This window comes from Phoca vitulina, unplaced genomic scaffold (assembly GCF_004348235.1).
Source record: "Phoca vitulina isolate PV1807 unplaced genomic scaffold, GSC_HSeal_1.0 scaffold51, whole genome shotgun sequence".
Taxonomy (NCBI): Eukaryota; Metazoa; Chordata; class Mammalia; order Carnivora; family Phocidae; genus Phoca; species Phoca vitulina.
The window spans coordinates 926,210-1,070,388 of record NW_022589754.1 but is presented as its reverse complement, the minus strand read 5'-3'; the positions used below and the strand labels follow the sequence as shown (position 1 = coordinate 1,070,388).

Genomic DNA, 144,179 nt, shown 5'->3' with positions numbered 1-144,179 from the left:
AAAGAGGATGTCCCAAGAGATACTGAAATATACGTTGAATTGGATAAAAATAAACATATGAAAATTTGTGGGAAGCAACTAATACAATCCTTAGCAGTAAATTTATAGCACTTGTACTAAAAGAGAGGGAAATAAATGAGCTCAGCTTCCACCTTTAGAAACTAAAAAAAAAAAAAGCAAGTAAAACTCAAAACAAATAGAAAAAATAACATAAGAGCATAAATCCATTAAATTGAGAATAGAGAAAAATTAATGAAATGAGAATCCGTCCCTTTGAAAAAAATGATAAAGTCTCTAGACAGACTTGTCTAGAGAGAGTGGGAAAGAAAAAGAGAAAGGCAGAGATAAATTGAAGATATGAGGACCAACGTAGGGACATCACTATATATCCCAGTTATTTAAGAATAATAAGGAATAATATGAAGAACTCTATGTCCATAGATGTGACAACTTAGATGAAGTGGACATTCCTTGACACAAACCAAAGAAAGTCATTCAAGAAGAAATAGATAATTTGAATAGTTCTATATCTATTAAAGAATGAAATCCATATTTGAAAACTTTTCAGTAGAGGAAACTCCAGGATAAGAGAGTTTCACTAATGAATTCAATCAAAATTCAGGGAACAAATAATAACAAATCTATAGAAAACTCATTTAGAATGTAGAAGAGGAGGGAACAGTTCCCAACTAAATGTTTTAAGAACTTTATTGAAATAAAATTCACATACCATACAATTAAACCATTTAAAGTGTGCAATTCAATGCTTTTTTCCCCAAATTTTTATTTAAATTCTAGTTAGTTAACATAGAGTGTAATATTGATTTCAGGAGTAAAATTTAGTGATTAGTAGGGCTTAGGCATTGGTATGACATATTAATTGTTTCAATAATTAGGTCTTCGGAGTAAAAACCTATAAGGAAGGGTATCCCTGTTAGTGTTAGGCTTCCGATGATGAGTGAGGTTGTGGTGAATGGTAGTACTTTGAGTAGGCTGCCTAATTTTTGAATGTCTTGTTCATTATGTAGGTTGTGGAAAATAGATCCAAAGCATATGAGTAATATGGCTTTGAAAAAAGCGTGTGTACAGATATGTAGGAATGCTACGTATGGCTGGTTAATGCCAATTGTTACAATTATTAAGCCTAATTGACTTGAGGTGGAGAAGGCAACAATTTTTTAATATCATTTTGGGTTAGGGCACAGATTGCTGTGAATAGTGTTGTGATAGCTCCTAGGCATAGTGTTAATGTCTGGATAATTTTATTGTTTTCTATCCATTGGTGGAAATGAAATAGTAAGAATACTCCTGCTATAACTGTTGTGCTTGAGTGAAGTAGGGTTGAGATGAATGCAGGGCCTTTTATAGCTGAGGGAAGTAACTCACGGAGGCCAAATTAAGATTTGCCAGTGATGGTTAGACATCCAATTAGTGGGAGATTTAAGTTTTCAAATTTAGTTCTAAAGATCTGTTGAAAATCTCATGAGTTTAGGTTAAATAAGAACCATGTTATGGATATAATGAACAGTACATCTCCAATGCAGTTATATAAGATTGCTTGGAGAGAAGCAGTATTTGCATCTGTTTGTCCATACCATCAAATGATTAGTAGAAATGGTATAATACTTCCTTCTCATCCATTGAAAAGTTGAAATGGATTGTTGGTGGTAACTAGAATTAATGTAGTGATGAGGAATATGAGCAGATACTTGAAAAAGTGGTTGATATTGGGATCTGAGTGTATATATTATATTGAGAATACTATGACTGATCATGTAATGATAAATGCTACTGATATAAAGATGGTTGAGAAGTAATCCAATTTAAAGCTGAATGACAATTTTAGAGTCTGGATTATTATTCAATGTCAGTTTGAAATAATTATTTTTTGGCCTGAATAGATGAACATTGTTGTTGGAATTATACTGATACTGAAGGCATACAAAATGGTGGGTTTTTTTTACATAGTGTGGATATAGGTTTCTTTTAATAGACATGGGAGGTAGTTATTATGACTGGTAGAGTTGATATAAATAGGGATGTTAGTATGGAGGAAGTGAACTGTTATTACTTTTAGAGTGATACCAATTTTTTGTTCCTATGACCAATGGATTACTTCCAGCCTTTAAAAGTTGAAAAAGCCATATTTTAATATACGGAGGCATGAATTAACAGTTCTTTTTTTTAAGTTTTTATTTTAATTCCAGTTAGTTAACATGCAGTGTTATATTAGTTTCAAGTATACAGTATAGTAATTCAGCAGTTCCATACATCACCCTATGCTCCTCACAAGTGCACACCTTAATCCCCATCACCTATTTAACACATCCCCCACTCCCCTCCGCTCTGGTAATCATCACATTGTTCTCTATAATTAAGAGTTTGTAATATAGCTTGAAGTCAGGCATTTTGATGCCCCCAGCTTTGGTTTTCTTTTTCAACAATCCCCTGGCAATTTGGAGTCTTTTCTGGTTCCATACAAATTTTAGGATTGTTTGTTCCAGCTCTGTGAAAAATGTCAATGGTATTTTGATAGGGATTGCATTGAAAGTGTAGATTGCTCTGGGCAGCATAGACGTTTTCACTAGGTTTATTCTTCCAATCCATGAGCATGGAATGTTTTTCCATCTCTTTGTGTCTTCCTCAATTACTTTCATAAGTGTTCTGTAGTTTCTAGAGTATAGATCCTTTACCTCTTTGCTTATGTTTATTCCAAGGTATCTTATGGTTTTTGGTGCTATTGTAAATTGAATCAATTCCTTAATTTCTCTTTCTTCAGTCACATTGTTAGTGTATAGAAATGCAACTAATTTCTGTGCATTGATTTTATATCCTGCCACATTGCTGAATTGCTGTACGAGTTCTAGTAATTTGGGGGTGGAGTCTTTTGGGTTTTCTACATAAAGTATTATGTCATCTGTGAAAAGAGAGAGTTTGACTTCTTCTTTGCTAATTTGAATGCATTTTATTTCTTTTTGTTGTCTGATTGCTGTTGCTAGGGCTCTAGTACTATGTTGAATAATAATGGTGAGAGTGGTCATCCCTGTGGTGTTCCTGACTCTTAGTTTTTCCCCCATTAAGAATGATAGTCACTGTGGGCTTTTCATAGATGACTTTTATGATATTGAGGTATGTTCCCTCTATCCCTATATTCTGAGGAGTTTTTATCAGGAAAGGATGCTGTATTTTGTCAAATGCTTTTTCTGCATCAATGAGAGGATCATATGGTTCTTGTCTCTTTTATTAATCTGCTCTATCTTGTTGATTGATTTGCAAATGTTGAACAACCCTTGTATCCCAGGAATACACCCCACCTGGTCGTGGTGTATAGTCCTTTTAATGGACTGTTGGATCTTGTTGAGTATTTTGGCATCCGTGTTCATCAGGGACATTGGTCTGTAATTCTCTTTTTTGATGGGGTCTTTGTCTGGTTTTGGGATCAGGGTAATGCTGGCCTAATTAAGAGTCTGTTTCTTGTGAATTAGCAGTTCTTGCATACTTTTTTGGTAAATAAGAAATTTTGAAGTTCTATTATTAGATTCACAACCTAATGTTTCTATTAAACTATATTTACAGTAAATAGACCTTGAAATTATTTTACGGTTAAGTGATAAAAGTAAAAGAGGCAGATGTGTAAGGTTATTAGGGTATTTTCTCAGGTAAAGGATGGTTTGATATTATTAATGTAATATGTGCATTTGCTTCATTGGGTTATAATTAGTATATAAAAAGTATAAGACAGTGAAGATAATGTTAATCCCTATTAAGATAATGGTAATGTTGGATCATGAGAGTAAAGATATTACTACAAATAATCCTCTGATTAGGTTAATTGTTGGGGATAATGCTAGATTAGTAAAGCTTGCTAGGAATCATCAGGCTGCCATTAGTTGAAGAAACCTTTGTATTCCATGGGCTATAATTATAGTTTGACTATGTACTCATTCATATTTTGAATTTTCTAGACAGAATAGTATGGATGATGTAAGGCTGTGGGTGATTATTAGAGCTGTAGCTCCCATGTAGCTTCATGGTGTTTGAATGAGAATAGTTAGGATTACATAGGCTATATGACTGACGGATGAGTATGCAATGAGAGATTTTAAGTCTGTGTGATATAAGCAAATAGAATTTGTTATAATTATTCCTCACAATGATAATATGAGGAAAAGATATACTATGTGGTTTGTTAAAGGGTACAGTATTGTTGTTATTCATAATATTCCATATCTACTTAATTTCAGTAGTACAGCTGTGAGTACTATTGAGATGGCAATAGGTGCTTCTACATGTGCTTTTGGTAGTCAGAGGTGTAGTCTGTAGAGGGGTATTTTTTACTATAAATGCTATTATATATGCTAGTCATAAGTAAATGTTAGACCAAGAGTTGGATACTGGTTGGGCTCAGTATTGTACTATTATGAAATTTAAAGAACATGTAAGATTTTGAACATATCTCAGTGCAAGTGGGAGTGGTAGTGACCATACTAGTGTGTAAAATAGGAAATGGAGCACTGCGTTTAATTTTTCCATTTGGTTTCTTCATTGGGTAATAATGATTAGAGTTGCTACTAGTATAGCTTCAAATAAAATGTAAAACAAAATTAGTTCTGTGGCAGTAAAAGTTATAATTAGGAACAATTGTAGTAAGATTAACATTGTAATATACAGATTTTTTTTGAGCTGGGTTTTCTTTTGGTAAGTGGAACTGGTTGGCTATAAGTATTAGTGAAAGAAGTCATGTTGTTAGTACCAGAAGAGGTAAGGAATAAGGAATCAGAAAAGAAATGAAAAGTTGAGGCTGTTGTCATTAGGTTGGTTTTGGTATGATAGACCAATAAGTCTAATTAATAACCTATGAGTTGTTGTGTTGATTCAGATTATGTTAGTTTTTGATAATCATGTTAGTGATACTAGTATGACAGTTGGAATAATAATTTATAACATTGTAAGAGGCTGAGATTTTGTACATATTTCTGTAAGTGTTGGGTACTATTATTAGCAGGGATAATCTTAGAGTGGCTTCACAGGCTGCAAACACTAACAGGATGATAGGCACCATGATAGCTAGTGTGAAGTGGATATTTATAATTGTTATGATCACTATAATAAGTAGTGATAGTATTATGCCCTCTAGACATAATAAAGATGATATTAAATGGGATTGATATATTAATAGTTCTATAAGGAATACACTTAATGTTAGAAAAATATTGATGTAGACTAGGGACATTTGATAATTGTGACATTAAGCATAATTTGAGTGGAAATCATTTGTTTTAATTTAAACTAACTATCATATTTGGTTAATTTCAGTCCTTTTTGAATTCGTTCATAGGCTAAGTGGTAGTAGGCCTAATAGGTCTGTTGGGCTGATAAGTAAAATGAGTAAAAAACAAAAATAAACAAATAAATAAAAATTAAAAGAAATAATATGAGTATTAGGGTTCAGGTTTATCCTTTGTAATTATAAATAGCTATTATTTGTTTTGATGTCAGTTGAATTAACCATTGTATGGAGATTAGGCGATTATTAATTAGTCAATTAGGTGTAGGGAATAGAAAGCTTGGAAATATAGTAATTACAATCACAATAGGTAGTCTTATTACTGTTGTGAAAGAGGCAAACAGATTTTTGTTCATTTTTTTCTCTCAAAGGATAAGGTATTTCAGTATTTTAGTTGATTTTATTTCAAGGTTTCATGGATAAGTACATTTTGAGAACTTTAGTTGAAATATAATGAATAGTACTATAGTTATTGATATAACAGTAATAAATCAAATTGATGTTATCTAGTTGTGGCATTCCATTAAGGAGTTTTAAACTCTCAGTCTTTAACTTAAAAAGTAAATGTTTTATAGCTTTTCAATGATATTACATTATGGATGCAGATTATTTTTTTAAATATTTCATTCAGGAACAATTGGTAAAAAACTATAATTTGACCCACAAATTTCTGAGCATTAGCCATAATATAGTCCTGGTCATGTAGCTAGTAAGATTGTTTGATTCAGTTTTCCAGGAATGGTGTCTGTTTCCAGGCCTAGGAAGGGAACAGCTCATGAGTGTAAGACTTCTGATGAAATTAGTACTCAGATTATTATTTCTACAGGTAAGACAACTTAGTTATCAACTTTTAATAGTCATAGCTCTCCTAGTTTTAGTTCTTGCATGGGAATTACATAAGAGTCAAAGTTGAGATCTTCATGTCTGTGTATTCATAGCTTCAGTATCATTGATGACCCATGGTTTTTATTATTAATAAGGGCTTATTGATCTCATCTTGATAAGGAAATATCTGTGTCCTAAGATGGCCAACCAAGCCAGCAAGGGAATCCCAGCCCCTGCCTTGGGGCTCTTCCGGGTTCTTCTCTCTGCTCTGCTTCCCACGTGCGCCAATCTGGGTTCCTCTCCCTGCCCCACTTCGCTCACGCACCAAGAGTGCCCAGTATGTGGAAGTAGAAGTGTATAAATTACCCCCTTTGTTTGTGCTCAGGGCTCAGACCTTTGGAGATCACTCTCCTCTGAGCCCAATGGCATTAAATAAAACTCCTCTCCTCCCAAGATCTCCGAGTGCTGCTTGGTTCTTCCGCTGGGCAATCCAGTCCAGGTTCTGTAACAATCTGTTACAGAAAGAATTCATAGTGATGGTAGAGCAATTAGGACTAGGGTAATGGCTGTTAGGATAGTTTCTACTTCTTGTGCATCCATTATACTTGTGGGAATTAATTTAGTTGTTAGTATTAATGAAATAATAAAAAGGACTAAAGAGCTGATTAAGATGATTATCAACATGTTATGATGAAAATGTGTTCTTTTATGATTGGAGATGTTGATTCTTGGAAACCTAATTTAAAGGGGTATGCCATAGAGATATAAAGGACTTCAACCTATAATTTAACTTTGACAAAGTTTTGTAATTTTTACTAATATCTCATTATTGAGAAAGACATATGGTTATGGTGTTGGTTTGAAACCAGTTTGAGAGGGTTTGACTCCTTCCTTTCTTATTTTAGATTTATGTAAGTAGATTCTTCAAATATCTGATATGGAGGAGGGCATCAGTGCAGTTATTTGAGTTTGGTATTAATCACTTCTACCACTGCTACTTCTTGTTTGGATGCAAAGGCCTCTCAAACTATAAAAATTATTAATATTACTGCTGTTGATGTGATGAATGAGCCTGTAGGTGAGATGGTATCTCATGTTGTGTACACATCTGGATAATTGGAATAACATCAAGGTATTCTTGATTAGCCAAGAGAGTGTTATGGGAAGAAGGTTATATTAACCTCAACAAACATAATCGTGAAGTGAATTTTTCCTCAAATAGAATTTAGTGTGCAGCCTGAAAATAGAGGGAATCAATGAATGAAACCTCCAATAATAGTGAATACTGCTTCTATTGACAAGACATTGTGGAAGTGTGCTACTATATATAATACGTGTCATGGAGGACAATATCTAGGGATGAATTAGCCAATACAATTCCTGTTAGACCCACCACTGTGAATAAAAAGATAAAACCCAGGGCTCATTGTGTGGCTGGTGATCATTTGACGTTGCCTCCATGAAAGGTAGTTAGTCAACTAAATACTTTTACTCCTGTTGGGATAGCGATAATTACGGTGGCTGATGTAAGGTATGTTCATGTGTCAATATCCTACAGTAAATGTGTCATGTGTCAATTTGCCTACAGTAAATATATGGTGAGCTCATGCAGTGAAACCTAGGAATCCGATGGATATTATGGCTCAAACTATTACTATACATGCACAAGGTTCTTTTTTTTTCTCCTGAATAATAGGTGACAATATGTGGATCATTCCAAAACCAGGTAAAATTAGGATATATATTTCAGGGTGTCTGAAGAATCAATATAGATGTTGTAGAATGTGTCTCCTCCTCCTGCAGGGTCAAAGAATGCAGTATTTAGGTTGTGGTCTGTTAGTAGCATAGCAATTCCAGATGTTAAAACTGGAAGTGACAAAAGTAAAAGAACGGCTATAATTAGGACAAATCAAATGAATAAAGGTGTTTGGTATTGGGATATAGCAGGGGGCTTCATGTTGATATAGTAATGAAGTTGATAGCCCCTAAAATTGAGGATACACCTGCTAAGTGAAGGAAAAAATTAGTTAGATCTACTGATGCTCCTGTGAGTGCTAGATTGTCAGCTAAGAGGAGGATATACAGTCTGATCGGTTCCTGTGTCTGTTTTAACTATGGATGTTGTAAGAGTAGAAATGATGGTAGTAATAGTCAGAAGCTTATATTGTTTATTCAGAGAAATGCTATATCAGGTGCTCCAACTATTAGTGGTACTAGTCAGTTTTCAAAGCCTCCAATTATAATAGACATTAGTATAAAGAAAATTATCATGAATGTGTGTGGGCAGTCACAATTACATTATGAATGTTGTCATCTTCCAGTAAAGCCCCAGACTGACCTAGTTTGTCATGGATTAGAAGGCTTAGGGTGGTTCCCACTATTCCAGCTCATGTACCAAATAGAAGATACAGGTTGCCAATATCTTTATAAATTGTGAAAAATAATCAGTGTTTTATGAACATAGGTAAAATGGCTGAGGAAAACATTAGACTGTAACTCTAAAATCAAAGGTTAAGCCCTCTTTTTGCCAATCTCTGTACTGAATAATTATATTGAATTGCAAATTCAACAAAGCAGCTTCAATTCTGCCAGGGTTTCTCCTTCCTTTTTTCCCCTAGACTGCTGGAGAAGTAGATTGAAGCCAGTTCATTAGAGTTTTTAGTCGTTAACTAAAATTTCCTGGGGTAGAAACCCATCAATCTAGTAAGGATTTAGCTTAATTAAAGTGTTTGATTTGTATTCAGTTGATGTAGGATAGAGTCTTGCAATCCTTATCTTTCTCAGGAATTAAGTGAATTACTCTTGCTTAGGGTTTTGAAGGCCCTTGGTCTTTTTAACCTAAATTTCTAGTCTATATTGATAGTACTGATGTTAGTGGGAGTGTTATTGCTGAGGTTACAATTAATGGTTATAAATAAATTAATTGCTCTGTGTTTTCAAACTATCATTTTATTTTTGTCTTATTGAGGGGAATATGGTTAATAACGTAGAATAAACTAATCATGTAGAAGTTGAGTAGTGCTATAATGGCTATTAGGGATGGTATAATAATGAAATCATTGTTTTTAGTTTCTTTTTTCTTCAAGTTTTTATTTAAACTCCAGTTAGTTAACATACAATGTAATATTAGCTTTAGGTGTAGAATTTAGTGATTCAACACTTACATACAACAGCCTGTGCTCATCACATGTGCCCTCCTTAGTACCCATCACCTATTTAACCCATCCCACCCCCACTCCCATCCACCTCCCCTCCATCAGTTTGTTCTCTATGGTTAAGGGTCTATTTCTTGATTTGCTTCTCTTATCTCCACCTGTGTTCATTTTTTTTCTTAAATGCTACATATGAGTGAAATCATATGGTATATGTCTTTCTCTGACTGACTTATTTCACTTAGTATAATATTCTCTAGCTTCATTCACATCATTGCAAATGGCAAGATTTCATTCTTTTTTATGGCTGGGTAATATATATATATATATATACTACATCTTCTTTATCCATTCATCAGTTGATGGGTATTTGGTATTTGGGCTCTTTCAATAATTTGGCTATTGTTGATAATGCTGCTAAACATCCGGGTGCATATACCCCTTTGAATCAGTATTTTTGTATCTTTTGGGTAAATACCTAGTAGTGCAATTGCTGGATTGTATAGTAGTTCTAATGTTAACTTTTTGAGGAACCTCCATACTGTTTTCCAGATTGGCTGTACAAGTTTGCACTCCCACCAACATAATGAAATCATTTTTGTTAATTCTTGAATGATCATTCATTTGGATAGGAACTCTGAGAGAGGTGGGAGGCTTCCCAATAATAACATTGTGGTAAGGATAGTGTGGTAATTAAGAGTATTTTATTTAATGTATATGATAGTGATACTGCTGTGGTGGATAGATTATGTATAAATAGTATAAATGTTGTGAGTATTATTATGATATAAGTTAAGAGGTTTAAGATTATTATAATGGTATTATAAATTATAATAGCTTTTACTCATGCTATATGGGTGATTGATGAGTAAACTAAGATTTTCCATAATTGAGCTTGATTTAGTCCTCCTCATCCTCTGGTTGGGATTGGTGTAATGACTATGGTCAGTAGTAAGTTTGAGTTACTAGGAGATGAGTTTTGGTATAGGACAAATATTGGTGCTATTTTTGTCATATTAGTAGAATTAATCCTGAAAATAATGGGAATCCTTGTGTTGTTTTGGGTACTCAAAAGTGGAAGGGGGCAGTCTGAATTTTATGGTTACAGCTATTGTTATTATAGTTGATGCTACAGGGTTAAGGATTTTTGAAATTGTTCAAAAGGCCAACAATGGTCATGTGCGACAATAACTGGATGAGTTGGGACTAACAGATGCCTCCTCAAACTAAGAACACACATAAGGGAATAAGGGTGACCTTTTGTACTCTTTCAAAATGTCCATTTAATAGTAAAGACACTGACTTACTTTGAAAAAAATAAGAGTCAAGACATTCATACTTGGTTTAGAAGCCTGGTGGGGGTAGTAGGTAAAGAATTATTGTAAGTGCAAATAATGTGGGTGCCAGTGAGGGCCATGTGATGGTGATGACTTCTGGTCCTGTCCTAGGAAACTGTGGCAGATCCTTAGGGCCAGATGGTTTATAACTGACTCAAGGACTAAATAAAATGGAAAAGCTACATCCAAGCTCTCAAAATAGACTAGAAACAGAAAGCATGAGGTGCTTCTGCTTTGTGGCCTTGGAATAGAACAGAAGATGGGTAGGAGATGAAGAAGGAAAATTTCTCCCCCACTTCAGTGCCATGATTGTTAAATAAAATCTTGGCTATCCATTTAAATGAGGCATAAGGGACAGTGGAAAGGTATCAATAGCCAGGAAGGGTGATTTCATGGGGTATTATAGAAGCTTCAAGTGTCAGGGTAGGAATGGCAGACAGAGTGGTGGGAACCACCTGTGAAAGTAAGCATTCATGATTTATGAATGCATTTAAAACACCTCAGTCTCCTTGAAAGAGATTCTTGAAAGAAGATACTTTCAGGAGTAGATTTTTAGTAAATAATCTAAAGACTATTTTTTGTTACAAAGTCACCCTATTTTACTACAATGCTGATGCTATCTGAAGTAATATGGTTTGCCACCTCAAGTACTAAGGGCTATTTTATCATACTGCAATTCATTCAGGCAAGACAGATAGTCTAGCTACTAGCTTATTAATCAGTAAGACCTATTTTCCTTCTTCCCCCTTCCCTATCTTCTTTGAAGCTTCTTCCTTTTGAATATCCTGAGGTAAATATAAATTTGTCTTTGCCTGATGGACTTTATTTTTCTGGTCCCTATTGGGTAACTCCCAACCATAAACACCACATGGTTCTCCAAATCTTGGCTTCAATTAAAACCTTTTCTGGTTTTCTTTTTTTTAAGTTTATTTTTATTAAAGTATTGTTGACACACAATGTTACATTAGTTTCAAGTGTACAACATAGTGACTGGACAACTCTATTCTCACCACAAGTGTAGTTACCATCTGTCTCCGTACAATGCTATGACAATACCATTGACTATATTCCCTATGCTATGCCTTTCATCCCCATGACTTATTTATTCCATAACTGGGAACTTGTACTTTCCACTTCCCTTCACCCATTTTGTCCACTCGACCTTCTGACAACCACCAGTTTGTTCCTGGTATTTATGGGTCTATTTCTGTCTGGTGTATTTATTTGTTTTGCTTTTTAGATTCCACATATAAGTAAAATTATATAGTATTTGTCTTTCTCTAACTTATTTAGTAAAAAAATATTTTTTATTTAAATTCAATTAACCAACTTATAGTACATCATTAGTTTCAGATGTAGTGTTCAGTAATTTATCAGTTGTGTATAACACCCAGATCTCATCACATCATGTGCCCTCCTTAATGCCCATCACCCAATTACCCTATCCCTCCACCCGCCTCCCCTCCAGCAACCCTCAGTTTGTTCTCTATAGTTGAGTCTCTTATAGTTTGCTTCCCTCTCTGTTTTTATTTTATTTTATTTTTCCTCCCCTTCCCCCATATTCATCTGTTTTCTTTCTTAAATTCCAACTCTGAGTGAAATCATATATTTGTCTTTCTCTGACTGACTTACCTCACTTAGCATAATACACTCTAGTTCCATCCACATTGTTACAAATGGCAAGATTTCATTCTTTTTTATCTCCAAGTAATATTCCATTGTATATATATACCACATCTTCTTTATCCATTTATTAGTCAATGGACATTTGGGCTCTTTCCATAATTTGGCTATTGTTGATAATGCTGCCATAGACATTGGTGGGGGGGGCATGTGTCCCTTCAAATCAGTATTTTTGTATCCTTTGGGTAAGTACCAATTAGTGCAATTGCTGGGTTCTATTTTTAACTTTTTGAGGAACCTTCATACTGTTTTGGCTGCACCACTTTGATTCCCACCAACAGTGCAAGAGGGTTCCCCTTTCTCTGCATCCTCAAGAAAATCTGTTATTTCCTGAGTTATTAGTTTTAACCATTCTGACAGGTGTGAGGTGGTATCTCATTGTGGTTTTGATTCGTATTTCTCTGATGATGAGTTATGTTGAATATCTTTTCATGTGTCTGTTAATTATCTGTATGTCTTCTTTGGAAAATTGTCTATTCATATCTTCTGCCCATTTCTTTTTTTAAGACTTTATTTATTTAGAGAGAGATAGAGGGCATGAGTGGGGGGAGGGCGGAGGGTGAGAGAGAGAGAGAATTTCAAGCAGACTCTGAACTGAGTGCAGAGCCCGACACGGGGCTCCATCTCATGACCCTGAGATCATGACCTGAACTGAAATCAAAAGTTGGATGTCTAACTGACTAAGCCACCCAGGCATCCTTCTTCTACCCATTTCTTAACAGGATGCTTTGTCTTTGGGGTATTGGGTTTAAGAAGCTCTTTACAGATTTGGATGCTAACCCTTTATCTGATATGTCATTTGCAAATATCTTCTCCCATTCTGTTGGTTACATTTTAGTTTTGTTGATTGTTTCTTTGCTGTGTGAAAGCTTTTTATCTTGATGAGCTCCTAATAACTCATTGTTGCTTTTGTTTCCCTTGCCTCCAGAGATGTGTCTCTAGTAAGAAGTTGCTGTGGCCAAGATCAAAGAGGTTGCTGCTTGTTTTCTTCTGTAGGATTTTGATAGTTTCTTGTCTTATATTTAGGTCTTTCATCCATTTTGAATTTATTTTTGTGTATGGTGTAAGAAAGTGGTCCAGTTTCATTCTTCTTCATGTGGCTGTCCAATATTCCCAACAACATTTGTTGAAGATACTGTCTTTTTTCCTTTGGATATCCTTGCCTGCTTTGTCAAAGGTTAGTTGGCCATAAAGTTTTGAGTCCATTGCTGGGTTCTCTATTCTGTTCCATTGATCTATGCATCTGTTCTTCTGCCAGTACCATACTATCTTGATGATTACAGCTGTGTAATGTGGTTTGAAATATGGAATTGTGATGCTGCCCACTTTGCCTCTCTTTTTCAACACTGCTTTGGGTTTTCAGGGTCTTTTCTGGTTCATTCAAATTTTATAATTATTCAAGGTCTGTGAAAAATGCTGGTGTTGTTTTGATAGAGATTGCATTGAATGTATAGACCGTTTTGGTAGTATAGACATTTTAACAATATTTGTTCTTCCATTTCATGAGCATGGAATGTTTTCCCATTTCTCTGTGTCTTCTTTAATTTTTTTTCATAAGTGTTATATAATTCACTGTGCAGATCTTTTACCTCTTTGGTTAGGTTTATCCCAAGGTATCTCACAGTTTTTGGTGATATTATAAATGGGATTGATTCCTTGATTTCTCTTTCTGTTGCTTCATTATTGGTGTATAGAAATGCAACAGATTTCTGTACATTCATTTTATATCCTGTGAGTTTGCTGAATACATGTATCATTTCTAGCAATTTTTTGGTAGAGTCTTTTGGCTTTTCTACATAGAGTATCATGTCGTCTGCAAATAGTGAATGTTTGACCTCTTCCTTGCCGATTTGGATGTCTTTTATTTCTTTTTGTTGTCTGATTGCTGAGGCTAGGAATTCCAGTACTACGTTGAACAACAGTGGTGAGTGTGGACATCCCTATCATGTTCCTGACCTTAGGCGGAAAACTCTCAGGTTTTCCCCATTGAGGATGATATTCGCTGTGGATCTTTCATATATGGCCTTTATGATGTTGAGGTATTTTCCTTCTATCCCCACATAGCAGAGAGTTTTTATCAAGAAAGAATGCTGTATTTTGTCAAATGCTTTTTCTGCATCTATTGAGAGGATCATATGATTCTTGTCCTTTCTTTTATTAATGTGATGTGTCACCTTGATTGACTTAGAGATGTTGAACCACCCCTGCAGCCCAGGAGTAAATCCCACTTGATTGTGGTGAATAATTCTATTAATGTACTGTTGGATTCGATTGGCTAGTATATTGTTGAGAATTTTTGCATATGTGTTCATCAGGGATATTGGCCTATAATTCTCCTTTTTAGTAGGGTCTTTGTCTTATTTGGAATCAAGGTAATGCTGATCTCGTAGAATGAGTTAGGAAGTTTTCCTTCCATTTCTATTTTTTTGGAACAGCTTCAGAAGAATAGGTATTAATTCTTTGAATGTTTGGTAGAATTCCCCTGGGAAGCCATCCAGCCCTGGACTCTTGTTTGTTGGGGGATTTTTGATTACTGATTCAATTTCTTTGCTGGTTATGGGTCTGTTCAAGTATTCCATTTTTTTCCTATTTCAGTTTCTTTCAGGAATTTATTCATTTCTTCCAGATTGCCCAATTTGTTGGCATATAATTGCTCATAATATTCTCTTATTACTCTTTGTATTTCTGTGGTGTTTGTTATTTCTCCTCTTTCTTTTGTGATTTTATTTATTTGGGTCATTTCTCTTTACTCTTTGATAAGTCTGGCTAGGTGTTTATCAATTTAGTTCATCCTTTCAAAGAATCAGCTCCTAGTTATGTTCATCTGTTCTACTCTGTGTTTTTTTTTTTATTTCTATAACATTTATTTCTGCTCTAATCTTAATTATTTCCCTTCTTCTGCTGGCTTTAGACTTTATTTGCTGTTCTTTTTCCAGTTCCTTTAGGTCTAATGTTAGGTTGTGTATTTGAGACTTTTCTTGCTTCTTGAGGAAGGCTGTTTGCTATATCCTTCCCTCTTATGACCACCTTATTGCATCCCAAAGGTTTTGGACTATAGTGTTTTCATTTTCATTTGCTTCCATGTATTTTTTTTATTTCTTCTTTAAGAATTAATTAACCAGGCGTGTGAGACTGGGTGCCACATGTGGCAGTGGCTGGGCATGACTGGCCCCAGTGCATGATGTTGGTTGGGGGCACACAACTGGGTGCAACATGGTGGCTGGGCATGGGCACAGTGGTAACTGTACACCCGGTGGCTAGGCAGGGTGTATAAACTAACTAAATTTGCACTGAGCTCAGTGGGGAGGTTAGTAGGCTTGGAGTGGTCGAGTCCTCAGGAGAATTCCTGGGCATAGCACATTGTTGGCAGTTTAGGTAACAAGTGTCTGTGCAGAAGCACCTTCCACAGTGTCTCTGTGTTTATGCTGGGTGGGGGGGCGGCATGGGGGAAGAAAATGGTGCCTGCCAGCTCCCTTGTTTTTGATGAAGTCCCCCAACACACTCTGAAATCAGTATGAACAGATCTGTCTCCCGTTTCCCCCTTAATGTTGTGTAAACTCCCCTTTTTATGTTGCCTCTTTGTGTAGGCTGCTGTCTAAGGGCAGCAACCCAGCTAACATTCACCCTCCTGGCTCCACCAGTGCTGAGTCAGCTGACTTTTAAAGCTCCAGGCTCCAAGTCCCACTGTTTATACAAACTCATGGAATTCAACCCCTCTGGGTTTCAAAGCCAAACTATTATGGGGATTGGTTTTCCCCATGTGAGCTCCCTGAAGCAAGGGCCCTGTTTTTCTGCCCTCTCTATGCACACAACTTCCTTCCTCCTGTGGGTAGCCCCCTCCCTCTTTTTGACCTTCCTAACCTTTCAGATGCAGCTTCTTCTCTATATTCAGTTGTGGAGTTTGTCCTGCTAGACTTTAGATCAGTCTCCAGGTTATTGAGTTGGATGTGGATGACATCTAGTTGTAAGCATATGACAGGGAGAACTCAGGGTCCTCCTACTTTGCCATCTTCCCCCAGACTCCAAAACTGGGAACTTTAAAGATGTAGTTTTAGGATTTTTTTTTTCTTTTAACCAGAGGTTTAACAAATAGAATGAATTATTTCTTGGAATCATATTCACTGTCCTTGTTCCAATCCCTTTGGGGACCCTGGCACATGCATCAGGGAGTTTAAAAGTAGGCAGCTTTGAAAGAGCCACCATAGTAATGAAAAGAGTAACATGATGGAAAAATACCATTTGGAGGACTAGAAAGAGTAACACACATTCCCTGATTTTCACATACAACTTCCTCCCCAAGTTAGTACAACGTGTGATGTGTGATTATCGATTTTATGATGTGACACATGAATGGTATAGTTAAAATGGTTAAAGTTACTGATTACACAGATGTAAGAGTATTCAATTTTATCTTCTATCTGATTGAAAATGTGAGTTTCATACTCTCACAGAACAAAGAGAAGTGTGATTTACTTTAAGTCCCTGATTTCAGGTACTTTGATAATTTCATCACATTTCCAACAGTTATAAAACTTTTGCTCTGGGGAATTTGAGGGGTGTGATGTGGTGTGTTCTCACCTTCTTCCCTGTTCTTATGGTTAGAATTATAAAAAAGCTTTCTTCCTTTTCTATATTCTTGATTCTTTGATTAATAATACAGGGAGAGGGGCGCCTGGGTGGCTCAGTCGTTAAGCATCTGCCTTCGGCTCAGGTCATTATCCCAGGGTCCTGGGATCGAGCCCCACATCGGGCTCCCTGCTCAGTGGGAAGCCTGCTTCTCCCTCTCACACTCTCCCTGCTTGTGATCCCTCTCTTGCTATGTCTCTCTCTGTCAAATAAATAAATAAATAATCTTAAAAAAAAATAATACAGGGGGAGGCTAATTTGGTGACCTGAGGTTTATTCCGCCCAGTTAGTGTGTTTAACTCTCCAAAGTGGGGAAAGAGAAACCAAAAGGAAAGAAAACAAGGTTTTCTTGTAAGAGTTCTCCTTAAGTGTTAACAGTTTTGGAATGGCAGTAGAGGGAATTTTATTGACCAGCCCAGTTAACCAGGGCAGGAAGACAGGCAAGGCTTGGAACAAGAATCTCTATCCAGGAATAGACGGAATTTGACAGACATGGAGCCAGTGAGGCATTTCTCAGGAGCCTGTCTTGAATGAGGGAATCAGAGACTAAGGGTAGCGCCCTTCTAGCAGACGTATTGGGAGGCAAGTAGCTTTAACTGACCTTTTCTCATTCCACCTACCATTCCTTGGTGGTTTTTATAAAGGAGAGGAAAGGAAGCTGGAGAATCATAAAGCTCTTCCAGGCATCTTCCATGCTCATTATTTCACTGGTAAATGGTGCCATTGCTATATTTTCTGCCTTAATTTCTAAAATAATACATGTTTATTTCAGAAAACTGGAAAAACATAGGAAAGAAAAATAGCATAAATCATCCATAATCCATTTCTTAAAGACAAATGTCATTTCATTCTTTTTATGCATATGCATAGAGACCTAAAAACAAGTATCATCTGAACATGTTGTCTTGTTATTTGCTTTTCAACTAGCCATATTTCAAAAATATTTCAATGCCAATACATATTACATTCCAAGATTTTAAGTCATGTAATAAAATTGTACCATACTTTAATCAATAGATCCTTTATTGTTAAACATTTACTTTGATATTATAAACACAGCTTTGATAATATCCTCTAAAAAAGTCTTTGTGCTTTTAAAAAGTACGTTTTTAGATTAAATTAATGGAAATTTAATAGGGTATATATTACTTTGTTAAAAATATTTTTTATTTGCCCTTGGGAAATACACAAAACTGCACATCTACCATCAGTGTATGAGTGTGCCCACCTGACTTTAACCTTACCAAAGAAAAGAAACATAGATTTTGTCTTTTGAAGAGACCATACAGATTGATTGAATTGGACGCTACTCAATCAGGTATAAATACTACCATTTGTTAAATGTGTTTTATATAAAGCATATCTCTTCACCTAGTTTTTTTATATTCGTAAGGGAAAAGAAGACAAACTAATGAAATACCAATATGCACAGATGTGTAGAGAAAAACATATATATCAAACTGTGCTTATCATATGTGTTCACTAGGAGAAATGGGCAAAAATGAAAGGTGAGTTTTTAAGATTACTACAGGGAAAGCTTCCTTCACAAGAAAAAGGAAACACCTGTTAATTTTTCGTCATCATGGATGTTACTGTTTTTAAGGTACTGCTGAAAGAACTCATTTCTAAAGATAGTATTTATCTAGACTCTTTTTCTAGTGTCTTATCTGTAACATGGTTTTATTAACTTTTAAAAATCACTGCAAAGTCAATTACTTTGAAAGAAGTCAAATGATTCATTTTAGCACTGACACACAGATGAAAGGCACAAATATAATCAAATGTGTGCTTAGTCAGTAAGAGCTTGAAAGAATTCTATCCTAAAAAATAAAATTCAACTTCACAGGTGGGTGAAAGATGTTTTATTTTTAATTAATGTTTCTGTTTGGTTTGAAAAACGAAGCTGACTGGAGGCTATTTTGGAATGATCCATGTTTGTTACAGTGACATGGATTAAATAGAATGGTTGCCCATAAGGATATTGAAAACTGAACATTGAGAAATTATCTTTGACTCAGATACTATTGAAAACACCAGAGGTCATTCAATTTCTTCTATATGTCTAAACATTTTCTCATTTTCCTATATTTTGAACTAAGACAAAATATTTCTTCAATGTTCAGAATAGCTCCTAGAACACCAAAATTTAAAAATTGGCATATTCTTTTACTAGCCAAAAGATTAACACATAACTTCCATAAGAAATAACAAGTAAATATTTTAGTAAGGAACCAGCTGGAACACGATTTTTTGGAGTGAGTTCCCAAATGTAAGAACTGGCTTTGTCCTACAAAACACTTCATTAGAAATTTATTTCCAACTAGTATGTTCTACCACATTAGAGGAGATTTCCAGAGAAAATGTTAGTAATTAGCTGATAGTGTGCCACACCCAAGCATGTTCTCAGCTGTTTTTTTCTAGGTTCCTGCAATCAGTCACACATCAGGCATTTATCTCAGATAGGTATAATCATAATCATGTATTTTATGAAAGGTCATTCCAAGTCTCTCTTTTTAAAGATTATCAGATCTCAGGGCACCTAGTGGCTCAGTTGGTTAAGCATCTGCCTTCAGGTCAGGTCATGATCCTGGGGTCCTGGGATCAAGCCCCACATCGGGCTCCCTGCTCAGTGGGGAGCTGCTTCTCCCTCTGCCCCTCCCCCTCTCTCAGCTCTCTCTCTCCCTCTCTTTCTCTCAGATAAATAAAGATTATCATATCTCAGTGCTCAGCAAAAAGGTTTATGAAAGCAGAGCCTTAGATGAGAGGAGGCAAAGCTGGGTCTCTAGTTAAATAGTGCAGTTGGATCTCAAATATTCATGTTTATGGAAGAGAAATAATGATGCAGATTTCAAAAATAGAAGATAATCAAAGCTTAATTAATTGAATAACTTAGCATAAGACAATTTTATGAAATTGGTGAGAAGGGTAAACTTCAGCCAATTGAAAGTGGAGTCCTATATCTGAGACCAAAAGGTGATGGAATTCAGGGAAGAATTAGTAACATAATTACATGTGCATGTGTGCATTAGAAGGATTAAGACACAATGGTTTGGGTTTTCATTGGTGGTCTGGGGCCAGATGGCATACAACTGCCTGCTACCTAGTTTGGGACCACTTTCTCACTATGTACTCCTTCATGCTCCCAACATTAATCCTTATGACACATTCATTAATCCTACCACATTTTTGTTTGATTAGGACTCCTTTGTAGATAAATCAAGTGCAAGATAGGTAAAATCATTTGCAGTTACAGGACATTATTCATCAGTTTAGAATTTGGAGAGGGGGATTATAGGGAGAGGAAATGCTAGTGTTACTGCTATGGAAATTACATGTCTAGGAAGTAACTTCTGGTTTTCCCTCAATTCCTGTAAAATTTTACCTTCACTGTTCCCAAATTCATCATTTTGATTTCTGAAATGTCTAATACTTCAATTATTTTTGACTCTTAACTCATCAAAGAACTGTTCTTTGTAGGGTCCATTCATCAAATATAAGATTTTTTTTAATGAAGTATACTTGACAATGTTATATTAGTTTCAGGTGTGCAACATAGTGATTTGACAATTCTACAGATTACACAGTGCTCACCATGATAAATGTAGTTATCATCTGTCACCATGCAAAGTTATTACAACATAATTGACTATATTCCTTATGCCATACTTTTCATTCACATGACTTTATTTTTTAACTGGAAGTTTGTATCTCTTAATTCTGTTCACCCATTTTACCTATTCCCCCACCTCCCTCCCTTCTGGCAACCACCAGTTTGTTCTCTGTATTTATGAATCTGTTTCTGTTCTTTTTGTTGTTCGTTTCACCTCACAACAGTCAGAAAGGTAGTATCAAAAAGACAAGAAATAACAAGTGTTGGCAAGGATATGGAGAAAAGGAAACCCTTGGGCACTGTTGGTGGGAATATAAATTGGTGCAGCCACTATGAAAAACAGTATGGGGGTTCTTCAAAAAATTAAAAATAGAATTATCATATGATCCAGTAATTCCACTGCTGGGTATTTACTCAAATAAAATGAAAACACTAATTTGAGGGGTGCTTGGTGGCTCTGCCAGTTGAGCATCTGACTCTTGGTTTCCACTCAGGTCATGATCTTTGGGTCATGAGGAGCCCTGTATCGGGCTGTGCATTCAGCATGGATTCTGCTGGAGATTCTCTCTCTCCCTTTCCTTCTGTCCCTCCCCCCACTCATATTCTCTAAATCAATCAATAAAATCTTTTTAAAAATCGCTAATTTAAAAAGATATATGCATCCCAATGTTTTGCAGTATTACTACAGTAGCCAATATATGGAAGCATTCCAAGTGTCCATTGATAGATGAATGGATAAAGAAGGTGTGATATATATATATATATATATATATATATATATATACACACACACACACATATATGTAATGAAATATGCAACCATTAAAAAAGAATGAAATCTTCCCATTTGTGACAACATGGATGGACATAGGGAATATTATGCTAAGTGAAATAAGTCAGAGAAAGACAAATACCTAATGATTTCACTTATATATGGAAGCTAAAACCATCAACTGTAAGATCTTTATTATGTCTCAGTTTTTTTTCTCACTGGCTTTTGAGACTACTTTTGTTATTTTATTGGATTTATTTCATATAATTTTGGTGTATCGCTTTTTACTCTGGTGACTTTCCTCCACTCAAAAGTTTTCCTTTCCTGTAAACATAGTAGATTTTTATTTACAGTGTAAATCAAAACAAATCAAGTTTGTCTAATGTGTTTGTGTGATTAGATAACATTAGTTCTGGTCTAACTTGATTGTAAATAAAAGCAAGAGATGATGACACTGTCTACAAAAAATGCTCTTATCTCAAGAACATTCTCATTTAGAATCTATTTTTGACCTTGTAATTGCCAATGACATATTCATTTATCTTGCCCAGTGAGAGACAAGGTGGAACAGAAAGAAAACTGGTGGGGGAGATTGTCAATACCAAAATTAAGGCTATATCTTTGAATTAATGATGTGAAGCCTACGATAGGGGAGACAGTATCAAGATATCAGTGAGTCCCCTTTTGTAGGTTTAACTCTTCAACTCAGACAAATCAAATAGAGTTTATTGAATGGGTTGCTGAACCAGTCAGTAATCTTAACCAAATCATGAAAATCTGTAAGGATGCCAAAAGACTGTAAAGTTGGATTCTGGAAAATATTGACAGGTAGATTTAACCTTGATCCTTAAAAAATTAAAGAATATAACATTGTGGATGATTTATGCATACTTAGAAGAGATCTAGAGGGGAGACAACAAGGGTCAATTGGTAACAAGTAATACCAAATAAGTCTTATTTCTTTTCTTGATGAGGTTGTTAGTTAGGTAGAAAAGGGAGTGCCCCAGATATTGTATATCTTATTCCCAACAAGTTCAGACAAAGTGTTTCATAATGTCCTGTTAATAATATGAGAAAATGAAAGCTGAATAGTAGTCGGGTAGATTGAACAACTGAACCCAAACACTGTTGACTTTTGTTATTCTGAAAAGAGTTATTGAATGTTGTGCTACAGAACTCTGTCCATAGCCCTGTTCTCTTTAGCATTTTTATTATTATTTGAATGAAGATGCAAAAGGCAAGTTTATCACACGTGAAAGAACAAAGCTGGGACGAGTAGTTAACATTCTGAATGATAAACTCAGTGTTTTAAAAGATGTTAAAAGTTGATTTAGATCAAAATAAAATTTTATGAAAATTCTAGAAAAATGCACCCCCATCCAGAAAAAAAAAGAGAAATAAAAACAATATAAAACTGTTAAGAAGAAACCTAATAGGTCCAAATGCAAAGTTCTGTATTTTGTTTATTCTTTTTATTTTTTTTAAGATTTATTTATTTATTTGTCAGAGAGAGAGAGACAGCACAGCAGGGGGAACAGCAGGCAGAAGAAGAAGCAGGCTCCCTGCTGAACAAGGAGTCCAATATGGCACTCGATCCCAGGACCCTGGGATCATGATCTGAGCTGAAGGCAGACACTTAACTGACTGAGCTACCCAGGTGTTCCTCTGTATTTAGTTTAGAAAATCAGAAAACTGAGAGAAACTTCACAGCAATTCATGAAGAAAAAATATGGAATTTTATCAATCACAAGCATCCCTTAAACCAACTAATACAACAAAATGAAATGAAACAAAAAAGCAAACACAATCTTAAGTAGCACTAGTAAGAACCTAATGTCAGATTTGTAAAATCAGGGTAATAATAATAATACTTTTTTCATAGGGCTTTTGGAATGATTAGATGAGAAAATCCTTGTAAAACATTTAGCACTCAGAGAAAGACATGTATCATATGATCTCACTGATATGAGGAATTCTTAATCTCAGGAAACAAACTGAGAGTTGCTGGAGGATTGCAGGGTGAGAGGGATGGGGTGGCTGGGTGATAGACATTGGGGAGGGTATGTCCTATGGTGAGCGCTGTGAATTGTGTAAGACTGTTGAATCACAGACCTGTACCTCTGAAACAAATAATATATTATATGTTAAAAAAAAAAAAAAAGAAGATAGTAGGAAGGGAAAAATGAAGGGGGGGAATTCGGAGGGGGAGACGAACCATGAGAGACTATGGACTCTGAGAAACAAACTGAGGGTTCTAGAGGGGAAGGGGGGCTGTGGGATGGGTTGGCCTGGTGATGGGTATTAAGGAGGACACATACTGAATGGAGTACTGGGTGTTATACACAAACAATGAATCATGGAACACTACATCAAAAACTAATGATGTAATGTATGGTGATTAACATAACATAATAAAATAAAATTTAAAAAAAACATTTAGCACTGAGCTAAGTATAAACATTCAATATCCTAGTTATTATTATCCTTAACAAGAAATATTATAGTCCTACTTTACTTGTGTCAAATAATATCTGGAAGAGTATGTCCATGTGAAGGATACTGAGATGGATATAAATAGGACTGGAGAAGACTTGTAGTAGGAAAGATAAGGTAATGGTAATCTTCCAAAATATTAAGGGCTAGCAAAGAAGAATTAGATTTACTCTTCATGACTTCAAGCATTACCAATAAGAGAAATAGAAAGGTGGAAGCCACAAGGAGACTCATTTTACTTCTACTAAGACAAACTTTCTAATAATCGGAGCTATTAAAGTTAGAATGGATTACTCAGGTAGTGATAAGTTTCTTGTCATTTGAGGTATTCAGGTAAAGGCTGGTTGACCACTCGGCAGGAAACTCTGTAGTAGGGATTCTTGCATGTGGTGTATTTATGCATTCATCCATTTATTCTGTCATGAGACAAATAGTTAAGGAGTCTATACTATGGGTCAGCATTCTGATAAGCTCTAGTGGGCATCTAAGTTTCTTCCGAAGTCAATGGTTACATGATTTTGAAGAAACAAGTTATCTTAAGCTTATACCTCAGCTCTATGCAGGGACTATTTTTCTTAGAGCTTATGTCTGCTTTCTGTCCCCAGTAGTCCCTAACATCATTTATTGCAAAAATAAAAACCTACTATCCTACTCCATGGTGTGCACTAGAAACCAATGCCTCACGAATCACATCATGTTGAAGGCTTTGCCACTTCAGCAGTGTGACTTTTTTTCCAACTCAGCTGAGCCAGAAGGGCTGTCCATAGTTTTCAATTCAGGTTTTGCTGCTGCTGTGTAATGCTTCATGTTGAAATGGCATTTTTTTCAATGTAGACATTTTTAGAAATGCTGTGAGGAGATTTCAATGTAACAAATGCACCAGAATAGCTATGCTTAGCCTTCTGGGTAAAATCCTTCTTTGAAACAAAGTTAGAACAAAGAAATTCACTCCCTGTAAAAGGAGAACTAGCTTGGAAATCACATAAACAATATTCACACTCTGTTCCAGATGAGATACTCTCCCTGATGCTGTCAGCAACATTTGTTGCCAAATCCACTAACTTCTTTAACCTGACCTTGAGTGGTTAAACAATATAATCTTCCATGCTATATCTCACCAGCCTCTGCTAGTCAAGAAAAGCATGCCTCTTTCATAATTATATCACAAAAGCATCTTGCTATACTAGAACAGCAAAACATTTGAATTAACAAATCACTTGTCTAAGACTTCCTAGTCAACAAAACAAAATAAAACAAACTCCCTCAAAGCCCCAAACACACAACAGAGTAACAAGATACTGGGTGATCTGTAAGAACAGCTTGAACACACTACAAAATGCCTTAGTAGCAATAGGATAGCACAGTGATGAGAAGACTGTGACAAAAATTGTGGAATGGAAGCATAAGAAATAGTCAGACAGACTTCTTATTTCCAAGAAGAAAGACTTGGAAATAATTTAAATGTTGGTGTATGTTCTTTTTTAAAGGGAGGAAAGTAAGGAATTTAACATTTAGTGCAAGTATAAAACATTAAAATAAAAATAAATATAAAATATTGTAAAGAGCTCACACCTTCCCATCCCACCACACCAACAGACTATTTTCTATGCAACATACACGTAAACAGCAAAACAATGGCAATTGTCATTCTTCTCTACTTGCTTGGAGTAAGTTGTCCCTTGCTGTGATTGAGTGACTATTTACAAGTCTATTCGAATACACTTTTAAAACTGAGTATAACTTTGTATCCATTCAGCAATATCTGTAATATCATCATTTCTAAAAGATGTGGCAATGTGAAAAGGTTATCAATTTAGGAGTATTTAAATAAATCAACAAAACAACTTTATAACATGAAACAAAATGAAGTGGCTTAATACTGCCCCTTATTATGTCTCTTGCATGAAGGACTGAATGATGACATCACTCAGTTCCAGGAGGAATATGAAGATGATGTAATGGAGCTGTCTTTGGTGGGAGAGTGAATGACTGACATAACTTTGCCTCCTTGAGTGAATGATAGACAAAAAGGGAATATAATTAGTCACAACTACATAGAGATTCATGACCAAAAAAGATAAGGAAGGTTAATGGTTAAAATGTCATAAAATGGCACATAAAATGAAAATTAGCAATGTGTGTTTTTCCTCCACAAATACTGCAAAAAATATGTTATGAGTTTTAAATGTTTATTGATAAGACTTTTTAAATGGGTGTTTTTTAAAAAAAGATTTATTTATTTATTTGAGAAAGAGAGAGACAGAGAGGATGACAGCATGAGTGGGGGAGGGCAGAGGGAGAGAATCTTCAAGCAGAGTCCCTGCTGAGTGTGGAGTCCAATGTGGGGCTTAATCCCACAACCCATGAGATCATGACCTGAGCCAAAATCAAGAGATGGACACTTAACTGACTGAGCCACCCAGGCACCCCCAAAATGGGTCTTGATTTAAAACATCAATGAATATGGTAACACTTACTTAAAAATGAGTAAAATATTTGCACAAATAATTCACAAGAATACAAATACCTAGTGAATATTTGAATAAAAATCATTCTCATTAGAATCAGGGGTGAAAATTAAAACAAAAATAAAATATTGGTTTTCACCTATCAATTTAATAAAAATGAAAAAGAATGATAACACCTAGTATTGGTGATTTTGTTCTTAAGTGGACACTGTAATACACTGCTGGTGTATACACTTTATGGAGAGAAAAGTAAAGGTGAATACAGCAATATATTAGCTGTGGTTTATCTGGATGGTGGAAATATGTGATATCCATTTTCTTCTGTGTATTTTCTGTATGTCCCAAATATGTTGTTATAATGACAATACTTTATAATTTCACACAAAAATATTATTTCAGAAGTTTTAAAACATTAATTCTGTAAATAAGGAATATCTTCTAAATTTAAGAATATATTGCAGCCTTTTTTCCCAGATTCTCTAGATGCAAAAATTTGAGTATTTATCTTACCATGCTCTCTATTGTTTTATATATTAAGGCTCATTTACCCAGGTAGATTGGAAAATTCCTGAGGGTAGGGATGTTGTCTCTGTATTATTCAAATACTCAGACCAATGTCTAGCTTAAATGGACGCTCAATCAATGCCAGTTAGTTGTATTTTCAAAAAAAAACCAACTTCATCTTTTTCCCAAAACATATTTCCCACCACTCCCCACCAAGTGGATCAGCCAATGTTGTCAGTGTTACTATCATTATCTTAGTCACTAAGACTTTTTTTTTGTACTTTCAAGTTTTTACTTAAACTCCAGTTAGTTAACAAACAGTGTGATTTTAGTTTCAGGTGTAGAATTTAGTGATTCATCACTTACATACAATACCCAGTGCTCATCACAAGTGCCCTCCTTAATACCCATCACCCATTTAACCCAGCCCTCTGCCAACCTCTCTTCAAGCAACCCTGTTTGTTCTCTATAATTGAGTCTGTTTTATGGTTTGACTCTTTCTTTTTTCCCCTTATGTTCATTTGTTTTGTTTCTTAAGTTCCACATGTGAGTGAAATCATATGGTATTTGTCTTTCTCTGACTGACTTATTTCCCTTAGCATAATACTCTCTAGTTCCATCCACATCATTGCAAATGGCAAGATTTCATTCTTCTTTTTATGACTAATATTCCATTGTGGATATATATATTTACATATATGCCACAGCTTCTTTATTCATTCATCAGTCGGTAGACATTTGGGCTCTTTTCATAATTTTGCTATTGTTGATAATGCTGCTGTAAACATCGGGGTGCATATGTGTTCTAAACAAAAGATTCACGGCAGCTGTACTCTCAGTTTTGAAGGGGAAAAACTTTATTGATATTATAAAAATCTAATAGAAACAGAAAGAAGGAAAGGGAAATCTGTGCATAGATGAGAGCAATAGTAAGCACTAAAAGGAGAATAAGACAGTTACATCAAATCAGGTACCTAAAACATCCAACCTCATTAGCTGGGGAAGTTCCATGGAGACAGCCAGGCTGGAGTCCCAGTTGAGAGGCCTGGGCAGAGCATCCTCCCCTCAGGTGAGACTTCCAACTGATCATCCCCATAAGATATGGCTTTATTTATAGGGCAAATGGGGGTCTGAAGTTTGTTTGCCTACTTTTGGAGCGAGGTGCATTCCTATGTTATCACGTCTTTACGTATTCAAGGAGCCTGGGCTAGGTTTGCTTGCCTCCCTTCCCGGATTCCATTCTGGGGGCCAGCCCAGCCTGGAGCCAGAGGGGATGTAAGGCAAATTTATAGCTCTTGGCATCCAGACCAGAAGGGCCAATTCTGACCTAGAGGGCAGCTAATGTCATCTAATCAGGCTCCCAAGATCACTTATGGAGCACAAGTCTCACAAACAACATTCTTTAGCCTGCCTGCGTAGGTGCAGGTCATGGTGGTTGGTTATGCAGGACAAATCACAGAAAGCTCCATCCATACAATGTGCCCTTTGCAATCACTGTTTGTGTCCTTTGGGTAAATACCTAGTAGTTCAATTGCTGGGTAGTAGGGTAGTTCTTAACTTTTTGAGGAACCTCCATACTAAACAGTGGATACACCAGATTGCATTCCCACCAACAGTGTAAAAGGGTTCCCCTTTCTCTGCATCCTCCCCAAACCCTGCTGCTTCTTGTGTTGTTAATTTTAGCCATTGTGATAGGTGTGAGGTGATATCTAATTGTAGTTTTGATTTGTATTTCCCTGATGATGAGTGATGTTGCATATCCTTTCATGTGTCTGTTAACCATCTTATGTCTTCTTTGGAAAAATGTCTATTCATGACTTCCGCCCATTTTTTAACTGGATTTGTTTGTTTGTTGGGTGTTGAGTTTTATAAGTTTTTTATATTTTTTGAATACTAACCTTTTATCAAATATTTCACTTGCAAATATCTTCTCCCATTCCAAAGGTTGTCTTTTAATTTTGTTGATTGTTTCTCTGTGCAGAAGCTCTTTATCTCAATGAAGTCCAGTAGTTCATTTTTGCTTTTGTTTCCCTTGCCTCAGGAGACGTATCTAGTAAGAAGTTGCTATGGCCATGTCAGAGAGGTTGCTGACTGTGTTCTCCTCTAGGATTTTGTTGGTTTCCTGTCTTACATTTAGGTCTTTCATCCATTTTGAATTTATTTTTGTGTACAGTGTAAGAAAGTTGTTCAGTTTCATTCTTCTGCATGTTGCTCTTCAGTTTTCCCAACACCATTTGTTGAAGAGACTGTTTTTTTCTATTGGATATTCCTTCCTGCTTTGCCAAGATTAGTTGACGATATAGTTGTGGGTTCATTTTTGGGATTTCAACTGTTCCATTAATCTATGTGTCTATTTTTGTGCCAGTACCATACTGTCTTGATCACTACCACTTTGTAATATAACTTCAAGTCTGGATTTGTGATGCCTCTAGCTTTGCTTTTCTTTTTCAAGGTTGCTATTGCTCTTTGGGGTCTTTTATGGTTCCATACAAATTTTAGGATTGTTTGTTCTAGCTCGTGAAAAATGTTGGTATTTTAATAGGAATTGCATTAAATGTGTAGATTACTTTGGGTAATGTAGACATTTTAACAATATTTGTTTTTCCGGTCCATGAGCATGGAATATCTTTCCATTTTTCTGTGTCCTCTTCTTCAATTTCTTTCATCAGTGGTTTATAGTTTTCAAAGTACAGATTTTTACCTCTCTGGTTAGGTTTATTCCTAGGTATCTTATTGTTTGTAGTGCAATTATAAATGGGACTGATTCTTTGATTTCTCTTTCTGCTGCTTCATTTTTGGTGCATAGAAATACAACAGATTTCTGTACATTGATTTTGTATCCTGTGGCTGTACTGAATTTGTGTATTAGTTCTAGCAATTTTTTTGGTGGAGTCTTTGGGTTTTCCACATAGAGTATCAATTCTTCTGCAAGTAGTGAAATTTTGACTTCTTCCTTGCCAATTTGGATGCCTTTTATTTCTTTTTGTTGTCTGATTGCTGAGGATAAGAGTCCCAGTTCTATGTGAAATAACAGTGGTGAGTGGACGTCCTTGTCTTGTTCCTCACTGTAGAGGAAAATCTCTCAGTTTTTTCCCATTGACAATTATATTAGCTGTGGGGTTTTTTGTATATTGTGTTTATCATGTTGAGGTATATTCCCTCTATCCCTTCTTTGTTGAGGGTTTTTATCAAGAATGGATGCTGTACTCTGTCGAATGCTTTATCTGCATCTATTGAAATGATCATATGGTTTTTATCCTTTCTTTTATTAATAAGGTGTATCACACTGATTGATTTGTGAATATTGAAACACTCTTGCAACCTAAGACTAATTCCCATTTGATCATGGTGAATGATTCTTTTAATGTACTGTTGGATTTGATTTACTAGTATTTTGTTGAGAATTTTTACATCCATGTTTATCAGGGATATTGGCCTATAGTTCTTTCTTTTAGTGCAGTCTTTGTCTGGTTTTAGAATCAGTTTAATGCTGGCCTTGTGGAATGAGTTCAGACATTTTCTTTCCATTTCTATTTTTTGGAATAGTTTGAGAAGAATAGGTAATAACTCTTCTTTAAATGTTTGGTAAAATTCCCCTGGGAAGCCATCTGGCCCAGGACTTTTGTTTGTTGGGAGATTTTTGATTACTGATTCAATTTCTTTGCTGGTTATTGGTCTGTTCAAGTTTTCTATTTCTTCCTGTTTTAATTTTGGTGGTTTATATGTTTTTAGGAATTTATCCACTTCTTCCAGATTGTCCAATTTGTTGGCATAGAATTTTTCATAATATTCTCTTTTAATTGTTTGTGCTTCTGTGGTGTTGGTTGTTATTTCTCTTCTCTCATTCATGATTGTGTTTATTTGAGTCCTTTCTCTTTTCTTCGTGATAAGGCTGGTTAAGGGTTTATCAATTTCATTAATTTTTTCAAAGGTCCATTTCCCACTTTCATTGATCTGTTCTACTGGTTTTTTGTTTGTTTCTTTCTATATCATTTATTTTCCCTCTAATCTTTATTATTTCCCTTTTTCTGATGGCTTTAGGCTTTGTTTGTTGTTCTTTTCCTAGGTGCTTACAGTGTAAAGTGAAGTTGCATATTTGAGAATTTTCTTGCTATGTGAGGTAGGCCTGTATTGCTATATATTTCCCTCTTAGGACCACTTCTGCTGCATCTCAGATATTTTGGACCATCAAGGTTTCATTTTCATTTGTTTCTGTGTATTTTTTTATTTCTTATTTAATTTCCTGGTTGACATTCATTCTTTAGTAACATATTCTTTAATCTCCATTCTTTAGTAACATGTTCTTTAACCAAATCTGTAACAGGAAGAAATAGAAAACTTGAACAGATTGATGACATCTTTTAACTTTGTGGTCTTTCCAAATTTTTTCTTGTGCTTGACTTGAAATTTCATAGGTTGTGGTCAAAAAATATGCAATGCATGGTATGATTTCAATCTTTTTGTACTTGTGGAGGCCTAATTTGTGACATAGTACATCATCTATTCTGGAGACTGCCCTATATGCACTCAAAAACAATGTGTATTCTACCACTTTAGGATGAAATGTTCTGAATATATCTGTTAAGTCCATCTCATCCACTGTGTTATTCAAAGCCATTTTCTCCTTGTTGATTTTGTGCTTAGATGGTGTAAGTGGGGTACTAAATGCCCATGTTATAATTGTATTTTTTTTTTAATTTTAGTATGTTATGTTAGTCACCATACAATACATCATTAGTTTTTGATGTGGTGATCCATGATCCATTGTTTTCGTATAACACCCAGTGCTCCATGTAGTACGTGCCCTCCTTAATACCCATCACCAGGCTAACCAATCCTCCCTCCTCCTCCCCTTTAAACCCCTGTAGGTTTCTCAGAGTCCATAGTCTCTCATGGTTCATCTCTCCCTCCAATTCTGCCCCCCCATTATTCCCTTCCTTCTCCTAATGTCCCCCATGCTATTCCTTATGTTCCACAAATAAGTGAAACCATATGATAATTGACTTTTTCTGCTTGACTTATTTCACTTAGCATAATCTCCTCCAGTCCCATCCATGTGGACGTAAATGTTGGGTAGTCATCCTTTCTGATGGCTGAGTAATGTTCCATTGTATATATGGACCACATCTTCTTTATCCATTCATCTGTTGAAGGGCATCTCGGCTCTTTCCACAGTTTGGCTATTGTGGACATTGCTGCAAGGAACATTGGGGTGCATATGGCCCTTCTTTTCACTACATCTGTGTCTCTGGGGTAAATACCCAGGAGTGCAATTGCTGGGTCATAAAGTAGCTCTGTTTTTAATTTTCTGAGGCACCTCCACACTGTTTTCCAAAGTGGCTGCACCAACTTGCATTCCCACCAACAGTGTAAGAGGGTTCCCCTTTCTCCACAACCTCTCCAACATTTGTTGATTCTTGCCTTGTCCATTTTTGCCATTCTAACTGGTGTAAGGTGGTATCTCAGTGTGGTTTTGATTTGAATTTCCCTGATGGCTAATGATGATGAACATTTTTTTCATGTGTCTGTTAGCCATTTGTATGTCTTCTTCAGAGAAGTGTCTGTTCATGTCTTCTGCCCATTTTTTGACTTGATTATTTGTTTTTTGGGTGTTGAGTTTGAGAAGTTCTTTATAGATCTTGGATACCAGCCCTTTATCTGTAGTGTCCTTTGCAAATATCTTCTCCCATTCTGTGGGTTGCCTCTTTGTTTTGCTGACTGTTTCCTTTGCTGTGCAGAAGCTTTTTATCTTGATGCAGTCCCAAAGGTTCATTTTTTCTTTTGTTTCACTAGCTTTTGGAGATGTATCTTGAAAGAAGTTGCTGTGGTTGATGTCAAAGAGGTTACTGCCTATGTTCTCCTCTAGGATTTTGATGGATTCCTGTCTCACATTGAGGTCTTTCATCCACTTTGAGTTTATCTTTGTGAATGGTGTGAAAGAATGGTGGAGTTTCATTCTTCTGCATGTGGCTCTCCAATTTTCCCAGCACCATTTGTTGAAGAGACTTTTTTCCATTGCATGTTTTTTCCTGCTTTGTCAAAGATTAGTTGATCATAGAGTTGAGGGTCCATTTCTGGGCTCTCTATTCTGTTCCATTGGTCTATATGTCTGTTTTTGGGCCAGTACCATGCTGTCTTGGTGATCACAGCTTTGTAATATAGCTTGAAATCGGGTAACATGATGCCCCCAGCTTTGTTTTTCTTTTTCAACATTTCCATGGCGATTCGGGGTCTTTTCTGATTCCATACAAATTTTAGGATTGTTTCTTCCAGCACTTTGAAAAATGTCATTGGAATTTTGATTGGGATGGCATTGAAGGTATAGATTGCTCTGGGTAGCATAGACATTTTAACAATGTTTATTCTTCTGATCCATGAGCATGGAATGTTTTTGCATCTTTTTGTGTCTTCTTCAATTTCTTTCATGAGTGTTCTGTAACTGCTAGAGTATAGATCCTTTACCTCTTTGGTTAGGTTTATTCCTAGGTATCTTATGGATTTTGGTGCTATTGTAAATGGAATCATTTCTCTAATTTCCCTTTCTACAGTTGCGTTGTTAGTGTATAAGAAAGCTACTGATTTCTGTGCATTGATTTTGTATCCTGCCACATTACTGAATTGCTGGATGAGTTCTAGTAATTTGGGGGTGGATTCTTTTGGGTTTTCCACATAAAGTATCATGTCGTCTGTGAAAAGAGAGAGTTTGACTTCTTCTTTGTCAATTTGAATACCTTTTATTTCTTTTTGTTGTCTGATTGCTGTTGCTAGGACTTCTAGTACTATGTTGAACAATAGTAGCAAGAGTGGGCATCCATGATGTGTTCCTGATCTTAAGGGAAAGGCTCTCAGCTTTTCCCCATTGAGGATGATATAACCAAAGAGGTAAAGGATCTATACTCTAGAAAGTACAGAACACTTATGAAAGAAATTGAAGAAGACACAAAAAATGAAAAAACATCCCATGCTCATGGATTGGAAGAATAAACATAGTGAAAATGTCTGTGTTGCCCAGAGCAATTTATACTTTCAATGCCATCCTGATCAAAATACCAATGGCATTTTTCAAGGAGCCGAAACAAACAATCCCAAAATTTGTATGGAACCAGAAAAGATCACGAATATCCAAAAGAATGTTGAAAAAGAAAACCAAAGCTCGTGGCATCACATTTCCAGACTTCAAGCTGCATTACAAAGCTGTAATCATCAAGACAGTATGGTGCTAGCCCAAAAACAGACCCATAGATCAATGGAACAAAGGAGAGTTCCCAGAGGGCACTTGGGTGGTTCAGTTGGTTGAGTGTCTGCCTTTGGCTCAGGTCATGATCATGGTGTCCTGGGATCAAGCCCTGCATCAGCCTCCCTGCTCAGTGATTGTCTGCTTCTCCCTTTCCTTCTGCCCCTCCATCCCGCTTATGCTCTGTGTCTCCTTCTCTCTTTCTCTCTTTCAAATAAATAAATAAATAAAATCTTAAAAAAATAAAAATAGAAATCCCAGAAATGGATCCTCACCTCTATGGTTAACTAATATTCGACAAAGCAGGAAAGAATATCCAGTGGAAGAAAAACAGTCTCTTCAACAATTGGTGTTGGGAAAACTGGACAGCCACATGCAGAAGAATGAAACTGTACCATTCTTTTACACCATAGACAAAGATAAACTCAAAATGGATAAAAGACCTAAATGTGAGACAGGAATCCATCAAAATCCTAGAGGAGAACACAAGCAAAAACCTCTTTGACCTCAGCCACAGTGACTTCTTTCAAAACACGTCTCTAAAGGCATGGGAAACAAAGGCACAAATGAACTCTTGGGACTTCATCAAGATAAAAAGCTTCTGCACAGAAAAGAAACAGTCAGCAAAACTAAAAGGTAACCTACAGAATGGTAGAAGACATTTGCAAATGATATATCAGGTAAAGGGCTGGTATCCAAGATCTATAAAGAACTTCTCACACTCAACACCCAAAAAACAAATAATCAAGTCAAGAAATGGGCAGAACACATGACCAGACACTTCTCCAAAGAAGACATACAAATGGCTAACAGACACATGAAAAAATGCTCCACATCACTTGGCATCAGGGAAATACAAATCAAAACCACAATGAATTACCACCTTACCTCAGTTAGAATGGCTAAAGTTAACAAGACAGGGAATAACAAATGTTTGCGAGGATGCAGAGAAAGGGGAACCCTCTCACACTATTGGTAATGCAAGCTGGTACAGTCACTCTGGAGAACAATATGGAGGTTCCTCAAGAAGTTAAAAATAGAGCTACACTATGACCCAACAATTGGACTACTGGGTATTTGCCCCAAACATACAGATGTAGTGAAGAGAAGGGGCACCTGCACCCCAATGTTCATAGCAGCAATGTCCATGATAGCCAAGCTGTGGAAGGAGCTGAGATGTCCCTCAACAGATGAATGGATAAAGAAGATGTGGTTCATAAATACAATAGAATATAACTCAGCCATCAGAGAGGATGAATACCTACCATTTACATTGACATGGATGGAACTGGAGTGTATCATGCTGAGTGAAATAAGTCAATCAGAGAAACACAATTATCATATGGTTTCACTCATAGGTGGAATATAAAAAAAAAACAGGGCAGAGGATCATTGGGGAAGTGAGGGAAAACTGAATGGGAAGAAATCAAAGAGGGAGACAAACCATGAGAGACTCTTGACTCCTGGAAACAAACAGAGGTTTGTGGAAAAGGAGGTGGGTGGGGGGATGGGGTAACTGCATGATGGGCATTAAGGAGGGCATGTGATGTGATGAACACTGGGTGTTATACGCAATTAATGAATCATTGAACACTACATCAAAAACTAATGATGTAGTATATGTTGGCTAATTTAATTTAAATAAAAAAAAAGAAGTTGCTATAGCTGATGTCAAAAAGAGGATACTGCCTGTATGCTCCTCAAGGGCTTTTATGTTTTCAGGTCTCACATGTAGGTCTTTAATCCATTTTGAATTTGTTTTTGTGTATGGTGTAAGAAAGTGGTCCTGTTCCATTCTTTTGCATGTTGCTGTCCTGTTTTCCCAACACCATTCATTGAGGAGACTGTCTCATTTTCATTGGATATTCTTTTGTGCTTTATCAAAGATTAATTGATCATGTAGTTGTGAGTTCATTTTTGTGTTTTCTATTCTGTTCCATTGATCTATGTTCTATTTCTGTGCCACTACCATGCTGTCTTGATCACTACAGCTTTGTAATATAACTTGAAGTCTGGAATTGTGATGCCTCCAGCTTTGCTTTTCTTTTAAAAGATTGCTTTGGCTATTTGGGGTCTTTTGTGGTTCCATACAAATTTTAGGATTATTTTTTCTCACTTCTGTGAAAAATGCTGGTGGTATTTTGATAGGGATTTCATTAAATGTGTAGATTGCTTTGGGTAGTGTAGACATTTAAAGAAATATTTGTTTTTTCAATTCATGAGCATGGAATGTCTTTCCATTTCTTTGTGTCATCTTCAATTTCTTTTATCAGTGTTTTATAGTTTTCAGAGTACAGTTCTTTAACCTCTTTGGTTAGGTTTATTCCTAGGTATCTCTCTGGTTTTGGTGCAATTGTAAATGGGATTGATTCCTTAATTTTTCTTTCCACTGCTTTATTATTGTGTAGAAATGCCACAGATATCTGTATATTGATTTTGTATCCTATGAGTTTAGTGAATTTGCTTATCAGTTCTAGTAGTTTTTTAGTAGAATCTTTCAGCTTTTCCATGCAGAGCAGCATGTCATCTGCAAAGTGTGAAAGTTTTATATCTTCTTTATTGATTTCTATGCCTTTAATTCATTTTTGTTTGACTGCTGTGGCTAGGACTTCCAGTACTATGTTGAATAAATTTGGTGAGAGTGGCCATCCCTGTCTTGTACCTGACCTTAGGATAAATGCTCACAGTTTTTCCCCATTAATGATGATGTTAGCTGTGGGTTTTTTCTGTATGGCCTTTATTGTGTTGAGGTATGTTTCCTCTAAACCCACTTTGCTGAGGGTTGTTATCATGAATGGATGTACTTTGTCAAGTGCTTTTTCTGTATCTATTGAAATGATCATATGGTTCTTATCCTTTTTTTATTAATGTGTTGTATCACGTTGATTGACTTGCAAATATTGAACCACCCTTGGAAGAATTGATAATAAAATATTAATGGATTAATTTAATTAATAAATATGTCTAAAGAAGTTAGTTAACATACACTGTAATATTAGTTTCAAGTGTATAATTTAGCGATTCATCACTTACATACAACAACCAGTGCTCATCACAACAAGTTCCCTCCTTAATACCCATCACCTATTTAACCTATCCTCCCACTGACCTGCCCTCCAGTAACCCTCAGTTTGTTCTCTTTGGTTAAAAGTCTATTTTCTGTTTTGTCTTTCTTTCTTTTCCCCTATGTTCATCTGTATTGTTTCTTAAATTCCACATATGAGTGAAATCATATGGTGTTTGTCTTTCTCTGCCTGGCTTATTTCACTTAGCTTAATACTTTCTAGCTCCAACCATGTCATTGCAAATGGTAAGATTTCATTCTTCTTTATGGCTGAATAATATTCCAGTGTGTGTGTGTGTGTGTGTGTGTGTGTGTGTATAGTGTCAAAATAAGGGTGCCTGGCTGACTCAATCAGTACAGCATGTGTCTCGATCTTAGGGTCATGAGTTCAAGTCCCACATTGTGCCTAGATCTTACTTCAAAAATTTAAAAAAATGAAAAATTAAGATATTAATTATTACAATTATAACATACACTAATATTACAGTGTATGTTAGCTAACTGGAATTTAAATAAAAACTTGAAAACAAAACCCCAAAATCATTCATATGTTTGTATATCACAGGCTGTAAGCATACCTAAGGAATCATTTCAGATGATTGGGCCATTATTTCTCACTTTAAGTACTTCCAATATGCACCTTCAACAAAAGTCATTAGATTTCACATTGACATATTTAAAATCTCTGTTTGCACAGTAGAATGTAATAGCCTAGAAAACTTGATGTGCTTGTTTTGAGATTGACTAAAACACTGATAGACATTGGGGAGGTATGTGCTATGGTGAGCGCTGTGAATTGTGTAAGACTGTTGAATCACAGATCTGTACCTCTGAAACAAATAATACATTATATGTTAAAAAAAAGAAGAAGATAGTAGGAAGGGAAAAATGAAGGGGGGGAAATCGGGGGGGGAGACGAACCATGAGAGACTATTGACTCTGAGAAACAAACTGACGGTTCTAGAGGGGAGGGAAGTGGGGAGATGGGTTAGCCTGGTGATGGGTATTAAAGAGGGCACATATTGAATGGAGCACTGGGTGTTATACGCAGACAATGAATCACGGAACACTACATCAAAAACTAACAATGTAATGTATGGTGACTAACATAACATAATCAAATAAAAAAAAGTAAAGTGTCTAAACTTCATATTGCCTGCTCTTAATTATGGAAATACTGTTTTAAAATTACCTTAGGAGAAAAACAAGGAAATAATCAGGGGATATATGCTATTAGTTATTAGCAATGACTACCAATATAATATCATATCGTGTGATCATCATGGGCAAAGAAACTGCTTGAAGTTGCTTCTACCCTAAATTATTTAGTAGTAGATATGCCCACAATACTGGGTTTCAGAGAATTCCATTTTATCACTATCTTTGATTCTAAAGTCCATATAATTTAATGACCATTTTGTAACAGAAACAGTACCAAAAGCACTCAAGAAGAATAACAATTCTGATAAGGAGAAAAACATCACTGAGTCTTCTTGAATTCAGAAAGAGACACAACATGGCAGAGAAAACAATGGAATATAAATATGTCATTAACTGAGACAGTGTGCACATCACGACATTCATTCAGTCTTCATTTTGTATAGTGGCCCGTGCTATTATTGTTTAATATTGAGCAAATTTATGTGTTTCATTTGATTCCAGCATCAGAATCATCAGAATACCATGGCCAGTTGTTGTCATTAAGAAGACAGAAATAATTCCTGGAGTGCTCAGCTGGGATTCAGTTTCTTATAATTATAAAATATTTCCATTTTATAGTACATTTCAAGGAAAAAGAAAACATGTATATGCATTATCCCTTAATCCTTAGCATAATTCTCTAAGTTTTGTCTTATCATCTTCCCTTTACGGATAAAAAAAAAAAAATGTACCTCTGAAACAAATAATATATTATATGTTAAAAAAAAAAAAAAAAGAAGATAGTAGGAAGGGAAAAATGAAGGGGGGGGAAGTCGGATGGGGAGACGAACCATGAGAGACTATGAACTCTGAGAAACAAACTCAGGGTTCTAGAGGGTAGGGGGTGGGGGATGGGTTAGCCTGGTGATGGGTATTTTTTTTTTTTTTTTAAAGATTTTATTTATTTATTTGACAGAGACACAGCGAGAGGGGGAACACAAGCAGGGGAAGTGGGAGAGGGAGAAGCAGGCTTCCCGCTGAGCAGGGAGCCCGATGCGGGGTTCGATCCCAGGACTCTTGGATCATGACCTGAGCCGAAGGCAGACGCTTAACGACTGAGCCACCCAGGCGCCCCCTGGTGATGGGTATTAAAGAGGGCATGTATTGAATGGAGCACTGGGTGTTATACGCAAACAATGAATCATGGAACACTACATCAAAAACTAATGATGTGATGTATGCTGATTAACATAACATAATAAAATTTAAAAAAAGTAAAAAAAATTTAGAAAAATTAAAAAAAAATTCAATCTAAAAAAAAATGAGGCTGAAAGAGAATAGAGGACTAGCTTGAGAGCTATGCTTTGAGCTCAGTTATCCTAAAACCAAATCTAAGACTTTGTCCTTTACCCTACAGCTCTGCCTTCCTGTCCTAGTACTGATATTGATCTCCTCAAATCACTTAGCCTCTTTGAATGTAATTTTTTTCTACCTGCAAAATTGGCTATTGGGTGCGGAAAGTAAAGAGTTGAATCTTAGTTGTTTGAACCTGTAAACCAAGAATTTTTTGGAGTATGAGTGGGGAAAGGCTTAAAAATATTGCAGGGAGTACATGAATTTATATATCCATTGGACATTGTTTGTACAGTACATAAACAACATATATTGAATATATGTATGTATAAATGTTGTTGAGATTAATAAAATACACATTCACTCAAAACCAATATTGAATCCATTGTAGCTTTTTATGTATTTTCTCAATCAATGGCTGCTAAAAGTGCCACCATTATCTTGGGAGAGCCAACACGTTTTGCAATCTTAAAAAGGGTTTCTATACTCAAAATGGTTGGGAATCTCTAAACTAGATGATCTCCAAAACAGCTTTGAGCTGAAAATTTTATGAACTTATTATTCAAACAAGGTTTTATTCAGTCTTTAGAACAGAATAGGACTAATTAATTGTGATCCAATTGGCTGTGTATTGATTGACATATAGTATGACTGAACTGATTAATCATGTAAAACCAGTTTGAGTATACTTTAATCTAAGAAACTAATTAAGGGAGGGTGGGAGATTTGATAGAACAGTGGTTTCAATAAAGGAATCATCATAATTCTCATATACATTTATTATCTCATGATTTTGAGTTGTGGGTGAGATAAGGCTAGTTAACTATATTGGTACTAGCCTTCTAGGGGCTTGCAGTATAAGATCTTTATTATTTTACTGACCCCATCCCATTTGTTGTTGTTTTTTTAATTTGTAGATAAGCAAGATTTTTTTTATTATGTTATGTTAGTTACCATCATTAGTTTTTGATGTAGTGTTCCATGATTTATTGTTTGCCTATAACACCCAGTGCTCCATGCAGTACGTGCCCTCCTTAATACCCATCACCGGGCTAACCCATCCCCCCACCTCTCTCCCCTCTAAAACCCTCAGTTTGTTTCCTGGAGTCCATAGTCTCTCATGGTTCATCCTCCCCTTCTGATTCCCCCCCCCATTTTTCCCTTCCTTCTTCTAATGTCCTCCATGCTATTCCTTATGTTCCACAAATAAGTGAAACCATATGATAATTGACTTTCTCTACTTGGCTTATTTGTCTTAGCCTAATCTCCTCCAGTTCCATCCATGCTGATGTAAAAGTTGGGTATTCATCCTTTCTGATGGCTGAATAATATTCCATTGTGTATATGGACCACATCTTCTTTATCCATTCATCTGTTGAAGCTCCCATTCCGTTTGAAATATGTCTAGAGTATGACCAATTCTCATCACCTCCTCTGGTCTAAACTGCCGTAATCTCTTGCTTGTAATGTTACAACACCTTCCAAATTGATTTCCTTTCTTCTGCCCTTGTCCCCACTATAGTGTACGCTCAACGCACAAGCCAGACTGATCTTTTTAAAACAGAATCAGATCATGTTATTCCCCTTCTCACAACTATCCAATGATGTCTCACACCATTCAAAGTAAAAACTGAAGTTTTTCAAATGGTCAAATGCCCTACATAATTTTCCCCTTGTTTTCTATCTCTCTCTTATATTACTCTCTCCCTCCCCTTGGTCCTTACATTTAAGCTGTGCTTATCTCCATTTCTGGAACTAAAGTTTCCAGGTGGTAGTTGTTACTTTGCTCTACTGGTTCTTTAAGGCTACCCTGCAATAACATATAGCGGTCTGAAAAACTGAAGGCACTTCTTAAATGCAGCTGCTCACATGTCAAGAAAGGGCATTAACACTTTGATAAGAAAGCTCTATTTGCTATGGCTAGACTAGAAGTGAATCTGACTTTTCTGATAGCCAAGTATTGGTAAAATTAAATAACAAGTCTCCCCTGATTGTTTTATCTAGTATTTCCCAGGCACCATGACTTTATGTTTTATGTTGACTTTTATTGTTTTGTGATTTGAGGGTCACAACTACTCTTAAAATCAGGGAAATTTGACAGACATAATGAATAACATAAGTCTTAATTTTATGATTGCACATTGCACATCATCCAAACTGGCATGTATAATAATTAGGAACAAGTTATAACAGGTACTTAATTATGTGCCATGCAAACACATTACTAGGGCAGTTTCTGTAGGTGCAGCTCCAGTAACAATGTGAATTCATGCTAACTCATATTTACTACAACACCTGAAGTATGAGAAACTCCTAAAGATTTTTTCCCATTAATATTTTGCTACCTTCGTGTGCATAAATAAAATAGAGATTTTTAGTCATTCTCCAAGTTCATAACTCTTATCTCAGAGAACTGTCAAGTATTCAAATATCAAATCATGTATACCTCTCCAATAATATATTATACAGAGCATCTTTTAAAACGAATCAACAAAATAGAATTTAACATGAAATAAGGAGGACTTGAGAGGGAGGGGTTAGAAAACCTAGGAATATATGTAATGATACAACTTTGAAGAACCTGTTTTTACATGAGACTTGATTTGAATCACCAAAGCTCAGCTATAGTTAAGGGGGAAAAAGTGGTGGCAAGAGATGATGAGAAAAAGCTTGGCTAAGGAGTGATACAACTTGAATGTTATGATTATATTCTTGTGACTCTTTGTGTTTAGAAATGGATTCATTGAATGTAGATCCTTTAAAAGTGATATTTTATACAATTTTCTTAGAGCCAGTTAGAAAGAATACAAATGTTAAGATGAACGAAAGAAGAAGGAATAAAGGAAGGGGGCGGGGGGTAAAGGAGGAAAAGAGGGAGGGAATAAGAGAAAGGAGGTACATACACATTCTCACTTAATGCTCACAATAACCCAATAAGGTAGGAATTTCTTGATTCTGAGAAAGGGAAAATGAGGCTCTAAAAGGTTAAGTGATTTGTCTAAGGTCTTGCAACTACTAAATGGCTCAGAATTCAGACCTAGGTTTGCCTGACTCCATGTTCATGTGACTGTTCCAGTATGTCAAACTTCTGTGATAACTCTGACACAGAACTTTGGTTTGCAAGTCATGGTCCATATGGGTTTTCCAGGTGGCCTACAGGCTATCTTATACCATTAATAAAAATAATATAACAATTCATATTCTTTAGTTCCTCTTATGCCTTCTGTTATGCAGCAGAACTTACGTTTTTTTATAAAAATGTAGACATAACTTCATTCCATCTCATCAAAAGTAGGACTTTCCTTAATTCTGGGAAGATTTTTTTTTCCTCAGAAAGGAAGGAGCAAGTGGAATATGTGGTCTATGAAGTCTTTTGCCCCATCAAAAGGGCCAACAGAGTGAAAATATTTTAGAGCAACTTAACATACATAGTCTGCATGAAGTAGGCACAATACATATTTTCAACTGATAACAGAAATATATTCTTCTCAGTAGGTTTAATCAGACAGAATGTAGAAGAGCAATTACCTAATTTTAATCAATGTCACTACATTGTATGTGGAAGCCCTTAGTAACCCACTGTTCTTCTGGATCCAAATGAGAAGGTTTAATAATTGAAACAGCCTTCTATGGAGGTCCTCTTTGTGCTTTATTGCCTGAGAAACTAGGATAAACATGTCTTATGCTAAATTCCCCTGAAAAATGAAACAAAAAGTTTTACAATAAGATTGCAATGTATGAACATCTGGGTAAAAATAAAAAGACATGTGACCATGGTCCTTGCTCTTTGAAGATATAGTATTTTTAAGATTAAAAAAAATGTTTTCTAAAGTGAATTGGAAAGATATATCATCTAATGTTAGCAATAGCTACTACTAGGGAGTTGATTCAGATGGGAGTGGGCACATCTAATGGACCTTTCACTTTTTACTGCATATGCTTTTGTAATGTTTAAGTTTTCTACAATAATAATGTGTTCGTACATTATCTGTGTAACCTTTAAAAACTAAACCATTCAGTTGAGATAAAAAGAAGCTTCCTAGCTTTGTGATTGTTATTTTATTTTATTTTTTTAAGATTGATTTATTTATTTGAGAGAGAGAGAGAGAGCATGAGAGGGGGGAGGGTCAGAGGGAGAAGCAGACTCCCTGCTGAGCAGGGAGCCTGAAGCAGGACTCGATCCTGGGACTCCAGGATCATGACCTGAGCCAAAGGCAGTCACCTAACCAACTGAGCCACTCAGGCACCCTGTGATTGTTATTTTAAATAGTGACAGATCTTTGATGAAACTGATTAGGTAGAAAGTATTGCTAGGAATAAATAAAGGGAAACCCAGCTACCCCAGCAAACTAACTCTTTCTTTCAATCTTTTTCTTTCTTTTTCACTTTCTTCATTAAACACATTTCCCCCTTCTCAAATGGTTCACACTTTGGGAAAAAGGAATTGAAACAGAAGTTACAAGACAGAAGCCTTGCTGGTTAAATAGGTAAGTTTTTCAGTTGAACTAAAAATTTAACAGTGAGTATTGTTCTACTATTCATGTATTTTTGAGTTTGAAAAATGGTGTTTACATAAATAAAGATTTACAGTCAGAAAAGAAATCAGAAATTTTTTAAAGTAAAAGTTTAAGAAAAAGACCTTCCAGTTATGTTTCCTGACATTAGAAAAGTAGGAAATTTGTACTATCAGAGTAATCAAGATGCCAAGTTCCTATTTTTTTCATTTTTTGAATGCATTCATATTGATTGGTCTTCTCTGCTTGAATTATTCTTATGGACAGGTAGAATCTGCCATTTTCTAGCACCTGGTGGATACTTTCTACATGGTGTTTTAAGAAGTCTTCACTTTAAGGCCTATTGGGTTGGGGCACAAAGCCAACCAGAGGCTCTAAGTTGATTATTTTCAGATGTTCTTTCCAGAGAACATGATGTGGCTGGGAGTAACAAAAAGACAGAGAAGAAACAACACCATCCTTATTGTAGCAAAGCTACATAATTCTAACTTCTCTTTCCCTAAATAAGATAAACAGCTCTGTCTTTTTTGCTTTCTAGAAATGAGAGTTAAAACAGTTATTGTCTTCCCCTTTCATCTCCACTTTGTCTATCACCTGTCCATAAAAAAATATCATGACATATTATAAGTTTTGTTTGTCAGGCTCTTAAATGTAATCTTTAATCATGATTAATAAAAACATCAGGGCTCTTAACTTAAAAAACTCACTTTAAATTTTAGTTTGCATAAATGTAAAATTGCAAGAAGTGCCAATCACAGAATAACCATGTAAAATGATAGGACAAACTGCAAATATAAACCATTACAGCTCACATGAATCATTTAATAGATTTCAAACCAGTCAACATAATGACATCCTGGATTAGGAAATTTAGGAACCCTAAGACTCCCTAGCTCTTGCTGGAAGGAGACAAAGAGCAGGCTCACTTATCTCTGTAGACTAGAAGGGTGACTATAATGATGCATCTCACATAGCACATTTTTGTTTGCAATATATTAAGACCTTGCAGCTATGATCTGACTCAGAAAAGACCAAGTTAAACACAAAATACAACAAAAACATCAACAGTAAATAAAACCTATGTCTCAGGTCAAAGATTTCCTTTTCTCCAGAATACCCATGTTTCATCCCAGTCCCACTCATAAATTTATAATGAAAAGCATATACATTATGTCTCATCTGAAGGCATTGCCAATTCATCTGTGTTCTCTTCAACTGATTAATTCATATAAAGTACATACTCTGAACAAACATCTACTAAGTTCCATGCCTTTTAAGGACTCCCTTACTTTGTCTCTCATACCCTAGTAAAACTGGAATAATTGGATGGATAGATATAACTCTTTTCTCTTTCTTTTTTATCCCTTTCTCCTTTCCTTCCTTCCTTCCTTCCTTCCTTCCTTCCTTCCTTCCTTCCTTCCTTCTTTTACCCCTTCCTTTCTACTTTTATTCATATAGCTAATAATAATTAAGTACTTAACTATGTGTCAAGTACTGGTTAGGTGACAGGTACATGATACAGACTTAATCCCTGTCCTCCAGGAGCTCACAGTCTATGGTGTTATCCAGAATAGTAAATCTGTAATTATGATATAATGTGATAAGTACCAGGATAGGTGAAATATGGGATGTTATATGAGCATGAAAATTGTACTGATTCAAAGTCATAGAAAAAGAAGAAAATAAAGCTGAAATTTGATGGATAAAAATGAGCTGGTCTATAGGTACAGTAAAATGCATTTTGAGTTTACCAGCTGAATGTTTTTGTTTAACTACAAAGTAGAGAATGAATTTGGGGAGGGCGACCTGTTAAGAAATTGTTGCAATAGTTAATATTTAAAAAAAAAACAACAACAAAACAATGGCAACTTGATCTAAGGTGGTAACAATAGGTATGAAAAGAAATTGATAAATTAAAAACTTAATAAGATAGAATCAACTTGATTCAGCAGCTGATTAAATGTAGGACATGAGGGAGAAGGAAGAATCAAAGATGACATCTAGATTATGAATTAGGCAATTAGATAGGGAGTGATAGCATTTGCTGAGACAGGGAATGCTGAACAGATTTGCTAGTGAGAATAAAGATGAGTTCAAATATGAATGTATTGTACTTGAAATGGTTGAGAACCACCCAGGTGGAGATGTTCAGTAAGCAACTGGATATTTGGTCTGGAACCTAGGATAAATATCTGGGATAAGTGATAGAGATTTGAGAGTCATTAATGGAGATAGCTATTCCAATATTGAGAGTATATGAGATAATCTATGGAGAAAGTTCACAGTAAGGAAAAAAGACAAATGCTATAAGATTTCACTCATATGTGGAATTTAAGAAACAAAATGGTGACTAACATAACATAATAAAATTAAATTAAATTTAAAAAAAGAAAAAAAGAGGTCAAAAAAATAAGAAACAAAACAAATGAACATGGGGGAAAAAAGAAGGAGAGAGAGGCAAACCAAGAAACAGACTTTTAACTATAGAGAACAAACTGGTGGTTATCAGAGGGGAGGAGTGTGGGGGAATGGGTTAAATAAATGATGGGGATTAAAGAGTGCACTTGTGATGAGCACCAGGTGTTGAATGAAAATGTTGAATCACTATATTGTACACCTGAAAGTAAAATTACACTGTATGTTAACCAACTGGAATTTTAAAAAAAACTTAAAAAAAAGGAAAGGGGGGAAAGATGGCAGAGGAGTAGGGGACCCTATTTCAACTGGTCCCCGGAATTGAGCTGGATATCTACCAGACCACACTGAGCACCACCGAAACCAGCCTGAGATGTAAGAAGATCTGGATCTCTACAAACAGAATATCACAAGCGGTTGGTTTTGAGGTATGAAGCAGGGAGCCGTGATTCCAAAGGCAGATATTGGAGGATAAACAGCAGCGGGAGGGTGCCTGGCCGTGGGGATCCTACACCACCGGTGAGCGACAGCCTTGCGCGCTGGGGACAGGGCACAGACTCGCAGATCGGTAGCGGCGGGGAAAGGACTTTACGGCAGCCCCAGGGGGCAGAAACCCTGAGCGGCGGTGTCGTGCATGCAAACTGGGAGCGGCTGGCGGTTTTAGAAGCACGAAGGGCAGAGACGTGCCCCGACCTGGAGGCAGGACTGGGAGGGCTGTGAAGGGGCGCACAACCCAGGACGCTGCAGTTTATAGCAGCATGGACAGAAATGGAGACAGTGTGGCCTGGAGGGCTCACTGAAGGACAAACTACTATCTCTCTGCTCTGACGCAGAGGGTTGGAAACAGTCTCTTCTGCTCTTACTCACGGAAGAGACGCGGAAAGCCACCAGGGAAAGCCGCCAGAGAACAAAAGCCCCAAAAACTGATTCCCACTTAGCCCATCCCCTGCCACAGAGGGGCAGGGCAACTCCGCCCAAACAGGGTTGCCTGAGTAACAGCGCCACAGGCCCCTCTCCCAGAAGACAGGCTGGGAAAATAAGAGGACAGCAACCCTAAGGTCCCAAGAAAACAGGTGCATCTTGCTTGGGTTCTGGTCAATAATTTGGACTCTATACATTCCCTCAAACACCCATCAACAGAATGACTAGAAGGAGGAGCCCCCAAAATAGAAAAGACTCAGAGATTATGACTTATACTACAGATTTACAAATGGATGCAGATATAACCAAGATGTCAGAAATGGAATTCAGTCTAACAATTGTGAAGACAATGGCTAGAATTGAGAAATCAGTTAATGGCAAAATAGAGTCTCTAAGGGCAGAAATGAAAGGTGAATTGGCGGAACATAAAAATGCTATCAATGAGATCCAATCCAATCTAGATAATCTAACAGCTAGGGTAAGTGAGGCAGAAGAACGAATAAGCGACCTGGAAGACAATATAATAGACAAAAAGGGAAAAGAGGAGGCCAGGGAAAAACAACTCAGAATCCATGAAAATAGAATCAGAGAAATAAGTGACACCATGAAGCGTTCCAATGTCAGAATAATTGGAATCCCGGAGGGAGTGGAGAGAGAGAGAGGACTAAAAGATGTATTTGAGCAAATCGTAGCTGAGAACTTCCCCAATCTGGGGAATGAAACAAACATTTGCGTCCTAGAGGCAGAGAGGACCCCTCCCAAGATCAAGGAAAACAGGCCAACACCCTGGCATGTAATAGTAAAACTTGCAAATCTTAGAACCAAGGAAACCATCTTAAGGGCAGTTAGGGGGAAGAGATTCCTTACGTACAGAGGGAGGAACATCAGAATAACGTCAGACCTATCCACAGAGACCTGGCAAGCCAGAAAGGCCTGGCAAGACATATTCAGGGTACTAAATGAGAAGAACAGGCAGCCAAGAATACTTTATTCGGCAAGGCTGTCATTTAGAATGGATGGAGAGATGCAGAACTTCCACGACCAACAGAAACTGAAAGAATATGTGACCACTAAGCTGGCCCTGCAAGAAACATTAAGGGGGGTTCTATAAAAGGAGAAAGACCCCAAGAGTGATCTACAACAGAAATTTACAAGGACAATCTATAAAAACAACCTCTTCACAGGCAACATGATGACAATTAATTCATATCTTTCAATAATCACTCTCAACGTGAATGGCCTAAATGCTCCCATAAAACGGCACAGGGTTGCAGATTGGATAAAAAGACAGGACCCATCCATATGCTGTCTACAAGAGACTCATTTTGAACCTAAAGATACATCCAGACTGAAAGTGAAGGGATGGAGATCTATCTTCCACGCCAGCGGACCTCAAAAGAAAACTGGGGTAGCAATTCTTATATCAGACAAATTAGATTTTAAACTGAAGTCTGTAATAAGAGACACAGAAGGACAGTATATCATTCTGAAAGGGTCTATCCAACAAGAAGATCTAACAATTGTAAATATCTATGCCCCCAACATGGGAGCAGCCATCTACATAAGCCAACTGTTAACCAAAATAAAGAGTCATATTGATAACAATATGTTAATTGTAGGAGACCTCAATACTCCACTCTCAGCAATGGACAGATCATCTAAGTAGAAAATCAACAAGGAAACAAGAGCTTTGAATGATACACTGGACCAGATGGACCTCATAGATATTTACAGAACATTCCCCCCTAAAACAACAGAATACTCATTCTTCTCGAGCGCACATGGAATTTCTCCAGAATAGACCACATACTGGGTCACAAATCAGGTCTCAACTGATACCAAAAGATTGAGATTATTCCCTGCATATTCTCAGACCACAGTGCTTTAAAACTGGAACTCAATCACAAGAAAAAAAATTGGCAGAAATTCAAACACTTGGAAGCTAAAGACCACTCTGCTCAAGAATGTTTGGGTCAACCAGGAAATCAAAGAAGAACTTTAACAATTCATGGAAATCAATGAGAACGAAAACAAATGGGTCCAAAACCTATGGGATACTGCAAAGGTGAGGCCAACACAGGCATGTGAGCCCTCTGTGGCCGTGATTGTTTGTGTGCTGTGGCGCACGCAGGGTAAGGTCGGGAACGCCCAGGTCTGAGAGGGGGAAAAGTCTCCCTCGCCTTGTTGTGTGCCTATGCCTCAGGCATCCGGTCAGCTGAGAAATGGCTCATGATGTTTTGAGTAATCTTGGGCACATTGTTCCTTGTGACGCCCACCGAGGAGAGTGGCTTCGTGTGCGGGGATGTGATGATCAGATAACATCCTGCTTCAAATGTATATGCGGGGTGTTGTCTGATCTCAGCATTCCTGCATAGGGTTTGATTCTATCTTTATGTAGTTTCGGGGAATGGGTCATAAAGTACCTTTGCATAAGAACTGATCAGAGAATGAGATTTACTTAAGATATGTAATTATTCCGGTGCAACCGAATTTGATTTGTTTTTGTCCTCTCTTGCGTAAAAAAGTATCGGGATATCTTAATGCTTACATTGTTAATCAGTAACAATATATTTTGATTGTAAAGAGTATATAAGATGTCAAGAAATAAACGGCAGTATGCAGTTGCAAGTGCTGCCTTTGCTCTGCATCCCCTGTGTCCTGGTGATTTTGCGACCCTTACCCAGGGACCCCAACGCACTAGACGTTGACACAAAGGCAGTCCTAAGGGGGAAATACATAGCCATCCAAGCTTCACTCAAAAAAATAGAAAAGTCCCGAATTCACCAACTAACTCTACACCATAAAGAACTAGAGAAAAAGTGACAAACGATGCCTAAGCCACACATTAGAAGAGAAATAATTAAAATTAGAGCAGAAATCAATGAATTAGAAACCAGAAACACAGTAGATCAGATCAATGAAACTAGAAGTTGGTTCTTTGAAAGAATTAAGAAGATCGATAAACCACTGGCCAGACTTATCCAAAAGAAAAGAGAAAGGACCCAAATTAATAAAATTATGAATGAAAGGGGAGAGATCACGACTAACACCAAGGAAATAGAAACAATTATTAGAAACTATTATCAACAACTCTATTCCAATAAACTGAGCAATCTGGATGAAATGGAGGCCTTCCTGGAAACCTATAAGCTGCCAAGACTGAAACAGGAAGAAATTGACAACCTGAATAGGCCAATAACCAGTAACAAGATTGAAGCAGTGATCAAAAACCTCCGAAAAAACAAGAGTCCAGGGCCTGATGGATTCCCTGGGGAATTCTACCAAACATTCAAAGAAGAAATAATACCTATTCTCCTGAAGCTGTTTCAAAAAATAGAAACAGAAGGAAAACTTCCCAACTCATTCTAGGAAGCCAGCATTACCTTAATCCCCAAACCAGGAAAAGACCCCATCAAAAAGGAGAATTTCAGACCAATATCCCTGATGAACATGGATTCCAAAATCCTCAACAAAATCCTAGCTAGTAGGTTCCAACATTACATTAAAAGGATCATCCACCACGACTAAGTGGGATTTATCCCCGGGATGCAAGGGTGGTTCAACATTCGCAAATCAATCAATGTGACAGAACACATTAATAAAAGGAGGGAGAAGAACCATATGGTCCTCTCAATTGATGCAGAAAAAGCATTTGACAAAATACAACATCCTTTCCTGATTAAAACTCTCCAGAGTATAGGGATAGAGGGAACATTCCTCAAGCTCATAAAATCCATCTATGAAAAACCCACAGTGAATATCATCCTCAATGGGGAAAAGCTGAGAGCCTTTCCCTTACGATCAGGAACACAACAAGGATGGCCACTCTCGCCACTATTGTTCACATAGTACTAGAAGTCCTAGCAACAACAGTCAGACAACAACAACAAAAAAATAAAAGATATTCAAATTGGCAAAGAAGGAGTCAAACTCTCTATCTTCACAGATGACATGGTACTTTATGTGGACAACCCAAAAGACTCCACCCCCAAATTACTAGAACTCATACAGCAATTCAGTAATGTGGCAGGATACAAAATCAATGCACAGAAATCAGTAGCTTTCTTATACCTTAACAATGCAACTGTAGAAAGAGAAATTAGAGAAATGATTCCATTTACAATAGCACCAAAAACCATAAGATACCTCGGAATAAACCTAACCAAAGACGTAAAGGATGTATACTCTAGGAACTACAGAAAACTCATGAAAGCAATTGAAGAAGACAAAAAGATGGAAAAACATTCCATGCTCATGGATCGGAAGAATAAACATTGTTAAAATGTCTATGCTACCCAGAGCAATCTACACCTTCAATGCCATCCCGATCAAAATTCCAATGACATTTTTCAAAGTGCTGGAACAAACAATCCTAATATTTGTATGGAATCAGAAAAGACCCCGAATTGCCAAGGAAATGTTGAAAAGAAAAACAAAGCTGGGGCATCACGTTGCCTGATTTCAAGCTATGTTACAAAGCAGTGATCACCAAGACAGCATGGTACTGGCACAAAAACAGATATATAGACCCATGGAACAGAATAGAGAACCCAGATATGGACCCTCAACTCTATGGTCAAATAATCTTTGACAAAGCAGGAAAAAACATGCAATGGAAACAAGACAGTCTCTTCAATAAATGGTGCTGGGAAAATTGGACAGCCACATGCAGAATGAAACTCGACCATTCTCTAACACCATTCACAAAGATAAACTCAAAGTGGATGAAAGACCTCAATGTGAGACAGGAATCCATCAAAATCCTGAGGAGAACATAGGCAGTAACCTCTTTGACATCGCCCACAGCAACTTCTTTCAAGATACATCTCCAAAAGCTAGTGAAACAAAAGCAAAAATGAACTTTTGGGACTTCATCAAGATAAAAGGCTTCTGCACAGCAAAGGAAACAGTCAACAAAACAAAGAGGCAACCCACAGAATGGGAGAAGATATTTGCAAAGGACACTACAGATAAAGGGCTGGTATGCAAGATCTATAAAGAACTTCTCAAATTCAACACCCCAAAAACAAATAATCAAGTCAAAAAGTGGGCAGAAGATATGAAAAGACACTTCTCTGAAGAAGACATACAAATGGCTAACAGACACATGAAAAAATGTTCATCATCATCAGCCATCAGGGAAATCCAAATCAAAACCACATTGAGATACCACCTTACACCAGTTAGAATGGCAAAAATGGACAGGGAAAGAAACAACAAATGTTGGAGCAGTTGTGGAGAAAGGGGAACCCTCTTACACTGTTGGTGGGAATGCAAGTTGGTACAGCCACTTTGGAAAACAGTGTGGAGTGTCCTCAAAAATTTAAAAATAGAGCTCCCCTATGACACAGCAATTGCACTACTGGGTATTTACCCCAAAGACACAGATGTAGTGCAAAGAAGGGCCATATGCACCCCAATGTTCCTAGCAGCAATGTCCGCAATAGCCAAATTGTGGAAAGAGCCAAGATTCCCTTCAACAGATGAATGGATAAAGAAGACGTGGTCCATATATACAATGGACTATTACTCAGCCATCAGAAAGGATGAATACCCAACTTTTACATCAACATGGATGGGACTGGAGGAGATTATGCTAAGTGAAATAAGTCAAGCAGAGAAAGTCAATTATCATATGGTTTCACTTATTTGTGGAACATAAGGAATAGCATGGAGGACACTAGGAGAAGGAAGGGAAAAATGAAGGGGGGGAATTGGAGGGAGAGATGAACCATGAGACACTATGGACTCTGAGAAACAAACAGAGTTTTAGAGGGGAGGGGGGAGGTGGGATTGGTTAGCCTGGTGATGGGTATTAAGGAGGGCACGTACTGCATGGAGCACTGGGTGTTATACGAAAACAATGGATCATGGATCACCACATCAAAAATTAATGTATTGTATGGTGACTAACATAACATAATAAAATTAAAAAAAAAAAAAAAGAAAGAAGACCCAGGATACCAACATGGACTCAACTAATAGATTAGCCAATTTACAAGGGTTGGCACATCAACATAATGTATATTTTTATCTGAATATTTATTTGGTTATTTTTCAATTAGTTAAATGAGCATTTATCTAGTGCTTACTGTGGTTCATACATAGAGAAGTATAAAAATATATTTGCTGCCACCATGGTGTAAGAAAGTGGTCCAGTTTCATTCTTCTGCATGTGGCTGTCCAGTTTTCCCAACATCATTTGTTGAAAAGACTGTCTTTTTTTCCATTGGAAATTCTTTCCTGCTTTGTCGAAGATTAGTTGACCATATAGTTATGGGTTCACTTCTGTTTTCTATTCTGTTTCATTGATTGATGTGTCTATTTTTCTGTCAGTACGATACTGTCTCGATCACTAAAGCTTTGTAATACAACTTGAAGTCTGGAATTGTGATACCTCCAGCATTGCTTTTCTTTCTCAAGGTTGCTTTGGCTATTTTTTTTTTTTTTTTTTGTGGTTCCATACACATTTTAGAATGGTTTGTTCTAGCTCTGTGAAAAATGCTGGTGGTATTTCGGTAAGAAATGCATTAAATGTGTAGATTTCTTTGAGTAATATAGACATTTTCACAATATTTGTTCTTCCAATCCATGAGCATGAGATGTTTTTCCATTTCTTTGTGTCATCTTCAAAATCTTTTATCAGTGAACTCTAATTTTCACAGTACAGATTTTTACCTCTTTGGTTAGGTTTATTCCTAGATATCTTATTTTTTGGTGCAATTGTAAATGGGATCTATTCCTTGATTTCTCTTTCTACTGCTTCATTATCCATATATAGAAATGCAACAGATTTCTGTAGCTTGATTTTGTATCCTATGACTTTACCAAATTCATGATCAGTTCTAGCAATTTTTTGGTGGAGTCTTTGGGTTCTCTAAATACAGTATCATGTTGTCTGCAAGTAATTAAAGTTTGACTTCTTCCTTGTGGATTTGGATGCCTTTTATTTCTTTGTGTTGTCTGATTGTTGAGGCTAGGACTTCCAGTACTATGTTAAATAACAATGGTGAGAGTGGACATCCTTGTCTTGTTCCTGACCATAGAGGACAAGCTCTGAGTTGTTTCCCATTGAGGATGATATTAGCTGTGAGGTTTATATATATATATATAGCTTTTATTATTTTGGGATATGTTCCATCTAACCCTACTTTGTTGAGGATTTTAATAATGACTGTATGTTCTACTTTGTCAAATGCTTTTTCTGCATCTATTGAAATTATCATATGGTTCTTATTCTTTCTTTTATTAATGTGATGTATCACATTGATTGATTTGTGAATATTGAACTACCCTTGCAGCCTAGGAATAAATCTTACTTGATTGTGGTGAATGATTATTTTAATGTAGTGTTGGATTCAATTTGATAGTATTTTGTTGAGAATTTTTACATCCATGTTCACCAGGGATATTGGCCTGTAGTTCTCTTTTTCAATGGATCTTTGTCTGGTTTTGGAATAAGGATAATGCTGGCCTCATAGAATGAATTTGGAAGTTTTCCTTCCATTTCTATATTTTGGAGTAATTTTGAGAATAAAGTTGAGAAGAATAAATATTAACTCTTCTTTGAATATCTGGTAGAAATCACCTCCAAAGCCGTCTGGTCCTGGACTTTTGTTTGTTCAGAGATTTTTTTGATTACTGATTCAATTTCTTTGCTGGTTATTGGTCTGTTCAAGTTTGTTTTTTGTTTTTTTTTTTTCTTCCTGTTTCAGTTTTCATTGTTTATATGTTTCTAGGAATTTATCCATTTTTTCCGGATTGTCCAATTTGTTGGCATATAATTTTTCATAATATTCTCATCTAATTGTTTCTGTAGTGTTTGTTATTTCTCCTCTCTCAGTTGTGATTTTATTTATTTGGGTCCTTTCTCTTTTCTTTGTGATAAGTCTGGTTAGGGGTTTATCATTTTTATTAATTTTTTTGAGGAACCAGTTCCTGGTTTCATTGATCTGTTCTACTGTTTTTGTTTGTTTGTTTCTTTATCAGTTATTTCTCTCATCTAATCTTTATTATTCCCCTTCTGCTGGTTGTAGGCTTTGTTTGTTGTTCTTTTTCTAGCTCCTTTATGTGTAAGGTTAGGTTGTTTATTTGAGGTTTTTCTTGTTTCCTGAGGTAGGCCTGTTTTGCTATATACTTCCCTCTTAGGACCACTTTTGCTGCATCTCAGAGGTTTTGGACCGTCATGTTTTCATTTTCGTTTGTTTCCATGCATTTTTTTAAATTTCTTCTTTAATTTCTGGTTGATCCATTCATTCTTTAGTAACATGTCCTTTAAACCTCTATGTATTTGTGGTCTTTCCAAATTTTTCCTTGTGGTTGACTTCAAGTTTCATAGCGTTGTGGTCAGAAAATATGCATGGTGTGATCTCAATCTTTTTGTACGTGTTCAGGCCTAGTTTACTGCCTAGTATGTGATCTATTCTGGAAAATGTCCCATGTGCACTCAAAAAGAATGTGTATTCTGCTACTTCAGGATAAAATGTTCTGAATATATTTATTAAGTCCATCTCATCCAGTGTGTCATTCAAAGCAATTGTTTCTTTGTTGACTTTCTGGTTAGATGATCTGTCCAATGCTGTAATTGGGGTGTTAACATCCCCTACTATTATTGTATTATTATCAATGAATTCCTTTATATTTGAAATTAATAGTTTTATATATTTGGGTGCTCCCAAGTTGGGGGCACAGTTATTTACAATTGTTAGATGTTGTTGGATAGACCCCCTTATTATGATATAGTGCCCTTCTTCACCTCCAGTTACAGTCTTTGGTTGAGAATCTAGTTTGTCTTCTATAAGTATGGCTATTTAAGCTTTCTTTTGACATCCATTTGCATAAGAAAGATTTCACCATCCCCTTATTTTCAATGTGTAGGTATTTTTTGGTTTATTTTTTTTAAAGATTTTATTTATTTGTCAGAGAGAGAGAGAGTGTGTACATGTAGGGGGAAAGGCAGGCAGAGGGAGAAGCCGGCTCCTCGCTGAGCAAGGAGCCCAATGCGGACTCGATCCTAGGACCCTTGGATCATGACCTGAGCCAAAGGCAGATGCTTAACTGACTGAACCACCCAAGTGTCCCATGTTTTTTGGTTTAAAATGAGTCTCTTGTAGGCAGCATAAACATGAGTCTTGCATTTTTATCTATTCTGACACCGTATGTTTTTTGATTGGAGCATTAGTCCATTTACATTCAAAGTAATTAGTGATAGTTATGTATTTAGTGCCACTTTATTACTTGTTTTGTCATTGGTTCTGGAGATTTTCTCTGTTCCTTTCTAGTCTTTGTCACTTTTAGTCTTTCTTTCCCACTCAAAGAGTGTCCTTTAATATTTCTTGTGGGGCTGGTTTAGTGTTCAAAAAATCCTTTAGTTTTTGTTTGTCTGGGAAACTCTATCTTTCTATTCTGAATCAAGCCATTATTTACTCCTCTCCCCCGTCCCACATTTTTGGTACGTGTTATTATATTTTATATCCTTTTATTTTGTGAGTTCCTTTACTGATTTTCTACAGAAATATTCATTTTTACTACTTTTGTGTTTTCTACCTTCATACTATTTTGTTCTGTACTTTTCACTCAAGTTGTCCACTTTAATATTTCTTGCAAGGCTGGTTTAGTGGTCAAAACTCGTTTGCTTGTTGTTTGTCTGGGAAACTCTATCTCTCTTATTCTGAATGATAGTCTTGCTGCATTGAGTATTGTTGGCGGCAGACTTTTCACATTCAGCACGTTGAAAATATCATGCCACTTTCTTCCGGTTTGCCAAGATTCTATGGAAAGATCTGCTGCTAACGTTATTCGTCTTCCCTTATAAGTTAGGGACTTCTTTTGTCTTGCTGCTTTTACGATTTTTTCTTTAGCTCTATATTTTGCAAATTTAACTATGATATGTCTTGGTGTTGGCCTGACTTTGTTGATTTTGATGGGAGTCTTCTCTGCTTCCTGGATTTGGATGTCTGTTTCCATCCCCAGAGTAGGGAAGTTTTCAGCTATAATTTCCTCAAATCTTCTGCCCCCTTTTCTCTCTCTTCTTCTTCTGGGACTCTTTTGATACAAATATTATTATGTCTGATGGCATCACTGAGTTCCCTAAGCTTACTTTCATGATCCAAAATTTTTCTTTTTTTCAGATTTACTATTTTCCATAATTCTCTCTTCTATATCACTTATACATTCCTCTGAATCATTGTGGTCATTACATCCAGTTTTGAATCTCAGTTATTGCATTTTTCATTTCAGCCTAAATTGGTTTTTAGCTCTTTTATCTCTGTGGTAATGGTCTCCCTGATGTCTTCCATGCTTTTCTCAAGCCCAGTTAGTATCCTTTTGATTGTTGCTTTAAATTCTCCATCAAGAATATTACTTATATCTGTTTCAATTAGATTCCTGGCTGTGACCTTTTCTTGTTCTTTCTTTGGGGATGAATTCCTCTGTCTTGGCATTTTGTCTAGGTGTCTGTCTTCTTCTTTGTGTTAGGAAAGCCTATTATGCTTCCTGCTTCTGAGAGTAATGGCTTCATGAATAGAGGTCATATACTGTCCAGGGCCTAGTGTTTCAGGAAATGTCTCTGTTGTATGCTGTGCGCACTCTGCTGTGGTGTTTGGCTGCTTTAACCCTCAGGTCAGTTGTTCACAGAGTTTCTCTTGCCTGCAGTGGGTAGTATTTGGACGTTGGGCAGAGTGTGGTGAGTTTTAATTAGGCGTGCTTGGTCTGCTTGCTAAAAGAGACCTGATGCTATTTCCACTAGAACTAAACTTTTGCAGAACTCTATGGACAGTAGACATGGTGCATGCAGGGTTTTTTGCTGGTCTTCTGGAGAAGGGGCCTGCTGCATGGGTTTTCAGGCACACTTGCCCAAGAAAAGCAGTACCAGCAGAGTGCAGGGGGTGTGACTTGGTGTAAGTAAGCTAGGCAGCCAGTATTGGTGTTGTGGTGTTTATCTAAGTTGGTTTATGCTGAGGGGCTGGGGCGGGAAATATCACCAGCCCACTCCTTTGTCCAAGGAGAGGGAAGTCTGTGCTTGCTGCTCTTGGGGAAGCACTTTCAGAGGAGTAAATAATTTCCCCTTGTGCATTATAGGTGTTTTTTAGATAGCGGATTTCACACTATATGTCATTTGCCTACCCAGAGCACCTTGTGCTCTACCCTAGCCAGGCCTGATGATTTTTAAAATTCCAAACTTCAGGAAACTTGTGTGGTGGCGACCTGTGTTTGCTGGTCCTCTGGGAAAGCATCTGGCCATTCTGGGACTAATGCAGTTTGACTCAGAAGAGTAGTTGCACCAGAGTGCAGGGGCATGGGATTTGGAGCAAGCAAGATAAACAGCCAGTGTCCAGGTTAGCTGCCCTCAGCAGGTGTCTCTGTGCCTATGCTGAGGAGTGGGGGAGGAAAATGGCACTCACCACTTCTTTTGTCCCCAGAGAGGCAATGCTACCTCTCACAGATGTTCTCCAAAAAGTATGAAGAGTCTCTCTTTGGGCCCCTTAGGCAATCATCAGATCACACAGTCTGCTCCAGGGTTGTTTCCCTGTGTCCTTTCCGGGAGTAAGGCAGTGTCTTCAGGTCTCTATCCCAGCCAAGCTCAGGGACCTCTAAAACTCCAGTCTTTGATCCCCCCCGCCCCGGTTGCAAAAATTCATGAAATTCACCCCCTCTAATTTTCCCAGCCAATGGCTTTGGGGAAGTGTTCTCCTTGTGTGTTCCACTCTCACTTTTCTGTGCAATCAGGGCTCCCTGCCCTCTGCAGCACCTGTGAATCTTTTCTCCCCCAAACCACGTCTCTACACTTCTAACCTTCCTCAAAGTGGCTTCTTCTCTCCTTCTAGTTGTGCGGTTTGTTCTATCAGTCCTCATGTTGACTTCTTGAGTATTCAGAATGATTTAATACCTGTGTTCAATGGGACAAGGCAAGCCTAGGGTCCTCCTACTATGCTGCCATCTTAGCTCCCCCTCCTCCATATGAATGATTTTGTAACAGATGAATTGAGTCATTAGATGCCATCATAGCATGCAAAAGCTATTTCTCTAGACTAACAACAAGAAGTTTGAAGTTTGAAGTGGGGGCAGGTGGAGAGTAGTTTGGAGAACATGTTGTGTGAATACAGGGATAGACTTCTTAAGGAAATTATAGGATGCAACTTTTCTGTTGCTTGTGGCTTAACTGCAGCTGCAACTTCCTTCCTAGTTCAGGATTAAAACTGTGCATATTCTTTTGAGATTATAACTAAATTGAAGGTTATTGAGTGTAAGGAACCAAGGCCCTTGAGATATATGTTTCTTAAAGACAGGAGTCTTGCTTTAGGTATGCCCCAGGTTTAACTATTCAGTAATCAACCCCATGACCTTCATCCCATAATTTTTATGCAACTCAATAGTTGCAAATGGAAGCTACTGTGAAGGGGGCATATTTTTAGCAATTTACCTGAAAAACTAATTTCAGCAACAGTGGACAGTTCCAATGTGATATGATTTCTGATTCACCTGTACTTCCTGATACTAACTACAAGTGTGATTATGGTGTTGAAAATGTCATTGATAGAGTGTCTTTTCTTTAAGGTTTATTCTCTTTAAAATGGAAATGCTCTAAAATGAGGTAGCATTCAGGAAGTATCTTATTCCCATTTAATAGGTATTTAATTATCTTAATTTACTTGCAAACACTGCAAGTGGATGAAACAGGAAAAAATAATTATTTAAGTGGACAGACAAAAGCTTTAGGATTAAAGTACTTCAGGATGCCAACAGAAACATAGCAGGAGAAAAAAGGACAACAATATATTTCCCCAGGCCCCTGAATGTAGGACACCGTCACCATAACTTCTAATCTCAGGCATGCAAATAGGTTGCTCAACAAAATTAGTAGGACGATGTTCTCTAGTCTCCAATTTTTTTTTAAAAAACATATTTAGTAATGCATTTGTAAAAAATAATGTATTTGTATCTTACAATGTGTTTTGTCACACATTAGTTCATTTAACTTAATTGAAAGAATAAATGAGAATATTTTTAATCAGTACAAGTATTTTATATGTATATGAATGCTTTTAATGCTATTTTGTGTGCTTAACTGGAATAATTAAGATTGCAAGGGGAGGAATTTTGTTAATTTTCTCAGTATATTTTTTCTCTTATACGAAACTAAAGACCAATGTAAAAAAATGATAGATTCTGTATATTGTGGGTTTTCTCTTTATATTTCTTGTGCAATCTTGTCATGTGTCTAATGCTTTTATTTAGATTAGTTTAATAAATAATACCAAATATTCAATTATTTCACTTTATTTTTCCCATCCAGATGAATAAATTATTTTTGATATGAAAATATTTTTCTGCCTTAGAAACTTTGAGATTCATAGGAGATGAAGAAATTAATATTTTGCTTTTTAAAAATGTACAATTTCACTCTTTTCACGATAAAATGTCATCGGGGGAAGAGAGAATTTCTCTTTGAACATAATTCTTTACTCTTTACACAATTTAAAGTATAAATGAACATTTTTATGTAAATTTGTTTATTTTTAAATTTATAAGGAAAGCCCAGCACATTAAAAAATGAACAGAAAATGAAAGCTAATTTCTACTCATCTCTACTTTATTCATATAAATGATTAAACATGGAAATGCTGAAGATAGACTCTTTAGGTTTAATTCTGAGAGTCACTAGTTATGAGCTGTGTAACTTTGGACAAATTATTCTCTGGGTGTCTCTATTTCCTTATATGATAATAACAGGCTGAGAGTAATTGTACCTCATCTCATAAAACTGATGCAAGAATTAACCAAGTTATGCATGTAAAGATGTGGAATTGTACCTGACCTACAGTAAACACTTGATGAATGTTAAGTGTGATCATTTTACTCAAGTGGTTGAGTCACTTTAGCTCCACTTAGTACTGGTGATGGTTAAACAGTGGAGCAAATTAAGCTAATTAGTAACAAACCTTTAAGACCTCACAGCCAAAGTTCAAGTGACTGCTAAATGTTTTTAAGTCCTTTTCTCCCCACCTTTTCTTGGGGATCAAAACTTTGGTTATTGATTTAGAATTGAATTAATCAAAGCAACGTTTTCATAGCAGTTAATGAAAAGATATCTCTTCTTATACAGCTTAATTTTATCATTTCCATTTCTAGTTTAACAAAAAGATTTTGTTCAGAATACTGATTGTTGGTCAAAAGTGCATTCATTCTCTCTCTTTTCTTTCCCTAAGAAGCTCTCACTAGAAAACACTTATCCCAGTAATTATATAATTGCATTAGTGGGCTCTTTGGTAGCAAGTTTCTTCATAACTTCTCATAATTATAATATGCACCTATTAATTATATAGTTATCTTTTAGAACCGATATTGATAGAATGCTGCCTTTGATAGCTTTCACATAAAAAATTCAATATATGAACTTACTCATAGCTACATGAACCTTGGCAAGTCAGTTTGCTTTTCTGGACCCCAGTTTCTCCATTTGTAAAATGAGAAAACTTGAACTAGACCAAGTTCTTTAATTATTATTTCAACTTTTAAACTTCTTAAATTTAATTATTCCATTGACTAACACATATTTGAGAGCCTACACATGCAAGCCATTGGTCTGGCTGCTATAGATATGTTTTTTCAATATTTCCTGTCAATATTTTACTTACAAAATTGGGAACCAGGTATCTCTAGCAAATATCAATTTAAAATCCATTATTAACATTTTCATTAATTAATTAATTTAGAGACCATGTGTACACAAAATTGGGGGGAAGGACAGAGGGAGAGGGAGAGAGAGAATCTCAAGGAACTCCCCCCTGAGTGCAGAGCCCAACATGGGGCTCAATCCCAGGACCCTGAGATCATGACCTGAGACAAAATCACACTGAGCCACTCAGGCTCCCCCATTATTAATATTTTTATCAAAATATTTTGAGATTTATAAAGAACTCTAATTTTCCCCCTCCCCACCAAGCATTCAACACAAGTTTAGACTTAAATAAAGAGAAAAATTTCCCAACTCTTATCAGACTAGATTATTTTCTGAGACTATGCTGTTATTCTTTTGATATATTCTAGAGAGGATGTTAATTGATCATTTTCAACTTATGCTATTTTTCCCTTATTTTGAAGAACCATATATTTCATTCTGTTTTCTATCTTTTACTGGTTGTTGTCAAAGACTGCATTTTTCATTTCTTTTTTTTGTGTTATGTTAATCACCATACATTACATCATTAGTTTTTGATGTAGTGTTCCATGATTCATTATTTGCATATAACACCCAGTGCTCCATTCAGTACATGCCCTCTTTAATACCCATCACCAGGCTAACCCATCCCCCCACCCCCCACCCCTCTAGAACCCTCAGTATGTTTCTCAGAGTCCATAGTCTCTCATGGTTCAGGGGGGTATTGGTGGGGGAGACGAACCATGCATTTTTCATTTCTGCAGATAGCTTTACCATCAAGTTCTAGTTGTGGTTAATGTCACTCTCAAATCAGTTGAATGACTAATCTAAGGGTACTGCTCCCCTGTTGCTTCATTATTTAACTGTTTCTGGAGGGACTTACCCTTCCCCTACCCTCAGCAAACTTAATATGTACTTGTGAGAAAGATTGGGTGGAAGGAAAGAGAGGGAAGAGAGAATATAGGAGGGAGAAATAAAAGCCTTTTTCATTCAAATCTTGGTGCCAAGGTACGTGGTGTGTTCGTGTGTTCGTGTGTGTGTGTGTGTGTGTGTGTGTGTTTGTGTGTGTTAATAGGGCATAAATCTGGAGTAACACCAGCCTTTCCCTAGTGATTGCTGGAGAAAGGGGGTAGAGATTCTATTTAGTTAACAAAATAGTAATAGGTTTGAATTCACTATTAATCCTCTCATAGTCACATCTAAAATATCAAAGGATTTTAATAAGCCAAAACTGCGTGGAAATTTTACTTACATAAAATTATGTTGTAATGCTGTATTTCATATAAATTGAATAAAGCCATGTCCCTCAAACCCTCCTTTGTCTCACCACCCCTTCTCAGGGCAGAAACACCTTTAAAAGCTTTATAAAATGGTATCAAGTAAAGCGTTATTCATTTGACATTTCAAGAAGAATTAGAATAATTCAAACACTCAAAAGATATTAGATTGATCAGAGACTATCATATCCAGAGGGGGCACTAGAGATAATCTCTTCTAATCCTGTCATTGTATAGATGGACAGAGACCAACAGAAGTTAAGTGAGTTGCCCAATTTCACCCAGCTGATTAGTGGCAATGCTTAGAAGGCAACCCAGCCTTCTTAGGTCCTATTTAAGTGCTTTTTATACCACAATTTTTCTGTCTCATAGCTATTCAATTTTGAGGTTTGAAGTTTCTCCCAAAATTTATTTTTCCTGGATTTTTTTTTCTCAACTCCCCTTTCTGTGGCCATCTTTATGAAGGCTGCACAAAGTTATTTGACTATTATCTCCTACATGCTCACTGTGTCAATGGACTTATAAAATTTAATTTAAATAATGTTGGTATAGTTTGAGTGCTTAGGGAAATATCTTTATGTAACTATGGTAGAAAGTGTTATAATTATGGAACAGCGATAACTTGATTACTCATTTATGCTATTAAACCCTTCATCAAATTTCTTATAAAGAAAAAAATATACTTGTCTGATGTATAAATAAGACTGATTCCAACTAAATTTAATATACTCTAAACAACCCCTCCAAAAAATCCTTCCAAAAAAAGCTGTGTCTTTATTTTTTTCAAACTTGCCTTAGCATTCAGCATTGTCTTAAAACTACTTGAGTAATGTTAAAGCCAAATTAACTGCACCCACTCATAATATAAATACAAAATTAGAAACCAAAATGTAAAATAACTTATCAAAACTTGGGTCTCCTGAAGTATCCTCACAATAACCACAAGCCCTACCTAGATGGTCTCACTTTATGGCAAAAGGAATTCTATTTATGACATTTACTTTCTTCCCTGGATGTTTCAAACAGTTCAGCACAAGATTTTCTAATGCTAAGTGAATGAAGTAGTTGATGTTTATTACTTAACAAGGAGATGTTTTGTGAGATGATGCTTGGAGGCTAAAGGATTATCTTGTGACAATATAGCCATTGATGCAGCTTTCACTTCAGGCACTCAGAGTTACAGAAACTATGTGGTAGGATGATTCAAGATTTAGGGGTGAAATTACTCAGGCTAAGGCTGGGCCTCAAGCTAATGCTGACATTTAATGAGTATCGTTTGTGCAAAAATATAGCACATGCTTTTTTTATCAGGGAGTTAGTTAATGGAACAATGTTTCATTTTCGAAAGAAAACATCCAATAGACACACCCTATAGAATGACTCAACTTTAAAGATTGAATGCACTTGTGTCAGATGCTTTTCTGTCCTCTCTCCTCAGTCTCTTTTCAAGCTATTCTGAAGCTATTCAACAGCCAACATGACTAAAAATGAAAATGTTTAGGTGACTTAGATAAGGGAGAGAGGCTATCTTATCAGTCACTTGAAATCTGTTTGAAAGTATACTTACCAATGGAATCAAGAACATTAAAAATGATCTGGTTAATATCTGGCCTAATAAGTCAGCTTCTCTGATTTAAACATCTTTTCTCATACTCAGTCTCCTGTGTATTCCACATCATTAATTGTGTTAAAGGACCCTGTGAAGGATATTAATTCCATGAAAGCTGGTTCCCTCTTTTGAAACACTTTCTCTGTATTCTATATTTATAAGCATTTTGCTGCAATTGCATCTTCTTCTTAAGTTTTTTTAAAAAAATACAATTATCTAACTGAGCTCTGCCACAAGAAAAGAAGAGGAGGAGGGCTTGTACATTATTTGGCTCCATATATGCAGAGAATAATGAAATCTGGATTTCAAAATCATTTCTTACAGTGTTTTGTACACATTGCTGGTTTCCTCCATCTGAAACACCCAACTCATTTCGTTTGATGAAGCTTAGACATCACTTCCTTTAAAATGCCTTTCCTGACCTCTCAAGACTGGATTAAGCTCTCCTCCTGTATGCTTCAACAGCACCCATACTTAAACCCACCATAATATTTATTACACTACATTGTAACTGTGTTTTTCTTACCATCATGTTCAAATAACCTAGAATAGGGATGAGGAGGGTTCACAATGGAAACCTACATAGATCACAAGCTCACCTCTTGCCATGGACACAATTTTCGAAAACATTTGGAATAATTACCACTGAAGGGTACCTAGAAGATGGGTAAACACAGTCTCCAAAATAAGGGACAGCACTGAGATGGATAAAGTTGGAGACATGGTCTTGCTAAGGAAAAAAACCACACCCCTGGGGCAGGACTCCATGGTTGAGAGGGATCTCAAAGGTATAGAACTTTTCGCTGAGGAGCAAGAGATTCGAGATCCACATCAGGCAACTCAACCTTTAGATCTTACATAGGAGAGACAAGCCCCCACAACACTTGTTTTTGAAAACCAACAGGGAGTACCTCCAGGAAAACTATAGAATTGTAGGGCAAGGAAAACCTGTTCTCAAAGGGCTCATACTCAGACTCACTTGATCAGAAAACCAGAACAAAAACACTAGATCAAAAAGTGCATAGACCATAGGTGAAGAAGTCCCATTACAAATCTTGGAGTGCTTCTTAGAGGTAGGAGGCAGCTGGGCCTCTCCATGGGGATTGAGACGCTGATAGCATCCATTTTGGGCAGCTTCTGCTGTGCTGACCCCAGTGTTGAGAGGGACAATTTTGGAATCCTCCCTCTAGACTGATAACACCAGGGGGTGCTCCTCACTGAGAAGTTCACACAGCACTGCAATTCAGCTGAAACTTGAAGCCAGCTGGACCAGGAACCACCCATCAGTGTGCCCACAGCAATTATGGCTGGGCCTCACAGCCGACTGGGCTGTGGGGCCACGAGTGCCCACCAGAGTGCCCAGAGAAGTTATGGCCCCACCATAACAGGAGGACACACACAACCCACACAGGGGATACCCTTGGAGCACCCGGCTTTTGTGGCTAGGGGGGATTGCTCTTTGGGGCTCCATGTGGCATATCTTATATAAGGCTACTTTTTAGAGACCAGGAGATGTAGCTGAACTACCTAATACATAAAAACAAACACAGAAAGTTCAACAAAATGAGGAAACAGAGTAATATGTTTCAAAATAAAGAACAAGAAAAACCTCAGAAAAAGAAACAAATGGGTTAGCCCAGTGATGGGTATTAAGGAGAGCACGTATTGCATGGAGCACTGGGTGTTACACAAAAACAATGAATCATGGAACACTACATCAAAAACTAATGATGTACTGTATGGTGACTAACATAACATAATAAAACAAAAATAAATCTTAAAAAAAGAACCAAATGAAAACAGAGATAAGCAATCTACCCAATAAAGAATTCAAAGTAATAGTCATAAAGATGTTTACTGAACTCAAGAGAATGAATGAACACAGTGAGAACTTCAAAAAAGAGAGAAAATATAAGAAAGTACCAATCACAGCTAAAGAATATATTAACAGAAGTGAGAATCATACTAGAGGAAATAAACAGCAGATTAGAGGATACAGAAGCATGTTTCAGCAATCTGGAAGACAGGGTAGTGGAAATAAACCAACTAAATAGTAGAAAGAAAAGAAAAGAGAAAAGAAAAGGAAATGAGGATAGTTTAAGAGACATCTGAGATAACATCAAGTGTACTAATATTTGCATTATAAGGATCCTAGAAGGAGAAGAGAAAGAGAGAAAGGGGCAAACAACTTAACTGAAGAAATAATAGTTGAAAACTTCCCTAACCTAGGGGAAAAAGCAGAATCCGGGTCCAGGAAGCATGGAGAGTCCCAAACAAAATAAACCCCAAAAGATCCATGCCAAGAAATATCATAATCAAATTGTCAAAAATTGAAGACAAAGATGAAATCTTAAAAACAGCAAGAGAAAAGCAATTAGTAATGTATATTTTTAAAAACCCATAAGACTTCCAAGTGGATTTTTCAGCAGAAACTTTGAAGGCCAGAGGGGGGAGTGGCATTATATACTAAAGTGCTGAAAGGAAAAAACCTGCAAACAAGAATACTCTACCTGGCAAGATTATCATTCAAAATTGAGAGAAGATAAAGAATTTCGCAGACAAGCAAAAACTGAAGGAGTTCATCACTATATAACCATAATATTCTTGTGATATTCATAAGAAATATTAAAGGGTCTTTAAGAAGAAAAAAAAGAGGCATAACTAGAAATAAGAAAATATATGAAAGAAAACATCTCACTGGTAAAGGCAAACAGATAGAAAAGATAGGGGATCAACCATTTATAAAGGTGGTATGATGGGTAAAACACAAAAGATGTAGAATGAACTAAATCTACAATAATTACTTAAGAGACACACTAAAAAGATGTAAAATATGACATCAAAAACATAAAACATGGAGAGGAGAGTAAAAGGTAGTGGTTTCGGGCGCCTGGGTGGCTCAGTTGGTTAAGCGACTGCCTTCGGCTCAGGTCATGATCCTGGAGTCCCGGGATCGAGTCCCGCATCGGGCTCCCTGCTCGGCGGGGAGTCTGCTTCTCCCTCTGACCCTCCCCCCTCTCATGTGCTCTCTCTCTCTCAAATAAATAAATAAAATCTTTAAAAAAAAAAAAAAAAAAGGTAGTGGTTTCAGAATGAGTTCAAACTTAAATGACAAACAACTTAAAATAGACTGCTATATACATAGATTGTTATACATGAACCTCATGGTAAACAAAACCCAAAAACCTATAATAAGTACACACAAAATAAAAAGAAAGAAATCCACACATAACACTAAAGAAAGTCATAAAATCACAGGAAAACAAGAGAAGAAGAGAACAGAGAACAACAACAACAAAAACCAGAAAAGAACAAAATGTCAATGCATACATATATATCAATAATTACTTTAAATATGAATGGACTAAATACTTCAATCAAAAAACATAGGGTGACTGAATGGATTAAAAAAAAAAAAAACAAGACCTATCTATACACTGCCTACAAGAGACTCACTTCACATCTATAGATACATACAGATTGAAAGTGAAAGGATGGAAAAGATATTGCATACAAATGAAAATGGAAAAAAAAAAGCTGATGTAGCAATACTTATACCCACCTCCCCTCTAATAACCATCAGTTTATTCTCTATAGTTAAGAGTGTGTTTTGTGGTTTGCCTCTATTTTACCCCCTCCCATGTTCATTTGTTTTGTTTCTTAAATTCCACATATGAGTGAAATCATATGGTATTTGTCTTTCTCTGACTGACCTATTTGGCTTAGCATAATACTCTCTAGCTACACCCATGTCATTACAAATGGCAAGGTTTTGTTCTTTTTGATGGCTGAGTAATATTCCATTGTATATATATACCACATCTTCTTTATCCCTTCACTGATGAACATTTGGGCTCTTTCCATAATTTGATGATTGTTGATAATGATGCAAACATCAGGGTGCATGTGCCCCTTCAAATCAGTATTTTCGTATACTTTGGGTAAATACCTAGTAGGGCAATTCTGAATCATAGGGTAGTTCTCATTTTAAGTCTTTGAGGAACCTCCTTACTGTTTTTCAGAGTGGCTGCACCAGTTTGCATTCCCACCAACAGTGGAAGAGTGTTTCCCTTTCTCCACATCCCCGGCAACAGCTATTTTATCCTGTTGTTAATGTGAGCTATTCTGACAAGAGTGAGGAGGTATTTCATTGTAGTTTTGATATGTATTTCTCTGATTATCAATGAGGTTGAGTTTCTTTTCATGTATCTACTGACTCTCTGTATGTCTTCTTTGGAAAAATTCCTATTCATGTCTTCTGCCCATTTTTTAATCGGATTATTCATTCTTTTTTTAATTAACATATAATGTATTATTTGTTTCAGGGGTACAGGTCTGTGATTCATCAGTCTTACACAATTCACAGAGCTCACCATAGCATATACCCTCCCCAATGTCCATCACTCAGCCACCCCATCCCTCCAATGCCCCTCCACTCCAGCAACCTTCAGTTTGTTTCCTGAGATTAAGAGTCTCTTATGGTTTGTCTCCCTCTCTGGTTTCATCTTGTTTCATTTTTCCCTCCCTTCCCCTATGATCCTCTATCTTGTTTCTCAAATTCCTCATGTCAGTGAGATCATATGATACACGTCTTTCTCTGATTGACTTATTTCAGTTAGCATAATACCCTCTAGTTCCATCCATGTAATTGCAAATGGCAAGATTTCATTTTTTGATGGCTGCACAATATTCCATTGTACATATATATATATATACTACATCTTCTTTATCTATTCATCTGTTGATGGACATCTTGGCTCTTTCCACAGTTTGACTATTGTGGACATTGCTGCTATAAACATTGGCGTGCACGTGCCCCTTCAGATCACTACATTTGTATCTTTGGGATAAATACCCAGTAGTGCAATTGCTGGGTCTTAGGGTAGCTCTATTTTCAACTTTTTGAGGAACCTCCATACTGTTTTCCAGAGTGGCTACACAAGTTTGCATTCCCACCAACAGTGTAGGAGGGTTCCGCTTTCTCCGCATCCTCGTCAACCACTGTCGTTTCCTGAGCAGTTAATTTTAGTCATCCTGACTGGTGTGAGGTGGTATCTCATTGAAGTTTTGATTTGGATTTCCCTGATGCCGAGTGATGTTGAGCACTTTTTCATGTGTCTGTTGGCCATTTGGATGTCTTCTTTGCAGAAATGTCTGCTCACGTCTTCTGCCCATTTCTTGATTGGATTATTTATTCTTTGGGTGTTGAGTTTGATAAGTTCTTTATAGATTTTGGATACTAGCCCTTTATCTGATATGTCATTTGCAAATATCTTCTTCCATTCTGTCAGTTGTCTTTTGGTTTTGTTGACTATTTCCTTTGTGATGCAAAAGCTTTTTATCTTGATGAAGTCCCAATAGTTCATTTTTGCCCTTGCTTCCCTTGCCTTTGGCGATGTTTCTAGGAAGAAGTTGCTGCGGCTGCGGTCGAAGAGTTTGCTGCTTGTGTTCTCCTTTAGGATTTTGATGGACTCCTGTCTCACATTTAGGTCTTTCAACCATTTTGAGTCTCTTTTTGTGTGTGGTGTAAGGAAATGGTCCAGTTTCATTCTTCTGCATGTGGCTGTCCAATTTTCCCAACACCATTTGTTGAAGAGACTGTCTTTTTTCCATTGGACATTCTTTCCTGCTTTGTCGAAGATTAGTTGACCATAAAGTTGAGGCTCCATTTCTAGGCTTTCTCTTCTGTTCCATTGATCTATGTGTCTGTTTTTGTGCCAATACCATACTGTCTTGATGATGACAGCTTTGTAATAGAGCTTGAAGTCGGAATTGTGATGCCATCAGCTTTGCTTTTCTTTTTCAATATTCCTCTGACTATTTGGGGTCTTTTCTGGTTTCATACAAATTTTAGGATTATTTCTTCCATTTCTTTGAAAAAAGTGGATAGTATTTTGATAGGGATTGCCTTAAATGTGTAGATTGCTCTAGGTAGCATGGACATTTTCATAATATTTGTTCTTCCAATCCATGTACATGGAATGTTTTTCATTTCTTTGTGTCTTCCTCAATTATTTTCATGAGTATTCCATAATTTTCTGAGTACAGATTCTTTGCCTCTTTGGTTAGATTTATTCCTAGGTGTCTTATTGTTTTGGGCACAATTGTAAATGGGATTGACTCCTAACAAAAAAAGACAAGATCAGTTGCGTTCAGGGTGGTTATACAAAAACAATGAATAGTGGATCACCACATCAAAAACTAATGATGTATTGTATGGTGACTAACATAACATAATAAAATAAAATTTAAAAAAATAAAAATAAAGAAATAAAAATAAAGAAATAAAAGAAATTAAAAAAATAAAGAAAATTTAAAAAATTAACTTTGAAAAACTAAAGAATCATGGGAAAAAAGCCATGAATTCTATTTGCTGTATTCCCCTAGTGCTGGAGTTTTGCAGTTCTTATTGATTGGTAAATTTGGTCTTTGCTGGATGTTCTTGCTGATCTTCTCGGGGAGGGGCTTGTTGCAGTGATTCTTAAATATCTTTGCCCAGGGGGAAATTGCACTGCCTTTGCCAGGGGCCAGGCTAAGTAATCTGCTCTGGTTTGCTGTCAGCAGCTTTTTTTCCCTGAAAGCTTTCCATACAGCTTTGGAGGATGAGACTAAAAATGGTGGCCTCCCAACCTCTGGCCCCAGAGGAGCCAAAAACTCGGGGCTCCACTCCTCAGTGCACCCTCAGGGAAAAGCAGTCAATTACTCCTGTCTCCCTGGTCTCCAGCCGCACTCTGTGCTCACCCTGCCTGTGACTGAGCATTTCTATCTCTGCCACAGGACCCCGTTTGGAGTCTCCAAACCCAAAAGAGTCCTGCGGTGCATTCCCGTGCCAGTTCTCCTGGGGGAGGAAGGGGAATCTCCCCAGATCTGCCACTTGTTGGGTCCCTGCTTGAAGAGTAGTGGCGTGACTGTGCCACAGATCATGGTTTAAGGCAACCCTGAGCTAAGAGCCCACTTCTCGGCTCCATCTTTGCAGCTGGCTTCCCCACTCAGATACCTGGGAGCTCTGCCGCACTCAGGCACTCCTGGTCTTTCTGTGACCCTGAAGGTCCTGAGACCACACCTGCCCCAGCGATGGTTCCACCTCCCGCTTAGCCACTGGAGCGATGTCCTTCAGTGGAGCAGACTTCTAAAAGTTCTGATTTTGTTCTCTGCTGCTCTATCACTTGCCTGTAGCCAGCTGATAGATGCTCCCTCCCCTGTGGTCTATCTTCCCAAATATCGCCTAGGATTCACTTCTCCGCACGTCCTACCTTCCAGAAAGTGGTCACTTTTCTGTTCATAGGATTGCTGCTATTCTGGTCTTTGATCTCCTGTTGAGTTTGTCAGTGTTCAGAATGGTTTGATAACTATCTAGCTGAATTCCTGGGACCAGACAAAATTTAGGTCTCCTACTCCTCCACCATCTTGCTCCAGATTATTCCTTCTTTGGGTGTTAAGTTTTATAAATTCTTTATATATTTTTGATACTAACCTTTTATCAGATATGTCATTTCACATATCATCTCCCATTCAGTAGGTTGCTGTTTACTTTTTTTTTTTTTAAAGATTTTTTATTTATTTATTTGACAGAGAGAGACACAGTGAGAGCAGGATCACAAGCAGGGGGAGTGGGAGAGGGAGAAGCAGGTTTCCCGCGGAGCAGGGAGCCCAATGCGGGGCTCGATCCCAGGACCCTGGGATCATGACCTGAGCCGAAGGCAGACGCTTAACGACTGAGCCACCCAGGCGCCCCTTTGCTGTTTACTTTTGTTGATTGTTTATTCACTGTGCAGAAGCTTTACATCTTGATAAAGTCCCAATAGTTTATTTTTGCTTTTGTTTCCCTTGACTCAGGAGATCTGCCTAGGAAAAATTTGCTGTGGCCAATGTCAAAGAAGTTACTATGTTCTCTTCTAGGAATTTTATGCTTTCTTGTGTCACATTTAGGGCTTTCATCCATTCTGAATTTATTTTTGTACATGATATAAGAAAGTGGTCCAGTTTCATTATTTGGTGTGTGTCTGTCCAGTTTCCCCAACATAATTTGTTGAAGAGACTGTGTTTTTTCCATTGGATATTCTTTCTTACTTTGTTGAACATTAATTGACCATATAGTGGTGGGTTCGTTTCTGGGTTCTCTATTCTGTTCCATTGATCTATGTGTCTGTTTTTGTGCCAGTACCATACTGTCTTGATGACTACAGTTTGTAATATAGCTTGAAGTCTGGAATTGTGATGCCTCCAGCTTTCCTTCTCTTTTTCAAGGTTGCTTTAGCTATTTGGGGTTTTTTGTGGTTCCATACAAATTTTAGGACTGTTCTAGTTCTATACAAAATGCTGGTAGTATTTCAATAGGGAGTGCATTAAATGTGTAGATTACTTTGGGTAATATAGACATTTAATCAATATTTGTTATTACGCTCCAGGAGTGTTTAATGTTTTTCCATTTCTTCATGTCATCTTCAGTGTCTTCCATCAGTGGTCTATAGTTTTTAGAGTACAGATATTTTGCCTGTTTAGGTTTATTCCTAGGTATCTTATGGGTTTTGGTGCAATTGTAAGTGGGATAGATTCCTTGATATCTCTTTCTGCTGATTCATTGTTGGTGTATAGAAATGCAACAGATTTCTGTACATTGATTGTGTATCTTGCAACTTCACTGAATTTGAGTGTCAGTTCTAACAATTTTTTGGTGGAGTCAGGTTCTCTACCTACAGTACCATGTCTTCTCCAAATAGTGAAAGTTTGATTTCTTCTTTGCCTGTTTGGATGCTTTTTGTTTCTTTTTGTTGTGTGATTGCTGAGGCTAGGACTTCTAGTACTTTGTTAAATAACGATGGTGAAAGGGAACATCCCTGTCTTGATCCTGACAATACAAGATAAGCTCTCATTTTTTCCCCATTGAAGATGATAGTAAGTGTGGGCTTTTCATATCTGGCCTTTATTGTGTTGAGGTATATTCCCTCTATCCCTACTTTGTGGAGCATTTTTATTAAGAATGGATGTTGTACTTTGTCAAATGCTTTTTCTGTATCTTTTCAGAGGATCATAAGATAGTGTACCACATTGATTGATTTGCAAATATTGAACCACCTTGCAGCCTCAGAACAAATCCCACTTGATCTGGTGAATGATTCTTTTAATATACTATTGGATTAGATTTGTTAGTATTTTGTTGAGAATTTTTGCATCCATGCTCATCAGGGATATTGGCCTGTTGTTCTCTTTTACAGTGGACTCTTTGTCTGGTTTTGGTATCAGGGTAATGCTGGCCTCATAGAAGAAACTTGGAAGTATTCCTTCCTTTTTTTGTTGTGTGGAATATTTTGAAAAGAATAAGTATTAAGTTGTCTTTAAATGTTTGCTAGAATTTGCCTGTGAAACCATCTGGCTCTGCACTTTTGTTTGTTTGGAGTTTTTTGATTGCTGATTCAATTTTTTTGCTGATTATTGGTGTATTATAATATTCTCCTATAAATGTTTTTTAATTTTGTGGTGATGGTTGTGATGTCTTCCTTCTCATTTGTGATTTTAATTTTTTGGGTCCTTTGTCTTTTTTATTTTTTTATTTTTTATTTATTTACTTCTTTTTATTTTATTTATTTATTTATTTTTTGCGATCCTTATCGTTCTGTTTCAGAGATGAGGAAATTGAGCAAGTCACTTAGTTTTCTGCACTTCAAAGACATTGGGAGTTAAGGGGTTTTTTTGCATTTTTTAAAATTTTATTATGTTATGTTAATCACCATACATTACATCATTAGTTTTTGGTGTAGTGTTCCATGATTCATTGTTTGCGTATAACACCATTCAGTACGTGCCCTCTTTAATACCCATCACCAGGCTAACCCATCCCCCCAACCCCTCCCCTCTAGAACCCTCAGTTTGTTTCTCAGAGTCCATAGTCTCTCATGGTTCATTTCCCCCTCCAATTACCCCCCCCTTCATTTTTCCCTTCCTACTATCTTCTTTTTTTAACATATAATGTATTATTTGTTTCAGAGGTACAGGTCTGTGATTCAAGTCTTACAAAATTCACAGTGCTCACCATAGCACATACACTCCCCAAAGTCTATCACCCAGCCACCCCATCCCTCCCACCCCCCACCACTCCAGCAACCCTCAGTTTGTTTCCTGAGATTAAGAATTCCTCACATCAGTGAGATCATATGGTAACTGTCTTTCTCTGATTGACTTATTTTGCTCAACACAATACCCTCCAGTTCCATCCACATTGTTGCAAATGGCAAGATTTCATTCCTTTTGATGGCTGCATAATATTCCATTGTACATGTATACCACAACTTCTTTAACCACTCATCTGTCGATGGACATCTTGGCTCTTTCTATAGTCTGGCTATTGTGGACATTGCTGCTATAAACATTGGGTTGCACGTACCCCTTCAGATCACTACGTTTGTATCTTTGGGGTAAATCCGTAGTGCAATTGCTGGATCATATGGCATCTCTATTTTCAACTTTTTGAGGAACCTCCATACTGTTTTCCAGAGTGGCTACACCAGCTTGTATTCCCACCAATAGTGTAAGAGGGTTCCCCTTTATCCACATCCCCACCAACATCTGTCATTTCCTGACTTCTTAATTTTAGCCATTCTGACTGGTGTGAGGTGGTATCTCATTGAAGTTTTGACTTGGATTTCCCTGATGCCGAGTGATGTTGAGCACTTTTTCATGTGTCTATTGGCCATTTGGATGGCTTCTTTGGAAAAATATCTGTTCATGTCTTCTACCCGTTTCTTGATTAGATTATATGTTCTTTGGGTGTTGAGTTTAATAAGTTCTTTATAGATTTTGGATACTAGCCCTTTATCTGATATGTCATTTGCAAATATTTTCTCCCATTCTGTCGGTTGTCTTTTGGTTTTATTGACTGTTTCTTTTGCTGTGCAAAAGCTTCTTATCTTGATGAAGTCCCAATAGTTCATTTTTACCCTTGCTTCCCTTGCTTTTGGTGATGTTTCTAGGAAGAAGTTGCTGTGGCTGAGGTCAAAGAGGTTGCTGCCTGTGTTCTCCTTTAGGATTTTGATGGACTCCTCTCTCACATTTAGGTCTTTCAACCATTTTGAGTCTCTTTTTGTGTGTGGTGTAAGGAAATGGTCCAGTTTCATTATTCTGCATGTGGCTGTCCAATTTTCCCGACACCATTTGTTGAAGAGACTGTCTTTTTTCCATTGGACATTCTTTCCTGCTTTGCTGAAGATTAGTTGACCATAAAGTTGAGGGTCCATTTCTGGGCTCTCTCTTCTGTTCCATTGATCTATGTGTCTGTTTTTGTGCCAGTACCATACTGTCTTGATGATGACAGCTTTGTAATAGAGCTGGAAGTCCGGAATTGTGATGCCACCAGCTTTGTTTTTCTTTTTCAACATTCCTCTGACTATTTGGGGTCTTTTCTGGTTCCATACAAATCTTAGGATTGTTTGTTCCATTTCTGTGAAAAAAGTGGATGGTATTTTCATAGGAATTGCATTAAATGTGTAGATTGCTCTAGATAACATTGACATCTTCACAATATTTGTTCTTCCAATCCATGAGTATGGAACGTTTTTCCATTTCTTTGTTTCTTCCTCAATTTCTTTCATGAGTATTTTATAGTTTTCTGAGTACAGATTCTTTGCTTCTTTGGTTAGATTTATTCCTAGGTATGTTATGGTTTTGGGTGCAATTATAAATGGGATCAACTCCTTAATTTCTCTTTCTTCTGTCTTGTTGTTGTTGTATAGGCATGCTAATGATTTCTGTGCATTGATTTTATATCCTGCCACTTTACTGAATTCCTGTATGAGTTCTAGCAGTTTTGGGGTGGAGTCTTTTGGGTTTTCCACATAAAGTATCATATCATCTGCAAAGAGTGAGAGTTTGACTTCTTCTTTGCCAATTCAGATGCATTTTATTTCTTTTTGTTGTCTGATTGCTGTGGCTAGTACTTCTAGTACTATGTTGAATAGCAGTGGTGATAATGGATATCCCTGCCATGTTCCTGACCTTAGGGGGAAAGCTCTCAGTTTTTCCCCATTGAGAATGGTATTTGCTGTGGGTTTTTCATAGATGGCTTTTATGATATTGAGGTATGTATGCTCTATCCTTATACTCTGAAGAGTTTTGATCAAGAAAAAATGCTGTACTTTGTCAAATGTTTTTTCTGCATCTATTGAAAGGATCATATGGTTATTGTTCTTTCTTTTATTATTGTATTGTATTACATTGATTGATTTGTGGATGCTGAACCAACATGATCAACCTTGATCCCAAAGCCCAGGAATAAATCCCACTTGGTCATGCTGAATAATACTTTTAGTGTACTGTTGGATCCTATTGGCTAGTATTTTTGTGAGAATTTTTGCATCCATGTTCATCAGGGATATTGGTCTACTACAGGGATATATTCTACTACAATAGAAAATAGTAATTCTCCTTTTTGATGGGGTCTTTGTCTGGCTTTGGGATCAAGGTAATGGTGGCCTCATAAAACGAGTTTGGAAGTTTTCCTTCCATTTCTATTTTTTGGAACAGTTTCAGAAAAATAGGTATTAATTCTTTAAATGTTTGGTAGAATTCCCCTCGGAAGCCATCTGACCCTGGGCTCTTGTTTGTTGGGAGAGTTTTTATTCCTGCTTCAATTTCCTTAGTGGTATAGGTCTGTTCAGGTTTTGTATTTCTTCCTGGTTCGGTTTTGGTAGTTGATACATCTCTAGGAAAGCATCCTTTTCTTCCAGAATATCTAATTTGCTGGCATATAGTTGCTCATAATATGTTCTTATAAGTGTTTGTATTTCTTTGGTGTTGGTTGTGATTGCTCCTCTTTCATTCATGATTTTATTTATTTGGGTCATTTCTCTTTTCTTTTTGATAAGTCTGGCCAGGGGTTTATCAGTCTTGTTAATCCTTTCAAAGAACCAGATCCTAGTTTCGTTGATCTGTTCTAGTGTTCTTTTGGTTTCTATTTCATTGATTTCTGCTCTGATCTTTATTATTTCTCTTCTCCTGCTGGGTTTAGGCTTTATTTGCTGTTCTTTCTCTGGCTTCTTTACGTGTAGGGTTAGGTTGTGTATTTGAGACCTTTCTTGTTTCTTGAGAAAGGCTTGTATTGCTATATACTTTCCTCTTAGGACTGCCTTTCCTGCATCCCAAAGATTTTCAACAGTTGTGTTTTCATTTTCATTGGTTTCCATGAATTTTTTAAATTCTTAATTTCCTGGTTGACCCATTCATTCTTTAGTAAGACTGTCTTTAACCTCCATGTATTTGAGTTCTTTCCAACTTACATCTTGTGATTGAGTTTTAGTTTCAAAGCATTGTGGTCTGAAAATATGCAGGGAATGGTCCCAAACTTCTGGTACTGCTTGAGACCTGATTTGTGACCTAGGATGTGATCTCTTCTGGAGAATGTTCCATGGGCCCTTTGTCTTTTTTTATAAGCCTTGTTAGGGGTTATCAATGTTATTATTATTATTTTAAGAACCATTTCCTGGTCTCATTTATTTGTTGTATTTTTCATTGTTTCTATATCATTTATTTCTGCTCTAGTCTTTATTATTTCTTTCCTTCTGCTGGCTTTAGGTTTCTTGTTTTGTTTTTTTGTACCTCCTTTATGTGTAAAGTTACATTGTTTATTTGAGTTTTTTCTTGTTTCTTGAGGTAGGCCTGCATTGCTCTATACTTCCTTTTTAGGACAGCGTTTGCTACATTCCCACAGTTCCAGACCATCGCGTTTTCATTTTCATTTGTTTCCATGTATTTTTTTTTATTTCATCTTTTATTTCCTTATTCACTCATTCATTGTTTAGTAGCATGTTGTTTAGCCTTCATGTATTTGTGGTCTTTCCAAATTTTTTCTTGTGGTTGACTTCGTTTCACAGTGTTGTGGTCACAAAACATGCATGGTATGATCTCAATCTTTTTGTACTTGTTTAGGCCTAGTTTGTTGCCCAGAATATAATCTATTCTGGAGAATGTCTTATGTGCACTTTGAAAGAATGTGTATTCTGCTTTTGGATGGAATGGTGTGGATATATCTGTTAAGTCCATCTGTTCCAGTTTGTCATTCAAAGCGCTTGTTTCCTTGTTGATCTTCTGCTTAGATAATCTGTCCATTGATGTGAGTGGGGTGTTAAAGTCCCCTGTTATTATTATATTATTATCAATGAATTCCTTTAGGTTTGTTATTAATAGTTTTAGGTATTTGTGTGCTCCCAAGTTGGGGGGCACCATTATTTACATTTGTTAGATCTTTTTGTTGGATAGGCCCCTTTATTATCATATAGTGCCCTTCTTCACTTCCTGCTACACTTTTTGGTTTAAAATCTAGTTTGTCTGATGTAAGTATGACTACTCTGGATTTCTTTTGACTTCTATTTGCATGATAAATGTTTCTGTAACCCTTCACTTTCCATGTGCGGGTGTCTTTAGGTCTAAAATGAGTCTCTTGTAGACATCATATAGATGAGTCTTGTATTTTTATCCATTCTGACACCCTATGTCTTTTGACTAGAGCATTTAGTCCATTTACATTCAAAGCAATTAGTGATAGGTATGTATTTTGTGCCATTTTATTACCTGTTTTGTCATTGTTTCTGGAGATTTTCTCTGTTCCTTTCTAGTCTTTGTCACTTTTGGTCTTTCCTTCCCACTCAAAGAGTTCCCTTTAATATTTCTTGTGGGGGTGGTTTAGTGTTCACAAACTCCTTTAGTTTTTGTTTCTCTTGGAAACTCTTTTTCTCTCCTTCTATTGTGAATGATAGCCTTATTAGATAGAGTATTCTTGGCTGCAGATGTTTTCACATTCTGCACGTTGAATATATCATACCACTCTCTTCTGACTTGCCAAATTTCTGTGGAGAGATCTGCAGCTGGCCTTATGGGTTTTCCCTTGTAAGTTATGGACTTCTTTATATAAAATAGACTTTAAAACAGTCTGTGACAAGAGATAGAAGGGTATTACATAATAATATAAAGATTAATCCAACAAGAAGATATAACACTTGTAAATACTTATACACCCAGTATTGGAGCACTTAAATATACAAAGCAAAATTAACAGAAATACAGGTAAAAATGGACATGATACAATAAATATTCTAACCTAACACATAAAAGAACTGGAAAAAGAAGAACAACCAAAGCTCAAAATTCAGTAGAAGAAAGGAAATAATAAAGATCATAGTGGAAATGAATGAAACAAAGAATAAAGAACAATAGAAAATATTAATGACAATAAGAGGTGATTCTTTGAAAAGATAAACATAATTGATAAACCTTTAACAAGACTAATCAGCAAGAAAAAAAAGAAAGCTCAAATAAATAAAATCAGAAATCAGAAGAGAAGGTACATTTTTCACATTACTGAAATAAAAAGGTTTATAAAAAATACTATGAATAACTATATGCGAACAAATTGGACAACTTAGAAGAAATGGATAAATTCCTAGGAACACATAATCTTCCAAAACTGAATCAAGAAGAAATAGATCAGAACAGACTGATTATTAGTAATGGAATTAAATCAACTCCCAACAAACGAAAGTCAAGGACCAGAGAACTTCACAGATGAATCCTACCAAATATTTAAAGAGTTAATACCTATTCTTCTCAAATCATTCCAGAAAACTGAAGAGGGAAGATTGCTTCCAAGCTCATTCTATGAGGCTAACATTACCCTGATATCTAATCTGGACAAAGACACTATTAAAAAAAAGAAGATTATAAGCCAATATCCCTGATGAACACAGATACAAAAATCTCCAACAAAATATTAAGTAACCAAATTCAACAATAGATTTTAAGGGTAATATATATGATCAAGTAGGATTTATTTTGGGGATGCAAGGATGGCTCAACATCCACAAATTAACTAAAGTAATACACCACAGTAACAAAACAAAGAATAAAAAATCATATGACCATCTCTATAGATGCAGAAAAAGCATTTCACAAAATTCCACGAACATTTATGACAGACTCTCAACAAAGTGGGAATAAAGAGACATATTTCAACATAATAAAGGTCATACGTGACAAGCTCACAACTAACATTATATTCAACAGTGAAAAGTTAGAAGTTTTTCCTCTAAGATCAGGAGGAAGACAAGGATGCCCACTCTCACCAAGAAATACCAAGTGTTGGTAAGAATGTGGAGAAAAGGGAACATTTATGCACTGTTGGTGTGAATGTAAACTGGTGCACCTGCTATGGAAAACAGTAGGGAGGTTCCTCAAAAAGTTAAAAGTAAAACTACCCTACAATATGGCAATTTTATTTCCTGGTATTTATCTAAAGAAAATGAAAACATGAATTCAAAGAGATATATACACCTCTATGTTCACCATAGCATTATTTATAATAGGTAAGATAAGGAAGCAATCTAAATACCCATTGATAGATGAATGGATAAAGATGTGGCATGCTGAAATCTTACCATTTGCAACAGCATAGATGGACCTAGAGGGTATTATACTAAGTCAAATAAGTCAGACACAAAAAGGCAAATACCATATGATTTCACTTATATGTGGAATCTAAAAAAACAGATGAACAAAACAAAGCAGAAACAGATTCACACACACACAAACAAACTGATGGTTGCCAGAGGGGTGGGAGGTGGGAAGATGGACAAAATAGATGAAAGGGATTAGATGTTACAATCTTCCAGTTCTAAAATAAATAAGACATAGGGATACAATGTACAGCCTAGGGAATATAGTCAATAATATTGTAACAAGTTTATATGTGACAGATGGTAACAAGACATTGTGATAAACACTTTGTAATGTATATAAATATCAAATCACTATGTGTATACTTGAAAGTAATACAATATTGTATGCAAATTATTCAATTAAAAAAAAACCCTAAAACAGAGAATCTCACAGAGACAAAATACATAATATATTCGTTGCATAAATTCATAAATGAAAGAAGTGAATGAATAGATAAACTGTGCCCAAACCTATGGGAAAGGTTATCCCATAATCCCATTATCTTGTTCTGTATTTTTTCTTAGTAAAAATCAATGGATAATCATCTCAGCAATGTGCTCTAGTCCATTTTCATTTGCAAAACAACTTGGTGAACAAAAACTTGTGAATTCTTAATGATTTTTCAAATTATCTGGCCTGCATCTTTATAGTTGTCCTATATTCACCAGGCCTTGTAGAATTAACCCAAATTCAGTGGTTTAGAGGATTTGTGCTTCAAAATTGGTTTCCTAGTTTAACTATGCAATGAAAACTTTTTTGTTTTTGAAAGGCTAAGGGTGACATCTAAATCTACAGTTGAAATCAGTTATTCTTCTTAATGGTAAAACCATGTGGCACTGTGGGAGATAAAAATCATTTTATTTCTTACAGGCCAGAATACTTAAAGTAGTGTAACTAATGATATACATGAAATGTAATTTTAAGTGATCCTATTTCTGAATGAATCAATTATATTTCTAATTATCATCAGTGTTGACAAGGTGGATTTCTAGAAATCTTTTTCAAAAAATTTTAATAACTCATGGAGCACCTGGGTGGCTGTTGCTTAAGCATCTAACTGTTAATTTCAGCTCAAGTCATGATCTCAGGGTCATGAGATTGAGCCCTGTATTGGGCTCCATGCCCAACCTGCTTAAGATTCTCTTTCTCCATCTCCCTCTGTCCCTCCCCTGCTCTATCTCTCTCTAAAAAAAAGTAATCTTATAAATGTGTTACATCATGCTGTGACTTGTCAATATGAGCAGTGTAAGTGTGTACAAATTTAAAAACTGGTTTAGTTGGGTGTGTCTGACATTCATGAAAACTTAATTTTACTGACATGCTGAGCACTAAAATTTAGATGCTTATTCCAAATATCTTGTGATAGGAATGGGTACTGGGAATTAGGTTTTTGTAAAGAATCTTCATTATAAATAAAAATCTTCTTTTACAAATAATAATTTAAATTTTTTTTCTAATACAAGAAGAAAACTATGGATGTGACTTGTGAAATATCTGACGATTTACAGAAATTCAACTTTTACCTCATCATCTAATCCAAAAATAACATGTCAAATCTATTTTAATATTTTATAGAATTCACGATTTTCTACTTTTGACATTGCTAAATCTGAACACCAGTGGAATTTAGTCAAGGCATTATAAACCAAGTCATTGACCTAAAATTTGTATTTTAACCCCTGAACCCAATGGAACAGATTTAAAATCCTAATTTATAAAGTGTAATACATAATAAGAATAAAATAGCATAATAAGAGTAAATAAACTTTTAATATATAATATTGGTAGTCTATACTATTTGTTTAGTATATAATTCTCTTGTAACATTAATTAGAGCCATTAAATTGCTTTAAAAAATGTAAATCCTGCTAAAGGGATAAGTGGCAGAGTAGTAGGAGGACCTTAGTTTTGCCTCATCCCTCAAACACAGCTAGATAAATATCAAATTACACTGAATACCCAATAAATCAATCTGAGGACTGACAGAACAAAATGCACAACTAAAGGGAGAGAAGAAGCCACATAGTAGAAGGTAGGAGGTGCAGAGATGTGATTTGGGGGAGAAAAGGATTGTCCCCAGAGGAGGGATCCCTGGTCACAGAGAAAGGAGAAGAGAGAGAGAGAGATGATGATAGATAGATAGATAGATAGATAGATAGATAGATAGATAGATGATAGATGATAGAGAAGTGCACAGGGGATCAAACAAATAAAACACTTCATCAAAGATATTGACTGGGAATATGTGAAGGGCTGATTTTCATGAGCTTTTGCAACCAGCAGGGCTCAAAGACTGGAGTTTTAGAGGTTCACAGCCTAGCCAGTGTGGAGCCTGGTGGGTGCTGCAGTGCTCCTGTGCAGAAGGAAGCCAGATAGCCTGGTAGAGGATGGCATGATATAAGGATCCCCTGGGATGCACTGGGAGAGATTGTTCCCCCTTCTTGGAGTGCATCTAGGAGAGGTGGCATTGCCTCTCTGTGGACAAAAGAGCCAGCAGGTGACATTAACATCCCCTCCTCCTCAACAAAGGTGCAGAGACACCTGCTGAGAATGGCTAACCTGGACACTGGCTCTTTGCTCTGCTTTGCTCCAAAATCCACCCCCTTGTGCTTTGGTGTTACTGTTCTTCTGGAACAAACTTGCTTGAGTCCCAGTTCAGTGAGACCCTACCCAGAGGACTAGTGTGGGTCACCACCATGCTAGATCCCTAAAGTTTGGACTTTGAAAATGCAGTTCGTCTGCCTGGGATAGAAAACAGGTGCACCATGTTGCCAGTGAACAGATGACCTGGACACAGTCAGGATGAAGTCAGGGATCTGAGGGAAGACTGGGATATATAAGGGGAGATTGGTCACTCTTCTGGGAGGACTTTCCAGGCAGGGGTGGGCCCAAAGCCCCCTCTCTGGGAAAAGGTAGGGGGATGGCACCATTTCTCTCCCCTGCTCCTCAGCAAAATTGAACTTCTGTAAACAGCACAGCACCAACTCGTGGCCCAAAACATTACATCAAGCTCTACTCCCCTGCACTCTGCAGGTACTGTTTTTCTAGGCCAAGTTTGCCTGAGAACAAGAACATCAGGCCCCTCTCCCAGAAGACCACCACAGACTTGCCCACCCCACCTCCCCTGCACACACCATATCTAATGACAATAGAGTTCTGCAAAGCTTCAGCTCTACTAGAAATAGTATCAGGACTCTTTTAACAAGCAGACCAGAACACACTTAATTAAAACTAACCACACTCTGACCAAGGTCCAAACAATCCCAACTGCAGGCAAGGAGAAACTCTGCAGGGGACTGACCTGAAGAAAGAGCATCTAAACACAGCAGCAGAGTGCACACAGTTTACACCACAAACACTTCCTGAAACACCAGGCCCAGGACCTCTTCTTTATAAAGCCATTACTTTCAGGAGCAGGAAACATAATAAGCTTTCCTAACAAAAAGAAGACAGAGACCTAGACAGAATGCCAAGATGGGAGGAATTTACCCCCCAAAAAAAGAACAAGAAAAGGTCATAGCCAAAGATATAATCAAAACAGATATAAGTAATATGCTTGATATAGAAATAAAAGCAGCAATCATAAGGATACCAGCTGGGCTTTAAAAAGGCCTGGAAGACACCAGGTTGTCCCTATGGCAGAGATAAAAGAGCTAAAAACCAATTAGGGCAAAATGAAAAATGCTATAACCAAGATGTGATACCAACTGGATGTAAGGACTATAAGGATGAAAAAAGCAGAGGAAAGAATAAGTGATATACAAGATAAAATTATGGAAAATAATGAAGCTGAAAATAAAAGGGAAAGAAAATTATTGGATCACAAAGTGGACTCAGGGAACACAGAGATACAATAAAACATAATAACATTAGTATCATAAGAGTCCCAGAAAAAGAAGAGAGGAAAAAAGGAAGTAAAAGTCTTTCTTCAGGAAATTATAGCTGAAAACTTCCTTAATATGGGAAAGGAAACAGAAATCCACATCAAGGAGGCACAGAGAACTCCCACCAAAATCAACAAAAGCAGGGACACCTGGGTGTTTCAGTCGGTTAAGCATCTGCCTTTAGCTTAGGTCATGCTCCCAGGGTCCTGGGATTGAGTCCCACACTGGACTCTTTGCTCAGTGGGAAGCCTGCTTCTCCCTCTGCCTGCCGCTCCCTCTCCTTGTATTCTCACTCTCTCTCTGACAAAATAAATAAATAAAATATTTAAAAAATCAACAAGAGTGGGCTAACACCAAGACATATCATATTTAATTGGCAAAATATAGAGATAAAAAAATCCTAAAAGCAGCAAGACAAAAGAAATCCCTAACATTCAAGGGAAGACAAATAACGTTAGCAGTGGATCTCTAGATAGAAACTTGGCAGGGTAGAGGGGAGTTACATAATATATTCAATGTGATGAATGGGAAAAAATCTGTAGCCAAGAATACTCTATCCAGCAAGGAGTAATTCAAAATAGAAGGATACATAAAGAGTTTCCCAGACAAACAAAACTAAAGGAGTTTGTGAACACTAAGCCAACCATGAAAGAAATAATACAGGGGACTCTTTGAGTGGGACAGAAAGACAAAAAGTTAAAAAGACAAGAAAGGAACAGAGAAAATCTCCAGAAACAATGCCATAACACATAATACAATGACAGTAAATTCATATCTATCAATAATCACTCTGAATGTAAATGGACTAAATGCTCCAATTGAAAGACATAGGGTATCAAAATGGATTAAAAAAAAAAAGGGGGCGCCTGGGTGGCTCAGTTGGTTAAGCGACTGCCTTCGGCTCAGGTCATGATCCTGGAGTCCCGGGATCGAGTCCCGCATCGGGCTCCCTGCTTGGCAGGGAGTCTGCTTCTCCCTCTGACCCTCCTCCTTCTCATGCTCTCTGTCTCTCATTCTCTCTCTCTCTCAAATAAATAAATAAAATCTTTAAAAAAAAAAAAAAAAAAAAAAGACCCATCTGTATACTGCCTACAGGAGACTCAATTAGACCTAAAGACACCTGCAGCTTGAAAGTGAGGGGATGGAGAAATATTTATCATGCTAATGGACATGAAAAGAAAGCCAGAATAGTCATACTTATATCAGACAAACAAGATTTTTATTTTATTTTATTTAAATTCAATTTAATTAGCATATAGTATATTATCAGTTTCAGGGTTAGAATATAGTGATTCATCAGTTGCATATAACACCAAGTGCTCATTTCATCAAGTGCCCTCCTTAATACCCACCACACAATTACACCATCCCCCACCCACTGTCCCTCCAGCAACCCTCAGTTTGTTTCCTATAGTTAAGAGTCTCTTATGGTTTGCCTTCTTCTCTGTTTTTATCATATTTTACAGACAAACTAGATTTTAAACCAAAGAGTGTAACAAGAGATGAAGAAGGGCACTATATTATAAAAAAGGGGATAATCCAAAAAAATTCTAACAATTGTAAGTATTTATGCCGCAACCTGGTAGCACACAAATATAAAAAATATATCATTACAAACATAAAGGAACTTGTTGATAATAACACAATAACAGCAGGGGACTTTAACACCCCACTTACATCAATGGACAGATCATCTAGACAGCAAATCAACAAGAAAACAATGGCTTTGAATGACACACTGGACCAGCTGGACTTAACAGATATAGTCAGAACATTTCATCCTAAAGTAGCAGAATACATATTCTTTTCAAGTGCACATGGGACATTCTCCAGAATAGATTACATACTAGGCAACAAACCAGGCCTGAAGAAGTACAAAAAGATTGAGATCATACCATGCAAACTTTCTGACCACAATGCTATGATACTTGAAGTTAACCACAAGAAAAGATTTGGAAAGACCACAAATACATGCAGGTTAAAGAACATGCTACAAAGAATGAATGGGACAACCAGGAAATTAAAGAAGAAATTTAAAAAAATACATGGAAACAAATGAAAATGAAAACACAATATTGCAATACCTTTGGGATGCACCAAAAGTGGTCCTAAGAGGGAATTATATAGCAATACAGGCCTACATCAAGAAGCAAGAAAAATTTCAAATATGCTATCTAATCTTATACCTAAAGGAGCTAGAAAAAGAACAGAGCAAATAAAGCCAAAGCCAGCAGAAGAAGGGAAATGATAAAGATTAGAACAGAAATAAATGAGGTAGAAACAAGTAAACAAAACCACCAATAGATCAGATCATGAAACCAGGAGATGGTTCTTCAAAAAATTAATAAAATTGAGAAACAGTGGATCAGGACCCAAATAATTAAAATAATTATGAGAGAAGAGAGATCACAACCAACACCACAGAAATACAAACAGTTATAAGAAAATATGAGAAATTATATGCCAACAAATTAGGCAACCTGGAAGAAAAGGATAAATCCCACAAACATATAAAATACCAAAACTGAAACAGAAAGAAATAGAAAATTTGAAGAGACCCATAGCCAGCAAAGAAATTGAATCAATAATAAAAAGTCTCCAACAAACAAAAGTCCAGGGTCAGATGGCTTCCCAGGGGAATTCTACAAGATAGTTATAAAAGAGTTTAATATCCATTCTTCTCAAACTGTCCCCAAAAATAGAATTGGAAGTAAAATTTCCAAACTCATTCTAGGATGCCAGCATTACCTTGATTCCAAAACCAAAGACCCCAATAAAAAAGAGAACTAGAGGCCAATACTCTGATGAACATGGATGCAAACATTGTCAACAAAAGACTAACTACTCAAATCCAACAGTACATTAAAAGAATCATTCACCACGATCTAGTAGGATTTATTCCAGGGCTGCAAGTGTGGTTCAATATTTGCAAATAAATCAATGTGATACACCATATTTGCAAAAGAAAGGATAAAAAGCATATGATTCTCTCAATAGATTCAGATAAAGCTTTTGACTAAGTACAACATCCATTCTTGATAAAAACACTCAACAAAGTAGGGATAGAGAAAACATATTTCAACATCATAAAGATCATATATGAAAGACCCACAGCTGATATCATCCGCAATAAGCAAAAACTCAGAGCTTTTCTTTTACTGTTAGAAAAAGACAAGGATGTCCACTCTAACCATTATTGAATATAGTCCTGGATATCCTACCCTCAGCACTCAGACAACACAAAGGAATAAAAGGCATCCAAATCCACAAGGAAGAAGTCAAACTTTCAAAATTTGCAGACAACATGATACTGTTTGTAGAAAACCCAAAGACTCAACCAAAAATTGCTAGAACTGATGCACGAATTCAGTAAAGTCACAGGTTACAAAATCAATATACAGAAATCTGGTGCATTTCTATACATCAATAATGAAGCAGCAGAAAAAGAAATCAAGGAATCAATCCCATTTACAATTGCACCAAAAATCATAAGATAGCTAGATATAAAATTATCCAAAGAGGTAAAATATCTGTACTCTGAAAGCTGTAGAACACTTATAAAAGAAATTGAAGAAGACACAAAGAAATGGGAAAAAAAATCTCATGCTCATAGATTGGAAGAACAAACATTGTTAAAATGACTATACCACCAAAAGCCCCCTACACATATAATGCAATCCCTATCAAAATACCACTAGCATTTTTTACAGAGCTAGAACAAACTATCCTAAAATTTGTATGGAACCACAAAAGAATCTGAGTAGCTAAAGCAATCTCAAAAAAGAAAAGCAAGAAGATATGGTTCATATATACAATGGAATATTACTCAGCCATAAGAAAGGATGAATACCTACCATTTGCATCAACATGGATGGAACTGGAGGGGATTATGCTAAGTGAAATAAGTCAAGCAGAGAAAGACAATTATCATATTGTTTCACTCATATGTGGAACATAAGGAATAGCATGGAAAACCACAGGGGAAGAGAGGAAAAACTGAATGGGAAGAAATCAGAGAGGGAGACAAACCATGAAAGACTCTGGACTCTGGGAAACAAACTGAGGTTTACAGAAAGGAGGGGAGTCTGGGGATAGGGTAAATGGGTGATGGGTATTAAGGAGGGCATGTTTTGATGAGCACTGGGTGTTATATGCAACTAGTGAATCGTTGAACACTACATCAAAAACTAATGATGTACTATATGTTGGCTAACTGAACATTAAATAAATAAATAAATAAATAAATAAATAAATAAATAAATAAATATATAAATATATAAATATAAAATAAAAAAACTTACCAGGAAAAAAAAAAAAGGAAAAGCTGGAGTTATCACAATTCTGAACTTCAAGGTATATTACAAAGCTGTTGTGATGAAGATGGTATGGTACTGGCACAAAAACAGACACATAGATCAATGGATCAGAGTAGGAAACTCAGAAATGGACCCACAACTATATAGTCAAGTAATCTCTGACAAAGCGGAAAGAATATCCAATGGAAAAAAAGACAGTCTCTTCAACAAATTGTGTTGTGAAAACTGGATAGCAACATGCCAAAGAATGAAACTGGACCATTTTCTTGCAGCACACAGAAAAATAAATTCAAAACGGAATGAGGAAACAAAATGTGAAACAGGAAACCATCAAAATCCTAGAGGAGAACACAGGCAGCAACTTTCTTGAAATCAGCCATAACAACTTCTTACTAGACTCATCTCCTGAGGCAAAGGAAACAAAAGCAAAAATGAACTATTGGGACTTCATCAAGATAAAAAGCTTCTTGCACAGTGAAGGAAACAAAGAACAAAACTAAAAGACAACCTTCAGAATGAGAGAAGATATTTGCAAATGACATATCTGATAAAAGGTTAGTATTCAAAATATATAAAGAACTTATAAAACTCGAGAGGGGGAAAGATGGCAGAGGAGTAGGGGACCCTATTTCAACTGGTCCCCAGAATTGAGCTGGATAACTACCAGACCACTCTGAGCACCCACGAAACCAGCCTGAGATGTAAGAAGATGTGGATCTCTACAAACAGAATATCGCAGGCAGTTGGTTTTGAGGTACGAAGCGGAGAGCCGTGATCCTGCAGGCAGATATGGGAGGATAAATGGATAAATGGCGGCGGGAGGGTGCCTGGACATGGGGATCCTACACCGCGGTGAGTGACAGCCTCGCGCGCTGCAGACGGGGCACAGACTCGCAGACCGGTAGCAGTGGGAAAGAACTTTAGGGCAGCCCCTGGGGTGGAAAACCAGACCGGCGGGGCCGCGCGCACACGAACTGTAGCCCCCCCAGACAGAAACCGGAGCGACAGTCGCGGGCACACGAACTGCAGCTTCCGAGACGGAAACCCGGTGCGCCGGGGTCGTGCCGGTGAACTGCAACCCCCCGGGGGGGAGGGGGGACCTCAAGCGGCGGAGTCGTGCGCGCACGAATTGGGAGCGGCTGGCGGTTTTAGAAGCACAAGGGGCAGAGATGTGCCCCCACCTGGAGGAAGGACTGGGAGCGCTGCGGAGGGGCGCACAATCCAGGACGCTGAAGTTTATAGCAGCACGGACAGAAACGGAGACGGTGTGGCCTGGAGAGCTCACTGAAGAACAGACTGCGGTCTCTCTGCTCTGAGGCAGAGGGTTGGAAACGGTCTCTTCTGCTCTGATTCACGGAAGAGACGCGGAAAGCCGCCAGGGAAAGGCGCCAGAGAACAAAAGCCCCAAAGACTGATTTCCACTGAGCCCATCCCCCGCCACAGGGGTGCAGGGCAACTCCGCCCAAACAGGGTTGCCTGAGTAACAGTGCGGCAGGCCCCTCCCGCAGAAGACAGGCTGGGAAAACAAGAGGCCAGCAACCCTAAGGTCCCAAGAAAACAGGTGCATCTTGCTTGGGTTCTGGTCAATAATTTCGACTCTATACATTCCCTCAAACACCCATCAACAGAATGACTAGGAGGAGGAGCCCCCAAAACAGAAAAGACTCAGAGATTATGACTTATGCTGCAGATTTACAAATGGATGCAGACATAACCAAGATGTCAGAGATGGAATTCAGGCTAGCAATTGTGAAGACAATGGCTAGAATGGAGAAATCAATTAATGGCAACAGAGAGTCTCTAAGGGCAGAAATAAAAGGTGAATTGGCAGAATTTAAAAATGCTATCAATGAGATCCAATCCAATCTAGATAATCTAACAGCTAGGGTAACTGAGACAGAAGAGAGAATAAGCGATCTGGAAGACAGTATAATAGATAAAAAGGGAAAAGAGGAGGCCAGGGAAAAACAACTCAGAATCCATGAAAATAGAATCAGAGAAATAAGTGACATCATGAGGCGTTCCAATGTCAGAATAATTGGAATCCCGGAAGGAGTGGAGAGAGAGAGAGGACTAGAAGATGTATTTGAGCAAATCGTAGCTGAGAACTTCCCTAATCTGGGGAATGAAACAAACATTCGAGTCCTAGAGGCAGAGAGGACCCCGCCTAAGATCAAGGAAAACAGGCCAACACCCTGGCATGTAATAGTAAAACTTGCAAATCTTAGAACCAAGGAAACCATCTTAAGGGCAGTTAGGGGGAAGAGATTACTTACGTACAGAGGGAGGAACATCAGAATAACGTCAGACCTATCCACAGAGACCTGGCAAGCCAGAAAGGCCTGGCAAGACATATTCAGGGTACTAAATGAGAAGAACAGGCAGCCAAGAATACTTTATCCGGCAAGGCTTTCATTTAGAATGGATGGAGAGATGCAGAGTTTCCACGACCGGCAGAAGTTGAAAGAATATGTGACCACTAAGCCGGCCCTGCAAGAAATATTAAGGGGGGTTCTATAAAAGGAGAAAGACCCCAAGAGTGATCTACAACAGAAATTTACAGGGACAATCTATAAAAACAACGTCTTCACAGGCAACATGATGACAATTAATTCATATCTTTCAATAATCACTCTCAACGTGAATGGCCTAAATGCTCCCATAAAACGGCACAGGGTTGCAGATTGGATAAAAAGACAGGACCCATCCATATGCTGTCTACAAGAGACTCATTTTGAACCTAAAGATACATCCAGACTGAAAGTGAAGGGATGGAGATCTATCTTCCATGCCAGCGGACCTCAAAAGAAAACTGGGGTAGCAATTCTTATATCAGACAAATTAGATTTTAAACTGAAGTCTGTAATAAGAGACACAGAAGGACAGTATATCATTCTGAAAGGGTCTATCCAACAAGAAGATCTAACAATTGTAAATATCTATGCCCCCAACATGGGAGCAGCCATCTACATAAGCCAACTGTTAACCAAAATAAAGAGTCATATTGATAACAATACGTTAATTGTAGGAGACCTCAATACTCCACTGTCAGCAATGGACAGATCATCTAAGCAGAAAATCAACAAGGAAACAAGAGCTTTGAATGATACATTGGACCAGACGGACCTCATAGATATTTACAGAACATTCCACCCTAAAACAACAGAATACTCATTCTTCTCGAACGCACATGGAACTTTCTACAGAATAGACCATATACTGGGTCACAAATCAGGTCTCAACTGATACCAAAAGACTGAGATTATTCCCTGCATATTCTCAGACCACAATGCTCTAAAACTGGAACTCAATCACAAGAAAAAATTTGGCAGAAATTCAAACACTTGGAAGCTAAAGACCACTCTGCTCAAGAATGTTTGGGCCAAACAAGAAATCAAAGAAGAACTTAAACAATTCATGGAAATCAATGAGAATGAAAACACATCGGTCCAAAACCTATGGGATACTGCAAAGGCGGTCCTAAGGGGGAAATACATAGCCATCCAAGCCTCACTCAGAAAAATAGAAAAATCCTGAATTCACCAACTAACTCTACACCTTAAAGAACTAGAGAAAAAGCAACAAAGGACGGCTAAGCCACACATTAGAAGAGAAATAATTAAAATTAGAGCAGAAATCAATGAATTAGAAACCAGAAACACAGTAGATCAGATCAACGGAACTAGAAGATGGTTCCTTGAAAGAATTAATAAGATTGATAAACCACTGGCCAGACTTATCCAAAAGAAAAGAGAAAGGACCCAAATTAATAAAATTATGAATGAAAGGGCAGAGATCACGACTAACACCAAGGAAATAGAAACAATTATTAGAAATTATTATCAACTATATGCCAATAAACTGAGCAATCTGGATGAAATGGAGACCTTCGTGGAAACCTATAGGCTGCCAAGACTGAAACAGGAAGAAATTGACAACCTGAATAGGCCAATAACCAGTAACAAGATTGAAGCAGTGATCAAAAACCTCCAAAAAAACAAGAGTCCAGGGCCTGATGGATTCCCTGGGGAAATCTACCAAACATTCAAAGAAGAAATAATACCTATTCTCCTGAAGCTGTTTCAAAAAATAGAAACAGAAGGAAAACTTCCCAACTCATTCTATGAGGCCAGCATTACCTTAATCCCCAAACCAGGCAAAGACCCCATCAAAAAGGAGAATTTCAGACTGATATCCCTGATGAATATGGATTCCAAAATCCTCAACAAAATCCTAGCTCATAGGATCCAACAATACATTAAAAGGATCATCCACCACGACCAAGTGGGATTCATCCCCGGGATGCAAGTGTGGTTCAACATTCGCAAATCAATCAGTGTGATAGAACACCTTAATAAGAGGAGGGAGAAGAACCATATGGTCCTCTCAATTGATGCAGAAAAAGCATTTGACAAAATACAACATCCTTTCCTAATTAAAACTCTCCAGAGTATAGGGATAGAGGGAACATTCCTCAAGCTCATAAAATCCATCTATGAAAAACCCACAGCCAATATCATCCTCAGTGGGGAAAAGCTGAGAGCCTTTCCCTTAAGATCAGGAACACGTCAAGGGTGTCCACTCTCACCACTGTTGTTCAACATAGTACTAGAAGTCCTAGCAACAGCAATCAGACAACAAAAAGAAATAAAAGGTATTCAAATTGGCAAAGAAGAAGTCAAACTCTCTCTTTTCGCAGACGACAGGATACTTTATGTGGAAAACCCAAAAGAATCCACCCCCAAATTACTAGCACTCATCTAGCAATTCAGTAATGTGGCAGGATACAAAATCAATGCACAGAAATCAGTTGCTTTCTTATACACTAACAACACAACTGTAGAAAGAGAAATTAAAGAAACGATTCCATTTACAGTAGCACCAAAAACCATAAGATACCTCGGAATAAACCTAATCAAAGAGGTAAAGGATCTATACTCTAGGAACTACAAAACACTCATGAAAGAAATTGAAGAAGACACAAAAAGATGGAAAAATATTCCATGCTTATGGATCAGAAGAATAAACATTGTTAAAATGTCTATGCTACCCAGAGCAATCTATACCTTCAATGCCATCCTGATCAAAATTCCAATGACATTTTTCAAAGTGCTGGAACAAACAATCCTAAAATTTGTATGGAATCAGAAAAGATCCCGAATCGCCAAGGAGACGTTGAAAAAGAAAAACAAAGCTGGGGGCATCACGTTGCCTGATTTCAAGCTATATTACAAAGCAGTGATCACCAAGACAGCATGGTACTGGCACAAAAACAGACATACAGACCAATGGAACAGAATAGAGAACCCAGATATGGACACTCAACTCTATGGTCAAATAATCTTTGACAAAGCAGGGAAAAACATGCAATGGAAAAAAGACAGTCTCTTCAATAAATGGTGCTGGGAAAATTGGAGAGCCACATGCAGAAGAATGAAACTCGACCATTCTCTAACACCACTCACAAAGATAAACTCAAAGTGGATGAAAGACCTCAATGTGAGACAGGAATCCATCAAAATCCTAGAGGAGAACATAGGCAGTAACCTCTTTGACATTGGCTATGGCAACTTCTTTCATGACACGTCTCCAACGCCAAGGGAACCAAAAGCAAAAATGGACTACTGGGACTTCATCAAGATAAAAAGCTTCTGCACAGCAAAGGAAACAGTCAACAAAACAAAGAGGCAACCCACAGAATGGGAGAAGATATTTGCAAATGACACTATGTACAAAGCGCTGATTTCAAAGATCAATAAAGAACTTCTCAAAGTCAACATCCAAAAAACAAATAATCAAGTCAAAGAATGGGCAGAAGACATGAACAGACACTTTTCCAAAGAAGACATACAAATGGCTAACAGACACATGAACAAATGTTCATCATCATTAGTCATCAGGGACATTCAAATCAAAATCACATTGAGATACCACCTTACACCAGTTAGAATGGCAAAAATGGACAAGGCAAGAAACAACAAATGTTGGAGAGGTTGTGGAGAAAGGGGAACCCTCTTACACTGTTGATGGGAATGCAAGTTGGTACAACCACTTTGGAAAACAGTGTGGAGGTTCCTCAAAAATTAAAAATAGAGCTACCCTATGACCCAGCAATTGCACTATTGGGTATTTACCCCAAAGACACAGATGTAGTGAAAAGAAGGGCCATATGCACCCCAATGTTCCTAGCAGCAATGTCTGCAATAGCCAAACTGTGGAAAGAGCCAAGATGCCCTTCAATAGATGAATGGATAAAGAAGATGTGGTCCATATATACAATGGACTATTACTCAGCCATCAGAAAGTATGAATACCCAACTTTTACATCAACATGGATGGGACTAGAGGAGATTATGCTGAGTGAAACAAGTCAAACAGAGAAAGTCAATTATATGGTTTCCCTTATTTGTGGAACATAAGGAATAGCATGGAGGACATTAGGAGAAGGAACGGAAAAATGAAGGGGGGAAATTGGAAATCTATGGGAGAAGAACCATGAGATGCTATGGACTTCAAGAAACAAACTGAGGGTTTTAGAGGGGACGGTGTGGGGAATGGCTTAGCCTGGTGATGGGTATTCAAGAGGTTCACATACTGAATGGAGCACTGGGTGTTATATGCAAACAATGAATCATGGAACACTACATCAAAAACTAATGATGTAATGTATGGTGATTAACATAACATAATAAAAAAAACTAATGATATATTGTATGGTGACTGACAACATAATGAAATAAAATTAAATTTAAAAAAAAGATAAAAAGCTTCTATACAACAAAAGAAACAGTCAACAAAAGAAAGAGGCAACGGACACAATAGGAGAAGATATTTGCAAATAACACTACAGATAAAGGGCTGGTATCCAAGATCTCTAAAGAACTTCTCAAATTCAACACCCAAAAAACCAATAATCAAGTCAAAAAAATGGGCAGAAGACATGAACAGACACTTCTCCAAAGAAGACATACGAATGGCTAACACACACATGAAAAAATGTTCAACATCATTAGCCATCAGGAAAATTCAAATCAAAACCGCATTGAGATTCCACCTTACACCAGTTAGAATGGCAAAAATTGACAAGGCCAAGAAGCAACAAATGTTGGAGAGGATGTGGAGAAAGGGGAACACTCTTACACTGTTGGTGGGAATGCAAGTTGGTACAGCCACTTTGGAAAACAGTGTGGAAGTTCCTCAAAAATTTAAAAATAGAGCTACCCTATAACCCAGCAATTGCACTACTGGGTGAATATTTACCCTAAAGATACAGATGTAGTGAAAAGAAGGTCCATATGCACCCCAATGTTCATAGCAGCAATGTCCACAATAGCCAAACTGTGGAAGGAGCCGAGATGCCTTTCAAAAGATGAATGGATAAAGAAGATGTGGTCCATATATACAGTGGAATAATACTCAGCCATCAGAAAGGATGAATACCCACCATTTGCACTGACATGGTTGGAACTGGAGGAGATTATGCTAAGTGAAATTAGTCAGGCAGAGAAAGACAATCATCATGTGGTTTCACTTATTTGTGGAACATAAGGAATAGCATGGAGGACATTAGGAGAAGGAAAGGTAAAGTGTAGGGGGGGAATCAGAGGGGGAGACGAACCATGAGAGACTATGGACTATGGGAAACAAACTGAGGGTTTCAGAGGGGAGGGGGTGGGGGGATGGGTTAGCCCAGTGTTGGATATTAAGGAGGGCACATATTGTATGGAGCACTGGGTGTTATATGCAAACAATGAATCATGGAACACTACATCAAAACCTAATGATGTACTGTATAGTGAGTAACATAATGTAATAAATAAATAAATACTTTTATTTAAATTAATTTTTTAATTTATAATTTATTTTTGTTTAATTGAAGCATAAGTAACACACAGGTTATATTAATTTCAGGTGTACAACATAATGATTCAACAATTCTATACATTACTCAATACTCACCATGATAAATGTAGTCACCATCTGTCACCAAACAATGTTATTACAATCTTATTGACTATATTCCTTATGCTGTTCTTTTCATCTTCATGACTTATTTATTTTATAACTGAAAGGTTGTACCTCTTAATCCCCTTTATCTATTTCACCCTCTGGAACCCTCTGGAACCACTCTGGAACCACTAGTTTGTACCCTGTATTTAAGAGTCTGTTTGTTTGTTTGTGGCCATAAAAAAGAATGAGATCTTGCCATTTGCAACAACATGGATGAACATAGAGGGTGTCATGCTAAGTGAAATAAGTCAAAGAAAAAATACCATATGATTTCACTCATATGTGGAATTTAAGAAACGAAACAAAAAGAGATAAACAGAAAATCACAGACTCTTAAATACAGTGAAATTCTTTAGAACTGCTCTTAGGTTTTGAAAAATGACAGTGAAATAACTGATGGATTTGGGGGATAAAGTTGATTCATCAAGAAAAATCTAATCATTCAAATAGATATGTTAGTGTTTATTAACAGAACACACTGGTCTATTGGCCAAATTTAAAATGTTTCTATTATACTTGCAATAGATGCACAAATTTTGTATTTCTAAATGCAGTATGATTTTCCTGGTATGATTCCAGGAACCCAAAACTATAGATTTACTTTCATTTTTTTCATTCATTTATTTGTTCTTTACAAAAGTATTTATTGAATACCTACTATATGCAAAGCACTGTGGTGAATGTTGTGATTCTCTATCCTCACTGAGAATATATTCTAGTAGGAGAGATAAAACTTGTTCAAACATAATTACAATACAAGCAGTATGAGATAACTGCCCTAAAATTGTACTAACAAAGGTCACAAAGTGAGAGATGATTTTTGTCTGACTTCTGTCAGATAGGTTTTACAGATGGTTGATTTAAATCTTTTTTTTTAAATAAATTTTATTTATTTATTTGACAGAGCGAGACAGGGAACACAAGCAGGGGGAGTGGGAGAGGGAGAAGCAGGCTTCCTGCTGAGCAGGGAGCCCGATGCGGGGCTCGATCCTAGGACCCTGGGATCGTGACCTGAGCTGAAGGTAGATGCTTAACAACTGAGCCACCCAGGCGCCCTGGTTGATTTAAATCTTAAAGGGCAAACTGAATTTCAACAGAAGAAGGGGAAAAACTTTCCTAAGGGAAGGAATGGTATGAACAAAGATAAAAAGTACTAAAAATGACCAATGAAAAGGTAAGTGGAGAAGTTTGGCTGAAGCATTGAGCATGTATGAAAGTAGGGAAACAGAAATCTAGAAAGCATGTCAGGGCTATATAAGAGAAGAACGTTTGTAGTGAACATCTATTGTGTAGGGCTGTCCAGAAAACATTCTGTCTTTCAGAAATTCTATGGTGGAATTAATTTGTTTCTAGCATGGATAGTCTTGATAAATATGTAAATCAGTGACCTGACCTCCACAGCTAAAATGTGGACATGTAAACCAAGCTAGGTCCATTCAATATTCTCCTGGACTTTGTGTTTTGAGCAGAGTAAAATAATAAAAGAAAAAGAGTTGCTTGGTTCACCTATTTTCTTCTCCTACTCGGAGTTTTGGATCTTTCCTAGTTTATGTTCCTTCTAAGCCTGGCTCTCTTCGACTGGTCCTTCAATTATGTGAGCTATCCCATGTCCTTTCAGTAAGGATTTCCTTTTTTCTTTCTTTTTTTTTATTCAGTTAACCAGTCAATTTTGCTGCTTACATCAAAGAACCTGATAAGAACTTGAAGGCAAACCAGTTTTTCACTGAAGGAATACCTGAAGGCAAAGTTAAGGAGGGGAGATTGTCTAATCAAACTGTTATTAGAAACAGTATTCTGGAAACACTGTGTTGAATAGATTGGAAGGGAGAGACACTGAAGTGAAGGATACCAGTTAGGAAGCTGTTGTAGTAGTTTCAGATCCAGGCACTGAGGATCTGGACTAAGGCAGTGGCAGTTGTAATGAGAAGTAAGAGATATGTATGAGAGACATTACTCATAAGAAAAAAATAGCAGGTCTTGGAAACTGATTTGGCATTGGTTTTACAGGAGATGGAAAAGTAAAAGATCACTCTGAGGTTCCAAAAGATCACTCTGAGGTTCCATCCATCCCTGAAGAATGGGATGATGCATGAGAAGTCTATGTAAGAGACAGAGAAGGAAAAACTAGAGAAATTTGATGAGAATCAGAGAGTTGAAATATCATGTAGGCTAGTGGAGGAGAGATAGACAAGTTGTAAGGGGTTAATAATGTTAGAGGCTATGGAAGATAAAGTCCTAGAAATAAGAAAAGAATAAATTCTCATCATTCTTCAATTTAGCTGAAATCTCAAAACGAAAAGAATAGTTCTCATTATTGAGTGGAGAAAAAGCCATTGCATGTAGCACAATTTGTTACCCTTTAGATCAGTGGTTCTTTTTTTATTTTTTATTTTATTATGTTATGTTAGTCACCATACAATACATCATTAGTTTTTGATGTGGTGATCCACGATCCACTGTTTTCGTATAACATGCAGTGCTCCATGCAGTACGTGCCCTCCTTAATACCCATCACTAGGCTAGCCCATCTCCCCACCCCCCTCCCTTCTAAAACCCTGTTTGTTTCTCAGAGTCCATAGTCTCTCATGGTTCATCTCTCCCTCTGATTTCCCCCCCTTCATTTTTCCCTTCCTTCTCCTAATGTCCTCCATGCTATTCCTTATGTTCCACAAATAAGTGAAACCATATGATAATTGATTTCTCTGCTTGACTTATTTCACTTAGCATAATCTCCTCCAGTCCCATCCATGTTGATGTAAAAGTTGTGTATTCATCCTTTCTGATGGCTGAGTAATATTCCATTGTATATATGGACCACATCTTCTTAGATCAGTGGATCTTAATCCCTGTTTGTTTCATGGGCCCTTTGGCAGTCTGATAAGTCCTATGGATCCCTTCTTAGAATAATACATTTATTTTATTTTATTTTTTAAGATAAATTATTTAAAAAATAGATGGTGAACATTTCAGAGGAGATATGAAGGCAAGTAAACCTATAGAAAAGATGCTAAAACTCATTTTATTATGTCAATTTATTATATTATGTATATATCATAACAATATATAATTGATCATGATGAAATATTATTTTACACCAAATAGTTTGGTACAATCAAGCTTTGCAGCCCAAAATGTTGATAAGTATATGGAGGAATAAGAGCTTTTATAGAGAGCTGATGGGAGTGTAAATCAATATGCTCCCATTGGAAAAAACTTTTAGATTCAAAATTGAACATATGCATATCCAACAGCCCACCTATTCCATCTAGGCATATGTTTTAGATAAGCTCTTGCCTAAGCATACTAGCATACATGGACAAAAATATTTATGTAACATTGTTTGTAACAACAAAAAACCTAAAATAAGCCTCTTGTTATTTGATAGGAGAATGGATTAAGAAATTGTTGTAGTGACACAGGAAGGATGAATGTAATACAACTTCACATAATAATATGGATGGACCTTGTAAAACTGATGTTGAATGAAGAAATCAAGTCATAGAAGACTACTACAGTATGATACCATTTTAAAATAATACTTTCAAAAAGGCAAAACTAAAGATGGTTCAAGGATTTATATAAATGTGGGCAAACCTTTTATTTTTTTCACTTAAAGGCACCCTTTATTTACTTTTTATCAATATTTTAAATTTAAATTCTAGTTATTTAACATATAGTATACTGGTTTCAAGAATAGAATTTAGTGATTCATCACCTACATATTATACCCAGTGCTCAAAACAACAACTGTCCTACTTAATACCCATCACCCATTTAGCCCACCCCCAGCCCACTTCCCCTCCATCAACCCTCTATAATTCTCTATAGTTAAGAGTCTCTTATGGTTTGCTTCCCTCTCTTTTTTTTCCCCTTCCTCCTTGATCATGGTATTTGTCTTTCTCTGACTTATTACTCATAACACTATATTCTCTAGCTCCATCCATGTCATTGCAAATGGCAAGATTTCATTCTTTTTGATGGTTGACTAATATTCCACACACACACACACACACACACACACACACACACATATAAATATATACACACACACATATATATATACACACACACACACACCACCTCTTTACCCATTCATCTGTCAATGGACATTTGGGCTCTTACCATAATTTGGCCATTGTTGATAATGCTGCTATAAACATCAGAGTGCATGTACCCCTTCAAATCAGTATTTTTGTATCTTTGGGCAAATACCTGTAGTGCAATTGCTGTGTCATAGGGTAGGTCCATTTTTAACTTTTTGAGGAACCTCCATACTGTTTTCCACAGTGGCTGCACCACTTCGCATTTCCACCAATAGTGCAAGAGTGTTCCCCTTTCTCTACAACATCACTAACACTTGTTGTGTCTTCTGTTGTTGATTTTAGCCATTCTGACAGGTGCGAGGAGATATCTCACTGTAGTTTTGATTTGTACTTTCCTGATGATCGTGATGCTGAGCATCTTTTCATATGTCTGTTGGCCATCTCTATGTCTTCTCTGGAAAAATGTCTATTCATATCTACTGCCCATTTGTTAATGTCTTTCACACATTTCTTAACTGGAATATTTGGTTTTTTTTTTTTTTTGGTGTTGAGTTTGATAAGTTCTTTATAGCTTTTGGATACTAATCCTTTATCAGATATGTCATTTGCAAATATCTTTTCCCATTCCATAGATTGCCTTTCGGTTTTGTTGAATGCTTCCTTTGCTGTCCAGAAGCTTTTTATCTTGATGAAGTCTCAATAGTTCATTTTTGCTTTTGTTACCCTTGCCTCAGGAGACGTGTCTAGTAAGAAGTTGCTGAGGCATCTGGGTGGCTCAGTCAGTTAAGTGTCTGAGTCTTGATTTCAGCTCAGGCTGTGATCTCAGGGTCATGAGATTGAGCCCTGTGTTGGGCTCCATGCTGGAAATGGAGCCTTATCAAAGATTCTCTCTCTCCTTCTTCCTCTGCCCCCCAGCTCTCTCTCTTTCTCAAAAAAAAAAAAAAAAAAAAAAAAAAAAAAGGTGCTGCCTGTACTCTCCTCTAGGATTTTGATGGTTTCCTCTCTTAGAATTAGGTCTTTCATCCATTTTCAATTTATCTCTGTCCAATTTCATTCTTCTGCGTGTTGCTGTCCAGTATTCACAACACCATTTGTTGAAGGGACTGTCTTTTCCATTGGATATTCTTTCCTGCTTTGTCAAAAATTAATTGACCCTATACTTATGGGTCCATTTCTGTGTTTTCTATTCTATTCCATTGTGTCTGTTTTTGTGCCAGTACCATGCTGTCTTGATGATTACAGCTTTGTAATATAGCTTGAAATCAAGAATTGTGATGCCTCCAGCTTTGCTTTTCTTTTGCAAAGGTGGCTTTGGTATTTGGCATCTTCTGTTGTTCCATACAAATTTTAGCATGGTTTGTTCTAGCTCTGTGAAAAATGCTGGTGGTATTTTGATAAAGATTGCATTAAATGTGAAGATTGCTTTGGGTAGTATAGATATTTTGTGAATATTTGTCCTTCTAATCCATGAGCATTAGAATGTTTTTCTGTTTCTTTTGGTCACCTTCAATTTCCTTCATAAGTGTTCTATAATTTTCAGAGTACAGATCTTTTACCTCTTTGGTTAGGTTAATTCCTAGGTCTTATACTTTCTGGTACAGTTGTAAATGGGATCAATTCCTTGATTTCTCTTTCTGCTATTTCATTATTGGTTTATAGAAATGCACAAGATTTCTGTATGTTGATTTTGTATATTGTGAATTTACTGAATTTTTATCAGTTGTAACAATTCTTTGGTGGAGTCTTTTGGGTTTTTTATATAGACTGTCATGTCATCTGCAAATAGTGAAAGCTTGACTCTTTCCTTGCCGATTTGGATTCCTTTTATTTCTTTGTTGTCTGCTGAGGCTAGGACTTCCAGTACTCTGTTAGATAACAATGGTGAGAATGAACATCCCTGTCCTGTTCCTGTCAATATGACTCAGCAAATTGCACTACTAGTTATTTACCCAAAGAATACCAAAATACTGATTCAAAGGGGCAATGGACCCCAATGTTTATAGCAGCAGCATCAACAATAACCATATTATGGAAAGCTTATATGTCCATCAATTGGTGAATGGGTAAAGAAAATGTGGGGTGTGTGTGTGTGTGTGTGTGTGTGTGTATAGTTGAATATTGCTCAGCCATCTAAAAGAATGAAATCTTTCCATTTTCCAAGACAGAGATGAAGCTAGGGAGTATTATGCTAAGCAAAATAAGTGAGTCAGAGTAAGAGAAATACCATCTGATTTTACTCATATGTGGAATTTAAGAAATGAAACAAATGAACATAGGGGGAAAAAGAGAGTGGCAAACCAAAAACAGATTTTTTTTGTTATTTTTTATGAACTTTATTTGTATTTGACTATTCCTTATTTTATATATTTTTAGTATTTTTCCAAATTTTTATTTAAATTTTACTTCATTGACGTATAGTTTAATAATGGTTTCAGGAATAGAATTCAGTGATTTATCACTTACCTGTAACACACAGTGCTCATCATAACAAGTGCCCTCCTTAATACCCATCATCCATTTAGCACATCTCCCACCCACCTTCCTCCATCAACCCTGTTTGGTCTTGATCATTAAGAGTCTCTTATGGTTGTTTCCCCTTCTTTTTTTTTTTCCATTCCCATATGTTCATCTGTTTTGTTTCCTAAATTCCACATATGAGTGAAATCATGTTTTTTTTTTTCCTCTGACTTACTTCACTTAGCATAATACACTCTAGTTCTACCCATGTCATTGCAAATGGTGAGATTTCATTCTTTCTCATGGCTGAATAATATTCCATTATACACACACACACACACACACACACACACACCACTTCTTTTTCCATTCATCAGTCACTGGACACCTGGGCACTTTATATAGTTTGACTATTGTTGATAATGCTGCTATAAACATCCAGGTGCATGTACTCTTTCAGATCTGCATTTTTGTATCCTTTGGATGAGTATCTACTAGCACAATTGCTGGATCATAGGGAAGTTCTATTTGTAACTTGTTGAGGAACCTCCATACTGTTTTAACTTGTTGAGGAAATGCCATACAGCGTGGCTGCACCAGTTTCCATTCCCAGAAACAGTGTAAGTCAGTTCCCCTTACTCAGCATCCTCACCAGCATCTGATGCTTCCTGTGTTGTTAATTTTAGCCATTCTGACAGGTGTGAAGTGATATCTCATTTTGGTTTTGATTTGTATTTCCCTGTTGATGAGTGATGTTGAGCATCTTTCATACTTCTATTGGCCATCAAGATGTCTTGTTTGGAAAAATGTCTATTCATGTATTCTGTCCATTTCTTAACTGGTTATTTGTGTTTTGGATGTTGAGTTTGATGAATTCTTTATAGATTTTGGATACAAACACTTCACCAGATATGTCATTTTCAAATATGTTTTACCATTCCATAGGTTGCATTTTAGTTTTGTTCATTGTTTCCTTCCCTGTGTAGAAGCTGTTTATCTTGATAAAGTCCTAATAGTTCATTTTTGCTTTTGTTTCTCTTGCCTCTGACAATGTGTCTAGTAAGAGGTTGCTAAGGCTGAGGTCAAACAGGTTGGTGCCTGTGTTTTCCTCTAGGATTTTGATGGTTTCCTGTCCTATATTTAGGTCTTTCATCCATTTGAATTTATTTATGTGTATGCTGCAAGAAAGTGGTCCAGTTTCATTCTTCTGCATTTTGCTGTCCAGTATTCCCAACACCATTTACTGAAGAGACTTTTCCCCATTGGATATTTTTCCTGCTTTTTCAAAGATAAGTTGACCATATAGTAATGGGTCCATTACTGGGTTTTCTATTTTGTTCCATTCAACTATGTGTCTGTTTTTGTGCCAGTACCATACTTTCTTGATGACTACAGCTTTGTAATATAGCTTGATGTCTGGAACGGTGATGTCTCCAGTTTCCTTTGTGGTTCCATACAAATTTTATGTTTGTTTGTTCTAGCTCTGTGAAAAATGCTGTCAATATTTTTTTTAAGATATATTTACTTATGAGAGAGAGAATGAGCAGGAAGGGCAAAGGGAGAGAAAACCAGACGTGGACTCCACACTGAGTGCAGAGCCTGATGCAGGGCTTGATCCCCACAACCTGGGATCATGACCTGAGCCAAAAGCAAGAGTCGAACACTTAACCAACTGAACTACCCAAGTGTCCTAACTGCTGTTGGTATTTTGATAGGAATTGCATTAAATGTGTAGATTGCTTTGGGTAGTATAGACATTTGAACAATATTTCTTCTTCCAATCCATGAGCATTGAATTTTTTCCCATTTCCTTGTCTCCTCTTCAATTTCCTTCATAAATGTTCTATAGTTTTCAGAGTACAGACCTTTTACCTCTTTGGTTAGGCTTATTCCTAAATATCTTATGATTTTTGATGCTATTGTAAATGGGATTGGTTCTTTCATCTTTTTTCTGTTGCTTCATTATTAGTGTATAGAAATGTAATAGATTTCTCTACGTTGATGTTATATCCTGTGACTTTGCTGAACTCATGTATTAGTTGTAGCAATTTTTTGGTGGAATCTTTCAGTTTTTCTACATGGAGTATCATGTCATCTGCAAATAATGAAAGTTTGACTTCTTCCTTGCCAATCCAGATGTCTTTTATTTCTTTATGTTGTCTGATTGCTGAGGCTAGGACTTCCAGTACTATGTTGAACAACAGTAGTGAGAGTGGACATCCCTATCTTGTTCATGACCTTAGAGGAAAAAATCTCAGTTTTTCCCCATTGAAGATGGTATTAGCTGTGGGTCTTTCCTATGGCCTTTATGATGTTGAGGTATATTCCCTCTAACCCTACTTTGTTGAGGGTTTTTATCAGGAATGGATGCTGTATTTTGTCAAATGTTTTTTCTACATCTATTGAAAGGATCAAATGGTTCTTATCCTTTCTTTTATTAATGTAGTGTATCACATTGATTGATTTGTGAATATTGAACCAACCTTGCAGCCCAGGAATAAATCCCACTTGATCATGGTGAATAATTATTTAACGTACTATTGGATTCACTTTTCTAGTATCATGTTGAGAATTTTTTCATCCACGTTCCTCAGGGATATTGGCTTGTATTTCTCCTTTTCATTAGGGTCTTTTTTTCTTTTTTTTTTGGAATCAAGGTAATGCTGGCCTCATAGAATGAGTTTGGAAGTTTTCATTGCATTTCTATTTTTTGGAACAGTTTGAGAAGAGTAGAATAGACTTTAAATGTCTGGTAGAATTCAACTGGAAAATTGTCTGCCTTGGACTTCTGTTTATTGGGAGATTTTTGATTACTGATTCAATTTCCTTGCTAGTTATGGGTCTGTTCAAATTTTCTATTTTTTTTTTCCTGTTTCAGGTTACTAAGAATTTGTGCATTTCTTCCAGATTGCCCAGTTTGTTGGCATATAATTTTTCATATTATTCGCTTATAATTGTTTGTATTACTGTGGTGTTGGTTGTGATCTCTCCTCTTTCATTCATGATTTTATTTATTCGAGTCCTTTCTCTTTTCTTTTTGATAAGTCTGGCTGGGGGTTTACCAATTTTATTAATTCTTTCAAAGAACCAGCTCTTAGTTTCCTTAATTACTGTTTTTGTTTTGTTTTGTTTCTATATCATTTATTTATGCTTTAATCTTTATTATTTCCCTTCTTTTTTTAAGATTTTATTAATTTATTTGAAAGAGAGAGAATGAGAAAGTGCATGAGACAGGAGAAGGTCAGAGGGAGAAGCAGGCTCCCTGTTGAGCTGGGAGCCCAATGCAGGACTTGATCCTGGGGCCTCCGGGATCATGACCTGAGCTGAAGGCAGTTGTTCAACCAACTGAGCCACCCAGGTGCCCCTATTTCCCTTCTTCTGCTGGCTTCAGGATTTATGTGCTCTTCCTTTTCTAGCTCCTTTAGGTGTAAGTTTAGGTTGTGTATTTGAGAGTTTTCTTGCTTCTTGAATTAGGCCTGTATTGCAACATACTTGCCTCATAGGGCTGCCTTTGTTGCATCCCAAAGATTTTGGACTGTCATGTCTTCATTTTCATTTGCTTCCAAGTATTTTTTTAAATATTTCTTTTTTAATTTCCTAAATTTCCTAAAATTTATTTAACCCATTCATTCTTTAGTAGGTTGTTCTTTAATTTCCATATATTTGTGGTCCTTCCAAATTTTTTCTTGTGGTTGACTTCAAGTTTCTTAGCATTGTGGTTAGAAAATGTGCATGGGGGGGTGCCTGGGTGGCTCAGATTGTTAAGCATCTGCCTTCAGCCCAGGTCATGATCCCTGGGTCTTGGGATCGAGCCCCACATCGGGCTCCTGGCTCAGCAGGGAGCCTGCTTCTCTTTCTCCCTCTGCCTCTCTCCCTGCTCATGCTCTCTCTCTCTGTATCTCTGTGTCTCAAATGAATAAATAAAATCTTTTTAAAAAAAGAAAATGTGCATGGTATCATCTCAATATTTTTGTACTTGTTGAGGGCTAATGTGTGACCCTATATGTGATCTATTCTGGAGACTATTCCTTGTGCACTTGAAAAGAATGTGTATTCCCCTGCTTTAAGGTGAAATGTTCTGAAGTTAAGTCCATCTGTTAAGTCTATCTCATCCAGTGTGATATTGAAAGCCTTTGTTTCCTTGTTAATTTTCTGCTTAGATGATTTGTCCATTGATGTAAGTGGGGTGTTAAAGTCCCCTCTTATGATTATATAATTATCAATGTGTTCCTTTATGTTTGTTATTAACTGATATTATATTTGGGTGCTCTCAAGTTGCAGGCATAAATATCCCTCAGATCCCTGCCTTCCCATGCCTGTGTCCAGGCCACCTGCCCACCTGACAGCGCAGTGCCCTTGTGTTTTATCTGAGGCACATTGGCTGAATTTCAGAACTCCAAAATTTAGTGTCCTGTTGTGGTGCAGACCTGTGCTGGTCCTTTGGGGGAGGGTCTTGCCATGCTGGGGTTGGTGCCTGTTAGTTCCAAAAGGAAGTCACACCAATGCACTGGAGCTTGGAGTTTAGAGAATGCACAGAAAAAGCCTGAGTCCATGTTAACTGTCCTCAGCAGATGTCTCTGCCCTGATGCTTAAGGGGCGGGGGAGCACAATGGTACGTGTTGGCTCTTTTTTCCTTTGAAAGGCAATGCCACTTCTCCCAGATGCACTCCAAGTAGGGGGAAACATCTCTCCCACTATGTCCAGGTGATCCACAGATCCACAGATCTCGCCATCCACTCCTGGGCCTCTGTCCTCCATCTCCACAAGAGCACAGCGCACCTGCCAGTCTCCACACAGCCCACAGTGGGTGCAGACTTCTAAAACCAGTATTTAAGCTCAGCTGGTTGTGAAAACTCAAGGTAATCAGCCCCTCTCATTTTTCCAGTCAATTGTTTTAGGAAATTGTTTTTCTTATGTGATCCCCTGTGCACTGCTTTCTTTATTCTTCTTTCTCACCACTGTTGGAAGACTTCCAGTGCTATGTTAAATAACAGTGGTGAGAGTGGACATCTCTGCCTTGTTCCTGACTGTAGAGGAAAAGCTCTCAGTTTTTCCCCATTGAGGATGATGTTAGCTCTGGGTTCTTCAAATATGGCCTTTATTATGGTGAGGTATGTTCCCCTAAACCTATTTTGTTGAGGATTGTTATCGTAAATGGATGTCATAATTTGTCAAATGTTTTTTTCTGCAACTATTGAGAGGATCATATGGTTCTTACCCTTTCTTTTATTAATGTGGTGTATCACATTTATTTGCAAATATTGAACCAACTTTGCAGCCCAAGAATAAACCATGATGAATGAATCTTTTGATGTACTGTTGGATTTGATTTGCTAATATTTTATTGAGAAGTTTTGCATTCATGTTCCTCAGGTATATTGGCATATAATTTTCTTTTTTAGTGGTGTCTTTATCTGGTTTTGGTATCATGACAATCCTGGCCTCATAGAATTTAATTGATAGTTTCCCTTCCGTTCCTATTTTTAGGAAGAATTTGAGAAGAATAGGTGTAAACTCTTCTTTAAATATTTGATAAAATTTGCCTGTGAGACCATCTAGCCCCGGACTTTTGTTTGTTGAGAGATTTTTGATTATTGATTCAATTTCTTTGCTGGTTATCAGTCTTTTCAAGGTTTCTATTTCTTCCTGTTTCAGTTTTTGTAGTTTATATTTCTAGGAGTTTAACCATTTCTTCCAGGTTGTGTATTTGGTTGGTGTACATATTTGGATAATATTCTCTTATAAATGTTTTTATTTGTGTGGTGTTGGTTGTTATTTCTCCTATCTCATTTGTGATTTTATTTATTTGGATCCTTTATCTTTTCTTTTTGATAAGTCTGATTAGGGGTTTGTCAATTTTATTAACTTTTTCTAGAACCAGCTTCTGGTTTCATTGATCTCTTTACTGGTTTTTTTTTTTTTTGTCTATATCATTTATTTCTGCTCTAATCTCTATTATTGCTTTCCCTCTGCTGACTTTAGGCCTCATTTGTTGTTCTTTTTCTAGCTCCTTTCATCTTCCTTCCTGGATTCCTTTAGGTGTAATGTTAGGTTATTTGAGATTTTTCTTGCTTCCTGAGGTTTCCCTGTATTGTTATATACTTCCCTCTTAGAGCTGCTTTTGCTGCATTGCACAGGTTTAGGGTGTTGTGTTTTCATTTTTATTTGTTTCCACGTACCTTTTTATTTCTTCCTTGATTTCCTGGTTGACCCATTCATTGTTTAGTAGCATTTTGTTTAACCTCCATGTATTTGTACACATTCCAAACTTTTTCTTGTGCTTGACTTCAAGTTTCATAGTTCTGTGGTCTGTAAATATGCATGGTATGATCTTGATCTTTTTGTACTTGTTTAGGGCTGATTTATGACCCAGTACATGATCTATTCTGGAGAATGTCCCATGTGCACTTGAAAAGATTGTGTATTCTGCTGCTTTAGGATGAAATGTTCTGAATATATCTCTTAAGTCCATATGGTCCAGTGTGTCATTCAAAACCATTTTTTCCTTGTTGATTTTCTACTTAGATGATCTGTCCATTGATCTAAGTGGTATATTAACGTCCCGTACTATTATATTATTATCAGTGAGTTCTTTTATGTTTTTTATTAATTGTTTTGTATATTTGGATGCTCCCTAGTGGCAGGCATAAATATTTACAATTGTTAGATCATCTTGTTGGCTAGACCTGTTTATTATGATATAGTGCCCTTCTTCATCTCTTTTATTGTCTTTGTTTTAAAGTCCAGTTTGTTCAATATAAGTATTGCTACTCTGGCTTTCTTTTGATGTCCATTAGCATGCTAAATGTTTCCATCCCCTCACTTTCAATCTGCAGGTGTCTTTAGGTCTAAAATGAGTGTCTTGTAGGCAGCATACACATGGGTCTTTTTTTTTTTTTTAATCCATTCTGACACCCTATGTCTTTTGATTGGAGCATTTAGTCCATTTGTATTCAGATTAATTATTGACAGGTCTGTATTTTTTGCCATTTTATTACTTGTTTTGTTGTTGTTTCTGGACATTTTCTCTGTTCCTTTCTTGTCTTTGTCACTTTTCATCTTTTCTTTCCACTCAAATAGTCCCCTTTAATATTTCTTGTGGGTCTGGTTTAATGTTTTTTAACTCCTTTAGTTTTTGTTTGTATGGGAAACTTTTATCTCTCCTTCTATCTGAATGATATTCTTTCCGGATAGAGCATTCTTGGCTGTAGATTTTTCCCATTCAGCACTTCAAATATATCATGCCACTCGCTGCTGGCTTGCCATGTTTCTGTTAAGAAATCTGCACCTAGCCTTATGTGTCTTCTCTTGTATGTTAAGGACTTCTTTTCTCTTGCTGCTTTTAAGATGTTTCTTTATCACTATATTTTGCAAATGTAATTACAATATGTCTTGGTGTTGGCCTGCTTTTGTTGATTTTGGTGGGAATTTTCTGTGCCTTCTGGATCTGGATGTCTGTTTCCTTCCCCAGATTGGGGAAATTTTCAGCTATTATTTCTTCAAATACATTTTCTGTCCTCTTTTCACTCTCTTCGTCTCTTGAGACTTTTATGAATGGTATTACCTTTGATGGAGTCATTGAGTTCCATAAGTTTATTCTTGTGTTCTATAATTCTTCCTTCTCTCTTTTCTTCAATGTCATTATTTCCCATTATTTTGTCTTCTATATCACTTATTCTTTCCTCTGCTTCTTCCAGCTTGTGCACCTTGCATCAAGCCTTTGTCTAATCTCACTTATTTCACTCATCATCTCTGACTGATTTTGTAACCCTTTTATCTCTGTGATAAGAGTTTCCCTATAGTCTTCCATTCTTTTTTCAAGCCCAGCTGGTATCCTTATGATTGTTGCTTTAAATTCTCCATCAGGCTTGTTACTTATATCTTTTTCACTTAGATTTCTGGCCATGACCTTATCTTGTTGTTTCATTTGGAATGAATTTCTCCACCTTTGCATTTGTCTAAGTCTCTACCTTCTTCTCTGTGTTAGAAAAGCCCATAATGTTCCCTGCTTCTGTGAATAATGGTTTTACGAAGAAGAGATCATATATTGTCCAGGGCCTGGGACTTCAGGAAGTGTCTCTGATGTGTGTTGCATGTGCTCTGCTGTTGTGTTTTGTCTGCTCTATGTTTTAGGTTAGTTTTCTGCAGAGGCTCTCCTTGCCTGCTGTAGGCAGGGTTTGGTCCTAGGCCAGAATGCCATGAGGTTTTTTTGTTTTTTGTTTTGGCTTTTTTTTTTTTTTTTTAATGTAAGCAAACTCTACACCCAACATCAGTCTCTAACTGATGATCCCAAGATCAAGAGCCAGATGGTCTACTGACTGAGCCAGCCAGGCACCCCTGTGGTGAGTTTTAAGTAGGTGTGCTTCAATGTGCTTGTTAAATGAGTCCTAATAGTACTTGCACTAGAACTAAAGCCCTGCAGAACTCTTTGGTTTGGAAACATGGTGTAGGCATGGTTTTCTCCTGGCCTTCTGTTGAAGGGGCCCACTGCAATGGTACTGAGGCAAGCATGACCGAGAAGGGCAGTGCCGCCAGGGTGCAAGGATGTGGGACTTGGTATAAGCAGGTTAGACAGCCAATGTCTGGGCTGAACTGCTTCCTGCACGTGGTTCTGTGTTTATGCTGAGGGCTAGGGGAGAGAAATGGCACCAGGCAGCTCCTTTGTCCCTGGAGAGGTGTGTCTGTGTATGCTGCCTCTCAGGAAAGCACCCATGGAGAGCAAATAATCTCACCCCAACCCCCTACCTGTGTTCCCCAGGTGTTCTTCAAATTGCTGTTTCCATGCCCCCCGGGTCATTTGCCTGCCTTCTCTCCAAGAATAGGTCAGTGCCCTCAGGGGTCTATCGGAGCCAAGCCCCCTGACCTTTAAAATTCCAGTCTTTAAGTCCTGCTGATGGCAAGAACTCTCAAAAATCAGGCCTTCTCCTTTCCCCAGCCAATGGCTTTGGGGAAATGTTCTCCTTGTGTATTTCCCTTGTGTGCTCCTCTCTCAATCTCTCTCTCTCCTTTCTCCACAACCTCCCCTCCACAGCACTTGTGAGCCATTTCTTCCTTAAACCCCATATCTGCACTTTCTATCAATGTGGCTTCTTCTCTCCCTTTAGTTGTGGAGTTTGTTCTGTCAGTCTTCAGGTTGATATTGAGGCATTTAGAATGATTTGATAGTTATCTAGATGTGTTCATTGGACAAGATGAGCCTAGGGTCCTCCTATTTCTCCTCCATTTTCTCTCCCTCCTCCACTGCATATTCTTGATTCCTTTGTCAAATATTAGTTCACTGTAAATTCATGGGCTCATTGCTGGGTTCTCTATTCTGTTCCATTGATCTATGTGTTTGTCTTTATACTAATAGCATACTGCTTTGATTAGTATAGCTTATAATATAGTTTGAAATCAAGAGATGTGATGCTTCCAGTATCATTCATTTTTCACAAGTATGCTTTGACTATTCAGGGACTTTTGTGACTCCATAATGCCATTGGAGTTTTGATAGGGATTTCATTAAATCTGTATATCACTTTGGAAGTATGGGCATTTTAAAGACATTTTGAAGTTTATGCATTTATGTTTTATTTACACTCATTGAACTAGCATAAAGTGATTACATTAAAATGGTTTTTCTGTAAATATTCTTTTTAGAACAAAAGAAAAATAATATATCATTATTTCTCCCTTTCTCCTTTCACTTATTAAACCCAGCTCAACAGCAGTTGAACTAAAGGAATTGTGGTATAGTTCTATTTAACGCCATTTTCTTTGGTTAAATTCAATTTTGTATTCCATTAACCAAAAACAGGATTATATTCTGCAGTGCTGTCATAAGGTTTTAAAATACTGGTTGATCAGAGGGGTGCCTGGGTGGCTCAGTCAGTTAAGCATCTGACTTTTGATTTCAGCTCAGATCATGATCTCAGGGTTATGAGATCCAGCCATGCATTGGGCTCACAGTGGGCGTGGACCCTGCTTAGGATTTTCTCTCTCTCTCTCCCTCTCCTGCTGCCCCTCCCCCCTCACTTTCTAAAAAAATAAGTAAATAAAATATTGGTTGATCACGAATATTTCTTTCCATAGAGGACTGTTACTTATATGTAAATAGTTAATATTCAAGAATGTATCCCATCCGAACTAAGTATGCCTACTTCTTCAAAATCTTGGGAATGCATAAGATTTACCATTCAAATTTGACCCATGTAAAACAAAATTCATCAAGGGGATTCTTCCCTTTTTTTAAAGGGTTTTATTCATTTATTTATTTGAGAGAGAGAGAGCATGCACAAGAGGGGAGAGAGGCAGAGGGAGAAACACAGAATCACAAGAAGACTCCACACTGAACACAAAGCCAGATGTGGGGCTCAATCCCAGGACTCTGAGATCATGACCTGAGCTGAAATCAAGAGTCAGATGCTCAACTGACTGAACCACCCAGGTGCCCCAAGAGGATTATTTTCTGATCTTAAACTATAGCTATCTTAATCTTCAGATTAGCTATTTGATACTACACTTTTAATGTAGAGTCCACTTACCCTATATTCTACTAGTATTTTAGGTTCTTGTTTAAAATGGGAACATAAAAATTGATTATCTCAAACTTTTTCAGGGGACTGTTTTCCACAAACAACGACCATAGATGGATAAATGAAATAATAGATACAAAACACCTAGCAAAGAAACGGGCAAACAGTACATTTTCAGAAATATTCATTTCCTCTCACTTTTTAATGAAGAGCCATTACTCCATTGTATAAACAATTACTATCTATATTCATAAGTGAAATTAAATAAATACATTTATCAAAAGGAGTCCAAGTAAAATTACTTTCTTTTTCCTAGTTCATTCTCTCCCTTTTCTTTTTAAATATATTTTTATACTAATAATGTGATGATAATATAAAATGAGGTTGTGCTTTCTGGGTGACATTCAGGTTAAAACAACAGCATGGCATTTGGATAATTTTTTTCCTGTTTCAAATGCAGGTTAAGAATGTAAATTCTTAGTATTTTTTTTAATATTTTAGGTATATAATTATATATTGAAGTCTTGAAATTTTCAGTCTTACCACCTAACTGTGATGTTATAGTGTCTGCACTCAGCTCCATATGACAATAATTGGGCTAAATCTTATTCGCTCAGTGTTATATTTCTAGTGTGGACTTTCAGAGAATAAACACGTAATGATCGGAAATAAATGGGGCTTTACTGCTTTAAGCACAATATTCAGTTTTGTAAGTTAGAAAAAAAATAAAAACTTCAATTCGGATAGAACTCTTACATAAATCTTTATACATTTTATACTAATGGGAGGAACCATACACTTAATTCACTCCATTTCATATGACAATTCAGAACAATTTCAAGAATAAGTCTAGAACCAGGGTTTCAGATAAAGCAGTTAGAAGAATGCAAGACAAAAAAAAAAAAAAACTATTTTAATAAAATCATTATGGTGGTTTTTGTAATGATGAATTAAAATAAATTATATATAACACCTCCAAAATTTATGATGCTTTCCATATGGGCTTAGTGGGTTATTTGCAAAACTGTCTGAGAGTAGAACTTTCACTTTGCAAATAGCTCAAAATTCTTAGGAAAAGATGGCATTCTTTGGAGTTTTATAAACTTAAGTTTTACTTTGTCTGTGTAAACACTGTCTTAACACCCCGAGGCTACTGAAAAAGTATGTCCTTATGTATCTTCTTATTATGTGAGAAAAAGCTTTAGTGATTTTTCACAAATAAACATACTCCACAGACCCTGGATTTCTTTGTTTCAACTTGCTTGCCTAAAAAAATACTAAATTCAGCTTGGCAACTGGTTTTTGGTAGAGGATTAACTAGTTAAGCTTGATAAATTTGTGTAAACGAATTCCTTTATTTTTTCCGACTCAAAATGAGCATATTTATGGATATACAAGAATCAACTTATAATAGTTTCCATAGTGTACTTTATTGAGATATGGATTAACTTTTGATGGACTATGGTCATTTTAAAGGTAAATGCTTAAAACTTTTTAAAAAACTTACTCACTTTCACAGGGGCATATTACTTATGTTCTCCCTAGGGGGAACAAAAGCGGTTCCAACATTTAAATGCTGACAAATACTGAAACAAAATAATAAAAGAGGCCATTCTGTGCTCTCCACCACCCCTCTCACCCAGCCTAGATGAGCTCAGACCTCCCAAAACCATATGTGCTTAATTTTAGCAATGTGTTGGAAAATTCAGTTTCTAAGAATGTGAGTAAAAATGAAATGAGATAAGTGAGATTAGTTGTAATTTATGTAATATATCTCAGGCAAAAATAACTTCAGAAACAATCACCAAATGGTAACTTTATTGCCATTATCACAAAAAACAAGTGCATTATATATCCCAAAGGAATTTCTTCCTCCTGTGGTATATTTCCATGGAAATCTCAGTTTTTAAAAAGGTTATTCCTGAATATAACAATAAAAGAAAGTTTTACGTTTTTGTTAGACATTTCACATGGGGAAAAGAATTCCTTCCTTATTTCTCAGTAGCCACACTAAACTGCAAATGGTCATAAATAATAGGTATTATTTGTTCTATTCAGAGGAATGCTAGATTTGTATATACCATTTTATTTTTTCCTCTTTTTTATTTAAATTCAATTCACTTATATAGTGTATTATTAGTTTCAGAGGTAGAGTTCAGTGATTCATCATTTGTGTATAACAGCCAGTGCTCATTACATCATGTGCCCTCCTTAATGCCTGCCACCCATTTACCCCATCCCCCTTCCCCTCATCCCCCTCCTCTCCAACAACTGCCAGTTTGTTTACTATGATTAAGAGTCTCTTATGGTTTGTCTCCCTCTCTGATTTTATCTTGTTTAGTTTTCCCTCCCTTCCCCTACAGTCCTCTGTTTTATTTCTTAAATTCCATAGGAAATTATAGGATAATTGTCTTTCTCTGACTGACTTATTTCACTTAGCATAATACCCTCTAGTTCCATCCACATTTGTTGCAGATGGCAAGATTTCATTTTTTTGATTGCTGAGTAATATTCCATTATACACACACACACACACACACACACACACACACACACAGACACACACATGCCGCATCTCACATCTTTATTCATTCATCTATCAATAGACATCTGGGTTCTTTCCATAGTTTGGCTATTGTGGACATTGCTGCTATAAACATTGGAGTACAGGTGCCCGTTTGGATAACTACATTTGTACCTTTGGGACAAATATCTAGTAGTGCAATTGCTGAGTCATAAGGTAGCTCTGTTTTCAAATTTTTGAGGAACCTCCATACTGTTTTCCAAAGTGGCTGTACCAGCTTACATTCCCACCAAAAGTGTAAGAGGGTTCCCCTTTCTCCGCATCCTCACCCACCCTTGCAGCCTTCTGACTTGTTCATTTTAACCATTCTGACTGGTGTGAGGTGGTATCTCATTGTGGTTTTGATTTCTATTTTCCTGATGTCCAGTAATGCAGAGTATTTATACATGTGTCTGTTGGCCATTTGGATGACTTCTTTGGAGAAATGTCTGTTCATGTCTTCTGTCCATTTCTTGACTGGATTATTTGGTCCTTGGTGTTGAGTTTGATAAGATATTTATAAATTTGGTTACTAGCCCTTTAATTGATAGGACTTTTGCAAAATATCTTCTCTCATTCTGTAGGTTGTCTTCTGGTTTTATCAACTGTTTGCTGTGCAAAAGCTTTTTATCTTGATGACATCCCAATATTTCATTTTTGCTTTTGTATTCCTTGCCTTTGGAGATGTGTCTAGCAAGAAGTTGCTGCAGTCAAGGTCAAAGAGGTTTTGCTGCCTGTGTTCTCCTCTAGGATTTTGATGGGTTTCTGTCTCACATTTAGGTTGTTCATCCATTTTGGGTCTGTTTTTGTGTATGATGTAAGAAAATGGTCCAGTTTCATTCTTCTGTATGTGGCTGTCCAATTTTAACAACACCATTTGTTGGAGAGACTCTCTTTTTTCCTTTGGATATTCCTTCCTGCTTTGTCACAGATTAGTTGACCATAGAGTTGAGGGTCCATTTCTGGGCTCTCTATTCTGTTCCATTGAGGCATGTCTCTTTTTGTGCCTGTACCATACTGTCTTGATGATTACAGCTTTGTAATATAGCTTGAAGTCTGGAATTGTGATACCACCAGCTTTTGTTTACTTTTTCAACATTCATTTGGCTCTTTGGGGTCTTTTCTGGTTCCATACAGTTTTTAGGATTATTTGTTCCACCTTTGTGAAAAATGTTAATGGTATTTTGATAAGGATTGCTTTGAATGTGTAGATTGTTCTAGGTAGCATAGACATTTTCACGGTATTTGTTCTTCCAATCCATGAGCATGGAACGTTTTTCCATTTCTTTGTGTCTTCCTCAATTTCTATCATAAGTGTTCTATAGTTTTCAGAGTACAGATCCTTTATCTCTTTGGTTAGGTTTATTCCTAGGTATCTTATGGTTTGGGGGCAATTGTAAATAGGATCGAGTCCTTAAGTTCTCTTCCTTCTGTCTCATTCTTAGTGTATAGAAATGCAACTGATTTCTGTGCATTGATTTTATATCCTGCCACTTTACTGAATTGTTATACGAGTTCTAGCAATTTGGGGGTGGAGCCTTTTGGGTTTTCCACATAGACTATCATGTCATCTGTGAAGAGTGAGAGTTTGACTTCTTCTTTGTCACTTAGGATGCCTTTTATTTCCTTTTGTTGTCTCATTGCTGAGGCTAGGGCTTCTAGTACTATGTTGAACAACAGTGGTGAGAATGGACATCCTTGTTGTATTCCTGACCTTAAGATAAAGCTCTCACTTTTTCCCCATTGAGAATGATACCACTGTTGGCTTTTCATAAATGGCTTTTAGGATATTGAGGTATGTTCCCTCTATCCCTACACTGTTGAGATTTTTAATCTGGAAAGGATGCTGTATTTTGTCAAATGCTTTTTATGCATCAATTGAGAGGATCATATGGTTTTTGTCCTTTCTTTTATTTATGCAGTGTATCTCATTGATTGATTTGCAGATTTTGAGCCACACTTGCAGCCCAGGAATAAAACCCACTTGGTCATGGTGAATAATCCTTTAAATATACTGTTGTATCCTATTGGCGAGTATCTTGGTGAGAATTTTGGCATCCAAGTTCATCAGGAATATTGGTCTGTAATTCCTACTTCTTGGTGGGGTCGTTGCCTGGTTTGGGGATCAATGTAATACTGGTCTTATAGAATGAGTTTGGAAGTTTTCCTTCCATTTCTATTTTTTGATACAGATCCAGAAAAATAGGTATTAATTCTTCTTTCAATGTTTGGTAGAATTCCCCTGGGAAGCCATCTGGCCCTGGACTTTTGTTTGTTGGGAGTTTTTTGATTACTGCTTCAATTTCCTTGTTGGTTATGGGTCTGTTCAGGTTTTCTATTTCTTCCTGGTTCAGTTTTGGTAGTTCATACTTCTCTAGGAATGCATCAATTTCTTCTAGATTGCCCAATTTGTTGGCATATAGTTGCTCATAATATGTTCTTATAATTTTCTGTATTTCTTCAGTGTTTGTTGTGATCTCTCTACTTTCATTCATGATTTTATTTATTTGGGTCCTTTCTCTTTTCTTTTTGATAAGTCTGGTTAGGGGTTTATCAATCTTATTAATTCCTTCAAGAAAACAGCTCCTAGTTTCGTTGATCTGTTCTACTGTTCTTTTGGTTTCTATTTCATTGACTTCTGCTCTGATCTTTATTATTTCTCTTCTCCTGTTGGGTTTAGGCTTTATTTGCTGTTCTTTCTCCAGCTTCTTTAGGTGTAAGGTTAGGTTGTGTATTTGAGACCTTCTTGTTTCTTGAGAAAGGCTTGTATTGCTATATACTTCCCTCTTAGGACCATCTTTGCTGCATCCCAAAGGTTTTGAACAGTAGCATTTTCATGTTCATTTGTTTCCATGAATTTTTTTAATTCTTCTTTAATTTCCTGGTTAACCCATTCATTCTTTAGTAGGATGCTTTTTAAACCTCCATGTGTTCGGGTTCCCTCCAAATTTCCACTTGTGAAACTTGTTCAAGTTTCAAAGCACTGTGGTATGAAACTATGCAGGGAATAATCCCGATTTTTAGTACTGGTGGAGACCTGACAGTGACCCAGTATGTGATCTCTTCTGGAGAATGTTCCATGTGCACTCAAGAAGAATGTGTATTCTGTTGCTTTAGGATGGAATGCTCTGAATATGTCTGTGAAGTCCATCTGGTCCAATGTGTCATTAAAGCCATTGTTTCCTTGTTGATCTTCTGCTTAGATGGTCTGTCCATTGCAGTGAATGGGGTGTTAAATTCCCTTACTATTATTGCATTATTATCAATGTCTTTTTTTAATTTAACAAAATTAATTGGTTTACATAATTGCCTGCTCCCATGTTAGGGGCTTAAATATTTACAATTGTTAGATCTTCTTGTTGGATGGACCCTTTAATTGTGATATAGTGCCCTTCTTCATCTCTTATTACAGTCTTTCATTCAAAATCTAATTTGTCTGACATAAAGATTGTTACCCCAGCTTTTTTTGATGTCCATTAGCATGATAAATGTTTCACCACCCCTCACTTTCAATCTATAGTTGTCTTTGGGTCTAAAATGAGTCTCTTGCAGACAGCATATCAATGAGTCTTGCTTTTTTTTATCCAATGTGATAGACTGTGTCTTTTGATTGGAGCATTTGGCCCATTTACATTCAGAGTAACTATTTAAAGGTATGGATTTAGTGCAATTGTATTATAAAGTAACTGTTTCTGTATATTTTCTCTGTTCCTTTCTGGTCTAAGTTACTTTTGGACTCTCTCTTTGCTTATAGGATCCCCTTTAATATATCTGGCAGGGCTGGTTTAGTGATCACAAATTCTTTTAGTTTCTCTTTGTCCTGGAAGCTCTTTATATCTCCTTCCATTCTGAATGACAACTTTGCTGGTTAAAGTATTATTGGCTGCATATTTTTCTCATTTAGTATCCTGAATATATCATGCTAGTCCTTTCTGGCCTGGCAGGTCTCTGTGAATAGATCTGTTGGCAGCCTTATGTCTCTACCCTTGTAGGTTAAGGACCTTCTGTCCCAAGCTGCTTTCAGGATTTTCACTTTGTCTCTGAAATTTGCAAACTTCACTATTCTGTGCCTCCTGGACTTGAATGCCTGTTTCCTGCCCCAGATTAGGGAAGTTCTCAGCTATGATTTGCTCAAATATACCTTCTGCCTCTTTCTATCTTTTCTCTTCTTCTGGGACCCTAATTATTCTAATATTTTTTGCTTTATGGTATCACTTATCTCAAATTCTCCCCCTTGTGATTCAGTAGTTGTTTATCTCTCTTTTTCTCAGCTTCTAATTCTCCACCATTTTGTCTTCTATATCACTAATTCTCTCTTCTCCCTCTTTATCCTAGCAGTTAGAAACTCCATTTTTGTTTGCATCTCATTTATAACCTGTTTGATTTCAACCTGATTAGATTTTAGTTCTTTTATTTCCCCAGAAAAGGATTCTCTAGTGCCTTCTATGCGTTTTTCAAGCCCAGCTAGTATCTTTATAATTGTCATTCTGAACTCTAGTTCTGACATCTTACTTATATTCATAGTGATTAAGTCCCTGGCAGTCAGTACTTCCTCTTGTTCTCTTTTTTGGGTGAGTCATTCCATCTGTCATTCTGTCCAAAGAAGAATAGATGAACAAAAGAACAAAAGACTAAAGTACCAACAATGACCCCAGAGGAATATACACTAAGCATATCAGAAGAGACCAGAAACCAAAGAGAAAAAAAAAGGAGAGAGAGAGAATATAATCAGACAGGTGAACAGAACAGTGCAATACACTAGGTCTTGGGTGTATTTTCGTCTGTTTGTTAGAAGAAACTAGATTCCAAAATTGTAAAGAAAGAAAAACTTAAACACACACACACACAAATAAAACTAAATACAATGAAAAGATAAAATGTAACTGTAAAAATGAAAATTGAAAAAAGAGTTGATTAAATATGAAATTAGTTGAAAAGGAAAAAAATTGAAAGATTAAAGAATCATGGGAAAAAGCCATAAATTCTATATACTATTTTCCCCTAGACCTGGTGTTTTGCAGTTCTGTGTGATTGGTGAACTTGGTATTAGCAGGATGTTCTTGCTGATCTTTTGGGGGATGGGTCTTTTGCACTAATTCTCTGGTGCCTTTCCGCAGGCAGAATTGCACCCTCCTGGCCAGTGGGTGGAGCTTAATGTAAGAGGGTCTGGATTGCTCTAGGTAGCTTTTCTTTTTTTTTAATTTTATTATGTTATGTTAGTCACCATACAATACATTATTAAAAGAAGGGCCATATGTACCCCAATGTTCATAGCAGCAATGTCCACAATAGCCAAACTGTGGAAAGAGTGGAGATGCCCTTCAAAAGATAAATGGATCAAGAAGATGTGGTCCATATATACAATGGAATATTACTCAGCCTTCAGAAAGGATGAATACCCAACTTTTACATCAACATGGATGGGACTGGAGGAGATTATGCTAAGTGAAATAAGTCAAGCAGAGAAAGTCAATTATCATATGGTTTCACTTATTTGTGGAACATAAGGAATAGCATGGAGGACATTAGGAGAAGGAAGGGAAAAATGACAGGGGGGGAATCGGAGGGAGAGATGAACCATGACAGACTATGGACTCTGAGAAACAAACTGAGGGTTTTAGAGGGGAAAGGTGTGGGCAGATGGGTTAGACCACATCAAAAACTAATGATGCTCTATGTAGCTTTTGTTCCCTGAAGGCTTTCATTGCTGCTTTGGGTGATGGAAATGAAAATGAAAATTGCGGCCTCCCAATATCCAGCCCTGCCTCTTGCTGGGCCTGTGCTCAGAGAGAGGTTGCCAGACTGTGCTGCAGTTCAGTTTATGGCAACACCAAGCTGAAATCCCTCTCCTTGTCTCTCTGTTTGTGTCTGGCTTCCCTGCTTTGATGCTTGGGAACTCTGCTACACTCAGCCATCCCTGTTCTTTCTGTGACCCCAGGGATCCTGAGGCCACACTGTCCCACCTGGGATTCTGCTCCACTTTGACACCTGAACACATTTCAGGCAGGGACATCACTCACTGGAGCAGACTTCTAAAAGTCCTGATTTTCCACTCTGCTGCTATATCTCTTTCTGGTAGCTAGCTTATGGAGGCTCCCTCCCCCCATGATTTATCTTTTTTTTTTTTTTTTAAGATTTTATTTATTTATTTGACAGAGACAGAGACAGCGAGAGAGGGAACACAAGCAGGGGGAGTGGGAGAGGGAGAAGCAGGCTTCCCGCGGAGCAAGGAGCCCGATGCGGGGCTCGATCCCAGGACCCTGGGATCACGACCTGAGCCGAAGGCAGACGCTTAACGACTGAGCCACCCAGGTGCCCCCCCCATGATTTATCTTCTGATATATTGTCTCAGATTCACTTCTCTGCACCTCCTATCTTGCAAAATTGGTTGGTTTTCCATTTATAGAATTGGAGCAATTCTTTTCTTAGATGTCGGCTTGGGTTCACAGGTGAATGATTTGATAGCTATCTAGCTGAATTCCAGGGACCAGATGAAACTCGGGTCTCCTATTTTGCCATCTTCCTCCTACCATGTGTATTACCCTTTTCAACATTCCACAAAGGGCCCTTTTGGGAGTTACTTTGGCAATACTCTAAGATCTCCTTTCTCTTTTAAAGTAGTCAGGAGTTTACATTTAGGTCCATGTTTTATCTCAAAACTTTTCATGGCATTTTCAGGTTTAAAACAGCACTAAAATCAGAGAAAAGAAATTTGATATGGCCCTTTTTTTGCACTCCAAATAATAAATGTTGATATTTTAACTAATTAATTTAGTATTTTAACCTTAACTCTTCAAAATCCTGAAACTTTGGACATTTGTTCAAGTTGTGACTCATCCATTTTCCCCCCATTTTATACTTACTTTAAGGGTGAAACAATTTTGTTAGAAAGTCACTAGCACCATCTACTGTTTGGATTTGGAACTATTTTTAAATATTTAAAATTATTGTTCCAAAAATATATGCAAAAAAAAAAAAAAAAAAACCACCAAGCAGTTTCACTATAATTGCTAGTTTTGGAATTTACAATGATTGAAAGTGATTTGGAATTTAATCAAATAGAATAGAAAATTTAAATGGTAAGTGGAATATAAGGTTTAGAGTCTGGATTCATCAACACACACACACACACACACACACACACACACAAGAAAACATTTATTTGGATATAAGGGATTACACACAAACCACTAATAAAATGTAATTGTTTTCTTTTTTTTAAGTGATTATTTTCAGGGATCCAAAGGAAAATGAGAAAATCATATTAACCAAAACCATGTGTATGTAGTTTTCTGGAATGGTTTTGAGATTCTGGGATTTCATGGCTCAGTAATTTTTTTTTTCCTTAATTATACTAACTAATATAAAGTTTTCAACTTTTAACTTTGCTTATTAAAATCATTATAATTATAATTGACTATTATTATCATATTACACACATAAGAAGTGATAGAGTTTTAAAATGAAAAACAGCCCATTTAAAAATGTAATCTGGTTAGCATTAGGAAATTCTCCATATATCGTCCTTATTTTTCTCATTTTGTTGGACTGGCACTGGTCAAATAATAAACTTTTGTTTGGAAACAACCATTATACAGCATCCCAGACAAATATCAAATAATAAATTGCAAGAAGAGAGGAGAGTTAGGCTATGACATTTTATAGGCATTGTAAAAGAACTTTCACCCTCTGGGATTGGGAAGAGCAATTCCTTTCCTTTCATATTTTCCCCCTGTTACTTAGTAAGTTTGGCATCAAACAGATCTAGAAATACATAATAAAAATAAATGTTAAACAATCAATAAAATTAAAATTCTACATATTGAAGGTGAGAAAATATTTGCAAATCATATATCTGATATGGGGCTAATATCCAAAATATATTTAAAACTCGTACAACTGAACAGCAAAAATATAAAAATATATATAATTTAAAAATGGGCAGAGGATTTGAATACACACTTTTCCAAAGAAGACATTCAGGTGACCAACATGTATATGAAGATGCTCAACATCATTAATCATCAGGGAAATGCAAATCAAAACCACAATGAGATATCATTTCACACCTGTTTGAATGGCTATTACCAAAAAGACAAAAAATAACAAGCATTGGTAAGAATGGAGAAGAGGGAATCCTAGTGCATTGTTGGTAGGAAGGTAAATTGTTGAAGCCACTATAGAAAACAATATGAAGTTTCCTTAAAAAATTAAAAATAGAACTACCATCTGATCCAGCAATTCCACCTCTGGGTATTTATCCCCCCCCACCACCACCAAGAAAAAAATGATGACACTAACTCAAAAAGATATTTACACCCTCATGTTCACTGCAACATTGTTTACGATAGCCAAGATATGGTCATAAGTGTCTGTGATGGATGAATAAAGAAACTGTTGCATGTATATGCAATGGAAAATTATTCAGCCATAAAAAGAATAAACTTGCCATTTGCAACGACATAGATGGACCTTGAGAGCATTATGCTACATGAAATAAATCAGAGAAAGGCAATACCATATGATCTTACTTATATGAAGAATCTAAAAATTAAAAAAAAAAAGTCCATAGATACAAAGAACAGTTGAGTGATTGCCAGAGGTGGGAGGTGGGGGATGAGCCAAATGGGTGAAGAAAGTTAAAAGGTACAAACTTCCAGTAATAAAGTAAGTTCTGGGGATGTAATGAAGAGCATGGCAACTATAGTTAATAACACTCTATTGCATATGTGAAAGTTGCTAAGAGAATAGATCTTAAAAGTTCTCATCACAAGAAATATATATATATATATATATATATATATATATATATATATATATATATATACTTTGTATGGTGATGGATGTTAACTAGACTTATTGTGGTCCTCATTTTGCAATGTATACAGATATCAAATTATTATGTTGTACACCTGAAACTGATTGACATACAACATTGTATCAGTTTCAGGTGTACAACATAATAATTTGATATCTGTATACATTGCAAATGTATACATTGCATACAATTGTATACAATTGTATCATTATCTTTTCATGATAAAAGCATAAAAGTTACGTTAAAAATAACAAACCAACAACTGAGAACAATAAAAAAAGAAAAGTACTGGCATCAAGAGCTCATTAGCTATCAGAAATATTAATATTGCAAAACAGAAAGTATATTAATAAAGTGATTTATTGGAAAAATATTAAGTGATGTAACAGCAGTTAAATATATGTTCAATGATCAAAAATATTCTGAGCTAAACGAGTGCTTCCTTGTTTTTTATTGACACAACTAAAATTTTCGTTAAAAGAAATGACCATTTTTATGTGGTTCAATGTGTGACCTAAGTGGATTTTCACTAAATCTTCTGGCTTTGCAGGTATATTTTCATCAGATTCTACTAAGTTATAAATTAAATCTGTGGTTTTTAGTGTCCTAGAAAAATGTGATAGTATTCCAAAAAGAAAGATAAACTGAATAAAGAAGAAAGGTAGCTACTCTAGAGAAAAGTGGTTGTGAAAAAGGCACAGAATAAAAATCTTTGCCAATAAGTCTAATTACCTAAATGATCTGTAACAGATATTTTCAAATGGACTAACCCGATTCTTGTAATATACCAATATAAGTTCTCATAGTAGACAGTTTTGGTGCACCTGGGTGGCTCAGTCATTTGAGCATCCAGTTCTTGGTTTCAGCTCAGGTCATGATCTCATGAGTCATGGGATTGAGCTTTGTGTTGTTCTTGTCACTCAGCAGGGGGTCTGCTTGAAGATTCTCTCCTTTTGCCCCTCCCCCCACTTGCTCTCTCTCTCTTTCTCTCAAATACATAAATAAATATTTTTTTAAAAGTCTGAGTTTTGGGTTTGGTACTATTAATTATTTCTGTCTTTACCATGATTAATAGTTACTACAGAATGGCTAAAATTAACAACACAAGAAACAACAGGTGTTGGCAAGGAAGCAAAGAAAGGGGACCCCTCTTGCACTGTTGAGAGGGATGCAAACTGGTGCAGCCACTCTGGAGAACACTATGAAGGTTCCTCAAAAAGTTAAATATAGAACTACCCTGTAATCCATCAATTGCACTACTAGGTTTTTACTTAAAGGATACAAAAATACTGATTCAAAGGGGTACATGCACCCTGATGTTTATAGCAACATTATGAACAATAGCCAAACTATGGAGATAGCCCAAATGCCCACTGATTGATGAATAGATAAAGAACAGGTGGTATATATATACAATGGAATATTATTCGGCCAACAAAAAGAATGAAATCTTGCCATTTGCAATGATGTTGATAGAGCTACAGTGTATTATGCTAAACAAAATAAGTCAATCAGAGAAAGACAAATACCATATGATCTCACTCATATGTGGAATTGAAGAAAAAAAACAGATGAACATATGGGAAGGGGAACAAGGAGAGGGGAAACAATCTATAAGAGACTCTTAATGATAGAAAACAAACTGAGGATTGATGGGGGAAGGGGTATGAGGGATGGGATCAAAGGGTGATGGGTATTAAGGAGGGCACTTGTGATGAGCAGTGGATGTTGTATGTAAATGATGAATCACTAAATTCTACTCTTGAAACAAACAAAAGCCTTAAAAATTTTAAAACAATAAAAAATCATAAAAAATATGTGAGTGACATGTGACTCTTCTTTTCACTTGAACACTTAGAGGCCATTGTAGGGTTATTTACTGGCTTAATTTTCAATATTGTTTTATCTTAGTAAATAGGGAGGCCTAAGGTGAGGGAGAAAGATGAAGGAATGGCCAGTGAGTAAAGCAGTCAGAACACACACAACCTTTTTTTTTTTTTTTTATTACAGTTGACACACAATGTTGTATTAGTTTCAGGTGTACAGCATAATGATTTAACAAGTTTATACATTATGCTATGTTCACCACAAGTGTAGCTATCATCTGTCCCCATATTGCTATTACAATATCATTTACTGTATTCCCTATTCTGTGCCTTTTATTCCCATGCCTTACTCATTCCATAACTGGAAGCCTGTATCCCCCTATTCCCCTTCACCTGTTTTGCCCTTACCCCATCTCCCCTCCCCTTTGGAAGCTACCAGTTTGTTCTATTTATAGGTCTGATTCTGCTTTTTTTGTTTGTTTGTTCATTTTTTGAATTTTAGATTCCCCTTATGAGTGAAATCATATGGAATTTTTTTTCTCAATCTTATTTCACTTACCATAATACCCTCTAGGTCCATGCATGTTGTCTCAAGTGGCACAATCCTGTCCTGTCCTTTTTATGGCTGTGTAATATTTCATTGTATGTATATGCCATTTCTTCCTCATCCATTTGTCTGTTGTTGGACACTTGGGTTGTTTCCATTTCTTGGCTATTCTAAATAATGCTGCAATAAAGCAGCATATATTTTTTAAATTAGAGTTTTCATTTTCTTTGGGTAAATACCCAATAGTGGAATCACTGGATCGTATGGTATTTCTATTTTAAATTTTTGGAGGAAACTTCCTACTGTTTTCCACAGTGACTATACCAGTTTACATTGATTTAATGTAACTGGTAAGTGTAGGAGTGTTTCTTTTTCTACACATTTTTGTCAACACTTCTTATTTTTTTCTTTTTGATTTTAGCAATTTTAACAGGTGCAAGGTGATAACTCATTGTATTTTTTATTTACATTTTCCTGATGATTATTTATTTATTTATTTTTTTTTTTAAAGATTTTATTTATTTATTTATTTGTCAGAGAGAGAGACAGAACACAAGCAGGGGGAGAGGCAGGCAGAGGGAGAAGCAGGCTCCCTGCCGAGCAAGGAGCCCGATGTGGGACTCGATCCCGGGACTCCAGGATCATGACCCGAGCCGAAGGCAGCCGCTTAACCGACTGAGCCACCCAGGCGTCCCTCCTGATGATTATTTATGTTGATTATCTTTTCATGAGAAGACAATATCATGTTTGCTGTTTTATATGGGTGCAGTTCATGGAGCCCCAAAACAATTAAAATAGTAATAGCAAAGATCATAGATCACATATCACCATAACATATACAATAATAATGAAAATGTTTGAAATATTGTGAGAATTAACAAAATGTGACACAAAGACATGAAATGAGCAAATGTTGGAAAAATTTTGCTGATAGACTTGCTCGACAAAAGGTTGCACAAACTCCAATTTATAAAAACTGCAATATCTGCAAATTTCAAAAAAGTGAAGCACAATAAAACAATGCATGTCTGTACCTAGAGTAGTCAAATTCATAGAGACAGAAAGTAAAATGGTGGTTTCCAGGGAAAAGAGGTAAGAGGATATGGAATAAACGTTTTTTTTTTTTATGATCACATTTTTATTTTATTTTTTATTTTTATTTTTTTATTTATTTTATTTTATTTTGTTATGTTAGTCACCATACATTGACTCATTAGTTTTTGATATAGTGTTCCATGATTCATTGTTTGCATACAACACCCAGGGCTCCATGCAATATGCGCCCTCCTTAATACCCATCACCAGGCTAACCCATCCCCCCACTCCCCTCCCCTCTAAAACCCTCAGGTTGTTTCTCAGAGTCCATAGTCTCTCATGGTTCTCCCTCTCCGATTCCCACCCCCCTTCATTTTTCCCTTCCTATGATCTTCTTCTTTTTTTTTTTTTTAACATATAATGTATTATTTGTTTCAGAGGTACAGGTCTGTGATTCATCAGTCTTACACAATTCACAGTGTTCAACATAGCACATACCCTCCCCAATGTCTATCAACCAGCACCCCCATCTCTCCCACCCCCCACCACTCCAGCAACCCTCAGTTTGTTTCCTGATATTGAGTCTCTTATGGTTTGTCTCCCTCTCTAGTTTTATCTTGTTTCATTTTCCCTCCCCTCCCCTATGATCCTCTGTCTTGTTTCTCAAATTCCTCATATCAGTGAGATCATATGATATTTGTCTTTCTCTGATTGACTTATTTCACTTAGCATAATACCCTCTATTTCCATCCACGTCATTGCAAATGGCAAGACTTTGGTTTTTTTGATGGCTGCATAATATTCCATTGTATATATATACCACATCTTCTTTATCCATTCATCTGTTGATGGACATCTTGGCACTTTCCATACTTTGGCTACTGTGGACATTGCGGCTATAAATATTAGGGTACACTTCCCCCTCAGGTCACTACATTTGTATCTTTGGGGGTAAATACCGAGTAGTGCAATTGCTGGGTCATAGGGTAGCTCTATTTTCAACTTTTTGAGGAACCTCCATATTGTTTTCCAGAGTAGCTGCACCAGTTTGCATTCCCACCAACAGTGTAGGAGGGTTCCCCTTTCTCCACATCCTTGCCAACATCTGTCCTTTCCTGAGCAGTTAATTTTAGTCATTCTGACTGGTGTGAGGTGGTATCTCATTGAAGTTTGCTTTGGATTTCCATGATGCCGAGCCATGTTGAGCACTTTTTCATGTGTCTGTTGGCCATTTGGATGTCTTCTATGGAAAAATGTCTGTTCATGTCCTCTGCCCATTTCTTCATTGGATTATTTGTTCTTTGGGTGCTGAGTTTGATAAGTTCTTTATAGAGTTTGGATACTAGACCTTTATCTGATATGTCATTTGCAAATATCTTCTCCAATTCTGTCAGTTGTCTTTTGGTTTTGTCGACTGTTTCCTTTGCTGTGCAAAAGCTTTTTATCTTGATGAAGTCCCAATAGTTCATTTTTGCCCTTGCTTCCATTGCCTTTGGAGATGTGTCCAGGAAGAAGTTGCTGCAGCTAAGGTCGAAGAGGTTGCTGCCTGTGTTTTCCTCAAGGATTTTGATGGATTCCTGTCTCACATTTAGGCCTTTCTTCCATTTGGAGTCTCCTTTTGTGTGTGGTGTAAGGAAATGGTCCAGTTTCATTCTTCTGCATGTGGCTGTCCAATTTTCCCAACACCATTTGTTGAAGAGACTGTCTTTTTCCATTGGACATTCTTTCCTGCTTTGTCGAAGATTAGTTGACCATAGAGTTGAGGGTCCATTTCTGGGCACTCTATTCTGTTCCATTGATCTATGTGTCTGTTTTTGTGCCAGTACCATACTGTCTTGATTACAATTTTGTAATAGTCTGGAATTGTGATGCCACCAGCTTTGTTTTTCTTTTTCAACATTCCTCTGGCTATGCGGGGTCTTTTCTGGTTCCATACAAATTTTAGGATTATTTGTTCCATTTCTTTGAAAAAAGTGGATGGTATTTTGATAGGGATTGCATTAAATGTGTAGATTGCTCGAGGTAGCATAGATATTTTCACAATATTTTTTCTTCCAATCCATGAGCATGGAACGTTTTTCCATTCCTTTGTGTCCTCCTCAATTTCTTTCATGAGTATTCTATAGTTTTCTGTGTACAAATTCTTTGCCTCTTTGGTTAGATTTATTCCTAGGTACCTTATGGTTTTGGGTGCAATTGTAAATGGGATTGACTCCTTAATTTCTCTTTCTTGTTTTGTTGTTGGTGTATAGGCATGCCACTGATTTCTGTGCATTGACTTTATATCCTGCCACTTTACTGAATTCCTGTATGAGTTCTAGCAGTTTTGGGGTGGAATTGTTGGGTTTTCCACATAAAGTATCATATCATCTGCAAAGAGTGAGAGTTTCACTTCTTTGCTGATTCAATGCATTTTATTTCTTTTTGTTGTCTGATTGCTGAGGCTAGGACTTCTATGTTGAATAACAGTGGTGATAGTGGACATCCCTGCCGTGTTCCTGTCCTTAGGGGGAAAGCTCTCAGTTTTTCCCCATGGAGAATGATATTCGCTATGGGTTTTTCATAGATGGACTTTATGATACTGAGGTATGTACCCTCTATCCCTACACTCTGCAGAGTTTTAATCTAGAAAGGATGCTGCATCTATTGAGAGGTTCATATGGTTCTCATTCTTTCTTTTATTAATGTATTGTATCACATTGATTGATTTGCAGATGTTGAACCAACCTTGTAGCCCAGGGAAAATCCCACTTGGTCCTGGTGAATAATCCTTGTAATGTACTGTTGGATCCTATTGGCTAGTACTTGGTGAGAATTTTTGCATGCATGTTTATCAAGGATATTGGTCTGTAATTCTCCTTTTTGATGGGGTCTTTGTCTGGTTTTGGGATCAAGGTAATGGTGGCCTCTTAAAATGAGTTTGGAAGTTTTCTTTCCATTCCTATTTTTTGGAACAGTTTCAGAAAAATATGTATTAATTCTTTAAATGTTTGGTAGAATTCCCCCGGGAAGTCATCTGGCCCTGGACGTTTGTTTGTTGGGAGATTTTTGATTACTGCTTCAATTTCCTTAGTGGTTATAGGTCTGTTCGGGTTTTTGTTTCTTCTTGGTTCAGTTTTGGTAGTTGATACATCCCTAGAAATGCATCCATTTCTTCAGGATTATCTAATTTCCTGGCATATAATTTCTCATATGTTCTTATAAGTGTTTGTATTTCTTTAGTGTTGGTTGTGATCTCTCCTCTTTCATTCATGATTTCATTTATTTGGGTCCTTTCTCTTTTCTCTTTGATAAGTCTGTCCAGGGGTTTATCAATCTTGTTAATTCTTTCAAAGAACAAGCTCCTAGTTTTGTTGATCTGTTCTACTGTTCTTTTGGTTTCTATTTCATTGATTTCTGCTCTGATCTCTATTATTTCTCTTCTCCTGCTGGGTTTAGGCTTTATTTGCTGTTCTTTCTCCAGCTCCTTTAGGTGCAGGCTTAGGTTGCGTATTTGAGACATTTCTTGTTTCTTGAGAAAGGCTTGTATTATATTTTCCTCTAAGGACTGCCTTTGCTGTATCCCAAAGATTTTGAACAGTTGTGTTTTCATTTTCATTTGTTTCCATGAATTTTTTTAATTCTTCTTTAATTTCCTGGTTGACCCATTCATTCTTTAGTAGGATGCGCTTTAGCCTCCATGTATTTGAGTTCTTTCCGACTTTCCTCTTGTGATTGAGTTCTAGTTTCAAAGCATTGTGGTCTGAAAATATGCAGGGAATGACCCCATTTTTTTGGTACCAGTTGAGACCTGATTTGTGACCTAGGATGTGATCTATTCTGGAGAATGTTCCATGGGCACTAGAGAAGAATGTGTATTCTGTTGCTTTGGGATGGAATGTTCTGAATATATCTGTGAAGTCCATTTGGTCCAGTGTGTCATTTAAAGTCTTTATTTCCTTGTTGATCTTTTGCTTAGATGATCTGTCCATTTCAGTGAAGGGGGTGTTAAAATTCCCCACTATTATTATATTGTTGTCAATGTGTTTCTTTGCTTTTGTTATTAATTGGCTTATATAATTGGCTGCTCCCATGTTAGGGGCATAGATATTTACAATTGTTAGATCTTCTTGTTGGATAGACCCTTTAAGTAGGATATAGTGTCCTTCCTCATCTCTTATTACAGTCTTTGGTTTAAAATCTAATTTGTCTGATATAAGGATTGCCACCCCAGCTTTCTTTTGGTGTCCATTAGCATGGTAAATCATTTTCCACCCCCTCACTTTCAATCTGGGGGTGTCTTTGGGTCTAAAATGAGTCTCTTGCAGACAGCATATCAATGGGTCTTGTTTTTTTTTATACAATGTGATAGCCTGTGTCTTTTGATTGGGGCATTTAGCCCATTTACATTCAAGGTAACTATGGAAAGATATGAACTTAGTGCCATTGTATTGCCTGTAAGGTGACTGTTACTGTATATTGTCTGTCTTCCTTTCTGGTCTATGTTACTTTTAGGCTCTCTCTTTGCTTAGAGGACCCTTTTCAATATTTCTTGTAGGGCTGCTTTTGTGTTTGCAAATTCCTTTAGTTTTTGTTTGTCCTGGAAGCTTTTTATCTCTCCTTCAATTTTCAATGAGAGCCTAGCTGGATATAGTATTCTTGGCTGCATATTTTTCTCATTTAGTGCTCTGAAGACATCATGCCAGTCCTTTCTGGCCTGCCAGGTCTCTGTGGATAGGTCTGTTGCCAATCTAATGTTTCTACCATTGTAGGTTACAGATCTCTTCTCCTGAGCTGCTCTCAGGATTTTCTCTTTTTCTCTGAGACTCATAAGTTTGACTATTAGATGTTGGGGTGTTGACCTATTTTTATTGATTTTGAGGGGGGTTCTCTGTGCCTCCTGGATTTTGATGCCTGTTTCCTTCCCCAAAGTAGGGAAGTTCTCTGCTATAATTTGCTCCAATATACTTTCTGTCCCCCTCTCTCTTTCTTCTTGTTCTGGGATCCCAGTTATTTTAATATTGTTTCATCTTATGGTATCCCTTATCTTTCAAATTCTGCCCTAATGATCCAGTAGTTGGTTATCTCTCTTTTTCTCAGCTTCTCTATTTTCCATCATTTGGCCTTCTCTATCACTAATTCTCTCTTCTGCCTCATTTATCCTAGCAGTTAGAGCCTCCATTTTTTATTGAACCTCATTAATAGCCTTTTTGATTTCGACTTGGTTAGATTTTAGTTCTTTTATTTCTCCAGAAAGGGTTTCTCTAATATCTTCCATGCTTTTTCCAAGCCCAGCTAGTGTCTTTAAAATCATCATTCTGAACTCTAGTTCTGACATCTTACCAATGTCTGTATTGATTAGGTCCCTGGCAGTTGCCTCTTGCTCTTTTCTTTGAGGTGATTTTTTCCATCTTTTCATTTTGTCCAGAGGAGAATAGATGAATGAGAGAACAAAATGCTGACAGGGTAACAACAACCCCAGAAAAATATACACTAAACAAATTAGAAGAGACCTGAAACTGGGAAAAAAGAAAGGGAAAGAAAGAAAAAAGGGGGAAAAAAGTAAAAGAAAAAGAAAAAGATAAAAACAGACAAAAAACCCCCAGAATATGATCAAATATGATCAGGCTCATGCATAGATCAGTGCCACTCACTAGATTTTGGGCATATTTTGGTCTGTTAGAAGAAAGTGCCTCCCAAAATTTAAAAGAAAGAAAAACTTATATATGTACAAAAATAAGGGTTAATACGATGAAGGGATGGACTATGACTGTAAAGATGAAAATTATAAAACATTTTATAAAAGGAATTAATAAGATAAGAATTTGGTTGAAAAAAGAAAGAAGAGGATTAAAAAAAGGGGAGAGAATGTGATCAGGGGGAGACTAGAACAAAGCCATACACTCGAGATTTAGGGTATATTTTGGTCTGTTAGAAGAAACTGTATCCGAAAATTTTAAAGAGAGAACAACTTATATATATATACCAAAAATAAGGTTAACTACTATGAAGGGATAAAATATGACTCTAAAAATGAAAAATAAAAAAGATTTTTTAAAAAAGGGATTGATAAGATGTTGGTTGAAAAAGGGAAAAAGAAAAATTCAGAAAAAAAAGAAAGAAAAAGACAGTTAAAAAAATTAACTTTGAAAGACTAAAGAATCATGGGAAAAAAGCCATGAATTCTATGTGCAGTCTTCCCCTAGCGCTGGAGTTCTGCCGTTCTCATTGATCGGTAAACTTGGTCTTGGCTGGCTGTTCTTGCTGATCTTCTGGGGGCGAGGCCTGTTGCCGTGGTTCCCAAATGTCTTTGCCAGAGGCGGAATTGCCCTGCCCTTGCTGGGTCCGGGCAAAGTAATCTGCTCGGGTTTGCTCTCGGGAGCTTTTGTTCCCTGCAAGCTTTTCATTTAGCTTTGGAGGATGAGAGTGAAAATGGCAGCCCCCCAATCTCCACCTCGGAGGAGCCGAGAACTCGGGGCCCCACTCTTCAGTGAGCCGGCAGAGAAAAGCAGTCAATCATTTCCGTTTCCCTGGTCTCCAGCTGCACTCCGTGCTCACCCGGCCAGTGACCAAGCATTTCTATGTCTGGCACACGACCCCATTTGGAGTCTCCAAATCCAGCAGATCCCTGTGGTGTGCTCCTGTGTCACTCCTCCCAGGGGAGGAAGGGGAGTCTCCCTGGATCTGCCGCTTGTTGGGTCCCTGCTGGAGGAGCAGTGGCCCGACTGTGCCGCGGATCATGGTTTATGGCAACCCCAAGCTGAGATCCCACTCCTCGGCTTACTAATGTCTGTATTGATCAGGTCCCTGGCAGTCGGTACTGCCTTTTGTTCTTTTTTTTGAGGTGAGTTTTTCTGTCTTGTCATTTTGTCCAGAGGAGAATAGATGAATGAGAGAATAAAGTACTAACAGGGTAACAACAACCCCAGAAGAATATACACTAAACAAATTAGAAGAGACCCAAAACTGGGTAGAAAGAAAGGGAAAGAAAAAAAAAAGAATATGATCAGGCTGGTGAATAGATCAGAGCCACACACTAGATTTTGGGCATATTTTGGTCTGTTAGAAGAAAGTGCTCCCAAAATTTTAAAGAAAGAAAAACTTATATATGTACAAAAATAAAGTTAAATATGATGAAGGGATGGAATATGACTGTAAAGATGAAAATTATAAAAGATTTTATAAAAGGAATTAATAAGATAAGAATTTGGTTGAAAAAAGAAAGAAGAAAAAATTTTAAAAACCAAAAAAAAAGGGGGGGGGGAGAGAATGTGATCGGGGGAGACTAGAACAAAGCCATACCCTAGAGATTTAGGATACATTTGGGTCTGTTAGAAGAAATTTTATCCCAAAATTTTAAAGAGAGAAAAACTTATATATATACAAAAGATATGGTTAACTACAATGGAGGGATAGGATATGACTCTAAAAATGAAAATTAAAAAAGATTTTAAAAAAGAATTAATAAGATGTTTGTTGAAATAGGGAAAAAGAAAAATTCAAAAAAATAGAAAAAGAAAAAAATAAAGGAAATTAAAAAATTAACTTCGAAAGACTAAAGAATCTTGGGGGAAAAAGCCATGAATTCTATGTGCTGTATTCCCCTAGTGCTGGAGTTCTGCTGTTCTCATTGATCAGTAAACTTGATCTTGGATGGCTGTTCTTGCTGATCTTCTGGGGGAGGGGCCTGTTGCCATGATTCTCAGATGTCTTTGCCCCAGGCAGAATTGCACTGCCCTTGTCAGGGGCCAGGCTAGGTAATCTGCTCGGGTTTGCTCTCTGGAACTTTTGTTTCCTGCAAGCTTTCTGTACAGCTTTGGAGGATGAGATGAAAATGGCGGCCTCCCAATCTCTGCTCCAGAGGAGCCGAGAACTCAGGGCCCCACTCCTCAGTGAGCCCGCAGAGAAAAGCAGTCAATCACTCCTGTTTCCCAGGTCCCCGGCCACACTCTGTGCTCACCTGGCCTGTGACCGAGTGTTTCTATCTCTGGCACATGACCCCATTTGGTGTCTCCAAACCCAGCAGATTCCTGCAGTGGGCTCCTGTGCCGCTCCTCCTGGGGGAGGAAGGGGAGTCTCCCCAGATCTGCTGCTTGTTGAGCAGGGGCCAACTGTGCCAAGGATCACAGTTTATGGCAACCCCAAGCTGAGAGCCCACTTCTTGTCTCAGTCTTTACAGCCGGCTTCCCCGCTCCAATACCTGGGAGCTCTGCTGCACTCAGGCACCCCTGGTCTTTCTGTGACCCTGAGGGTCCTGAGACCACACGGTCCCAGCGAGGGTTCCACTGCCCGCTTAGCCACTGGAGCGATGTCCCTCAGGGAGAAGACTTCTAAAAGTTCCGATTTTGTGCTCCACTGCTCTATCACTTGCCGGTAGTTGGCTGAGGAGGCTCCCTTCCCGTATTATTGCCTCAGATTCATTTCTCCACATGTCCTACCTTTCAGAAAGTGGTCACTTTTCTGTTCATAGAGTTGCTGCTATTCTTTTCTTTGATCTCCTGTTGAGTTTGTAGGCATTCAGAATGGTTTGATACCTATCTAGCTGAATTCCTGGGACCAGATGAAATTTAGGTCTCCTACTCCTCTGCCATCTTGCTCCTCCTCCAGGATTATTGTTTAATGGGTATAGAATTTCAGGATAGAGAGATGAAAAATTTCTGGAGGTTGATTGTGATGATGGCTGCAGAACAATGTGAATGTATTTAATGCTACTTAAATATACACTTTAAAATTGTGAAGAAATGGTAAACAAACTCCCTTGGTGATTCTGAAACAAACAGGTGTTTAGGAATCACTGTTCTAAAGTTATCCCTCTCAAACCGCATCTCCTCAGAAACTTAACTGCAGAGTGGAAGATCCTGAAAAGTAGCAGGAGTGAGAGTGTTAGTAGTGGAATGTGAAAGAAAGACCTCTTTTGCCACCAAAGACTCAAAGGAATGCCTTCTGTCAGAGCCACTGGGTGTTCTAAAAGTCGTTGGTGAAGAGGCTATCTCAAATGGAATGAAAATTGACATTCAGTGTTCTGCAGCAGTGGTCAGATCTGACAGATGCTATTTTGGATTTCTTTATGAAAGCCATTTGCTCTTTCCAACTCTATGGTTCCTGGTTTGGGCCTGAAGCATTCTCTGAAAAGGTAGTATATGGCTTGGGTACAGAATTGTCTACTAAGCATTTTGAAATCCAAACAGTGACCTCTCTGCCAATAGCAAAGTATTTTCACTAATACCCTCCTATTTAAATTACTGTCTAACACACATAAACTAGAAAAGCTTTTAACTCTAATCAACAAATTTTGCTTCAAATGTTTTGACAAAGACCTAACACAAGATAAAACACTGTGAGGACGAAATTAGTTGTTTGTTTGTTTGTTTGTTTTTTTAAATTAAATCACTGCCTAGAGCATTCTAATTTAAATAATCCATCAACAAGTTTAGCTAGCACCAAGAGCTATCCTCAGGCAAAACTATAGTCATAAATGCAATTTTATTTCACCTCATCTCTTTTTCTGTTTTTTCTTCTTTTTGAGTACTCCAACCTCATCTGTTTCATTAGTACCTACTATTTAGAATGCCTTCAAGTTTCATAACATTGTGGTTGGAAAATATACAATCTTTTTTATTTTATTTTATTAATTTTTTATTTGTTAAGGCCTGCTTTGTGACCCAGTATGTGATCTATGCTGGAGAATGTTCCATGTACACTCAAACAGAATGTTTATTCTGCTGCTTTAGGATGAAATGTTCTGAGTATATCTGTTAAGTCTGTCTGGGCCAGTGTGTCATTCAAAGCCATTGTTTCCTTGTTGATTTTCTGCTTAGATGATCTGTCCATTGATGTAAGTGGGGTGTTAAAGTCCCCTACTATTATTTTATTAGTACCAATAAGTTATTTTATGTTTGTTACTAATTGATTTATATATTTGGGTGCTCCCAGGTTGGGGGCATAAATATTTGCAACTGCTAGATCTTGTTGGATAGACCCCTTTATTATGATATAGTTCCCTTCTTCATCCTTGTTACAGTCTTTGGTTTAAAATTTAGTTTATCCAATAAAAGTATGGCTACTCCAGCTCCTTCTTGATGTCCATTAGATAAATGGTTCTCCATCCCCTCACCTTCCATCTGCAGTTGTCTTTAGGTCTAAAATGAGTCACTTGTAGGAATTATATAGATGGGTCTTGTTTTTTAATCCATTCTGATACCCTATGTCTTTTCATTGGAGCACTTAGTTCATTTACATTCTGAGTGATTATTGATAGATATGAATTTAATGTCATTGTATTACTCGTTATGTTGTTGTTTCTGGAGATTTTCTCTTTCCTTTCTAGTCTTTGTTGCTTTTGGTGTTTCTTTCCCATTCAAAGAGTCCCTTTTAATATATCCTGCAGGGCTGATTAGTGGTCATGACCTCCTTTAGTTTTTGTTTGTCTGGGCAACTGTTTATCTCTCCTTCTATTCTCAATGACAGGCTCTCTGGATAAAATATTCTTGGCTGCATACTTTTTCCCACTCAGCACATTGAATATATCATGCCACTTTCTTTAGGCTTGCCAAGTTTCTGTGGAGAGATCTGCTGCTAACCTGATTTGTCTTCCCTTATAAGTTAGGGATTTCTTTCCCCTACTGCTTTTAAGATTTTTTTCTTATCTTTGTATTTTGCCCAATTTTACCACTATATGTCTTGGGGTTAGCCTGCTTTTGATGATATTGATAAGAGTTCTCTGTGCATATTGGATTTGGGTGTCTGTTTCTTTCCCCAGGTTAGGAAATTTTTCAGCTATAATTTCCTCAAATATGCCTTCTGCCCCTTTTTTCCTTTCTTCTTGTTCTGGGACTCCTATGATATGAATGTTATTACTTTTGATGGAGTTACTGAGTTCCCTAAGTCTACATTCATGATCCATTATTTTTCTTTCCTCTTCTTTTCAGCTTTATTATTTTCCACAATTTTATCTTCTGTATCATCTATTCATTCCTCTGCTTCTTCCATACTTGTGCTCATTACAACCAGTCAGTTTTGTATCTTGGTTATAGCATTTTTTTTTTTTTTTTGGCCTGCCTACTTTTTAGGCCTTTTATCTCTGTGGTGAGGGACTCCCTGGTGTCTTCTATGCTTTTCTCAAGTCAAGATAGTATCCTTATAATTGTTGCTTTAAATTCTGGATCAGGCATATTACTTATATGTGTTTTTATTAGATCCCTGGCCATGACCTTTTCTTGTTCTTTCTTTTGGGATGAATTCCTCCATCTTGGCATTTTGTCTAAGTCTCTGTCTCCTCTGTGTTAGGAAAGCCTGTTATGTTTCCTGCTCCTGAGAGTAATGGCTTTATTAAGAAGAGGTCATATACTGTCTAGGGCCTAGCACTTCAGGAAGTGTCTCTGGTGTATGCTGTGTGCACTCTGCTGCTGTGTTTTGGCTGCTCTTTCCCTCAGTTGTGTCCTCTGCAGTTTCTCCTTATCTGTAATGGGAGTGTTTGGACCTTGCCTAGTGTGTGGCAAGTTTTAACTAGGTGTGTTTTGGTCTGCTTGTTAAAAGAGGCCATATCCTATTTCCACTAGAGCAGAAGCTTTGCAAGACTCCATGGTCAGTAGATGGTATGTGCAGGGGGTTTGTCCTAGTCTTCTGGGATAGGGTCCCTCTGCTGCTTTTGCTGTCAGGCACACTTGCCCTAGTAAAAAATCAGCTATAGATCATGAAGGGGGTTTGGGGGGTTGGGGGATTGTCGTAAGGGGCTCAAACCTCTCCAATGTGGACACTGCACTGCTCACTGAAATCTCTCTATACTGATGGGTGGGAGATAAAAAGACATCACTCAACTCTCTTGTCCCTGACAAGGGGAGTTTATACTGCTGCTGTCCAAAAAGCCCTCACAGAAGAGCAATCTCCCCTCACGTTTCTCAGGCATCCCTCAGATCCCTGCTTTCACAGTGTCTGTGTCTGGGCCATCTGTCCCCTGGTGGCACAGTGCTCCCATGTTTTATTTCAGGGACACCAGCTGAGTTTCAAACCTCCAAATTTTAGGGACATGGGGCAGACCTGCACTGGTCCTCTGGGGTCGGGTCTTGCTGCACTGGGGTTGGTCCCCAATTTGTCCCAGAAGGGCAGTTGCACGAATGCACAAGTGCTCAGTTTATAGTAAAGGGCAGGAAAAAGGTGGTGTTAAGGTTAGCTTATCCCAGCAGGTGTTTCTGCCCCTATGCTAATGAGCAGGGCAGTGCAATGGTGCCTGCTAGCCCTTTTGTCCCTTGAGAGGCATTTCTGCCTCTCCTAAATGCACTCCAAGAAGGGAACTGTTTCTCCCAGTGCAACTCATGGAATCTTCAGACTACACTGTCCATTCCTGGGCCTCTGCCCTCCTCCACAGGAGCACTGCTATGCCTACCAGGCTCCATACTGGCCATGGCAAGAATTTCTAAAACTTTAGTCTTTCAGCTCTGTTGCTTGTAAAAACTCATGATAATCAGCCCCTCTCATTTTCCCAATCAATGGTTTGGGGGAAGTGTTTTTCTTGTACAATCCCCTGTGCACTGCTCCCTCTCTCTCTCTCTTCCCCCCCGCCGCCCCGTGTGTGTGTGTGTGTGTGTGTGTGTGTCTGTCTGTCTGTCTGTCTGTCTCTTCTCTCCATGATCAGGGCTCCATCCCCTCCACAGCACCCAGGATTCCTTTCTCCCAGAAATCATGTTGCCACACCTCCTACCTACCACAATGTGACCTCTTTTCTCCCTCTAGTTATGCAATTTGTTCTCTTGGTCCTCAGATCAATTTCTTGGCTGTACGGAATGATTTGGTATTTCTTTAGCTGTGTTCGAGGGATGAGGCAAGCATAGGGGCCCCCTGCTACTCTGCCATCTTAACTCCTCCCCTCAAGTTTTTATTTTAATCCCAGTTAGTTAACATATTGTGTAATATTAGTTTTGGGTGTACAATACAATGATTCAACACTTCCATACATCACCCTGTGCTCATTACAAGTGCTCTCCTTAACCCCTATCATCTATTTAACCCATCCCTGCCCCCAGACTCCCTTCTGATAACCGTCAGTTTGTTCTCTATAGTTAAGAGTCTGTTTCTTGGTTTGCTCGCTCTCTTTTTCTTTTCCATTTGCTTGTTTGTTTTGTTTCTTAAATTCCACATATGAGTGAAGTCATATGAAGTTTGTCACTTTCTGACTGACTTACCTCACTTAGCATAATCCTCTCTATCTCCACCTATGCCTTTGCAAATGGCTAGATTTCATTCTTTTTTGTGTCTGAATAATATTCTATTGTATATATATGCCACATCTTCTTTTTTCATTCATTAGTTGATGGTCCTTGGGTTGTTTTCATAATTTGGCTACTCTAGATAATGCTGCTATACATATCCAGGTGCATGTACCCTTTTGAATTGGTATTATTGTATTCGTTAGGTAAATGCCTAATAGTAGGATTGATGGATCTTAGGGTACTTCTATTTTTAACATTTTGAGGAACTTCCATACTGTTTTCCACAGTGGCTGTAACAAGTCACATTCCACTAACAGTGCAAGAGGGTTCTCCTTTCTCCACATCCTCACCAACACCTGCTTTTTCTTCTGTTCTTGATTTTAGCTATTCTAACTGGTGTGAGGTAATATCCCATTGTAGCTTTCTTTTTCATTTCCCTGATGGTAAGTGATGATAAACATATTTTCATGTGTCTGTTGGTCATCTGTGTGTCTTCATTTCTTTGGAGAAATGTCTGTTCAAATTTTCTGCCCATTTTTAAATCAGATTCTTTCTTTCTTTCTTTTTTTTTTTTTTTTGCATTGAGTTTTGTAATTTCTTTATATATTTTGGATACTAACACTTTATTGAATATGTCATTTGCAAATATCTTTTCCCATTCAGTAGTTTGCCTTTTAAAAGCTTTTTACTGTGATGTAGTACCAACAGTTTTTGCTTTTCTTACCCTTGCATATGGAGACATATCTGGAAAAAAACTCGCTATGGCCAGCGTCAAAGAAGGTACTGCCTGTGTTCTATTATATGATTTTTATGGTTTTGGTTCTCACATAAAGGTCTTTCATCCATTTTGAATTTATTTTTGTGTATGGTGTAAAAAGGTGGTCCAGTTTCATTCTTTTGCATGTGGCTGTCCAGTTTTCCCAACACCATTTGTTGAAGAGACTTTATTTTTCCCATTGGATATTCTTTCCTGATTTGTTGAAGATTAATTTACCATATACTTGTGGGTTCATTTCTGGGTTTTCTATTCTGTTCTAATGATCCATGTGTCTCTTTTGGTGCCAGTACCATACTGTTTTGATCACTACAGCTTTGTAATGTAACTTGAAGTCTGGAATTGTGATATCTCCACATTTGCTTTTCTTTTTCAAGATTGCTTTGGCTATTTGGGGTCTTTTGTGGTTTCATAAAAATTTTAGGATTGTTTGTTTTAACCCTTTGAAAAATGCCATTGGTATTTTGATAGGGATTGCATCAAATGTGTGGATTGATTCATGTAGCCTCAACATTTTAAAAAATATTTGTTCTTCCAATCCACAAGCATGGAATGTCTTTCCATTCCTTTGTGTCAACTTCAAGTTCTTTCATCAGTGTTTTATAGTTTTCAGAGTACAGGTTTTTCTCCTTTTTTGGTGATATACTACTAAGTATTTCTGGTGAAATTGTAAATTTGATTGATTCCTTAATTTCTCTTTCTGATGCTTCATTATTGGTGTATAGAAATGCAACAGATTTCTGTACATTGATATTGTATCCTGCAATTTTACTGAATTCGTTTCT

The 144,179-nt window shown here is 37.0% G+C and overlaps 1 pseudogene; it reads right to left on the bottom strand.

Annotated features, from left to right (window-relative positions):
- Positions 1 to 7,008: 7,008 nt before the first annotated feature.
- LOC116621877 lies at positions 7,009 to 8,574 on the bottom strand (annotated as a pseudogene).
- Positions 8,575 to 144,179: the final 135,605 nt, after the last annotated feature.